Source organism: Phoxinus phoxinus (assembly GCF_949152265.1).
Source record: "Phoxinus phoxinus genome assembly, chromosome: 19".
Taxonomy (NCBI): Eukaryota; Metazoa; Chordata; class Actinopteri; order Cypriniformes; family Leuciscidae; genus Phoxinus; species Phoxinus phoxinus.
This window is the reverse complement of record NC_136894.1, coordinates 12,610,783-12,754,352: the sequence shown is the minus strand read 5'-3', so window position 1 is coordinate 12,754,352 and position 143,570 is coordinate 12,610,783. Positions and strand designations below refer to the sequence as shown.

The window sequence follows — 143,570 nt, the reverse complement described above, 5'->3', positions numbered from 1 at the left end:
TCATTTGTCCAATTTGTTTATTAATTATCTACAGCATTACCACAATGGCCTTTAATTGTTTTAATTGCTATCTAGTTACACAGAGTTCCATCCAGCCTGTTACATGGATCGAATCTCCAATCGGATATGATGCGTTCTGGAACTGCCCTGTTACCCTTGAGTTTAATAATGTCAGAATAACATCACTAAAGAATATCAATCAGTAAACTCTGATTTTCCTCAAGCTCAGTAAATGAAAAGTATACTTGTGTCTAAATTTCAGCCCTCCATTGGAAGACAAGGTCTTGCTTCCTCTGTATTATTCTTTTCTTGTGTTGATGTATTTCCTTTCGAAGTATGTCTCAAAGGCCTTGTCACCTTTATTAAATAGCCAAAAGCATTTTCATTTCCACAGTACAGGCATTTATTTGGATACAAAAAAACACATCAGTATTCAGTAATGCGCAGGAAGAAAGCAACTTTATCACAAATAATAGAAAGAAGAATTTATCATGTGCTTTCAAATCCGTCCATTGAGTAATGACATTTGGAGGATTATTGTAAGAGACTTTGGCACATTATTCAAGAGATCCTCAGTTATTGAATATATTCAATGATCAACCACTTTTTGTGTCTTCTAGGAGCAAGCTTTGTTGTCTGTGGGACAAGCTTGTTCATGCGGACACTCACATCTCTTCTCCGACTACTCTTGTCGATGCCCAGGGTAATTTACCATGCTTTATTTGTACTTCTTGCACTAAATATGTCAAATGTAAATCATTCACACATCCCTCTACACTAAAAACATACAAGATTAGACAATTGATTACTTGCAAGAGTACATATGTGATCTATATTATCATCTGCTCGTGTTCACTGTTATTTGAAGGCTAAACACATGTGCATTACGCACAAGAATCATTGAACACACAAGTGTCATTCGAAGACAGGATGATACATCCCCAATCTATCGCCACTTTAAGTTTGCCAAACATTTTTTGTCTGATATAAAGTTCCTGGGCATCGAGAGGATTTTACCTCATAGAAGAGGCAGAGATAGAGATAAGAAATTGTTGCAAAGGGAGGCCCTCTAGATCTTTGAACTTAAGTCTTTATTCCCTGATGGTATGAATGAAAAACTAGAACTGTTTTTTGTAAAGTTGTGTTTTCTATCTGTGTTTTTGTCTTATATACATTGTTTTTGTACTTTTTGTTGTTGTTGCTATAATTGAATACCTGCAATATTTTGTCATGCATGCAAATGATCAGACTCTCCTGGAGCTCCACCTGTGATAGAGTTGTACTTGTGATAATTAATTTCAGCTGATTACCCCTAATTGCTAATTTACCAACAAAAGGGTGAATGTTTGTTGCAGAGTGAGCACTGAAGATAGCAATGTGCTGAAACGTTTGCTCCTGTTCAGTTGTTTTTACTGTTTTTCTTGACCGCTTAAACACTATAACCAGGCTTTTGAACTAAAATTGAAAAAACATAATGCCATTTATCAAAAAGTACACACATTTTGACCTGTCACTGCAAAACTCTACACACAAATCCTTTCATTTCTCATTGCCTACACCATGTTGTCATTTAGAAAGCACTAGCATTCAATATTGTTCACTCAAGTCAGCACAGCTTCAGCTCAGTTCACACAATTACCCAAGTGGAAACACTGAGTCCAAATTGATCACACACCAATCAGAACCTTCAATAGATAGATAAAAGGGCCAGAGTCAGTTCATTGGGTTTTGGAACATTGGATCCAGAAAGACACGAAGGAAGAGGCTGAGGACACTGGAGTGGAGGAAGAGGATGAGGAAGGTGAAGGTGAAGGGCAAAGAGACAAGCAGTGCCACAGTTGCCCATGTCTTTGTTCATGGTATGACTATGAGGGAGGGTGGGCAATGAGTACAGCCTAACTCAAGTCGCATTACTGTGGCCTCGTTCATAAGAACCTTCAGGGAGAAAAACAGGCACAATAGATGTACTTCAGACTGCTGTCTACTGTAACGTTTGAGTTACAACACATACATGTACTGTAGCTGTTGCCCTGTAATAAAAATAAATGCATCAAATTGCCTCACATAAAGATAGTTTTCTGAGGATGTGTTAAAGTTACAGTGATTAGTACTTCTATTTTTCTAGGACACAGAGACAATGAAATGGAAGAAGCCTGCCAAATATTTCAGTTGATGCGTGCCAGCGGAGAACAGGCATGCAAGTTGATTTTACCCCTGCTGCCTGGCTAGGGCCAATGTAGCCTGTGATGCTGAGAGGAATCCCTGGCCTGTCCCAGACCAAAGACGGGATGCTGGGGCAGAGTATTTTTTTGTTTGGTGTATTGTACTGTACAGTACATTAAGGAATACAAAAATGTGAGGGCTTGTGTGTGATGTCTGAGGGCAAAGTTAGTTTTTTCAGCAAGAGTGAATGGTTTTGAGTGAAGAGCTTCATTTTGACCTGAAAATAGGATGTTTGGGGAATTGGATGAGACGTTATGGATTTGGAACACTTCCCATAAATCATGGGGCACTCTCTCGAGTCTCGACTCCCAGCAGGCTATAGGCTACAGTTTTATATTTCAGAGAGAAAAAACAACAAAAAAAGTTGCTTTATTTTATGATAGTAAAAGTAGTAAGTAGTCCGGTATAAAAAGACTAGACGTATAGGGCCTAGGTCACTGACATATAAAATAAAAATAGAATTATGATAGCCTTTATGATTTGTCTGATTTCTTCAAGAGTTCATATTTACCATGTTTACTATGGTAATGATTAGCGTGCAGTCTTTTGCATTGGGTATAAATATTTCTACCTTATATGTTGATCAGATTCCACATCGGATCACAAACGGAAGGCATTCAAACATGCAAGTTAGTTGAGCTAAATTATCTTAAACATCTTTAATGCTGATGTTAGCTGACAGAATTATCCGGCGCAAAACCAGGCTCCATTTTCAAAAAACCCTCCTCTTTTACATATGTGAATCCAATACTTCATTATAGACTCACGTGAATAATTACCCATGATTTATATATTTATTACTTTAAACAAGTAATTATCTTCCACGTGGATTGTCTCTGCTTCGTGAATAGTAAATTACACTGAAATTATAGGTTGCATAAGTAGCCCTGGTTGCCTTTTTAACATAATGTGATTTTATTTGAGTGAGAGTCACCCACTGTCTCTGATCCGCATCTGCCCACGTCCACCTATCCTCTGATATCTGTGCCCAGTGCAGTCATAATGACCATAATATAAAAAAAGTGTGCTTAATTGTATTGAATGTGTATTTCAAATAAAAAGGTTATAAAAAATGGTATACCAGATAATATAGTATTAATAAAATGAAAGGCCACTTAAGTGAACATAAAGACAGTAAGATAGTAAGTTCAGCTAACTGCATTTAATATACTGTAAATGCAAACAATATTACACTGTAAAAAAAGCTGCTGTCTTAAATTTTTAAGTATTCAACTTGGATGTTTAAAGGTGCTGTATGTAAGCTTTTGTCTGTAAAGCATAAAAAATACCATAATATGTTTGCAGATATTTAGGAAACATGCTGAGTTCACATACTGGTTACTCTGAAAAACAATGCCAGTTGTTTTACTTTGAAAGGTGCATTCCATGTCAGAATGTCTGTTTTTGTTTTGGTCTGTGCACGTTGTCAATTTACCCAATAGTATTTCTCCACCACAATTGGTGGAAAACACAGCCACCTTAAAAGCCTCCTCGCCCATCTAAAAATCTCTATGAACGGGATTCATAATTCTCACTCTATAATTAAATAAATCAACTCATCAACTTAGTGTGTATATTTCCTCGCTTTCCATTGTCAATTGAGCTTGTTCCTGTTCCATGTCCTCAATCTGGCAACCCGCGTGAACATTGACTCTGAGCAGGAGGGGGAGGGGGAGGGGAAAACATTTCAATAAGTAATTTCAACTTAAAATTACATTAAGATGACTTAAAAAAAATACTTGATTCTTGTATAACATAAAAGAGTTGAAAATTGCTTAACTTATTTTTGATGAGTTAAAGCAACGTAAAAAAACATATTTCTTTTACAGTAATTTTCATTTATTTGTGTTTTGTATGCAATTAGGTGTCCGGAAACAGATTTTATTAAAGTTTAAAGGTGGAGTGACCAAAAAAGTTTGAGAACCACTGGTCTACGTTGAATGCAGCCCTGCTACATTGCAAAAGAAATCCTGGACTTAAAGTGTTTGACACAGTGCAGTCCCATGCATGCGGCTTTAGGGAACAAACTGCGCAAGTGTCTTATTTTTGCTGGGACAAAATGCTAAAAGGTTAACATGAAAAACAACCACTAGAAGTGGTTATTTCACATGATAAAAACTTTATATTACATATTATTTATATATATATATATATAAAATCAAGGTTGAAACTCTGAGGGCTGTTAATTGTCCATTTCTTAGTACAGGACAGTAATCAGGCACTTGAATGCAAAGAATGAACTGAATTATGAGTTACGTTCCACTGTCAACCTTGAGTGGGAATAGAAAGTGTAAACAATTGCAGTAAATGTTTATTAATATAAGGCCTTGACAGAAGGCTTTAACTCACCAATAAGGATTCTGACGAAGTTTTTTAGTGTTTTTCAAATCTCAAGGATACATTCTCTCAAAACTGAAGCACAAAATTAATTTCATAACTTAGTAAACATCCACGGCTATTATAAGTAATTCATTTGAACATTTTGTTAAAGTCCCCCTTTAGTCAATAATTGTATCCATTAAAACTCATCTTTGATCACCAAAATTACATATACATTTTTTTTTTTTGTGAAAAAAATTCTTGCCTTAAAATAGCTTGAATGTAACCCTTTCTTCATATACAGTGAGGAGAACAAGTATTTGATACACTGCCAATTTTGCAGGTTTCCCACTTTCAAAGCATGTAGAAGTCTGTAATTTTTTTTTATCATAGGTACACTTCAACTGTGAGTGACGGAATCTAAAACAAAAATCAAGAAAATCACATTGTATGATTTTTAAGTAGCCTAATTCATTTGCATTTTATTGCATGACATAAGTATTTGATACATCGGAAAAGCAGAACTTAATATTTGGTACAGAAACCTTTGTTTGCAATTACAGAGATCATACTGTAATGAATTAACTCTTTGAAATATAAATAATCAATAATAACTGGTTATAATTGATTATGAATATTTGGATCAATTAATATAATTAACTTAATTAAATTAATATTACAATAAACCCACCTGTTCGTCCTGTGAACAGAACACTCAGCGTTAATTGTTTATTAATTCTAAGAAATATTAATTTCCTGGGGAAGGGAAATGCCTTTCTTACTGTACAGTACTAAGAGCCTGTAGTCAAAATCTAAATCGTAAGTAAACTTTGTTGCTAGCAGAGAATCAGAACCAAATATGTACTGTGTGTGCACAAGTTTTATTAACTAAATCACAAACATAACTAATCTAAACATACACATGGGTAAAAGGGTGAGTGACAGAATGGAATCGGAAGCAGAAAATGGAACTATGGGAAAGATCAATTTAACTATGAAAAGAACCATCAGCTTATCATTTTTAGAGTACCCCATTAAATGTATATATTTGCATGGCATTTTCAGGGAAACATATTGTGAAATTTCTGAAGAAGGATTCTTGATGGTTCCATAAGTCTCAATCGATTTCTTCGGTGTTGACTGAAGAAATGGTGATGCACTTGCATGGTTAGTTCGACTCTGTTCTGGTTGAAGATTTTCTCTTTCTCCATGAGCACATGGCGGAGCACATGCAGATTGTGACCTGCCGGTCCTGGGCTGGAGGGCCACGCATGCAACCAAGGAGTGAGAAAGTCGGAGGAGTAGATGGCTGCCCATTCAGTAATGGAAAAGTTGCAGTTTTCCTCTCAGTTGGATTGAAGAAAATACAGTCTTACTCTGTTGGGAGAGTGGTCACAGCCTGCAGGGGCCCAGGGGCCCATGGGCCCGGTGGGGGGTCCCCACAGACATCAACCTGAAGAAAGCAGTAATGAAGGCCAGAAACAAGAAAGAGCGGTCACTGTGAATTTATCTCTAATAAAGCTTGCGAAAAATCCACCTCTCCGGGTTTGCTTGACCAATGAGAAGGGTGGAATTTCCAAGCGGGAAAATTCCTCTGTGATTGATTTATGAATCCTTGTTTTAAGCGTGGATTGGATTGGTTTCTGATAAAGAAACTAAGAAAGATTATTGTAATACTAATATGATCGATATATCATGTACACATAATTTCTATCTTCAAAGTACCAATTTATAGAGACCAAACATGGTATAGGTGACCATTGATTCTATTGTAAAATACACAGCATCAACAAAATAATAGTATTAAAAGACATTACATAAGACAGTAAATCATTCACAAAAATGTTCTGGGATGCATGCTCATTTATAGATCAGTTCATCGATAAATGAATGCAGGAAAGTCTGTTTTAATGTCTGTAGGACCTATGGCCGAGGTTCTGACCACATTTTTAACAGCAATAAAACCTACTTATCTGATCGTGGTCATGGTCATGGTAACCAAAGACCCTTCTGGCCCTTGTCGGGGGATCGGACCACAGATCCCAGAGTGAGTTTTAAATATTATTTGTTAGCTATAACAAATAATTGCGTCTGATTTGTCTCAGTCGTTACAATATGTTTCCTGTATTTCTTGACCAGGTTTGCACACACTGCTGCAGGGATTTTGGCCCACTCCTCCATACAGACCTTCTCCAGATCCTTCAGGTTTCGGGGCTGTCGCTGGGCAATACGGACTTTTAGCTCCCTCCAAAGATTTTCTATTGGGTTCAGGTCTGGAGACTGGCTAGGCCACTCCAGGACCTTGAGATGCTTTCTTACGGAGCCAGTCCTTAGTTGCCCTGGCTGTGTGTTTCGGGTCGTTGTCATGCTGGAAGACCCAGCCATGACCCATCTTCAATGCTCTTACTGAGGGAAGGAGGTTGTTGGCCAAGATCTCGCGATACATGGCCCCATACATCCTCCACTCAATACGGTGCAGTCGTCCTGTCCCCTTTGCAGAAATGCATCCCCAAAGAATGATGTTTCCACCTCCATGCTTCACGGTTGGGATGGTGTTCTTGGGGTTGTACTCATCCTTCTTCTTCCTCCAAACACGGCGAGTGGAGTTTAGACCAAAAAGCTCTATTTTTGTCTCATCAGACCACATGACCTTCTCCCATTCCTCCTCTGGATCATCCAGATGGACATTGGCAAACTTCATACAGGACTGGATATGCACTGGCTTGAGCAGGGGGACCTTGCGTGCGCTGCAGGATTTTAATCCATGACGGCGTAGTGTGTTAATAATGGTTCTCTTACGTAGAGTTCTCTCGTACTGCGTCGAAAGAACGCTACGGGAAAGATATTTCTTTGTCGAGATTGAAGCCTAAAATTAATCCTTAATTTTGTAATATTGTAAAACGCTTTTCTGAAGCATACAACCTAGGCGGAGCAATACAGCTCACCCATTGGCTGCTCTGCCAGAAAAGCACAGCCTATGCGAGGCCAGAGACGCTGACCAATGAGGACGCTTCGCGCCCTTCTGCGTCACCTCCCGCCCAAACAGGCGTGGCCTAGGCCTATAAATACGAGCATAGCTGTCTAACACGCCGATTTTCTTAAATTCAACGAAGCTGCACGCATCGCTGGATTGATTCGAGCCGCCACAGCCGTTTGGAACAAGCACCTCAGCAGGACGAGCCCTTACCTGAAGCCGCTGGTCATCGCCGCCTTCAGCCGCCGTTCCCTGCTGCGCTTCTCCGGCGTGGAATATCCTTTTCAGTTTTGTGTGTGTTTTGTGTGTGTGTTCGCCTACCGCGTCACACACTTTTTCCTCACAAAAGAGCAACGAGTGTCTTTTTAAAGATGTCTCGCTTTTCCTGCGGCTCCTGCCGAGCCGCGCTCATCGACGGGGACCACCACGAACTATGTGTTTCCTGCTTGGGCGAGGAACATGCAGCTATCGCTCTCGGTGATGGCGGCTGCCATCACTGCGACATGATGCCAATCGCGACTCTGCGGACTCGCCTTGCATCTTTCGCCGAAGCTGCTCAACCGCCCCCTGTAGCGCCGCGCCGTAAGAAGCGCCGTGCTCAGCGGGTCCCGGAACCTCCCTCCACGAGGAGCTCGCCGCCGCCGCTGCTAGCTCCTCTCAACGTTTCGCTTGAGTCGCTCACCGACGGACAACAGCCGCAGCACGCCGCTTTGTCCGTTATGGAAGACGACCAGCAAGCTGTATCAGAGGGAGATGATGACTGCTGTTCGCTTCTCGCTTCGGAGAGCGAGGGTTGGGCGAGCTCCGTGGACCTCCCCTCCCCCGCTGTTCGGGAACGCAGAGGAGGGAAGATCAGCATCGAGGCAGAACTGATGCGTCTGCTCACACAGGCCGTGTCGAGCCTCGGCCTCGATTGGTCGACGCCCGAGCAACCTGCACTCAACCGGCTGGATGGCCGCTTCCTCTCTGGAGACCGCGCTGCGCCTCCCTCCAGACACGCACCGTTTCTTCCTGAGCTTCATGAAGAGGTAGCGAAATCGTGGAAGGCGCCATTTTCAGCCAGAGTACGTACTTCTGCCTCGCCAGCATTCTCCGTAGTGGACGGTGCTCGAGACAGAGGCTACCACGCTCTCCCTCCGGTCGAGGAGGCTGTAGCGACTCACCTTTGCCCACCCTCTGCTGGACGGCGGGCTAAGGGAGTCCTACCATCCAAAGCTTGCCGCACATCGTCAGCTCTGAACGGTCGCGTGTATTCCGCCGCCGGACAAGCTGCATCGGCGCTGCACACCATGGCGGTGCTTCAAATCCACCAGGCCAACCTCCTCTGCAAGCTAGACGAGGAAGGCCCGGGCGCGATCAGTGTTCCGGACTTACGTAGCGCCACAGACCTAGCTCTTCGCGCTACAAAGTCCGCCGCACACGCCATCGGCAGGATTATGGCCACAGCTACTGTTTCCGAGAGACATTTATGGCTGACTCTCTCTGAAATGGCGGAGTCCGAGCGCTCTGCGTTCCTCGACGCCCCCATTTCACCGGCTGGCCTCTTCGGATCCTCCGTGAAGGACTTCGCGGACCGATTCGCCGAGGTACAGAAAACTTCGCAGGCCATGAGACATTTCCTGCCAAAGCGCTCCAGTTCCGCAACAGGCCGCCCTAAACAGCCGCCTGCCCGAACTCAGCAGCGCCCCGCGCCCGCCGCACCGGCCCAGCAGCAACAGGCCCGAGAGAGACCACGGTCTCGCTCCGCCGGACGCCGCCCGCCACCGCGTGGTCCTCGGCCCAAGATTTCACTCAAGCCCGAGGCCTCGGCGCCATCCTAGCCCTGCTAGGAAAAAGACGGTGTTCGGGTCCCGCTGCGGCCGGACTTCCACCAAAGATTCCCGCTTGTACAGCCCTAAGTTCCGTGTTTGTACCAGTGTACTCAGCAGCCAACAAACCGGCCGTAAAGCCCGTTTGCCTGCACACAAACGCCGTTTTCACGGCGACCCAGATAAATCTAAAAAAGAGTTTAATTTCTGGTGTTCCGGCCAAGGCCGATGGTGTAATGTGTGTAACTGCAATGCCCACCCAGTGCCCATTCATTCACACAAGCACAGCCCCGTTCAACACAGGGTTTGCACACATAAAATCGGCTCACACCGATTGTGCTTTACGTGTAGTGAGCGTGCCCACTGTCCAGTGCCCACAACCACTACACACTGCACGTTCCGCGGTTTCTGTAAAAACGAAACTAACGAACGGTCAGTCAGTACACAAACACAGTGTCCCCGGTGTTATAAATGTGCCCGCTACCAAGCGCCCACGTTTATTCACAAACATAACGAGCCCCGTAGGGCTCGTCCCGCGTGCTCTCTCTCAACTCAGAGAGTCGAGCGCGCGCGGGACGCATACTGTGTTAAACATGTCCCCCGCCTCAGACGCCACGGCGTCCATGTTACAGCACACGGTTGCTCTCGTGTCGCCGCCATTTCGCGACCAGAGCCCAGATTACATTCAACCCCTAGTCACACGTGCAGATGCATGGGAAGGACTACCCGGGGTCTCAGAATGGGTGCTAGAGACTATAAAAAGAGGCTATTCGCTACAGTTTCATCGACGCCCTCCCCGTTTCACGGGAAAAGTCGAAACCACGGTAAAAACAGAAGTAGCACATCTACTTCGAGCCGAAATAGCGAAGCTATTGAGCAAAGGGGCCGTAGAGCCTTTATCTCAAGCTCAGAGCGAAGGGGGTCTGTACAGCAGATATTTCCTGGTACCGAAGAAAGACGGGGGTCTCAGACCCATTTTAGATCTAAGGCGTCTGAACAAAACGCTAACAAAGCGGAAGTTCAGAATGCTCACGACCAGAAGTATCCTCGCGCAAATTCGCCGAGGAGACTGGTTTATGGCAATAGATCTGAAAGACGCGTATTTTCACATACAAATTGCGTCACGTCACAGGCGATTTTTGAGATTCGCCTTCGAGGGCCGGGCATATCAGTACACAGTCCTGCCATTCGGCCTGTCTCTAGCACCTCGTACATTTACAGTGTGCATGGACGCGGCGCTGGCACCCCTGAGACTCCGGGGCGTTCGAATTCTGAACTATTTGGACGATTGGCTAATTCTGGCTCAATCGCCGTCAGAACTCGCTCACCACAAGACACTAATACTCGATCACCTCGAGTGCTTAGGTCTGAGAGTCAATTGGGAGAAAAGTTCACTGTTTCCCAGTCAAAGGATCTCCTTTTTAGGACTGGATCTGAACTCACTGTCTATGACAGCACAGCTGTCATCACAGCGCAGGCGAAATACCCTGCAAATGGCGAAATCCTTCCGCAGCGGCCACATAGTGCCACTCAGGAGATTTCAGAAAATGCTGGGCCTCATGGCCTCAGCCTCAACAGTGCTGCAGTTATGCCTGCTGCGCATGCGCCCACTACAGTTCTGGTTGAGAGCGCGCGTACCGCGCCGAGCATGGTTACACGGTCGTTATCGCCTCAAGGTCACTCAGGAATGCATTTCAGCCCTGACACCATGGAGAGCGTCAGACTGGTACCGGTCAGGTGTAAGCCTGGGGACTTCCTCGAGCCTGAAGGTGGTGTCCACGGACGCGTCCACCTCAGGCTGGGGAGCACTGCTCGACGGCAGACCGCTCTTTGGCCAATGGGCAGAGCGAGCCAAACTACCGCACATAAACTGCCTGGAAATGATGGCGGTGGACTTTGCGCTGAGGCGCTTCTGTCCCCGGATAAAAGGACACCACGTCCTGGTCCGCTCGGACAACATGTCGGTAGTAGCCTACATAAACCGCCAGGGTGGCGTGAGATCCCGGAACCTATTCAGGTTAGCGGAACGCATACTGGTGTGGGCCCAGCACAACCTGCGCTCGTTAAGAGCAATGCACGTGCCAGGCCACTTGAACGTAGGCCCGGACAGACTCTCACGGAACAACGTTCCTACGGGAGAGTGGTCCCTACACACACAGACAGTGCGTCTGCTGTGGAAAACGTTCGGCAGAGCGGAAATAGACCTGTTTGCAAACCAGGAAAACGCTCACTGCCCAGAATTCTTTTCGAAGAGCGCGAACGCGCTGGCCAGAGTCTGGCCCCGCCGCCCGCTCTATGCTTTTCCTCCTGTCTCACTCCTGCCTCAAGTGCTGGAGCGTATCAAGGAGAGCGGATGCTCAGTACTGCTAGTTGCTCCATTCTGGACGAATCAGACCTGGTTCCCAGCTTTGATGCGACTGAAAAGTACTGCCCCGTGGCCGATTCCAGTGAGGAGAGACCTCCTCTCACAGGCCAAGGGCTCGATTCTGCATCCTCACCCCGAGCTTTCGTCCCTACACGTATGGGCCATAAACGGGTACCCGCTAACCTCCCAAGAGGAGTGTTAGACACGATCGAACAAGCTAGGGCTCCGTCTACTAGACGGCTCTACGCTTCCAAATGGTCGGTGTTCTCTGGATGGTGTTCAGATCAAGGTCTGTCACCACTTCAGTGTGGAGAACCGGAGATTCTCTCCTTCTTGCAAGAGCTATTGGATAAGGGAAGAACCCCATCCACGCTCAAAGTCTATGTGGCTGCCATATCAGCGTTCGTTAATCCAACGCTTGGCCGTTCACTAGGCAGGAACGACCTGGTGGTCCGCTTCCTGAGAGGCGCCAGGAGGTTAAACCCTCCAAGGCCTCCTTCAGTCCCCGTTTGGGACCTTTCTACAGTGTTGAACGCTATGAAAGGGGCCCCTTTCGAGCCTATTCACTCAGTTGACATGAAACACCTGTCTCTCAAGACCGTGTTTCTTTTGGCTCTCGCTTCAGTGAAGCGTGTGGGAGACTTGCAAGCGCTCTCAGTGAGAGTTTCTTGTATGGAGTTCGGGCCAAACGACTCTGTAGTCGTATTGAAACCGAAGCATGGGTACGTGCCTAAGTCCCTCAACACACCGTTCAGGGCTCAGGTCATCTCCCTGTCGGCCCTGCCGGCCTCAGAGGACGGAAATAGCTCCCTTTGCCCAGTCAGGGCATTAAGAGCTTACGTGTCCCGCTCCGCTGTTTTTCGACAGACGGAGCAGCTCTTTGTTTCGTTCAGCGGGCGCTCCAAGGGACGAGCCGCAACGAAACAGAGTCTGTCTCGATGGGTAGTGGACGCCATTGCGCTAGCCTACGCATCTAGAGGCTTGGAATGCCCTTTGGGCATCAGAGCACATTCCACGAGAGGCATGGCCTCTTCATGGGCTTGGTATAGCGGAATCTCGTTACAAGATATCTGTATGGCGGCAGGCTGGGCCTCCCCGTCTACATTTATTAGGTTCTATAACCTAGAGGTTCCTGCGTTGCAGGCTAAACTGCTCTCGGTCTAGAAGACTATGTATAAGTGTTCCTGCCCCGCGCTGCGGCCCAGGTCACTTCAATGTTAATATGTATAAGTGTTCCTGCCCCGCGCTGCGGCCCAGGTCACTTCAATGTTTAATATGTATAAGTGTTCCTGCCCCGCGCTGCGGCCCAGGTCACTTCAATGTTAATATGTATAAGTGTTCCTGCCCCGCGCTGCGGCCCAGGTCACTTCAATGTTTAAGCATCACTCACTGACAATGTGTCCCATGAGCATGCTATTACCCCTCATATATATCTATATTTACATATATATGCTATTATGCCTTAAGAGGCACTACTATAAGGGATGATGCTATTTTAGCCGCTCTCCCTATACTTCTTGGGGTAGGCACTTGTATACCAGGGCGCGCGCGCCCTTAGGTGTCTGTGTCGATCCAAGAGCACGCACGGCGGTTTGCATAGGGTTCCCGTAGCGTTCTTTCGACGCAGTACGAGAGAACTCTACGTAAGAGAACGTACTCGGTTACTAACGTAACCTCAGTTCTCTCTAGGAGAGGGAACGAGTACTGCGTCTCATGGCCGTGCGTGCCCACGCTGCGTCGCTTCATTGACGAAAATCGGCGTGTTAGACAGCTATGCTCGTATTTATAGGCCTAGGCCACGCCTGTTTGGGCGGGAGGTGACGCAGAAGGGCGCGAAGCGTCCTCATTGGTCAGCGTCTCTGGCCTCGCATAGGCTGTGCTTTTCTGGCAGAGCAGCCAATGGGTGAGCTGTATTGCTCCGCCTAGGTTGTATGCTTCAGAAAAGCGTTTTACAATATTACAAAATTAAGGATTAATTTTAGGCTTCAATCTCGACAAAGAAATATCTTTCCCGTAGCGTTCTTTCGACGCAGTACTCGTTCCCTCTCCTAGAGAGAACCGAGGTTACGTTAGTAACCGAGTACGTTTTCTTTGAGACTGTGGTCCCAGCTCTCTTCAGGTCATTGACCAGGTCCTGTCGTGTAGTTCTGGGCTGATCCCTCACCTTCCTCATGATCATTGATGTCCCACGAGGTGAGATCTTGCATGATGCCCCAGACCGAGGGAGATTGACCGTCATCTTGAACTTCTTCCATTTTCTCATAATTGCGCCAACAGTTGTTGCCTTCTCACCAAGCTGCTTGCCTATTGTCCTGTAGCCCATCCCAGCCTTGTGCAGGTCTACAATTTTATCCCTGATGTCCTTATACAGCTCTCTGGTCTTGGCCATTGTGGAGAGGTTGGCGTCTGTTTAATTGAGTGTGTGGACAGGTGTCTTTTATACAGGTAACGAGTTCAAACAGGTGCAGTTAAAACAGGTAATGAGTGGAGAACAGGAGGGCTTCTTAAAGAAAAACTAACATGTATGTGAGAGCCGGAATTATTTTCTAGTTGGTAGGTGATCAAATACTTATGTCATGCAATAAAATGCAAATTAATTATTTTTAAATCATACAATGTGATTTTCTGGATTTTTGTTTAAGATTCCGTCTCTCACTGACCCGACTGGACCACGTTACGAATGTCCGGATGTCAGAAAGATCATGGGAGTAGCACCAATCAAGGAGAATATATGAGAAGCCCGTCTCCGATGGTATGGCCATGTAATCCGAAGTTACGAAGAGTCAGTGGCGAGAAGATCATACGGCTCAGCCCTGAGGGGAAAAAGAGGTGATGGACCGAATCAAGGAAGACATGAAATACATCGATGCCGCCCCCGAGGATGCCTTGGACCGGAGAAAGTGGAGAAAGGCTTGCCGACAAGCGGACCCCGCACCTGTACTGGGCAGGACATACGCAAGGAAGAAGACTCCGTCTCTCACAGTTGAAGTATACCTATGATCAAAATTACAGACCTCTACATGCTTTGTAAGTAGGAAAACCTGCAAAATCGGCAGTGTATAGAATACTTGTTCTCCCCACTGTACGTAGATCCATGAATATGCTAAAAAGCCCCTCCACTCACACCAGCTCGTTTGTCTTTGCAAATCATTGTGACTTTCTTTTTTTCTATGGAACATAAAAGGAGAAATTTGGAATACAATGGGCACTTTTGCATTTGGTCGATGCTTTAACCCAAAGTGACTTACATTGTAAATTTCATCAGTTCATTAATTTCAAAACTCCCTTGAAATCAAACTCATGACTTTGCCATTGCTACCACCACGCTCGCTCTATCCATTCATCCATCCATCCATCCATCCATCCATCCATCCATCCATCCATCCATCCATCCATCCATCCATCCATCCATCCATCCATCCATCCAATCAATATTATTTTAAAGATTATAATTTTCCATATTTATGTTAACAATTTCATTTTTGGTCACAAAAATGTGGTACTGCATAAATATACATTTTGCTCTTTCACTGTTCATCCTTAACCTTTTTACTTAATAATATATTCATTTGAATTTCATGCACATTCTCAAGGAATGACAGTTGTTGAATAGATAAAGCAACACCTTGGAGTTTGCTAGTAACTGCAATTCACACCTAATTTGCCCTGACAGGTTTCAGGTTTCATCCCAATTATCACCAAGCATGTACAGACGTCTTTATATTCAAACCCCCAAACAATAAAATAAATCAATGGTTTTCTACACAATAGAAAGGAAGTGGTCAGATTTTGACATTCAGTCCAATTATTGTGTCATAGTAGCACAAAGAACTGTAAACAAGCCATCGGATGATATCCTGACCTATTTTCGTTTTCTCGTTGACATACCTATTGTGACATACTGATATCTATTCAAGCTACTGCGAACATTAGAAGACACTCATTTTCACCTGTAACCGCAAGAAAGGTGCCCTGTCGAGACTTCACGGTGGGACAAAAGCACGAGGAGAATGAACATGTCACTGATGGTTTTTCACGGTCAGGATAATTGGGTCTGGTTGACGTCCTCCCTTTACTGATGGCCACCCCCTGGTGACGCAAGTGAAAGGTAAGAACCAGCCCACTGCAGCGAGAACATGTGAGAGAGATACGTAACGTGCCCTCCTACACGCCCCCACTGAGTCAACCACACCACACACACACTCACACAAACCTCAGCATGTCTGTGGCTGATTGATGGTGTTCTCGTGTAGGACAGTAGAATAATGTCCCATTGCATTAGTTGAAAGAGATTGCATTTAGTCACGCGTCCCTTCAGTCAGGGAAGGGGGACAATGACATCATATTAAATACTCCATGGCGGGCCTTATCAATCACACTTTTCAAATTAAAGATGTCGAATTTAATTTGATTCATGGAAGCAAATAAGATGCACAGCCAGGGACGGCCTACTTCTGCGAAGGTTACCACTGAGTCCGATATTACATCAAAGTATAAGCTGGGAGCGCTCCAAGGGCTTATGATGAAACATGCCAGAAAAACAAAAACAATATCTGAATGTGGGGAAATAGCATTATGTTAATTTTTGACTGGATTTATTTATTTTAAGATGTATATAAAAGGATGAAGAAGAAACGTGTTCACCGAATCAAAGTCATGCAGTCAACCCTATTCAGAAAACTGCAGTAAAAAACACGAAGAGGAAATGACATCATAGATAGGTCCACTGCATTAGCCTGGTTCTACCAAACTCTCGTACATTTAATTTGTACAGAGAGTCTGGCCTCTCTCCATTGACAAGCGTTAACTTCCTTGAAGGCGGGTACTCTGTAGAAGTTTAAAACTATTGGATCTGCCCAGAGCCACTCTGGATCTGCCATAACCAATCGCTAACGTTTGGTCATGACGTATGACGACTCAAACTAGCGCACAACCTCAACGTCATCGTTCTCAGCCACTCCCTCTGTTCGCCGATTGGACCGGTAAAAAATTGACTGGAGAAAACCAAAGAATACACCACAATCCCAGACGTAGTACTGAAGGAAAATGAAAATTGAGCGGAAGTTCGTAAGAGGGCGGAGCCAGGCTACACCGCATACCCTCATGATGGTGTCAATCAGTGTCTTAAATTATCAGATCATTTCAGCTTGTTATGATAAGGCAAGTTTCCCTTGTGAAAAAGAAGTGTGCTTAATTGTATTGAATGTGCACTTGTAGTGCACTTCAAATCTTACATTTATTTTTTACTTGCAGATATTATAAAATGAATGAAAAGGCCACTTAAAAGTGCACTTTGTGATAATGTCATTATGTTTATTAATCTTTTGTTGTGCTTTAAAGTACACTTATTTCGATTTCGCTTAATATACAAAAACACTTTATTGTAATTATAACTATGTTATTCGATATTACATATTACACGCACGCACACGCACACACACACGCAAAGTACATATACCGTATATATGTACTTAATTGTAACTTCATTACAAATTAATTCTAAATATTTTTTAATACATGACACAAGTTTCAATAGAAATTACATTAAAGTATATTTTAGTTTACTATAAATGATTGTCATTGCATTCAGAAGTACACTTTAAACATATTACAAAGACAATATAAGTAATTATGAAATTTCACATAAAGATGTAATTAAGTCTTACTAAAATGGGTCAAGTTCAGATCATTTAAAGTATATTTTAATTTAATTGCAATTAATTGTCTGAAAACATTACATTCAGTTCACTTTTAAGTATATTCTTTTAATGTAGGCCTATATAATTAATTAATTAATTAATTAAATTATTTCCATAATAATTCCATATTTGCTCCTTTAAAATGTATGCTAAAGTGTATTTCTTTGTCATAAAGGTTAGTCCAATAAATAAATAATTATATTCAAACCTTGAAAAATATACTAAAAACCTAATATGCACTTTAATATGTAAATAAGACGTCCACTCATATGTATTCAAAGTTTATGGATATACATATATTTTACTTGATGGTTACACAACATGACATTTTTAGATTTATTAAATCAAAACAGTATTTTTTATTTTTTTAAACATTAAATTTTTAAAAACATGCCGTGTTCATCTTTTTATTTTTTATTTTACTGTTGACACTCATTTACCCATTTAGTGATGAAAACTGCAAAGGCAAATCCTCTACTACAAAAGCACTTCGGAGGCTCCATTAGCACAGCTGCTCCGGTGTTCTCTATATCCATAATCATTGCATTCCAGTCAGGGAGTAATAAACATGGTTTAGGGTGACTGAAAGCGCTGCCAAGCCCCCTCCCTTTACGCTTGGCAGGGTCAGGCCCATTCAGCCCGCATCGGGAGTGCAGCGTAAGTGTACTCCCTTAATTAAAGTCTCCCCCTTAATGGGAATGTCTCTTACTGAATGGAAATAGGAAATTCAATAGAGCATCTAGAGGACATGAAAAATACGAGGGAAGTTAGTTGTCCACTGACAGGACAGGACTCATCTGTTCCGGTGGGGAGACCGGATGGAGTCACATTTGCCTGATTGCTGTATTTTTAATGAATGCCCAGCATTTGCGATTTTACTTTAGCGTCTTAAGTGGTCAATAATGCTCCGTTTAAGATAAACCAGAGGACCCTGTTGAATGAAATTTGGGTGTTGGATTTTTAAAAAATCATCTGTCAAATTGTAAATATGATGACTTATAAAGGAACAGCACAGCTTTCCTCAACAAACCACATGATTTGAGACAATATTCAATGTGGAACACAGGAAGCACAACTAATAAAGCAGAGCGAGATGTAGCTGAAGGTTATTTTGAGTAAAAAAAATGGCATTACTTAGGACACCTGTAATAATAATTAAAAAAACAAGCTACTATGAGTCAAAATATTTAAAATGGACATGCCTCATGACGGAAAATAATTTTAGCATGTTAGTACTCAAAACCATTTTACTGGGTTTAAAAATACCCAGACGTGAATTACAAGAGCATATATGCATGCCCACTATAACCAAGAGAAATTTGGCAGGGGATTTTAAAGAACATACATTAAAATAGCAATAAATAATTAAAAAAGTAATAATAATTGCATGTGGCATGAGTCAGACTGTGCTTGGAATATCTACAGTATATGGAAAGTGCATATTTACAATATAATTGCTCTACAGCTTGCTAAGTTTTGTTTGTTCATGAAATTGGAACAAGATTTCAATTTGTATCCGCTATTAGGTCATCTCTATCTACTGTGGATCTTCTCCAACCTTCTGGATATATAAACTAAAGCCTCTTTAGCCTAAAGGACAAGGGCATACACATTAAGCACAACTGAAATATCTTCAGACTTCCATTTAAAATAGTATACGGTAAATGTTTAGTGATGCTTGGAAGGTCATAAGAAGTACTGTAGCATTATGTCTAAGTAAGGTATAAGTTATGATGATGTTTTTCTAAATTCACTTTAGCAAAGTCTTAGGGGGGGGGAAATGCATTTTTAGCCAAAAGCAAATTCACATTTTGAAGCAATCTCTGAAAGTCTTGACTGCTGACATAAAAAATATTTAATATTGAGGACTCTGAGGGTTGTGTTGAAGAAGCAAAAATAGGGTTAAAGCTTAAAAAAATAGGGTTAAAGAGGTTTAAAGCTAAAACTGCGCTCCTACTACACATCACACAACTCGGTGGTAAACACAGGTCTCGCGTCTTTTTCTTACAAGGTGAAACATTGAAACGTTTTATTCATGACACGGCGAAACAACAGAACAGAAATCTAAGACAGATTACGAGAGCTTCAGTCAAACACAAACTGACCTGTCCTCCCACACACCGACAGCCTGCACACTCCCGCAATAACACTTGTGCAAATAGATGATCCAAAGCAACAGCCTTATACTGCCATTATGATCACCAATATTTGATAAAGCGCTTATTACATACTAAAATGTTCTGTGTCGAGGTCTATCAATTTTATAACACGGTCTGCTTGTAAAATATAAATGCAATCAATCCAAATGTCAAATTAAATATTGGACTATGCTTCTACCTGTCACAGGTGTTCAGTGTTTTTCTGTTCCGCTGAGTTTAGGACTGTTGTGTTTAAGGTATTTGTGGACTTCGTAGTTTGCATTCTTTCTCTTCCTCATTTATGCCTGCATTTATACCTGTTCCTCATTTAGTCTGTGTATTTCTATCCCTCAGTTCCTGATCGTGTTTCAAAGTCCTCCTGTATTAGTTACTATTTTGGTTCTGTTTAATAAGGTACCGTTTGCACAACTTATATCCTCCTTTCCAAGCCCACTGTGATAATGATCTCAATCAATAGATTATTGAGTGGCTGGTTCATAAACCTTAATAAACTTAACAAAAAAATGTTGTATATATACAAAAATCTGGGGTCAGAAAGATTTAGACACATTACATTGATCAAGTGTAAGTATATAGATATACTGTATAATGTTACAAAAGACTTATAATTCAAATACATCTTGTTCTTTGCTTTGATAAAATTTCTATCAATCAAAGAATCCTGAAAAAATGTCACAGTTGTCACAAAAATATTTAAGCAGTAATGTATTCAACATTGATAATAAGTAATGTTTCTCGAGCAGCAAATCAGCATATTAGAATGATTTCTGAAGGATCACGTGACACTAAAGACTGGAGTAATGACATTACATTAGTGTTTCTGATCAAAACATTAAAACATCTTACCGACCCCAAAGTTTGGAATCATAATCTCGGTCCATTGACTATTGGTTTCGACCTGCAAGATATGAGAAACAACATATAAGTAGTAGCAGTAGTAGTAGTCAAAATAAACAAACCATGTGATAATGCAATTGCTCTCTACACGCTTCAGTTTCAATTCATGCTGTCTCACTTATAATCGATATACAGTTCTAATGAGAACGACGTCTACCAATGTTAAAGATGTGGAAATGCATTGGTTTATCAGATTCTTCAAAATGAACAAAACATTTTATATTAAAACCCAGCAAATGAGTCTCATTACAAATTTTCTACTGGATAATTTCAACTGACTTTCAAAAGACTGACCTGAACTTGTACATTTTTGTGGAGTATTTTGATTCGTTTTGTGCATTGAAATGGGTTGTTTTTTATGATGGCTGTGCATTGCTAAAACTACATGGGATATATAGATTGTTTATAAAAAGAAATAATTGGCGCCTCTTATTCTTGCTTTAACAACATAAGCAGAGTAATTCAACCTGCAATCTTCTGACATTTTTGGTAAGTCTACCAGGAGAATAAAAAAACTCAACCTACCATTGTTCAAAGAAAAATGAGGTCTACTTGTGCTCTTTTAGGGTGAACTGACCATTAGGGCTGTTATTTTCTTTCTCTTTCAACGTTGCAGTCAGAATTGCAGAGTGGTCTGACTTCTAATGCACTTTGGGGTAAAACTAAGGAGTGTTGTGTAGTTGAAAACAAGAAGATAGCATGTCTGAATAATCAGATGGATTCATGCGCAGGCATGTCATTTCTGACTGTTGGTGTTGAGCTCTATAAAAGAAAAGATAATGAACATATCTTATTTTCTCTCTTCCATTCACTATCTATCCCTTCTTCAGACACACTTCTCCTTAATATACTCTTCTCTGGTACCTTCCATCATCCGTGAGAGTGATTGAGAGTAAACAATTTCAATATAAAATGGCATAATGAAGAGAACCATCAGTCATACTGTACACTAAAAACAGATCGGAAAGAGCTTTTTCTGATTTGACACCAAATTGGTGTAGTAACCTAATGTAATCCAGGTTAATTTAGTCATATTACAAATATTGAATAAAACCTGCATGACCAAACATTACAATGTGGGCTAAATATTCAGTCTGCATTTCCAATATTTGCTAGATAGTGTCAAACATTTGGCTACAAATGATTTCTGAACAGCTGCAGGACAAAATGTCAACTATATCTTCTCATCAGCAGTAAAAAACTAAAATCAAACAATTGTGCTCAAGTCACTTCAATAAGTAAATGTCCACGACCCTCACGCTGCTGCTGGGGTTGTTTCAGTTGTGTTAGGCAATCTTAGCGAGAAATAACATTTGCATATGATATTAACACATGATTAAATAAAGAGACATCATTGTCGCTGATAAAGGCACTCGAGGTATGAAGTGCTGTCCGGTCTGTAAAGACTCTGTGCGCTGAGACAAAAGTCCTTTCTCATGGAAATCAGTCATGTCTCCACTTCCTCCGTGGGTCATCCACCTCCGAGTGTCCTCTCCCTGCTTTTCATTAAAAACACGGATTTAACCCAGTGCATCTGACTACACTGCCTCCATTAGAGATGCAATGGTTTAAAAATGGCACGCAGGCTTTTGTGGGCTTATTACTTTTTATATTGTGGGATTGTTATTACTTATTATATTAAGTGTCTTTAACTATAACCACTAAGATTGAAATTAATAATTTGATACAATGGACTTACACTGTACTTATATTTAAAAAAAATAATACCTGCATGTAATTATAGCATGTGATTGATTTCTGTAATTACATCTATAATTACATTGCTGACCCTTTTCTTACACCTTAACCCACCCATAACCCTAATCATACATCAAACCTGTCATAAACTTTACTCATATCCCATCTTGATAGCAGCAATTAACCTGAACACAATAAGTATAGCCATAGTTTTTTTGTTTTTTTTTTACACAAGTAGCCTACATAGTAAAGACACTTAATATAAAGTGTGACCAGCCTCTTAAAAAAAGGTACATATTAAAACCAAAAGGGTTTTATTGCCTGATGCCAAAGTAGAACATGTTTAAAGTTCAACTTTTTAGGTTTCCCTTTGGGTTTTGCTCATCTGAGGAACTTAAAATGTAACATCCAGAACATTTGAACCTTAAAAGGGTAAACTCAAAAGCCACGAACAGACCAAAAATATTGGTTATAAAAAAGAAAGAGCGAGGATGCTTTTAAAAAGAGAGCATTCTTCTAGAACTTCATGCTTGAAAACAAGTGATGTTGTGTTAAGCTGTTAGTTTTGGAGAACCCGAAACATAGGCAATCTCTCGTGGCTCTTTTCAGTTGTGATTCGCACCCAGAATTCAAAATCTATTGTTCGTTTATATAACACACGGAGGAAAACACAAAGGTTTCGGCTTCTTCGGTGTTTAATTCCTCTCATATGTGCTCTTTTTTCTATTTCCAAGACCCTTCTGAAGTTGCTCACCTCCTTTGACGCAAAAGAATCGTGTTAAACGAGCCATCTGCATTCATGTTTGCACAGTTGAGGACGGAACTTCGTAAAACATTCGTCGAATGAGTCAATCATAACGTCACCTGTCTGCAGTCTACATACCGATCAGCACACGTCCATAAAGTCACGGACTGTCCGAGCCAGGACTATTTCAACTTTAGATACTTCTACTTGCAATGTGAGCGAAATATTAAAGAGTGCTCTTCGTCATTGTGCGTTTTAAAGCAATCTGACTAATACATTTATTTGTTTTATCGATTTTAAGCGTCGGAAGGAACCTGTCACCTCCCTGTTGCATTGCTATAAAGCCGAGCGTGCGAGTCAGTACGGTCACGGAGACGCGCATCGGACGCGCGCACTGAAGAACTGTTATACGTGGAGGAAACTGTTCACGCACAGCTGAAAGAACATTGAACAACATACTCGAACAATACGACTTGAATCGACGTTTACCTTGCGTTTTATACTTTAAAGTGCTTTGGGAAAGGAAAAGGAAAGTTACTGGGTGAAACATGAAATTTATCTTACCGGCTGTAGTCCTTTTTCTTGTTTTGTGCCAAGTATTTGGAGAAGAATTGGGTCCAAAAGAAGACCTTGATTATTGGACAGGCAACAATCAGGTACAGGTGAGTTTTTCCATCTTTTACTGTTGTCTAAACATGTCTTTTAGACGAAATAAAAGCTACTGTAACTATTTGACATTTTTTAGGGCTGGTTTTATTAGCCAAAACAACAACAACAACAACATTCTTATGAAGTCTCATTATATTGACTATATTATGTTAGTATAGTCTATTAATAACTGTAAAAAAACGTATCTGTAAATTTTATTATGCTACTTTTCATTATTAAAACTCAGCTTCATGGAGTGGTTATAACAGAAAATATATATTTGACATTTCAGTGAGCAAATTATGTTGTAATTACTAGTTATGTACTGTGTAATAATAATGAGCAACATTATATAATATTTTTTTGGTTATAATTTTACATTGTTATTATCGATTGGGTGGGATGAATTGGGTGAATCCATATTCAGGATTGAGGAGGACCAAAAGCAATCATTTAGAAATTAACCATTAAATAATATAACATGGCACATGTAATAAAAATGTTATCAGCTGTATTCATTCGACTTCACTGGGTAGTTAAAAAGGATTCAAGTACAATATGCACAGGTCGCTGTCCAGTGCTGAATTACTCAATGTCCATATTGCTTGTTTGAATGGAGCACACGTTTCCCATTTGACATTGCGGGTTGGAAGAGAGCCAAGCACTTATGTCTCTCATGCTTTTTGTGTCTATAAACTGCATCTTTGCAACTGCTGTACATAGTAAAGTATTTTTGTGCTCGAAAAAATTATGAAATTTGGTGAATTCTGTATTGGGATGCATTGGTAAGTTACAAAATGCTAATTGTATCAACATCTGCAAGGGTTCCAGTGATCTTATAATGTGAGTGGCATCTGTATGCTGGAGGTCTAATGTTCCACTAATCAAATCATCTCTTGCAGGATGAGTGGCTTCAGGCGGATCCCTTCAGAGAGATACTAAGACGTATGACGAGGAAACCCCGACCTCATCAGTTCATTGGTCTGATGGGGAAACGGTCCTCTGGTAAGACCGCAGTCATATTTCTCATGCATATCATTAAACAAAAATCTGATGTTGCTAATACTTTTTAACTAGAATGCATCAAATTACAAAAAAAAAATGCTTTTGACCTATAACTGACATCTCTTTCATTCTTCCACCCCCACAGCAAATGCACAAATTACACGAAAAAGTAAGTGATCTCAAAAACACTCCTCCATAAAATGCATATATTATTTGCTAAATGCTTACATTTGCCTAAAAGCAAAGACACTTGAGGAGAGATTTACATATACAATCATACAACAACATTTTTCAGTGTGTTTTTTTCTCACATAAAAAAAAGGGTTTTAGAACTCTAGAAGAGAGAAGAGAAATCTTTACAAATCCTTGAACTTTGCAGGTTTTACAGTCACATTCACAGTTTATTAAATGGAATCTTAAGAGTTTTAGCAACACGTGATTCCTTTTAATGGAAACTCACATCCTCAAGGTCTTTTTCACAGTAGAATAAAAACAATTGTAACATCCTTCAACCGCACTCTAGGCTTCAACAATATAGCAGGATATGTATGTATATATATATATATAACCCTTAATTGTCTTCCAGGGCATAAAATCAATTCTTTTGTGGGGCTGATGGGTAAAAGAAGCCAAGAGGAGCCAGGTAAGAACTGCAAAACCTCTCAATTAGTTTTAGGATAGCTGCTTCATCAATGATATAAATAGTGATAATACTAATAAAAACTAGTAGCTTTAAAATTGAGATATGACTTATTTGTAACCCCAACCTTCTCTTTTCACAGAATCATATGAATGGGGAACAGTACAGATCTACGACAAAAGACGTTAATGACTAAAATGGATCATCGTCACATCCGCTTCCTTACGGATCATTTCATTATGTGATACTCGTTTATTTTTTTATTATTTTTTTTCAGGTCAGAAATAAACATTTTCATTTCACATTGTGAAATAAGGCCACACCTGTGCCAGTTTATTTATGTCAGACATTTTAAAACGGTTCAGCTGTGATCAAAAGTGTTTGTCACAACATCTTTCCCAGAAGTTGTGGAGCATTAAAGCAAAGCGTTGTCCTTTCTAAGGTACTCAGAGATTTGTGCTGAAAATGTCAATTTTAGTGCCTCATAGTGTTTTCACCATGACTGATGATGTTATAATACAGACAGTCCGGGTGTGATGTCATCCTGCGCATGTCTTGTCACTGCTACGAGCAAAGGTTTTGCTATCTTGATATCTCTGTGTGATTGTAGCTTGATATTAAAAATATTTTCTTTATTGGTGGAACTTTTAATTCCTTGTATCGTTGAATGTGTGGCGTATCACGGTCTAAAGGTGCTTTCACAATGGCACCCTCACTCCACCTACAGGCTATTAGATATATTTTAACCATCAAGTCTTCTTTTAAACCATGCTTATTGAACTGTATTAATATAACACAACTCAACTGGCATTTTTTTTTATTTTTTTTTTTTATCAGTATCATGACCATATCTTTCAATCCAATCACTACAGAATCTGTCGCACATTAAACTTTCCTAATTAATTGACAGTGAAACTATTCAATATAGTTAACGTTTCTTTAAACATTAAAGCTGTTTCTATTCTCTAATTGAAAATTCACTTTCCACTTACACTTTCTTACAGTAATGGTGCACCAAAGAAAATACAAATATCACATTAAGTTCATAAAAATAATAATACATATAATTTCTTAACCCTTAATATTAGTTTCACATCTCAATATTAAGCCAGGAGTTAAGGAAAAACAGTGAACCCTACTTTAACCAGTGCCATTCATTACACTTACAATACACTTACAGACTTACAATAACAGTAAAACTGTTTTTTTTTTAAAATAAATAACTCTTTAAAATCAGTATAACTAGCCAACTAATTATTAATTTCAATTAGCTGACTCTATGCACACAAATACACTCACTAAAGAGCATAGCTCAATCGCACAGTGGTAACAGATATTATCCAGCCCAGATATTACAACAACAACAAAAATAGTAACTTAAACTAATAATTTATTCCTGAACCAAAAAACAAAAACATTACCGTTCAAAAGTTTGTAGACAACAAAACATTTTTAATTCAGCTTTGCCATCACAGATTACATGAAAATATATATATATTTAAATAGAAAGTAATTATTTTAAATTGATATATAATATTAATATTTTACATTATTACTGTTTGTACTGCATCTTTGATCAAATACATTGCCTTAGTGAGCATAAGAGACTTTTTTCAAAAATATTTCAAACCTAACCGACCTCAAGCTCTTGAACAGTTTTATATCACTAATTACTAATGTAAAATAAATGAATATGGAATCTCCTTTAAACAGTGTATCTTTCTGTATCTTTGTCTTGAACTTTGCTGACAGTGTTAATTAATAATACAGTTTACCGAGCAAATTTCATAAGGGATTCCTCTAATCTATCTATGTATCCTCAATAAAAAGGTGTGAGAAAGCAAACATGAGTCTAATGGAGTATGCAAATGGAGTATGCAGGAAAGCTTGAAGGCCTGAAACGTGGACAGGGCCTCCATTTTTATCTTTTGAACTATTGCATGAGCTGAAGAAAATCACACTAACCTGTGAAAAACGGACTCTTTAGGTCAGGAGACTTAAACCAACCTAAAAACACATTTTAGTAAACTAAACAGAGAAAGTGGAAGCAATAAAATATATTATGGTTATGTTTAAACCGGCATGTATGCTATATAAAATGTATTGTTTAGCTAAGGTCTTAAGTTTGATGCGATTACTGGTCTTTATCAGGCTTGTTGATGGACAGGGTTCTGGCCGAGAGGTCTGTGGCCTTGATCCAGCGAGGCTTCCAGTAATGTGTCGTCCACTCGCAGCAGCCGGGGAAATTCTTCTCAAAGATCTGCCTTATGAAGAATCCCTCTTTGGTTGTGGGGGTGATGAAAGGGAACACCTTAGCAGCCTTCTCCAACTGAGAGTCATTCACCTGAAAGGGAAAATAAAAATTCAAGAAAGAGATAAAGAGGAAGAGGCTTTAAACGTGCAGTACCTCAGACTCAGTGTGTTCCTGCAGGCTAGTGTACAAGGGTTTCTTAATGGATGACAAACCATCACCGAAGGCCTCTTTCCTTCTCCAAAGAATCTCATCTGGGATCAGGTTCATCCCTTTAAACGCTTTCCTCAAGAGATGCTTCTCCACACCATTCTGTGCCGATCAAACAAGTTATTCGGTCTGGTTTTAGGGGGCGTTTACACATCCTTTTTAACTAAAAACCTAAAAAAATGTCATGCATTTTGGCAGTTCATTTACATGACAACGATGTTTTGGAGGCCTAAAAAAACGGTTTTCAAAATTTATACCGTTATCATCTCCATGTCAACTACAAAAACGCAAATTTGTGAAAACGGTGACGTCATGTGCATGCGTATTGCGTGTTCAGTCTATAGGCGCATGATTTTTCTTTATAAAGGGACATCGCCAACAACTGGCCTGGCAGCATAATACAGCATTTTTAATAGTTTTAACGGATCCGTGCGAACGGGGATGGTTTTGACAACGTTGTTGTCAGTACAAAGGAAAAACTTTTCTGTTTTTAGAACAATGTTGTCGTGTAATTGTACAATTAGAAACCACAAACATGAGTTTTGAAAAATAGAGAGAAGATTAAAAAGTACATCATGCAAAGAACATCAAAATTTTATTTTAAAGAATAAACAGTTTCGGTTCCCATTGACTTCCATTGCTTCTTTGGCCATACAACGGAAAACCGTTTAGCTATACCAACTTTTTTCAAAATCTATTTTATGTTCCACAGAGAAAGTCATTCTGGTTAATAACAATATGAGGGTGAGTAAATGACAATTTTCAGTTTTGTAAGGACTCTTAAGGGTTCGGGGTTTGTCGAACTCCAATAATTAAACTTTGCATAGAGACAAGTAGTCGCAGGAGGGACGGACATGTGTAAGGAATCCTTACGACTTACTAAGGATAAACCATTGAATAGGAAGGTGTCAGATAAACTCACCTTAGGCACTCTCATCTCTTCAGGCAGAGAGAGGTGATATGCGGTGAACCTATGGTCCAGGAAAGGCACTCTCAACTCCAGTCTAATGAAGAAACAAACAGTTTGGATTGACAAATACTATGAAAAATTCCAAGTTGCTATGTGCAGGGAAGAGAAGAGAAGGGAAGGGACATTTGGTCTTACCCGAATGCAGCTGTGGTTCTGTCCGCTCTCAGAGCATCAAACAGATGAAGCTCTTTCCGCAGACGCACACTGTCCTCTGCAGCAGCTTTAGGTGATGGAGCCTAATACAAAAGAGGTCAAATGTTCACTTGACAGCACAACAGTCATAAAATAGAGCCACAATACATGACAGTACTGGAAAAAATTATTAATTAGGTCACCACTTGTGAAAAACAAGTGTGCTAATTTGTACTGAATGCACACTTGTAGTGTACATCAAATCTTAAAAGTATATTTTTTGCAACTATACTTGCAGATAATAATATGAATTAAATAAAAGGACACTTAAATGTAAGGGTGAGAGAAAAAAAAGATAATCCGGTGCATCTTGATTCTCACTTCAAAGATTCTGAATAGATTATGAACATTTTAAAATGATTTCAAAGTGTCTCAATGTTCAAGTTAGTAAACAAATTAATAATAATAAAAAAGTAGGTTAAGAATTTTATTATTAATATAACCTTTATTTTACCAGGAAGAAAACTCACTGAGATTAAAATCTCTTTTTCGGGAGTGTCCTGGCCAAGATAGGCAGCTAAGTTTACATAGACAATTTACATCAAAGTTTACAACACACAAACAAATCTCATTACATAAATAAAAATTAAAATATATATATAAAATGCATCTGGTTACAAACATTTACACACAACCAATTTAATCTGATGATTATCCAATAAATATTTAAATTGACCACAAGATACTAAATCTTTTAACTAGAATCAGACCGTGAGGTGCCTAAAGATTCCTACTCTACTTAAATGTACTTAATAATAGTACTTAATTGGTTCACCCAAAAAATTACAATTACGGCATCATTTACAAAAGATATTTTGAAGAATGTTGGTAGTTGATGGACCCCATTACTATCCCATAAGAGTATACATTTAAAAAGCACATTGTACTTTAAAGTGTATTTTATCAGGATCACGATCAAGGATTTACCACGATTCTTTTTTGTGTCCGTTTTTAGGACTATTTTGTCACTGAGTAATATATTAAGTCGCTGAGAAGTATAGCCAAACTAATTTCCATATTTTGAAAAATTAGAGATACAATTAAAAGTGATACAATTTTAACAATATATATATATATTTTTTAAGTGGCAGACCAAAATCATATTTTTCATTCTCTTTTCATTTTTTTTTTTTTTTGTCATTCAAAATAATAACAAAGATACAAATTACAAATAATAATAATAATAATAATAATTAATAATTCATTACATTTATATAGCGCCTTTCTGGGCACTCAAAGCGCTTTACATAGAAGGGGGGAATCTCCTCAACCACCACCAATGTGCAGCATCCACTTGGATGATGCGACGGCAGCCATATTGCGCCAGAACGCCCACCACACACCAGCTTACTGGTGGAGAGGAGACAGTGATGAAGCTAATAAGTATATATAGGAGGATGATTAGGAGGCCATGATGGACAGAGGCCACTGGGCAAATTTGGCCAGGATGCCGGGGTTACACCCCTCTTTCGAAAGACATCCTGGGATTTTTAGTGACCACAGAGAGTCAGGACCTCGGTTTAACGTCTCATCCGAAGGACGGCGCTCTTTGTCAGTATAGTGTCCCCGTCACTACACTGGGGCGTTAGGACCCACACAGACCACAGGGTGAGCGCCCCCTGCTGGCCTCACTAACACCTCTTCCAGCAGCAACCTGGTTTTCTCAGGAGGTCTTGGGTTACAGGGTGATATGGCTGCTGGAGCCATATCATAATAATAGGACAAAAATAATAGGACAAATACAACATAAGAAACAAATGATATAAACCAATAGAAACGTTTTGCTTATTTTAAACTAAAATAAACTTCAGCTACAGTTGGTGTATTTAACAGTAGCATTTAAGTAAGAAATTGAATAAACAAATGTAAAAATAAAACACTACATAAACTTCACTTTATGAATTGAAATATACATTGATTCTTATTGTAAGAGTTAAAATTGTAGCACATTATCTTTGGAATACAGCCCAGAGAACACCCACAAGCATTACATTATTAAAGCTACTGAGGTTCAGTCAAGAGCAGGAATTTATTTCTTTGTCTCTTGTAGCTTGATTAATGTTAAATGCGTCCACTTTTAAAAGTATCCAAATACTTTTTAGAGACACTGTAAATACACACAAGTTAATCATACAATAACATGTACCTGATGAAAGTAGATGTATCCTTGTGTCAGCTCATCCGAACCGTCACCTGAGAAAATCACAACGCTGTCTGTCTTCTCACGGATGTACTTTGATGTACATGCCTAAAAAAACAGAGATCACTGAATGTTCCTGCTGCCATCTAGTGGCTATGAGTTCAGACTCTATAGCAGGGGTCACCAAACTCGTTCCTGGAGGGCCGCTGCTGTAGAGTTTAGCTACAACCAGGTCCAACACACCTGCCTGAAAGTTTCTAGTATGCCTAGTGAGACATTGATTAGCTGGTTCAGGTGTGTTTAATTGGGGTTGGAGCTAAACTCTGCAGGACAGCGGCCCTCCAGGACCGAGTTTGGTGACCCCTGGTCTATAGGCACACTGCCAAGACAAGCATGGCTACTATTGTTAATACTTTTGATTTGTTCTAACCCCAACGGATTAGTTCACATTAAAAAAAAAAAATTAAAAATTTAAAAAGATCCCAGTCGAGAAATAAGGGTCTTGTCAAGCGAAACGATGACAATCCCCGGTTCCACCTGACCAAGTGTCGAGGTGTCCATGAGCAAGACACCTAACCCCAGCTGCTCCCGACATATTTTGATTAAAGATTACAAGGGCACATTAATAATAATAATTTTAAAAAAAGATGTGCATGGAATAAATTATTTTAATAAACTGCAATATTCCATAAAAATATTGTAATTTTGATTTCATGGTGACCAAGTTATACCATGAAGGATAAGAGATATCAATCATGTAAGTGGAAAAAAAAGTTTATTAGTAGATATAATCAGAATTTAAAATAGCTAAAATGCTAAAACATCAGAATAGTTCAGCTACCTAGTACCTACCCTGATGTGGTTGTAGATCTCGCCATTGCAACATAACCAGAGGTCGGGGAACTTCTTGACTCGCAGAGGCTGCATGCCGTACAGCTGGTCCACTATAGCGAGAAGGTGAAACCCAAAGCAGCAGTTGGTGAAACCAATGACACTCTCAAAGCGGAAAGCGTCTGGACCACGATGAGCGATCTTCATGGCATTAGTGCACTGAGTCTCATCACTACCAAACACGGCCCATATATCACACATTCTGATGCTGCGGATTAATAAGAACATAAAATGTATTAACAAAACTAGGAGGAACTCAAGTAATGTCCAAATTTCTCAACACAAGACCACAGAGCACTATGCCTTTTGGACATGTACCATGGTAATACTAACAATATTCTTTGATTTCCTTGTTTCAGTTGAACAAAAACTGATGTTCACTGGACAAGAGCCTCTAAACATGTCATTGTTTACATTATATATCACAGACACACGCACGCACGCACACACACACAGTTCAATAAAGTAAAATAAAATTTCTGTAATAATTTAGTCACCCCCAAGTTGTTCTAAACCAGTATTTGGTTTACCCATATTCTTCAAAATATCTCTTCAGCAGGAGAAACATATTCTTACAGGTTTAGAACAACTTGAGGGTGAGTAAATGATGATAGAAAGTTTCCTTTTTGAGTGAACTATCCCTTTAATAACCGACAGTTTTGTAAAACGGGTTCACTGACTTGCATGATTGACAGTGAAGAGATGTACCAGGAGATAAACAAATGAACCAGTAATACAAGCCTGTTTAGTTTAAGTTGATGGTCATAATCTCTTATGATTTTCTTGAGTCCAACCATTTGTAAATAATATCACAAAAATACAGTTCTGAACTTTCAATTATTTGTAATTAATTTGACAATTTAATGGTACTTTGAGAAGCGGCTTTTAGAAGCAACTGCAGAAGAAACTGAACACATAAACATATTTTGCCACTGATGATTGATTTATGCTTCCTCATTCTTGAAAGTGAGAATATTAGCCGCTAAGGTGGAGTGAATTAGTTTCATCAGCATGTGTGTTTATTGTTATGCACGTGTCTTGTAAATAACAGGTGCATTTATCCTGTAAATAATATCTGACTGGTAAAACCTTTTTCCACATAAACAGTAAAACTTTACAGTAAAACAGCACATCCCCCGAAACAGCATCATTGAAGTGCTGTAACTGCAGCAGAATATTAGATAGTAATGCATCTTCAGCTGTCTGTTTAAGTCCATTTAGTGCAGCTCTGTAAAGCATATGGAAAAAAGTGCAGCTGTGATTTGACATTTGGACAGGTTTGCCGGCAGAAGGTTCTAATCACATTTTAGCACATTAAAATGCAAACCAATATTACATAACTACTACCTGTAAAAGGTGCTTGATTTGGTCTGTATTGGTTGAAATGAGAGCCCCACCGATCTTCCTTAACGAAGATTTGCAGATGAAACACACGTGCAGTGTTTTTACACAGATATTTTGTCCTCTGTGCCTCCCAGCCACGAGCGGTAGTCACTGATTATTCAGGTCTTAGCATACAAAAGGGGTGTTTCACGATTTTGGGGGCGTTTATTCCAAACTGGAATATGCATTTTACGACATCTTTACCTGATTTTCTAAAAATCACGTGGGAGATGCCTGGAAAAACACAGAGAGATAGCCTGCATATTTGTGGATTGTTGTTGTAAACTAGTTTAATGTTTCATATGTGTGAATTAGCCTACAGCCTACCAGTTTTACCAAGCATACTACTTCCACTCACAATCTAGCGTTAACTATTCCCATTTAACACAAAACGCTCCCCCTAACGTTCCCGGTTCGTTATTTTTTGAGGTAACCAAATAAGAACGTTCTTGATTGGTTCTTTTTTTGTAACCTAAACTTTCCCAGAACGTTCCCTGCAAGTTTTTTGTTTGTTTTATTTTATAACCTAAAAAGAACGTTCCCAGAACATTCCCTGCAGGTTATTTGGGTTTTTTATTTTTATAACCTAAAGAGAACGTCCTCAGAACGTTCTCTGCAGGTTATTTTTGGTTATAACTGAGTTGATACAGGAATTCCGGGAAGGCCCCCAACAATGCATTCAGATTCAAATAACTAGACAACTGACGAACTGAATCCTGTTAAGATTAGGAAATGTGTAGCATTGAAACCTCTTTCAAACAGCATTTACACGCACATTATCAATATCACCTGACAAAGATTTGCTATCCACGCGTACGGAATCGTTTTGTGATTAGTCAGTTTGGTTTTGCACTGCATGGACACTCAGAAACGTTCATGTTTAACTAAACTCTGGTACTTTTTTTGCATTTCTTCTGCTTCTGGTAAAGAAAGTGATCTCAAAGATATAGTACCGTGGTTGCTCTTCTTGACAGATATCCTGTTTATCTATTGTGCACACACTCGCGAACAGCTGGACGGAGTATGTAGGCTACATGCCCCATTCAACTTACGCCACTGCTGAAGCCACATAGATGGAAACACTATTTTGTGCCATTCACCTTTCATCCATCTGTGTCTTTCCTGTAATCCTTCCAAACCAGCCAAATGAGGAAATCTTTAACAGGCAAACACCTGTAAAATAATGATAGGATTTTACATTAATAATCATCAACATCATCTACAGGTAAAACACAGAGGTTCATTCGTGAATTAATCATGATCAGTTATCAGGATTTTACTATTGACGATTTAAGATGATCCATTGTTAAGTTCTTCGAAGTCAGTAAACTCAAACTTGCTCAAGTTCAAAAACACGTGAATTTTAACACGTTAACAACGCGTAAAATATGCGTATTTAACACGCATTTCACGCGTTATTATTTGGATGTGAAAAATCATCATGTTGTTATCGCGTAAACACAAACATCCATTAAAAGTGTAGGAAATTATAGATTTAATTAAGGCTTTTATTCATATATAAACATTGCAAATCTCACCTAAATGTTTGCTCACTTGGTGTTTTTATATTGGGATCACTTTGTTGCAATTGCACAAGCTTGTTTTTAATATTAGTTTTTAATATATTTTATAATGTAATTTCACAGTTAATCCAAATGTCTGTAGAAACATTTGATTTTAAACATTAATTCAACATTACAGTATATCAAATTTAAAATGTATTAGGCTCCAAAAAATATAACAACTTTTAATTTAAGTAAACTATCTTGTACATAAGCCCATAATTGTGTAATTTTTACCTGTGCCCATTCTGTAAATATACAGAATTTGAACAAAGTTATCAAACACTCTACAGTCTTAACTACGTAAATTATAAAATAAATGTAGATTGATCATTATTAAAGCTACAAACGTTCTTTAGTCAAGAGCATGAGTAATTTTCTCTTCTTTGATTCTGCTGTCACTGCTACACATACAGATCTCACACGCGTCCCATTTTCTCACAACTCTTTACATTCATTTAAGACTTTATTTAACTCATTTAAGACTGCACTTATGAGGATACTCAACAAAACTGACATATTGGCATAATTGAGTTGTTACTCGTTCAAGCGAGAAAGAGAAGTCGATTCTGGCGCACATCTTTTTGTGAGACGTGTCAGGAGGACATCCCAGACAGTATGTTCTCTTTTGTCCTGTCATGCTTGATTGGTTTAAAAGCATTTGCATGAAGAAGAACGTGATCATATTGAAGGGGTGGATTCTGGAATCCACTGCCACTTCAATGTATATCTAATGGGTGATTATAATCACGGTATTAATATACATATCAAATGAGTTGAATGACTTCTCTAAGCTTATGAGATTTTACTTAGGGCGTCCTACAAACTTCTTGTGAGTCCTGAAGCTGACTTCTGCCTGATGAAACTGCAAACTATCTTCAGTAAAACAAAAAGACTCTTGTCTTAAATTTACTGCACTTCTACTGTAACTCCTGGCTTTCAATATCTGGTCCTTGGGTCTTTAACTGTAAATTCCCTAACAGTTAATGGTGGAGAGGGCACAGGCAATTATTCTTTGGTGACACCCTGGCTAATCAACAAACAAGGTAGGAAGATTTTATTATTTTAGCAAGATTTTATTATTTTAGCAGGATTGTCTGGGTGGAAGAGGTTGAGAGAAGGGAGAGTGATAGCGCATCAGACACACTCTTGAGTTGGAGCCCGAGGAGCCTGTAGTGAGATGATATACACAAGTACTAGCAGGATGCTGGGTGGTGTATACGTCATTGGAGACAGGCCGTGCTTCAGCGAGTAAGCACCCCCACTAGAGCAGCGTAGGACACTTAGAGGGTCACTGGTAGTGCATTGGACGCACACTTGAGTTGGAGCATGAAGGGCCTGTAGGACGTGGATATTCACAAGTACCAGCAGGATGCTGGGTGGTGTATACGTCAATGGAGACAGGCCGTGCTTCAGGGAGTAGGCACCCCCACTAGAACAGAGTGTAAAGATTCTAAGTGTAAAATCGCTCTCGATCTCTCCAATTCCAAATAGGGGTATACCCCAGACTTAGTGATTCAGGCAGGTAGGGATTTAGGTATTAGAAAGAAAAAAAAAGTTGTTTTGTTTTTTGTTTGCCAGCGATGCATCAGGAATGATCCCGAGAAAAATAAAAGTTGTGACCCAAAATTGGCTTGGAACGGTATATGAGCATACTTTGCAGTTTCATCACGCAGAAGCCAAACTGTGTTGTTACCACTGGTAAGAAAGGGCATATGGCTCATGATTGCTAGAAGTGTGGGGAACTTGGCCATATTCACAAATATTGTAAATGAAACAAAGGGAAGAAAGAAACAAAAGAAAAGAGACTACCATTCTGTCTGAAAAATTAATGAACTTGTGAAACTGAGAAAACTGTTAGGGGACGATTAGGGGTCAGCGGCCTCCAGTTCATGTGATAACACTGATTTCATACCTTTCATTCATAAATAGTACCACAAATCCGTTCCTGTCCCTCTCACTCTTGTAAAACTCTGACAATGTTTATTGGACTGAATAATTGGCTGGGGTAAACACTGTAGGCACAAGTCACAAGTCACACATCAGTAAAGTCACAGAGAAAAGTTTTTTTAAAATAATATTATATCATTATTTTTTATTGCCAAATTTACTGAACTCTTCGAACTAGGCACTCACTGACCGCATTTCTTTAAATTTGAGTCCAAGTTCAAACACTGAACCCGCTCCACTGAACACATCCGGCCCACATCTGGCAAGCGTGGAATCCACAGATGTGGCCCGCATCTGGACCAACACTATGTTGCTGTCTACGCATACATAAAGTACTACATGGAAACATATCTGAAATGTCTGTGTATTTACCAAATATTGCATTTATTTCACTTCAGCTGTGATAAAGTATAAAAACACCAGTTAGCGGTCACTACGGAAAGCAGAAAGTGTCCGACTTCACGTCTGTTTTCAGCTCCTCCTCAAACGCAAGCGGCAACTCTCGCCGATCCATTACATCCAGCCGCAGCCGATATCGAACACACCTCCTGGTAGCATATGAGATCTGATCATATCGGTTTATTTAAATGAACCGGGTTAATGATTCGACTTACTGATTATTTCGCGTTATGGATTTTTTAAAAGCATTTTATTTGTATTGCTAATTTTTAACTATTCCTATCCCCAATGTACTCTTGAAAAAGCAATGACAAGGCTTTCAGTCTAGTAATTGACTAATGCTTTGTGAACAGCAGGTTTTGACTTAATCATTACATTAATCTATTCAAAACAATGATTCTTTGGTGAAACAGACCATTTACTCACATGAAAAATGTAGTTGAAATACACCTTTTCCCAATTGTTTTCATTGTATTCAAAATGCTTATTCTTTATCAGCCGTGTATTCTTTATCTATAAAATACAGCTTTGTCATCCAATTTGATGGTTGTAGGTTTGGCTCAACACTGGTTCAATATCAATATCCTTCTAACAAAAGGATAAATGTATACAAATCCCACTACAATTTCACAACACTAACAGATGAAAGCTAACTCTCATAACTTCTGTGGAATACTCTACAAAGCTGTTCAACTGACCAAAAACAACAATTGATCAGTAATGAATTGTAGTCACTTTATGCTATAGGCTACATTTGGAAATTTATTACAAACAGACAATCATTAGTCACATTTATCATCATGTAACAATTAGCATAACAACTGTCCATGGACTTATTAGTATAAAAGTAAATGGTCCATGAACAACAATATTTGTTGTGGCGATTGTTTGGCTGAGTGCGGCACTGAATGCTACATAATAACCCAGAGTCAATTACACTGGTTATATGAATTCATTAAATATTAATTGTCAACATGTGCCAGACATCGAACTTTAGACCTTAATAAGATATATCAGTGATAAATAGCAATAGTGAAAATAGTGCAAAAAGATCTCAAGCACTGGAAGAAAAGACAAAGGGCAAAATAATTATAAAGCTGTAAAACTATGTACAAGTTCGAATAAAAATCATATAAACGTTTTAACTAATGTTCTGACATTTTCCAAGCATGCTTTCCCAATTATAAGAAACAGTGTCAGACTTCCTGGAGAGGCACTTCAGAAAACATAAGTTATTTAAAACCAAAGCTTCTGTTGGTTATAAAACTAGCTGCCATTAGACTGCCTACTAAAAATAACACTTGGCTTTGATCAGGATCCATTTGAATAAATTGCAGATAGAGTGACTGTGAAATGTTTGTGTTAGCAATCCCAGCAGGTGTTTGCACCTGAAAGCAGGCAGCACTGCTGATGTTGGAGAACCCTGGTCTTGGTCGGTGCTTCTTCATAAAGTCAATACGATAATCTCTCCGTTACTGCTCAGACTGAGGTTTAAAGTAATCTTCTGTTCTAAATACACTGGGAAGCTCTTGATGTCTTTGTGATTGCCTTCTTGGGCTTGCAGGTTTCTGAAGAAGAAAAACGGGCAGTAAACAATTGGTGCCAGTTCTATGGCAAATACTATGGCAAGCATGTATACACACATGTAAAGAGCTCACATTTAAAAAACCTGGCACGGCCATTGTGCGAAAGATCTTTTTGAAGGCGCCTGGTAGGGTTCCAACTTCACCTTCAACTTGAGTTACTTGTTCTTCCATTGCATTGACATTGGCTCCAACCATTTTGACAAAGCCCTGAAAATTAGAAGCTACACTTGAAGCAACAAAAGAAAATGTCAATCCATCACCATGGTTCAGATATTGTTTAAAGTTAGTACCTCCAATTTGTCAATTTTTCGGTAAATCTCTCTCATCTCTTCCGATTTTCTTTGTATCTGTGGTAGGTTCTCATTGACCACCTGTGAGGTGTCATTTCGAATCTATAAAAAAAGAAAAGAAAACAACGTTATCAAATTCTAGGATGCTTTTTCAGTTAAAGTATTTGCAGATTAGTCAGTTAAGAATGAAAAGGCTAGAATTTATTCACACCTCTATTGAATCCAACATATCATCAGCGCTCGGATTTACTTCCATGGTGCTGTCAAGTACGACTAGCAGTCTGTGAGGTAACCTAAACACTATTGGCTATATGAAAAGGGGTAGGAGCCATTCAATATGTCCCACCTTAGCTTCCTGTTCAGTGGAAATTACGTCAATGCATCAAACAAAGCTGCACGTTCCAAGGCACTTCAGTGGGCCTTTAAATGTCTTTTTTTTTCTTTAGGTTTATTTATCTATTGATATTTTACTAGTGGACAGTGGATACTTCATACAAATCTCAGCATTTTCTAGATAACATTTTAATAATTTGTTTTAGTGCAGTAACAATATACAAGCAAATTTATTACAATTTAATAAAATATGCTTTCCCCACACAATAAATGGGTCTTCTTTATACATAAAAATATATAGAAGCCTATATACAGTATTTTAGGGAGGGGGTCTTAATTATTAAACTCAAGTCTTTATTAGGTTAGAAGTGTTGTTTTAGTATTATTTATACAATATTAAAGAATTTATTGATCATTTGAATTAGCTTATTAGTTTTTTAGTGTTCTAGTAAGCTTTAATTTATTTTTTTGTTTTAATTATTTGAATAACAACTTCACAAATGGGGGAAAAGACATTGATCTTACCATATCAAGCATACCAACAAACTCATCAACTCTTGTAAGCATTTCTTCCAGGCTTTTCTCCAAGCACAGGACCTGCACAGCAAATATGTGATAAGCGTCAAGAAAACAAAACACATGATAGACTCTACATACTCAGTGTGCATGTGATATAAATGTTACAGGGATAAACAATTGCTTCACTGCCTTTAAGAATTGAAAAAGCAGTCTGGTGTTAGGAACATAATTCAGTCAGCCGCACAGAGAACAAGTCAGTCTTTATTTAACCCACATCATGCTTGACAAATTAGGCTTGATAACTACACTGTGTTCCAACAGGACGAGTATACAGATGCATTGAAGAGACTCCGAGGGGGAAGATATTTTTAGAAAAGCGTTTTTTGTTCATTCAATTAAACATTCTTCCAAATATCTTTTGTGTTCCACAGGAAAAAGTCATAGAGGTTTTGGAATGACACAAGGGAGTACATTACTAATGTGATCAATCCCTTTAATCCATTATATGGGATCAATTAAAGTTTGGGCTCTTCTCCACTCAAATTTTCTGGTCACTATTGTAACAGTTTCATCAATGATGAATCAGCCACAAACAATTATACCATTGCATCCTTTATAGCCATCATGAGGTTTCTATTATGGAAGGGATCGCTTGGTTTACCAAATAAATGCTTCTCACACTAAAACAAACAAAAAGTTGTATTTTGTACACTTCCACCCACCAAACATTCTTTTAACAGTCTTCCGATTCATCCACAAGGCAAACCTTAAGGGAAAGTTCACCAAAAAATTTACGTTTTCTGTCATTATTTTGTCACCCCCTTATGTCGTTCCAAACGCTCAGACACTAATAAATCAGTGAACATAAACTAAAGGTCAACCGAACTTGCTCGACTCGCAAGAACAAACCTCTTTGGTTCTCGCTGAAGCTCAAACGTGCTGCGTAACACACGCGAATGAACCTCAATGGGTTTTTTTACACATCAAGTGAACATGTTGGAGCTTCCGTTTACCAGATCTGATGTGTGCGTTGATGAATGTTTATATGGGAATAAAATCCAAAATTCAATCGATTTTTCATATAAAGCAATTGTGTCTCTTCAGAAAATTTGGACTAAACTGCCCAAATCATATGAGGGTGAGTAATTAATGACAGGATTTTTATTTTTGGGTGAACACACCCTTTAAATGAGCAGCATGGTTTTCTTTAAACTGTCCTGCCATATACATATTCTTGTTTAGTATTTGATGATAGTGGACTAATGCTAGAGTGGTGTGCAGATGACATACTCCCCTAGAGTTTTTTGCAACCCCCTTACACACTGAGTAACAGTGGTTTTGAATTTTCACCTTATTACAAATAGCATTAAAGTGTTGTTATTCAGGGAAACAATCTGATATTATACTCATGGGAGTAACCACATACTGCAAGCCAACATGTGTCACACTGTGGCTTATCTGAAGCAACTTGCCATTCATTCGAAATGGCATTCAGATAATCAATTTATCAGTTTGTGTAGAGTTACAAACAATGAAACACTGCCAATCCAGTGTATGTGTTTGTGCATTAGTTGTGGAGAGTTTTCAGTAACACTTTCTGCAGGTAACATCGCTATATCAGTAGGTGGAGACACTGGGTCTCATTCACTAATAATTGCGTACATTATTCGTTTTAGTACACAAAATTTCTCATGAAAAATAAATAAATCACCAAATCAGCCTAATTCACACATGCTTACACACATCATGCACAAACTATCGTTAACGTATGATTAGTAAGACCCGTGCTGCATCCAGAAACGTATAGTAGGTACTACTTTTGAAACATGTTTCTTCAATATAGTATGAATGTTGAAATTGCTTCCGGGGGCACCGCAATCCGACTGAAAGGGCACAACTGCTATGCATGCAATTAAGACATAAGCTACTACAACATCCATGTTGTCACTGTCACCTGACCTACTGAGTCAGTTGCATTACTTCACTTCTCCCTGGCCTGATGGGATAGTAAAGTGTCTACTGCAAACTTCAGAATCTCAAAAAGTAGTAGGTCATCCAGGTATTTTTCACCAATTGTTTTATAAATATTATGAATTTGGGCAAGCTACTCAGCTAACATACGTTTTTTTCACCTACTATAGTATAGAAGTGGTAGGTATAATCAGGCTCAGGACTAGTGTGTTTATGAGTGAGCAATTGAATCGTTCATTCCGATTCATTCAGGAATGAAACATCACTACTGGGTGTTACTCAGAAGTTGATTATGCTGTAGCTTCTTTTAGCACGATTTTCCTTGGTGGAGACAAAATATAGACAGGGAACTGGGAATACTGTTTTGAAATCAATAATTATTTATTTTTTAAATATCTGTTGTATCAAGATCACTCACTCGTGCTGCAGTATGGCCGAATTAGAGCAGTACAGATATTCAGAAGAACAAAATGCTTGCTTATATGTGATATAGGGTAATAATAATAAAGAGGATGAAATAACGTTACTGACATTTTTTTATATCCTGCTTTTATTGTGTGTATTGAAGTTTAAGTTATGCATTATCATGTTAAACAGGCATGTCAAAGAAGGACTTTGCATGTCCTTACCTCTTCTTCAGCGTTGGCTCTGATATAAGAGGAGTATGTGATGGCCGTGTGTCTCAGTAGCTCGTCGTCTTGGGTCTGCTCCGGCTCGCTCTGGTCCTGGGTTTCTCCAGCTGCTGAGATCGGGCTCTGGGCCACTGCAGCGCCGAAGCTCGGGCTCTGAGACACGGTACCGCTGCTCAGGGCCTCACTCACCATAGACAAGCTGCTGGCGCTTTGGGACACGATGCCGCTGTCTCTGCTCACCTCTGCGCTGGACTCCTCCAGGGGTGACAGCACCGCTGCTGCCCTGTCAAAGCGATGCTCCATGTTTCGCTATCCACTACACTGCTCTTGTTTATGTGGAAGTGAACGCAGAGCAGCGTGTGCGCATGCGTAAGTTTAATAGCCAATCAGAGAACGGGTTGGCCACATGTTGGTCATGTGATAATAAGGGTCAAAGGAAGCAGAGTAGCAGACTCAAACGGATAGATCTGATTTTAAAAATGGAAATATCCTGGGAACTGGGAATTTGACACGACAATAAGATAGATAGATGATAGATAGATGATAGATAGATTAGATAGACAGATAGATAGATAGATAGATGGTTCATGAAGGATCCAGGAAATTGCTGTGCAATGCAATCTTAAGCCTGGTCGTTGATCTTAACAAAAAAATATGAATGCAAAGAACACTACAGAATATGTTTTGTCCATCTCATAATTTTATTTTGTTAAAAAAAAGACTGACATCGGTAAAAACCATATAGACATTATTTACACGTGTTTTGTAGCGTAACTACCATTTTAAGTGTGGTTTGACTGCCTGACTAATAGATTTAGACACTGAACTGTAGCTAGCCAATATTAAGCTAACCGACACTCTGAAACGGTCCTAACACGACTGACCGAAGAAGACACAATCTGTCGTACTTGTTATTTTTTTTATATATAATCTCCTTTTTAGCTTGCCCTGTTTTGAATTTCTGTTCAATTTATTTAGTGTTGATGATACACAGACATACAGATGACCCAAGACAAGAACAATGATACAAATGGCAAATAATTAATGCAAAATATAAAGAAAGTGATTCTTAGCAAGAGACGCAGTTCAGGCAGTGACCAACAGATGGCGACACAGAACAAATGTATTTTGACACACATTTTATACCATGCCCTTGCTTTTACCAAAATGAAAATATTTCCAGTGGTCAGATCCAAATACTTAGTGTGTTTGGGTGAACTATGTCTGTAGGAGGGGCAGTAAGGCACAAAAATGGTGGATATGAAGGTAAGTCTTTGTTCAAGAAGACAAATACAATGAAGTCAATCTAAAAGCAAAAGGAAGGTACATCCACAGTGGTTTTAAATTATATACAAATGTATTCCACAGACTCTCTCTCTATAAAACAAAATTAAGAATGAACTGGTGTGTCCCCAATATAAAAAAAGAATGATATAAGACTTAATTTTATACCTGAAGTTTGATTGGACCGTATGCTCAGTGGCAGCATTAACATTAAAGCCAATAAGGATATGACTAGTATGAGACAGCAGTCTGTTCAGCTGTGGCGATTTGAGTGGAGGTCAGAGGTGAGGGTTCATTAACAGTGAGGTGACAGCAAATATGTGTACAGAATAAAACGGGGAACAAACTTACATTCCACTGGACTACTGAAGTCAAGAGGGCTTCAAGAGGACATACAAGTGTGAAATACCTATATGTGATGACCAATTACACTCCACTATAGTCAAATAAACCAGAAAAAAAGTCAAATTAAATCCCACAAGGCCAAAATCAACATACTGTAGTAGTACAGATCTCAAAAGAGTGATGTTTTAAGATGTTAATCTTGTCTAAATAAAAACATCCACAATTTCCAAAAAGCCTTTTTGTAATGCTCACACTAGTGATACTTAAATATTCGGAAACAAACATCCTGAAGGAATCCGCCAAATTGTGAATTACTGCATATAAAGGTATAAAACACATACAGCAGACATTCATTACTGAATAATAATAATTATTAATTATATTCAGTTATTAACTTAATTAGATAGGGCAAAAAAAAATAGGGGGGTTTGCTGATTAAGAGTAAATTCATTTTGGCATTTGCATAATATAATCAGCTTTTTCATTATACCAGGAACAAATGTTTGTTTTTTTAGGTACAAACCGTAAACAGAGGAAAACAGTACACACACACAGGTCTAAACCCAATTTCTGGTCCCAAGACACATTTAGATAACATGATTAAAATTAACCTCTAAACAAGAACTGAGAAACACTGATAGACAAGATAAAAAAAGTGTCTCTGCTTGGAAAAAGAGACATACCACTAAATTGGACACATTTCTTTACATAAGACAACACATGAAAAAAAACAAAAAAAAAAACATTTAAAAGAGTAAAATTCCAGATATTGTTTCTGTTAAATTATTCATTTTACAAAACCCTTAAAGTTTGGTGAGGTTCAAAGTTGAGTCTGATGTCCCAGGGTGAAAAGCCGAGTCTCTGGGTGGGCTGGATTTTATGTGACTGTGTGTATTATAAAGTGATGACTGTGCCATCCTCCTCCACCCCTCCTCTGGGTAAAGCCAGGCTGTGACGGGGGTCTGTCCTCAGGCTACTGAGGATTTTGTGTAGGCTGCCATTGCTGTCCCGCATAACGGGGTTGCTGCTGTGGTAGGGGTTGTTTTGGAGGGTAAGGTCCTTGTGCAACTTGTAACTCAAACTATTGTGCACTGTACCATTGAAGCTCGGTTGAGAGTGGAAAGAGGCCGTGGACACAGTGGATGGAGGTCTCGTTTGGGGTCGTGTAGGGGGGCTGGGTGGGGTCACGGCGGTTGTTTGTGTCTGGGACCGGGATGCAGTTGAAGCCACTGAGGCATTGGAGCGTCGTGATGGCCGCTTAATGTTGCTCTCAATTACGATGTCCGACTCCTCATCACTCTCCAGATCTTCTGGGCTGTAGCCATGAGAGATGGCGGTGGCACCGGTGATGGCGGGGTATCCCACCGAACCGCTGCTGTCGGATGACTGACCCGAGCTGCCCGAGATACGACTGCTGCGAACCACATTGTTGCGCTGGTTCACCGGCTTCACGGTCACAATAAGGTTGTGGCTGTTTGCGATCATCATGTCAGTCACCTGATCCAATGTCTTTCCTGTCACCTCAATACCATTGACTTCCAGGACCTCATCATTGACGGCCAGCAGGCCCGTGCTCTCGGCCAGGCCTCCAGGTACGAGGCGGGAAATGAAAATACCTGGGACCTTTTCCAAGCCGTGGGGTGTAACACGAACACTGGTGCCATCACGAATGTAGAATCCAAGGGGCTTGTCCGAGCCATGCCGGTAGAGTCGCACTCTTCGGTGAGATTCAGGAAGAATGTCCACATCAATAATGGACGATACAGGACGGAAGTCTTGAGGCATGCCAATGCGGATGTGGGGCCGTTTGCGGTTCAGGTCATTTCGAAGAGTGACCACTGCCTTCTTTTTCCGAGTCAAAGTGCTGGTGCCGAAGTTGCTGTAGTCAACCTCTTCTGCAAGAGTAAACAAAAATAATGACTGTTAATATGTTACAGTGGATTAAAGATGCAAATTATGATTCATTACAACTGAATCTAGTGACATAACATGTATCATAAGTACAAAGAAGGACCATTTCCATAAGGGGATAGTTCACCTAAAAATTAACATTTTGTCTTCGTTTATTCACCCTCGTTACAAAGCCGCAAGACTTTCGTTCATCTTCAAAACACAAATGAAGATAATTTTTAATGAAAACTGAGCTTCTGTTTATGTTGACTGATCAATGTTTATATGTGAATAAAAAGCCTAAATGTCTCTACAGAAAATTTGGACTAAACCACTCAATCCATATGGATTAGTTTTACAATATCATTATGAACTGTTTGAAGCATCAAGGTAGTAGTTGCGTAGCTGTCAATTGAGGGACAGAAATCTCACAGATTTCATCAAAAATATCTTCATTTGTGTTCCGAAGATGAAAGGGAGTCTTACAGGTTTGGAACAACATGAAGGTGAGTAACTGATGACATAATTTTTGGGTGCCACAAAAGACACAAATATGGAAATGTACATCAACATGGTAAAGCAGGGGTATCCAAAGTCAGTCCTGGAGGGCCACTGTCCTGCGAAGTTTAGCTCAAACTTGCCTAAATCCCTCAGATACTCCATGTTTTATGATGTAACATGATTTTTCTGGCACGCTAAACCAAAAAATAAGGCCGCCTTATCGCATCATTACAAAAATGTGACCTTAACTACTGACAGAACAAAAAGGTCTCTGTTGAAGGAATTTATTAGAGATGAAGTTATCTGCATTATCTGATATATACCGATAAGTGCGGTAAGAACAGCATAATCCTTAAGCACATAGATTAAGAGATCAAGTGTGATCACAAGGTCTTCTCAAAGTCCTACTGAAAAAGACAACACATCTTAAAACAGAAGTGCAATATTGAAATGTCCCATAAGACCAAGGACATGCTTACCAAGTTACAGTGTTTTAATAAGGCTTCTATTTTAAACACTAACATAACTTAGTCCAACAACACCCTCTCTGTGCTACATCAGACAGCCATCAACCACACCTGGACTGTGCGCTTTGGATATAACGCATAGTTTCCAGTGCAAGTTTATCTGACTTCCCAGCATGAGTTCTCAAGAAAGACGGGCAAGAAAATGCCCACCCTCTGTTCAATTACTCTAAAATCAATTTTTAAAAATGCTTATACAAAGCTTCTGAATGTTCATCAAAGCATCCAGATGCAGTTAGTCTTAGTTTGGCTCTTTGATTATTTTGATTGAGTCCAGACAGACTTTTATTATGTCCTGGAATTTTAGCCACAACTGCATGTCTCTTGATAGGAACCACATTGAAGTGTTTCTGCTTCTGGCCTTCATTAAGAAGGGTACCGTTCTCTCCAAATGTACACCCTCAACTGTCTTCTGAGAAAAACTATGAACACCTAGCAGAACATTTAGGAACTTAGGGACTAATGGAGGACTGACTTTGTGAGTAAGCAAAGACAAAGTGCATAAATTAATCCTGATATCTGGAGCCTGGGAGTTGAAAGCTAGAGCACTAGATTTTTTTTTTTTTTGCCTGGCAGAAACTAGTATCCACTGGATTTTCCATTCTGACTCCTGGTGTCCAGTCCAGACTGGTATCGGCATAGACCCAGTGTGGATTCTTTAACCTCCAAAGGGACTGAGAGTGAGGGCAAGCCACTAAGTCACCAAGCCTAAACTACTTCTGACAGAGTAATCCTCACTGCACTGATGCATGATGGGAAAATAAATTCAGCTCAGTGATCAAAGGACAGTTTCCAGACATTTCCAGGGGAAAGTGAATGGCACAGTGCCTACCAGACAGAAAACAAAGACTACGGGTTCAAGGAAGGCAACGATGTTGCCCAAGAAAGTTTCATTAAATGGAAGTTTTCATAAGAGAGAGGGATGGTGATTCTATGGTGATTAACAATGTTCCTAAATCATTCCATACATTCTTTTGTACAAACTAATACAGTAAGCAGGATTTTTTCTTTTTTTCTTTTTTTTTTAAAGGTTTAGGCACTAAATGGTGGGTTCTTGAAATTTGAGGTTATGGACATCCACAAAACTAACTCAAGGGCAAAACTTTTTTTATTTTTTTTTATGGAAAACATTGATTTCCAAACCCTAATTTGTCTTGAGGTTGCAAAGCCCAATAAAAAAAAAAAGTATTTAGATTAAAACAGCTCAGCTAGGGCTGGGCGATATGGCCAAAAAAAAATATCACGATATTTTTTTTTATATCAGTCGATATCGATAATTATCGATAAATGTCAAATCTTTATTTATTTCAAGTTTAAAGACAGATTTTTACTCCTAAGTGAAAGCTGTAGAAATCAGAGCGTTGTGTTTTTAAACTACTCTTTATTGTCAGAACATATCATGACAAACACTTGCCAAACAGGGGAACATTCACAAATCTGAGGTAGAACATTCAAACATTTGTCATTTTTCCTTAACAAAATAAATATCTTTATTTCAGTAGTATTAGCTTGAGTTAGGATGCAGATTTACTTTATACAATTTATGTTCATTAACAAAAACCGTAACATCTGTTAAAAAAGTAACAACATTATTTTTATTTTGTAAAATGTAATATTCTTTAGTTTTTTTAAAATTAACCATTGGTCATCCAGCATCATGCATTTAGATCATGATAACCACAGATAAAATGTAACTTTATGGTTTCTATGGTATTTATGAAAACCAGTAGCCTAAATACATTATTAAAAACTGTAATTATATTCCATTAGTCCTTTAATACATTGTCTACATTAATAATATTATACAATTCAATATATATATCCCACATTTCATGGTGCAGTTAATATTACAAGGCTAACGTTACAGTAAATCCGTGGTAAATGATGGGAATGTGTAGACGGAAAAGCTTCTGACTGTATCGTTGCGCACAGTGCTTCTCCTGTTCGTCAGCGCGGTTTCATCTGCCTTTAAACTGGTTTAAATCACTGAGACGTGTGTGTTCTTCGCTGAATTCAAGCGCTTCTCACTGGATCTAGTGACCGAGACGGATCAGAGTAAACGCGTCTGCTCTAGTGAACTCGCGCTGCGCTGCCGTTTGGACTTTGAGCCGAGCGGATAAACGGTCCGTGTGGCGCGCGCGGTTCAAATGAGATTCGTTCCGCGTTTGGCGCAAAAACATTATCGAACATTTATCGGACTCTTGATATCGTTTTATCGAGAAAAATTATATCGCGATAATTATCGTTATCGTTTTATCGCCCAGCCCTAAGCTCAGCCAACAAAACTTCCAATTTTGATGGAAATGTCCTGACTGCTTGAGGGCACAATAACTTAAACACTCAATTTATAGTTTATTTTCTATAATAATTCTACACTTCGCTCAATAGCTAGGCCTATTTTGACCTTTAAATTAGGAACAAAACTATTTGTGAATAGCGCATACACAAGCACAGCGAGAGAGACACAGTCCTCCCTTGTTCATCATATTATTATTGCAGGCATAACTTTGCAATTTTACAATTTTTAAATAAAGTATTCTATAAAATTTTATATATATATATATATATATATATATATATATATATATATATATATATATATATATATATATATATATATATATATATATATATATAGCCTATAGCCTATAATACAATTCTAAAATTCTATTCTAATGTTAATACAACAGAATATCTAGGATAATCAGCCTCACCTATAACAATCACAATTAGAAAACAACATAAAACATGCATTAAAATAACAGAATTGTTGAGATGAAGGCAGAAATAAAGTAAACAAAGCCTGCAAACAATTAACTCAGAACAAAGAAACCAGTGAAAAATGTCTCATATGCTGTCAATCAGAAATAGACAGCTCAAGTGAACGAACTAACGCTTCAGTGCTGTCCCTTGCACTGCAGTCACCTGACTAGACTCCATGGGGAGGGGCCCGGCCCCAGTGTCAGGGCAGAGGTCACTGGAGATGTGGTGGGTGAGCCTGGTCAGAAAGGAATAGACCCTACATTCCACCACACACAGTGCCTCAACAAGGAATGCAGAAGTTGCTTCACAACTTAACCGGGATGACCTACAACATATTTGAAGCATAATTCATCAGTTGACGGTAAAGCGGTATGGTCCCCATCAGTCACCCATGGGTGGGTGTGGGAAAGAGGAGTGGGCGAGGTCTCAGGCCTTTGTTATGTTGTCCCACCTCTCGTTAACTTCCATACTGAAAGGGATTTTAACAAACGCTCATAAAAGCAGGCCTCAAAAGAGTTTTATGGCCAATCATTATGCCACCCAACAGGGTTTATTTTCCCATTTTCTCCTGCATTTCCTACTGTTTGTTCTGGAGAAACTGCCAATTCGATTCTCATTCCAATTTCCATGACACCCTGCACAAATTCCCGTCTGGGGTTTATTATTTGCATTGCTGCTGAATAATGCTCTTGGTATGGAGTCAGCTGCCGATGACATGAGTGAATAAAATGATGTGCATTAGCATTAAGTGGCAGATAGCGCTAAAGCAATTGTGCATAACAATAACTGGCTTGAGAGGCTATATAGCACCCAGACAAACAGAATGTCGATTTCCATAACATCACCAAACTACATGCCCAGGGAACTCTAGCATGAATTGCATATATTAACTGATCATATACATATAAAGCAGACACAGGTACCCGGGGGTTCACCGCAGTGCAGGATCAGGGTAATGTCCTCTCAGACAGAGCCCCCTGGGAGAGTCCGTCTGTGTTTGCTTTAAACCGTCGCACTCAAATTTCCCTGGCTGAATGGAGCGATGGCTTTTGGCTTCTCTCTGTAGCCCTGAGAGAGATTAAAGGAGGAAGCCCCTCCTTTACAAGTGCACACTCAGCAGAGCTCTCTACGCAGGCTCCTACACACCCCTATGGGTTTTAACTCGTGTTACCCACAGTGCACTGGCGAACACATCTGGGAGAAGTTAGCAACAGCGGTGAAGGGTGGAGACTGTGTCGGGAGATTAAACTCCCTTGCCATCTTTTTGCAATGTTGCATAAGGACTGCTTTTAACAGGTAGACAAACTACTAAAGTTATTTTAGACATTCCACCAACTCCACCCTGGTCTGGAGAGGATTGCAGCTCAAATACAGGTAGTACGTCTACTGTGCCATTCACATGCTTCTCAATGCAGCTTTACACATAAGCCATCTCTACATGAAAACATATGCTTAGTGTTTAACCTTGTTCTCCACCCCCCATATGTTCTGCAAGTGTGGCCAAGTTTAGGACATGAATGCCAAGAGTCCTTTAGGCCCAACATAACTAAGCATGTCCTATCATTACATTACATAATTACTGCAGCTGCCAGTACATAAAGTCCACAGAAATGTAAATAAAGATTATTAAAAGAAATCAAATCACACAAAGCTCTGAGGCTGAAAGTAAATGTTTGGTTATGAAGTGTGTGCAGAGCTGATAGAAAGAGACAAGAATGGAAAAGATGTGGGGAACTGAGGATGACTGTCAGGAAGCAGAACATGGTTCAGGATGCACTGGCTGCCCTCTTCACGCTATGGTGCACGTCGGTGGTGCTTTTATGACCTCATTCACATGAGCAAGAGGAAACTGACCAGTTTCAGCCCTGACGAACAAAGAAAAAAGTAGAAACTATGAAGACTGTATGCAAACCATACTAGCTTTTGCTGGGGTCTCTGGACCTGATACCAGGATCAAAGCTTGTGCAGCCTGATGCTGGTGTGACCGTAAAGGCAATAAGTAAAGAGACATAGATTACTACTATGCTTGGCAGTGTAAACCTTGTGTTCGTATTCACCTGTCACCATCTGTTGCCAAGACAAGCAAGGGAATAGTTATTATTAGCTGAAATAATCAATCAAGAACAAAACAGGTAATATATAAGAAATAAAACTGCATTTGGAAATCATCCAGCAAGATTTATAATGAAAATTGCCTGAGAGATTAGCCCTCCACTGTGATGTTACATTGATAAATGTATAATTACTGATATGCAATTTCAAAATATTTTCAAAAATGTCACTATTATAGCAATTATATAATCATATCAATCATACTGTAACATGGCAATTATTAAACTAAAACAGGCAAAAAATGTTTGCCATAGACTTGGATTGAAAGAGGGACCCCAATCTATTTGCATAAAAAGATACTTTTGCGAGGGGGTGGTGATGCTTTTGTCTTGGCAACTAAAACTCCACTCAGAACACCATAGAAACTGCATGGCAACACCCTGACAATGCCCCACAACACCCTAGCATCGTTTCAACACTTTTTATTTTTATAAAATCTAAGTCTTATATTATTTCATATCACTTTACTGTGGTAAGGCGACACTTAAAATAACGTAATTTCACAAATCATGCAAAAAAACAAACACTATGCAGATACAGTGCAAGTGGACGGCACAATGATATCCTCCTTTTACTCCCTTTAATCCACTGATTTGCTATCTGCTGGGCAGTACTCCTGCGGTGCTCACAGAGGTCAAGCGGTGAGTTTGAGTCATCAGTGATGAGGGGGTGAGTCCTCATCTGGCTCTGACATCATCCTGCTTTTGAGATGATCCCCAACCCCCAAACAAGCTGCTAAGTGAGACGTTCCAGATCTGCTCTCTAATCTCTCACTGTCATGGGTGACACCAAACAGCAACGAGTTTAGAGGGGGTGCAGGAATGAGAGAGGATTAAGGTGTTAATGGCACACGCAATCTGTCCCTTTAAAGCGGTTTGTGGAGGAAAGAAAAACTAGGCTAATCAGATAAATGGGCTGAAAAGTTTCATAGCACCCAAAACAAGATAAACTACTAGCACATTTTTTGCTGTAACAGAATTTTTTTAGTTCCGGGCCAAAAGTGTTTTGAAGGGACTCAATATTTGATTGAAATAGTGATGTTTAATTAGCGATTTTTTACTGATCAGCATTTATTTTGTGCACACAATGTGGATAAACTACAGCAGTTAAACATGTAAGCTGTGTGGACTCTAGGGCTGGGTTGACGATGTTGATTTCTCAATTTTAATCTAAACTAATAGGGATTCTTAAATCTCAAGATTGATCTTTTAGTCTATGCGGTTTTCTGTAGATGCGTGAAAAAAAACTTCACTTAACATTTTTGTAGCGGACAAGACATCCAATAATTGCAATGAGCTTTGCTACTTTTAAAAAGAAACAGTGTCAACTTTCACATTATGTTGATTTTATCCCTAAAATTAAAAGAATAAATGGTTGTTTTGGCGCTCTTTAATACGGTGTAACAGATCACTCGCTGTTATGAATTCAGTTTATTTTGCAAACATTTTAATTTTGTTATTCATTTAAAATTCATGAAATTAATTAAAAAGTCTGATATTAATACAATTACACATTGTATTAATATAATTTTTTTTTTTTTTTTTATTAAAAATAAAAGTAATTTTTGGCTTCAGTTTTCAGCCAAGTACATCATGAATTTTCAATGAATAATTTCTTCACTTTGAAATACATCATATTACCCATACGTGTATAGTGGCCTTTTCAATCATTCAAATATCACGTATACTGTAGCCTAATTATTTTTCTAAAGATTTTGTACATTCTGCGGGTGCTGGCAATACACAGTGTTGCTATAATATTAAAAATGAAAAATAAACTTTTACTGGACTATGATTAATGTTATAGATATATATTTTTTTAAATAGCCACACGTTTTGCAAGTACTTAATTACTTTTGCACATTCCTAATAACAGCCACATTTTAAACCTTTAAAAAAAAGCTGAAACAATGGAAAATGCAGAAGAAAATCAATATGTTGGTTTGGAAACAGTAACTACATACCTATACAGTATCATCTTCAATTAAAGATTAACTGTTCGCAATGCAAGGCAAAAAACAATGTTGCGAAACCAACAATGAAAATGATTCCAAACCACAGCAAAAAAATGCTTAAACTGCGATTTGCTCTTCTGCAGAGTCTAAGCTTTGGATTATACTGCGGTTTATGAGTGAAAATGAAGCTGCAGTCTTCACATAAATAATTAGAACATACTGCACTCACTCAGCGCAAGTTAAAACTCTTGGAAGAATCATGTTTACTTTTGGTGAGGGTCCTGAGTCACATTCCCACACAAAAACAGACTTGCAGGTAAATTATCAGGAGTCGAAGTAAAAGATTCAACAACAAGAGTTTTTAAAAGTACAACTACATAAAATAGATTTATGGCTGGTGCCAGGAGTGTTGGCCACATGAGGCAGTCATGCATTGTCTCTTGTCAGGACGAGCCTCTTTCTCCCTGGTGTTATTGAGAGTCTTCTCAAGGGCTGGACAGGTTCAGGCTGGTCTTCCACACCTGTACTCAACACACTCCCTTTCACAACCCACTTCCTGAATCAGACCTGCTGAAAATGTGTGCCAAGATCTCAGATTCCACCTCACTCCGCTGCCTCTGTTTGCCGTGATGACCCTCACATGTAGACACGTATAACACGTAACACACACTCAATAGCTCACACATATAAGGTCCAGATGCATTAAAAGGAAGATACTATCTCTTATTACAGATGGTACTCAACCAGAATGAGACTTTTACCGCCGCCGTTCCCGCGGCGGTAAAATTGCGGGGGTGTATTTGCTGGCTTTGACCGCTAAGAGGCGCTACAATCGCAGACTTTGAAAAGTGTCAGTTTATTCTCTCTATTGTGTAATCTGCCGCCGCGCCGCGGCTCATTGAGAGTGATTGAAATGTGGTAAAACAGATCAATTCAAGTTAAACATGTAGTTAAATTAATTCATATAATCACAAGACTGAAATTAAATGTAGGCCTAATACATTTAATAAATAATGAAAACATTTCAACACAAAACATTGCAATAGAAAAATATTAGGCTACATCAATGAGGCTTTGCAAGAGCAACGTCTCATCGGCGGACCGACGGTAGCGCAGTGGACAACGCACCAGAACGAACTTCACGGAGCTTCAAGCGATGCGAGATCGAATCTCACTAGCTTTGGCTGACAGCGTTAAATATTTTACCATTCTTGATGCTTAGATGGGTAACTGTTTATTGAAGTCAAGCGTTTTGTTTAATTATCAATGGCACATTACAACATAAATTTGCTACTTTCCAGTAGAGCCGCTGCACAGACGACAAAACTGATGAAGGAAAGATTATCAGCCGATCGCGTCAGAAAATGAAAATGGAAGCTCTTTAATCTGCTAAATTATTGTTTTGTGAATCATCCACGAAATTGAGATGACTGACAATTGATACCCGCCATAGCAAAGGAAGAAATTTTTAAAAACAGATCCTGGACATTTCAAGGTTTAAATAAAGTGTCGGGGCAGTTTATTTATTTAAAACAGGGTTGCATCGAGTTAGAGTTTATTAAGTAAGAAACAGAATCTTATTCTTGCAACATTTTAAATCTGTATTGCCAAAGAAATTGCAGCTAAATAAACAATTAAAACAGTAGGCTATAGTCTACAAAACGAAAATAGTTCAAAGCAACATAAATTAAGATTTTCTTTGCTTCTCTCTCGCGCTGGATCTCTTTTATTTTAGTTTATGTCTCCCTGCACTGCGCGCGCCGGGGTCTCTCTCTACATTAAACAAGATTTCAGGGTAAAACCCCATTATACAGCTGATAATACTGATGTCGCTGTGTGTCATCCAGACAAATCACGAAAAAAACTGTAACATGATTGAGTCTTGCTTCAAACAGAATGCCTGGTTGAATTCACCGTACAATAAAACGAGGTGGATCGCGAATAAGCGCTGTATCTGCTGCTCACTTGCATTCGTTTAGTTGGCAAGAACGCGTTTCGTCGATAGTTCATGTTTAGATAATGCCAGATTGTTGACAAACACACTACTCAAACGTGTTAAAATTCTACAAAACCAGTTGAAACAAATGGATTGAACACTTCAACTGAAAGTGTGTGTGTGAAACCTCTTTAAATACAATACATAAAACTACAATATTTATAATTTAAGGGCCTACATTTGGACACATCGAGAGATTTATCTTTAAAAGTATTTTGCCTTTGCCTGGTCATCAGACTCACTCTGCATATGAAAGACGGAACATTAACACCTCCTGAACCCCCCACCCCCCACAGGCTATCTGAGTGTCGACCGACTTAAAACAAAGAGAAGTCGGAATTCACACTAGACATTAGCATTAGGCTAGTAAAGTGTTGATAATGAAATAATTTAATTATTTAGGCTACATGTAGGCTAATAGGCTAATATTTCTGTCATAAAAGTTTATTAATAAACATTTAATTATTTCAATAATTGAAGAAATAAAACGCTACCTCGGTTTGGGCAGCTTTTTCCAAGCAAGCCTGAATACAAACGCATGTTCATTTGTTCAAACGCATGTTCACTTGTTGTCATGAATACAATGTTCAACTCAATGTTAAATTCCACGGGGATCTTTGGATCCTTACAACCAGGGTGCGCGATTTGTGAATTATTATTATTTTTTCATATATAAATCTCGAACCACAGTGCTTTGTGCTGCTGCTAAACTAAATAACATTTATATAATATTTATGAACTTAAATGAAACAATATCGCAACATTTCGACAAATAAATTATCTGATCTATTTTTACAATTTAATTCAGGGCGATTTAGCCTAGAGACTACATTTAATTATAGCGAGATTTTCACCCTTGTCCGTTCATCATTGGGAAGCGCTCACAGCTTTTGAGTAGATCTGCACCTCTCGGTTTCATACGGATTACCTAATCAGATAACATTTATTAAATATTTAGACATTTAAAGGCTTTAGACATAGCCGATTTCTTATCGTGACTGAGCGGAGGAAAGTGGCTTTCGGTTCATTTTTGTGACGCGCAGTTCCCGGAGATAGAGACGACAGATTAACTTTTGAATAAAAGTTTGAATATGAATACAAGTTTACAGTTTTGACCGATGTAGGCTACTCTACTCTGATCTGTATGACTAAAAAACTACGGAGTAGCCTATTAGGGTCTAAGTTATTTTAGCTGTCTGTTATGAGAAAAATAAATCCAAATGAACGCGCAGCCACGTCTGCCGAACACTATTTCAACATGCCAGAATAAAACCCGACTTTAGAACAATGGATAGCGCCACTCGGCGTGGTGTGCCAAAATACTTAATTATAAACTTCAATATTTCATTCAAAATAATCTCAAAACGCTTTGTGACATTTTGAAAGCCGTGCATGCATTAAGGGAACCATGAACGTCACTGAAACTGGTTCTGATTTTATTGTTTGTCGTTTAAACGTGCCTGTTGCATATCTTTATTTTATATATTTTAAATGGTCTATTGGTGAAGTAATTTATAGCATTGGTTACTGTGGAGGGAGGGGGGATTAAAATAATTCAGCAGAAGCAGGGATGTTTAGACCAGAAGGAAATCCCCGTCCCCCCTGGCAAATCGCACCTTATTAAAACCATGTTTTACAAACTCTATATGAACCAAAAAAAAGGCTATCCTGTATAAAAAAAATTTTTTGTTTGTTTGATTGTCTGCATTAATAATAGGCTATGACATGCATTAATAGGCTAATATAAAATGTACAATAATCTTTGTTTGTACGGGATTCGAACCCGTGTCATCCAAATGACCGATACGTAAGTTCTACCACTCGGCCATGAATATACTCATTTAAAAATGCCCAGTTTATCCAATCTGTTCCAGAAAAGCGCTCATCATTCGTCTCATTCCTCAGTTGAGTAGTAAACAAATAATCAGCTTCTTTGCACCTAATTTATTTTTGTTCGTTATTTTTGTTATTATTATAATTTTATCACGCTGCTCCCAACGGGCAATAGGCTTATTTCGCCCACCGACGTCTAGGTTACAATATGAAATAAAGGCTATTGTTCTCGTCTCTATTTTAAAATTATGATTCTATTTTTCTGTCCTAAACAATGTTCTATAGTAGCCTATTTCATCTGTTAATTGACATTAACCCCGCTTACATTTCAAAATACGGCAATAGCTGCTGTTTTGCACAATGTCCCTCTGCGCCACCTGGCGGTCATTTCGCGAATGACTTTGAAATGCGACTGGATTATTTTTACCGCGGTAGTTTCGCCGCGGTGCCTGTCGCGGCGGTAATAGGCATTCTGGTTGAGTACCATCTGTATCTATTTTGAATTTAGAGCTCCAAAATATGAACTAAGAAACATAAGCGTCAAATTGCATTTCATGTTCTATAATAAAAATATAATGACACGTCATGGCCAGAGTTTTGCTACAGCAGGTTCAGCCAAAGGTCCTATCAAACGCTTCAAGCTGTCAATTTTTCAGCCTGAACTGCATCTGGTTTAACTGGCTTCTCCCACATTCACAGCTGAACTCCTGAACTGCATGGCAGCAGAGATTTGCAGGTGGCCCACAGATTTCTACAGAGAAATGAATCCGTTTAGTTTTCAAAGCTGGGCAACTGAATCGTATCTACTAAGGAGTTACACACTGCAACAAAGTAATTAGATGAAAGATCCATGACACACTTCTGAAGCCTAATGGTTAAAGATGCAGGTTCTATCACAAGAAAGAATTACTAGCATCACAATTGTGCCCAGTCGTTATTGTGCCCTAACACAAACCAACTAAGGTTACTTTGTTACTGCGCTGCCCCTCTAGTCAGTGGACTGTAAATTAACCGTAGATAAAAGTCACTGCTAATTGGCAAGTAGTGGCCAAACAGAAAAGACCTCTCGATCCATGGATCCGATTTGTAAAGACCAAGCAGGATTCAGTCTTTTTCTTCTTCTCTGATTTCTCATCAAGGGAGATAATAGAGTGGTGCTAAGGCTATAAACGAACTACACCACGGCCCCACAAATTCAACATCATCATCACTAAGCTTCCGACAACTCTTTCAGTTTTTATCTAAAAATATTTTCCCAGAATGTTAGAATAGTTTGTATGAGCACAATTATAAGCATTACAATGCTCTAAAAGCGGACTTGAGTTTATCTTTTCGGCGTGATGACGTTTAATCTCCTTGACAGCCTCTGTAGTCCTATTTAGCCACTTGTTAGCAACCGCCTTTTTCATAACACGTAACAGCTTAAAAAAAACAATCACAATATTTTGATGTATTTTATGTCATGGAATAAAACATGTAAGTGTCTTGAGCTTGTGTTCACCACATTCCTTATTTCAGCCATTTAACCAAAGCACCATTCAAAAAACCCATTGACTTCGGGACGATTGAACCGGATGTGCTAAAATGCTAACTCGCTTCTGCATTTTGGCCTACAAAGTGATGTCATACCTGCACCACTCTATACAAGTAATGAAACCAGTGCAGTGTCCATAAGTGCATACTCATACTGCACTATGTAGTAGTAATTATTATGTCCCAAATCATTAACGTCTAAATTAAGATGTATGAGCCCTGATGCGGTGCTGTTTCTAGGGGAATTACAATGTAAACATAAGTGCATGCTGTTTGTATACTATTGCCCACAAATTTAGGGGGAAACAACTTTAGACTTTAAAACTTTTTTGTAGTTTTAAGGTATATGTAATGGGACATTCCGGTACATTTTCCTCCCTCGTCACATTTGGTTGTCAGCAGCTGAGAGTGGAACTGGGACCAAGCCAATCAGATCAACCTAAATGACAGCTCACCAGTCTCCCAGCAACCAATGAGATAACGCCTCTGCTCCAGTGCCATTATTTGTCAGGTGCCCTCACAGTGAGGGGGAGCTCATTGTTTTAAAGGTCTCTGACCTATATATGTGGCTTCCATTGGTGCCCCACCATTCACAGAGTCTAATTGTTTTTTTAAATGAACGTCCACAATGCGTCCACCCCCGCACCCCTCTTTTAGCATGCTTAAGCCAAATTGGCTTACAGAAATCCAACTGCAAACCACTAATAGGCCAGTATGATTTCAGAATTACATATTGTACGACGGCTTAAACAATAGACTGCAATGAAAGAGGCAGGAAAGGCATGAGGAATGTGGTCTCTCCAACCACTACAGATGAAAGGATTTAAGGAGGATTTCCAAAAAGCCATTCCCCATCCCCCTACACACAAAAAAAGACAAACCAAACACAAAACAAAGAGTTCAGATTCATTTCCCTTGTTTGCTCACACGAGGGATACTGCCTGTGAAGCATGACACATACAGACAAAGCCAATTTAAACTGCGTTCTTTAAGCTGTCATATGTTTGTATGTATTCATAAACGTGAGAGACTAAGAGAGATGACAGATTAAGTTGTCTCCTGAGCCAACTTTGGCTCTCACGTGACAGCTAAAGGCTGCAGTAAATCTATCAGCGGTCAAGTGTGTTTACTTTTTGATGCGCCTAATGTTAACAATATAATGAGAGAAAATTAGAAATGAAAACTTTAAGAGGCCAGTCTACATTTTTGGTAACCTGTTAAAGCCTGTTCACACCAAAATAAAATATTCTGCAGGATTTTTGAGAGACTCAATGAAAGTGCAAATATATTTTTAAAAAAGTAAACAGAAAAACTCTGGTTATCCTGTCTACACCACACAAAGCGCAATGCAAATTTTCATTTCTGACACCCACTTATAAAGAATAAAGGAAGTCAAACGTATTCATATGTTTAACAGCCCTTCAGGTTTTTGTATTCACTATGGTGCTTACCAAACAACACCAAATAGAAGAGTACAGAGATAAAAGCTGGTTCCTATTCACTGTTTCTTTTGACCAAAAACACAATTTTCTTTTAGTTGATTAGCTTTTTTCACAGAAAAAATCTGTCACATTGACTGCATGCAAATGTTTGTGTCAGTCTGACTCTGAACAGACATATTAATAGCCGTTCATTCAAATTAAAATGTTTATTAGCACCAAATTTCACACTGAACATTTGTCTAAATAAGAACGGGACACATTTTTTACGTGACCATTTTCCACCCTCTATCTGAATTTTATAATAATATTTTTACTGTACCTTTAAGACTATGTAAATGACCTGTTATGATGACTGGATAAATACATGTGTGATCATAGCGGCCGGGCCAAGTTTCTGAATACTGAATAGGACTTCATATGTCATAAGTGAACGCGCACAAAATTATTACATAAATATGGTGCCGAACTGCCGATTCCACATTTTTGCACCAGATCTCATTGGCACATTGAAGATTAAACATAAATCAGGCCTTAACACTAAGGATGTTTTTCTACTGGCCAGATGGACCAGTGGTTCAATTTTTACTTTGTGGCCCGACCACAAAAAAGTAAACAGTTTTCATTATTTTTGACCCAAGTAAACTTGTATTCAAATAAATAAGGTTACGACACCAACATTTCAAATACCAGTAACATTTGACAATTCTCGATTCCAATTTCATCTATACAATAAATCCCATTTAAAACCCTGCCTGAATGATTACTTCACAAAGCGAAATGATCCACTTCTCAAGCTCAACTTACTGACTCAATCTGTTCGCAATGATAATCAGCCCACTAAAAGCAAAAATCGTCAGTGTTTAATAACTTACCTTTAAATCTGATCGTCACACAAATCATATCATATAACATAAACAGATTTGGGATATAATAGCGATACTTTATGATGCTTTTATGGTGTCCTATTCAAAGCTTAATTATGAGTGCATCAAAAAGTGAGCATATTAAAAAATATATATCTAATTTTGTGTTTCACAAAATAAAGCCAGATAGTTTTGGAATCATATGAGGGCGAGTAAATGATGACAACTTATTTTGGGGTGAACTAATCCTTTAAAAGCAGAAATATAGAGATCCTAATCTTACTAAACTTTGCAAAAATGGATGACAGTGTAGTCCACGTGAACTTCTGTGAACTCACTCAAGATTCATGCGTGTGCTCTTCTTACACAGACAACAGGAAGATGGGGAGTATTCCAGCCATTTCATCCCATGCATGCAGGAATGGACAGAGGGAGGTAGAGGGTGACGGAGGGACGGGGGGGATCTGAGGCAACTTCTGTGGGTGTGATGCGTAGCCAGATGGTGCAGTCAGAAATTAATATACATTTGGCCCTCAGCCTCCCAAAATCATGAGAGACAGGAGCACGACCGTTCTGTGAACGATCCATAAACAGCCCTCTCACTGACAGGGTGTGTCTGTGTAACTGTGGGGGTGTAGAGTCCTCTTGGTAATTAAGTCCACCTAAATGAGCTGGGTGGCAGGGTCATTCCTGCAGTTCTCATGACCTCGTGTGTACCGCTGGCTCAGAGATTCAGCTATGATAAGGTTTGCAGCTGAAATCAGAGGGTGATGTGGCACAGTTATTTAAGATCTTTGCTGGTTACCAGAAGGTTGTAGGCCCATAAACTTGGTGGAAAAGGGGCCCCAATATCCTCACAGCGAAGTTTATTTTTGTTCTTCACTTAGGGTGCTGCTCAAGTTAAAAGAAGTTTTAAAAGACGTCTCTAGACCTTGCACTTTTTTTCTTGCGTCTCGCTCTTTTAACAGCAAAAATGCGCTCAGTGTGAACTGGCTATTACATTATTTAATATGAAGAAACAGTGCGAGTGTCACTTAATTTCTTCATTTAAAGCAGCTTTCCAGTGTGTTCATGCTTCACTCACGTCTGACCTAGACGGACTGAACAAAATAAATGAATCGGTGAAGATTTCAATGTCAAAGGCGGCAGAAATAAACTGCAAGACAACTTTGTTTGGGCCTGATTTTATTCAAAATTACGTCACACCAGTTCGTTCTTTGACTCCACCTGAAGTTTATCGAGGCCTTTACTCCTTCACGGTTTAGTGACCGGTCACTAGCTGTTACTCATCCACTGGAATAGAGGGAATACAGGTTTTCCGGGGCCACCTTATCGGGTCCCTGCCTTTATTTTTCCATAAGGAATTCCAGTAGGATGTGTACTGTTTCCTAGTCACAGGTTGTTTACTGTGACCTTCTGATTTGACTTAGTAAGTAGTCATTTAGCAGACACTAAATTGTTACCAGGACAATCACCTACCTGTGTTTAAGAACGTCACAGAGGGCACAGTGGTAATGACACATCGGAATGGGTTGTCCTGGTGGGGCAGCAAACCTAGAATCTTTTAGTTAAGATCTTCAACTCTTTTCACTGTAATCTCCATTACTCTCTAATCATTGAGAAAAAAAGAGAATCTCAAAGCCAGCGATATCCTGAAGCTATTAAAGCTGTAGGCGTGACCCCCCTCCACCTCTACCACTGAGATAATTTTGGAGGACTTAATTGCAAAGAAGACTCTTCACCACAGTCTGAGAAGCAAAGGAAATCAGCCAGACAGGTATAATATAAATGTACAGCCAAAATTATTCATTTATGAGGTTTTTTTTTTTTTTGTCAACTGAAGATAAAACAAAAAATGTGTCTCATTATGATAATTAAAGGATTTAAAATTAAAACGCGTTGTTTATAAAGATATGAAAAAAGAACATTGCAAGATAATACCAATGCACTAAAACTTGCAAGATAATACCAATGCACTAAAACTTAAGAGATATAAAGTCCAATTCTGAGTAAAAAAAAAAAGACTGCCTTTTTTTCTTAGAATTGTGAGTTTATATCAAGCAATTCTGAGAAAATAAAAGTCAGAAGATGTAAACTCCAAATTATGAGAAAAAAAGTCATTATTTGTGGGATAGAAAGTCGCAATTACCTTTTTTATTCTGTGGCGGGAAAAAACTTCCATACAAACAATCTTATGAGGTTAATTATATATATATATATACACATTATACTATAGCTATACATTATATAACAACTTATATCTGCACAAAATTACACAAATAGAAAAGTGAATGTATCCTTGTCAAAATATTAAGTCATTGTGAATACGTTCTTTCTGTAACAATTCACTAAAACACGGACAATGAATAAGTAAACGTAATGTTATTAGTTGTTTGTTTTCAAGGATAGTTTCACATCAACTGTTTAAATAAACATAAAATGTTATTTTCGCTGAATATATTAAAATACCTTTTTAGTCAAGAGTAAACTTGATTATATTGAATGACTGTCATGATGAAATACTGACTAAACTAAGGATATTTTCATCTAAGGACAAAAAGAAAACAAAATGTCAAAATTAACTGCTCTAGAACGTATTATATATGCAGATTTCAGACTTCTGTCTTGACTGAGAGATGAGAAAACCGCTGTGTCAGAAAGAATATGCGAAAGACACATCCACGTCTTGTTACCAAAAATAGTCTGAAATGGTCTAGACGGCCTGTCTGCAAATCAGAATTTTAAGAATCAGGTTGAAGAAGTTTTGGCATGTGGGGAGGGAAAACACTAGCTAATGATACACTTGATGAGAAGACACTTGATGTTCACTTGCTAAGAATAAAAAAAGGGCACAAAGGCGCCTTTGATAACATTTTAGTCATGTGTCTAAATGTCGCTTTACAGACAGCTGTTAGACGGATCCGATTACTTAGTCAGTTTAAGAATAACGTCAGGTACTTTTTTCCATCTGCATGATTCAAAACTGACCCATTTGCTTTTCAAATAGTGTAGCGTAATCTCAGATAAACAAGCACACACATGCCTTTAAAACTCTGAATCAAAGTGAGTAGATCCCTTGAAGAGCAGCGCTGTGGTAGGATAAACAGCTCATGTGCTCTACATGTCTGGTCTCGTCCCAGAGAGCAGCCCTAATTAGCAAGGAACCGGAATAAGCTTTGCAAAAACCAGCTACTCTTGCTCAGCCAGGCGCCTCAAGTTAAATTTCAGAAGAGTGGCTAAACCACCGTCACCCAGAATGCACCTCTCCGGGTGCACAGCACACACCCTGAACAGGGCTGAGGCCTCAAATCTCAGTCCAACCGCACGGCACTGGGACGAATCCAGAAGCCACAAACTTCTGCTCCAGGCGATAAACAACTATAGCCTCCAGAATCCTGGTGAACGCCACTTCCTTCCTCCCTGCAACAACAAGCAGAGAACCTAGACACCGGACAACACACAAGTTTCATTCTTTCAGAGTCACTTTCTGATTTGGTGAGTGGGGACGTGTATTTTATGACTGTGTGAATTCACTTAGATTTGGCATCACTCGACACCACCCTATTGGAGAAGAACAATGTGACCTGAAAAGGTCACTTAGAAGCCAGTGTAAGTTGTTCTCAGAAGGCTGAACTTACCCAAAAATGGTTTCTTATTGTGAACAGTTACAGGGCAAGGCTGGTTATTTGAAAGCATTAGGCTACTTCTTAAAAGCAATGAATCCCTTGACCTGAAGAATCAAGAACTGGCCAAAAATAACAATTTAAAACTCGAGATGAAATTTAAATTCACCCCATCTACTTTGTAAATGCATGTTTTAGTTTCGGTTTTATTGTGAAAGATTCAACCATGTATAGGTCTATTATTTGTTTTTGACCTTGTGAAACCTTTTTCCCTGTGAACATGTAAGATTTATCTTTGGTGACGTATGCCAGACTTCTCCAATTTAATTAATTAAACCTGCCACTCCACAATCGACAGGACGCTTTCTTAATTGTTTTTCTCTTTCCATAATATATGCAAGAAAACATCCGTCGCTACTTCAGAATCATCTTGATTTTAAAAGGAATTTTCTGGATTCAATACAAGTTAACAATAAATCGACAGCACTCTTGACGTTGTAATTTCGTCTTGTCCCTGGGACCAATTTGTAAACGTTAAAACAACTCAGTTTTTATAGCATAGCCCCACAATGTGGATATAAGTGCTAATTTTATTGTGGAAAACAACCACTTTAAAACCTTTTCTGCCTAAAATAACCCAAAAATGTTGAGAACTACTTTACAGATAAAACACAAGTTTTAATTTAACAGAAAAAAATTATTTAAATGCTTTAAAACATTATACGCTTGTTTTTAAATACTTTTACTACATAGATCCATGATCCATCCATCAGTTATAAGTATCTCGGAATTTTTTGCTTTTTTTTATGAAAATGAGGAACATGTCAATTACCGGTATTTCTTGTGATAATCAACATTATGCCACAAATGTGTCGACTGAGCTTAAACTGTTCTGAACCAGGAATATTCCTTTAAGGCTAGAAAAGTTTTCTTTGTAAGAAGGGAGGTTTGTGGTAAAACAGAGACATTATAGCCCGCAAGACGGAAGAATCCAGGAATTAAAACCGGTTTAAAACTATTTTGATTTTGGATGGTTTACAGAATGCTGAAGAAAAAAAAGCCTACTAAAACAAAGGGACTTTATAACAAAATTCAAAGGGAAAGAATATAATCTATTCTTTAAAACGGAAACCGAAAGAACAAACAACAAAAAGGTGAATCCGAAATGTCAGCTATGCTAGTCCTTGTTCAGAAATTCCACCAGGAAAATGTGTGTCAGAGTTTCCGTTCAAATCCACCTGAGTGACACAAAGAGCTCACACAGCGTCTGCCCTCTTTTTTTCTTTTACAGCATCCTTTAAATGTGCCACACACGCTGGACCACACAACATCAACTACATTTTACAGCAGTCATCCAGTGGCTTCCGTGTAGGCTACACTTGGCAGAAGAACACAGAGCAACTGTAACCAGCACAGAATGAAACTAAAATCAGCCAGGTTACAGCACAATAAATGTGGAGTGTGTGTAAGGCTGGGGAAGGCCTAGCAACGGGTCAAAAATGAAAAGGGGGCTTGGGCCAAAAATGCACCTGCACATTTAAACTAAATTTAGTAATAAAATGAAAAATGAAATGAAGTGTCGATTGCGGCACTCAATTCAGATCTGCTCATGTTGCATCACACTTTTTATTCATTTTACAGTGTTTTGTAACCAATCACACACAACTCAGTTGAGCTTATGAATACAATGGCCAATCAGAGGCGTCAAGATTAGTAATCGCTGAAAAGCCGGACTTTTTTTTTTCAGTGCGCAAGCTGAACTCTGAACACTCTCGCGAATACTCTCATCATAAACTGAAAAACAGATTTAGATTGTTGAAAGTAATATAAATAGGTTTCTCTATTTACAACGTATTTTTGCAGTGTTGAGCAATGCACCCAATCACAGACATATCTCATGATTTCTTGAACGCAATGGCCAATAAAACGTGTTTAAGTTTGAATCCACTCAAAACGCCAGAGTTTTTGTCCAGAGATCTGCACACTCAAATAGTCTGGTTATAATTGAACTTGTAACAAAAAAAGTGTAGACATTATGTAGGCTAAATAAGATATTCATTGTACAGTCAGCTTAATCGATTAGCAGAACTTTGTGAGATCGTGACGAATTAAGATGAGTGACAGCTAGAGATTATGAAGCGAGAGTTTTTATGCACGCTTTCTAGGCAATATTTAATCCATTTAGAATTTGAAGAAAATGTATCTTTCACTGCATTAGGTAAGGCAATGGTTAGGCTATTTATTATTCAAACTGGCTGCCATGCCAAATCACACATATGCTTCCCGGTTCAATTTATAGTGGTTTGTGAACATATCCATTTTAATAACAAGATCGTTTATGCTGGGATGTGTAGGTTGTTGATATGTGACGCATAACTATTTCATGACATTCTATTTTAATGTGTTTTTAATGAGCAATCGCTTCTAGCCTTATCCTAGAGTTGGTTCACCCTCTGCCTATGCCGATAACTGTACACTGGATGAACAATTGTGGAAAGGTTTGTGTTCATGTCTTAGTACCGAGGAAAGTCCTCATGCCTAATGTTATAAAATAGTCTGGAGATGCAGATTGAAGATTGCTTGTTGTCATTTTTGATTGGCCAAGTATCTGTTATAGTAAGGCACTTTTAAAGTGAAAATTTGACAATTTGTAAATGTTAAAATACTCACGATTTCAAAAGGATAGCCACAAGAGGGGAAAAATATAAGTGTTCAATATCATGATTTTAGTGTGAAAGAAAAAATACACAGGGGGTCACCTTGACATACAAGACATTTTTGTAAACATCCTGAAAGTTTCATAGCTTAAAACCAAACGTCCTCCTCATAAGCAGAGCATTTCATTAATCAAGCTCCAAAAAACAGCTTGTTTAGATATTGTGGGATCTGTGACGTCACATCTGCCTCTAGACCAAGACATCAGTGAATGGTTCTACATCATTGCACCATAGGTCATGCCCACTATCAATTAGTAGCTTTAACGGCCATCACATTTCTGTTTTTAAATCTTCCAAGAATTGGCCCCATTTACTTTACATTATATTACTTCCATTGTAAAAATCACTTTGTTTTTGTTATTGTGGTGCTAATAGTGGCGACAAAATCACACACTTTAATTTAAATTCAAATAAAATGATATGCAGAAATAGATCACATTTATATTCTTACAAATGTATATATTTTGTAATTAAACACAAGGCAAAATTGACTGCGTTCGTGTAAGAAAAATATCCATATTTAAAACTTTATCGATAAACTCTATGATAAAGTTTTAAATACGGGTATTTTTCTTACACGAACGCATCACTTCACGAGACCTTTATTAATCCGCCAGAGCCGTTTCGAGCACTTTTATCATGGATGGTTGCGCTTGATGGACCCATTGACTTCCATTATAAAGCTTGGAAGAGCCAGGACATTTTTTAATATAGCTCCGATTGTATTCGTCTGAAAGAACAATGTCATATACACCTAGGATGGCTTCAGGCCCGGTGATTAAAATCATGGGCTAAATGTAATTTTTGGGTGAACTAGGCTATCCCTTTAAAATAACTGCCCCACTGTTTTGGAGAGGTTAGCACTTATACTGGAAAGACAGACAGAGACACTGCTGTATCAAAGATGGCCTGACAGCTGCCATCTCCTCTAAAAAACAAAACAAATAAATAAAGGCAATCTATGAATAATGTTTATGATGTTTCCGAGAATCGTTGCTGTTAATGGCACCGCCTCAGGCTCGTCTCCACTGTGCAGACAAAAGCAGCACGTTATCCAGAGTAACCGCTAACAAAAGGAGTGAAGCCGCTCTACTGTGACTAACGCTTTAAACTCAGCCAGAATACGAACAACTCAACCTCGAGTGTCATTTTATTATTTATTTTCCCCCATATGAAAGAGGCAAACGTAGTCCTGCTCTAGCTCCACGAGAGCCAAAAATAATCTCAGCAGGACCCGTCTCTGTCCCGGGACTCGACCAAACGCGACTTTGCTCGCCAGCAGCACGTGAATTGCATAATCCACTGCTGTCCTTACATAAGAGTCACAGCACAGAAAGGAACGCAGATTTTTGGCACAAATAAACACCATATCAAAACAATCATGGATGTAATAATCTCACAGCGAGGGGAGATTAATTTCTGCTCCTGAATTCAGAGTTCAGTGATTTTTCAGGCCTGCCTGTGGTGGCGGCACATGGTGAGAACAAACAGCTGTGGGTAAGCTGTATGTGTGGAAGGCCAGGCATTCTCCCATTACAGATTTCCCAGAAGCCCCTGGGCTCTGCTGCCTCGACCAGCCAGATGTGCAAACGGTTCCCTGTGGTTGGCTGCCGCTGCAGACAGAAGGGGAAACAGAAGAAAACACGACAGAAACTTCTAGAAGGATTTATGCTATAAAAAGCACCGCTATTTAAGTGATTCGCTTACGAAACATCAGGAGGACTACCTCATTTAAGGGCACAAGCATGGTACAAAAGACTTTAAAACTAACACTTTGTGGTGGAGATTCGAGATGCGTACGTGCAAAAAAATGAAAATCAAAATGCTACCAAAATTAGTTCGGGACGCCTGTTGTTCTCCTCCAAAAACAACAAGCACACTTAGAAGAGGGAGGATGAAGGAACAGTTTAGACTGTATGAAAAGTTAAACTAATGTCAGAGGATTTAAACACATTATAGTGAAATTCTGAACAGCTACAAAGATATTGCCTTTTGTTACAGATAGAGATGCACCGATTGATCTTGATTTTGAATAAAATCTCTGTACTCCTTAATCAGATGGATGTTATTTATTTATTAATTTATCAAAACCATATTGGTTCTCTGCCAAAATTAGATTATATTTTTTCATACTAATTTACCCTATTTTTACATTTAGAATACCTTTACCTTTAACTAACGCTCACTTACAGGTAGAGTAGGACATTTCTTTGAAAGCATGAGATTCCACCCTCCTTCAGAATGCTTTACAAAGCAACGCCTTCTTCAAAACACATGAACGCACACAGCTGAGTCTGCAAAGCATCATGAGAGATTGCGTTAAATTACCTCATGTCTCAAAGCACATGACATGACAATAATGAACGTAAACAACTTACAGAGCTCTGAGTTGTGCATTCATAACGGTGCGGAGCAGAGCGAGCAAGTGCTTTCAATTCATTCCAATGAAAGTTGAGCATTCATAGGAATGCTCTGCTCCGCACCAGTGGACACGCACCGTTATGAATGCACGAATTAGCACCAATTTGGGGGTGGCAATTGCTTAAATGGTGGGTTCATTATTATCCTTAATGAAAAACACAACAACTAGAAAAACACAACTATCGTATTTATAAAGACTAAGTCGCTCCGGAATAGAAAATGGCATCAGTCAAAAAATCATGAAGAGTAAAAAAACATATATAAAAGTTGCACTGGACTATAAGTCGCATTTGTTTAGAAATTTATTTCACAAAATCCAAGACCAAGAACAGACATTTAATCTTGAAAGGCAAGTTATTCAACTACACAATAGCACTCAGAACAACAGGCTGAAGAGGTGTCCGGTATGTTAACGTAACACATTAACAGTTATACTAGGCTATACTAGGCTATAGCATAAAGAACATACCTGGGAGGCTGAATAGGCTAAATTAACATAAGCCAGCGAGTCCAACAAGTTACCGGTAAACAAGTTCACGCGATCTCATTCCACAACACTAAATCCATTGAATTCTTCATCCTCGGTGTCGCTTCTGAACAACTCCGCTAACCAGAGGGCCCTCGCGCTGCTGTAGACGGTAATGTTTTCTCTTAGTTCATCTCAGTCAGTATGAATTCATTTAGATATATAAGTCGCACCTGACTATAAGTCGCAGGACCAGCCAAACTATGAAAATAAAGTGACTTATAGTCCGGAAAACACGGTAATCCTTTGCAGGTTCCCCTTTTAGCAATGGGCTGAAATCCCAAATATTGGCAAATAGGCACTTTGAAACCAAATCTTCCACCATCAACTTGTCAGTCAGCTCCTTACTTTCGAGATAACTGAAATCTGACTCCTGCTGCGACTGTCGTTCAGCTCACGCTGCATTGAGCAGACACGTTCGGTTTTTAATTGTAGTGTCTGTTCTCTAATTATTTTTATGACTATATAATTTTTTTTTTTAAAGAATGACTGTGTAATATGGTCCATAAACTTAAAATGTTAAAAAAGGCTATGGACATGAATATAAAGTTACGTGACATTGTTTACAACTGTAAACTGATTGAGAAATTACATTAAACTTGATACATTTTGATAAAATGTACTGCATCTTTAAACACACCTTCTGATGTTCATTGATGTTTATTTCATGCTATAACTAGTAGTAAAGAGGAAGAGACAATCGGTTCATGTGTGCTCTGCGGTGCCGCTCACAACATTAAAGAGCGCCAAAACAACATTGATTGAATTTCATAATAAAGTTTACATAATTTGAAAGCCACATTTAAAAAGTAACAAAACTCAAAGCTTTATGCAATTGTTGGATGGTAGTCGTGCTACACGTATTGTTTAGTGAAGTTTTGTTCACACTAGGGCTGAACGATATTCGATTTTAACATCGACATCGCGATGTGCGAGTGAGCGATAGTCACATCGTCGGAACATGCGATGTGAAGGGTAGTAGCACAGTAGCGCCAGCGGGAGATATTACGCGCTTCATGAGGCACGCGCACGGTCTCTTGCTCTCTCTCCCTCTCTGCCTCTCTGCCGTGCACGCGCTGCGCGGTTTGGAGCACACATGTCTCTGTCTCGCGGGCGCGCTCGCTCTAGATTCCGGAGATTTTAACTAATTTGCGGGCCATCAGTGAGCCGCTATCAATATGCGGGAGACTCCCGGAACTTCCGGTAGACTTGGGAGGTCTGTATCTATAATAATATCGGCATTAGAATTATTGATTTTTCATTAGGCTATTTTTTTGGTGCTCCCTCAGCTCTTGATGCGCGTGGTGGGAGTGGTGACGCTGACAGAGGCGGTAAAGCCGCTGTTTAAATGTGTTCGGCTTTTCTGTTTACAGAAACATGTTCTCTAATCTGTTTAGAAGATTTAATACAAAATATATTAAAGTTTTATATCATTTTGTTTATTTCATATGATTATGATGACCAACACCAACACAGTTTTACTTTGGCTAAGAAAAGTTGACTTAAAAGATTGTGAACCAAAATGCTTAAGTTGTTTTATAAAAAATATATTTATTTTAAGTTATATTGTTGTAAACCAATCAGGGGGTTGGTGTAAATCTGCTGTTAAAAATGTGTTCTGCTTTGTGTTTACAGAAATGTTCTAATTTTGGAATAAAATATTAAGTGACCTTTATGTCACTTGTAATGAAGCTTGCTTATTAGTGAAATTATTAATATCATGGAATGGTAATTATTGTCTTTAGACTGGAGTTATGGCTCTCAATATCGCAATATATATCGTTGGGGGAAAAAATATCGCAATGTAATTTTTTTCCAATATCGTGCAGCCCTAGTTCACACATTAACAGAATAATCATTTTAAGAGTCAATATCAGGTCATCAAAATGAAGACCAATCATAAAGATAGTCCATGACTCATTTTCAAAAGAAACCCCATCTCAAATGCTGCTCCAGCTTCTCACTGCTCGATTCCCTGACACCTCTACTATTCACGTCACGGTCAAGACATCCCTTGTGGACTGTTTTCAGACTTTCCCCCCTTCTTCCTCTTTGGAAGAAACTAAGAGTGCTACTCTTCTAAAATTAGCTATTAAAAGTGCACAAAACTAGCAATGCCAGAGAATGCCTTGAAAAGCAATTTCCTGAAGTTTTAGCAGGCAGACTTTGAAGATCATTCCAGTATAGATTAAAAGGCGCATTTACAAGTGCATGCAAAGAAAGACGTTTACCCCCATTAACAAGCATGGCCGAATGCCATGCTGTCAAAATGCCGTTCATTTTTTAAGCGTGAAAGAATACCACACAATAGCTCATTGTTTTAGATTTTTACAAGTCAGAAACTATAGTCTATATTGCGCATAACAGATTTAAAATTGGTGTTTTGTGCCACATTGCAAAAAAAAAAAAAAAAGTAGACAAATTTAGAAGCTAAATGTAGGAGGTAAGTGGTTTCTAACCCGAGGTCAGTTTGCTTAAGTGATAATGTTGGCATTAGTGAAACAGTCAAAAACACAAATGGGACACAAACCCTGTTAAAAAGACCTTGACCCACATTTCCTACACCCCTATCTACATTTACCTAAATCTAATCTAAACTTTTATCTTTTGTCTGAGAGAGGGGTTTATCAGTTTAGTTTAGCCTATGTGTCTCCAAAAACCGCAGCAACACAGATAGTTCATGTTTGTTGATGTTCTGTGTGTCCTGTATTTAGTCTCAGCCCTAATGTATCTACAGTAGGTCACTGTGAACTTGAATAACCTCATTCATACAGACAAATACATCTATTACAGGGCCATATGATTTCCGCAATGTGGAAATCACAGAATCCAGCCATAAAAATATAATCTACTGTATAATGTAAAATGTCACAGAATTGGGATTAATAAATCAAGATCAAATGGTGATATGAACTAGTATTTGAATAGACTTAAAAAAAAAAAAAAAAAAGTCTGCATGTTCTGTATGTCTCAGTGTGAATGAATGGCGCAGTTTCGTCTACTACACATACTCAAGCATACATGGCACTCGTGGTGTTTTCAGCATCTGCAGTCTCACTAGGCCTATATGAGGACATGAACTTCAGTTCACTCAAGCATTTCATGAAATTTTGACAGAAATGTACTATTGTTTCGAATTTACGGCTCAAAGTAAAAATAATAATAATAGTTAAACAATAACCATTTTAAGGAATAGCCTAGGCCCTATTACACAATATCACCATTTTTCATCCATATTTTAATTTTAATAGTAAACCTGTTGTGCAGAAAACATGGAATTTAGGGGAAAATGTAAATGATTTTATACTATATCCTGACATATAAATCCTTTATGCTTGATTGAAGAGTTCGAAGACACCACACTTTCTAATGCTCCATTTTGCACAATTACAGTGCAGTGAATTGAATGATTTTCATATAAATTTGAATGGACAATTTGATACAGCAGCCAGTTTTAAATAAACTGTTAGCAAACTGACCAGTAGTATCAAATTACGAGGGTTTTAATACAATATATGAGTGTGATGTAAAATACATGGAGGGACATTTGAGCATTAATAATAACATACACAAAAATACCAGCAAGAAGTTGTTTACATAGAGAAACATCCACCCACAGGAATAACGTCTGTGTGACACACACACAACCAGAAGCTCATCCGCCCAGAACAGATTTAGACCGTTCAACAACATAGTTTGTTTGTTTTTACAAACTCAGGGACTGAAGTTGAAATTACAGTCAGTAGTATTCAACAGCATGACACACAACTTAACTTGCTTAACCTTTAACATTCTTTTAACAAGATAGGTTTACATGATTGGTCAGTTATGGTTATAATTGACCAGCAGAAACAAAGGCCACAAATATAACATATACTGCCAAAGGACAAGTAAAGAAAAACAGAGTAAATTATGATACATAATCTCATTTTACATCAACCATAAAGTTGTAGCCACCCCTCTAACACGCTATGAAGACTTCCGACAGGACAGGGCAGGACATGTGTTCTCAATCAACCTCATTTCTAATTTGGGCTTGAAAAAAAAAAAAACTAAGAACACATGCCTGTGTTTTTATCCTCTAAACTTTCACAGTAAGGGAGAAAAAAACCCCACTTATGATTCAAATGTTCATTTTTAGGCAACAGATGCTGCATGACAAAGATGAACAGTCTGAAGCTTCAAACCAGGACAGCAGATTTGTCTTCAGTTTATTATTGTCACAAACAAAGACATGATGGAGCGGATTACATAAGGAAAACAAAACTTCTGGGTCATGTTCCCAGACCTATGAATCTTGTTCATTTCCCTTCTGTAATAACTATGCAAATTCAAAACAATCCTCAAATCTTATACTTCCGAGGAGAGAAAAGAGATAGAGAGAGAAAAAAGTAGTTAGATGCTCTTCAAGCAACTACGAAACAAACAATTAACTTGTATTTACACTCATTAATTGTACGGAGTCATAACCATACTACTGGTCAAAAGTTTGGGGTCAGTAAGATTTTTGATGTTAAAGCCTTTTCAACAGCCACTACAACAGTCTTCAGTGTCACATGATCCTTTGATCAGCACATGATCAGCTTGATTGATTGGCTGTGTGGGGGGGTGCAAGTTGTTTGTTACTGGAAATCTTAAGTCATTTTGAAAACAGCCAAACTACTGTCACACTACTGAAAAAAATTACTTAAGTAGCATTGCTACTTTTAGTTAGTTCCTCCCCATCATTGAATATGTGCAAGAATCCGTTACATTCATTTCCTTTAACCCTAGATTAGTCATTACCCTGAGATCTAGGGGGTGTTTCTGTGCATCTGGCCAACCACAGGCCAGGACAGGTGCACATCAGGTGGGTCTTTCCCACAATGCTCTGGTGTGGAAGTCCCCAGTGTCTGTCTCTGCAGGGGTGAGCTCTGCTTCTGGGTCTGGGCATTAGTAAGCCCTGAGTCAGTGTCTGCTACATGAAATCAAGTCCATGTCTGGCTGAACTCAAGAAAAGGAAATTAACCCAGACTGCCTGGGCTGTTCCCCCCCCCCCCCCCCCCCCCCCCCCCCCCCTCATCTTTATAGTGCATTTAAATAAAGGAAGTCTCCACTGGTGACCTCTCTGAGGGAGTTAAAGGGAGCGGAAAAAGAAAGGAAGAAAAAGAAGAGAAATATAAAGTTTTGTGAGTTTTTTGAGCTTTGTTGGCACCAGGGGGCATTTAAAGAAACTGTTTTGTCCATGTGTGTTAAGACTGTTGCAGTAGTAGAACCTTGTAGGCACTTCAAGCGGCCCATCAACCTTTATTTTACGATATGAGAGAAAATAGTTAAGAACGGTACCATTTTGAAATGTTTTACACCGCAACATAACCAGTGAAGTTTGATTCCAAATAGGCCTGTTGAATGTTAAATGGATTTAATCCCAAATGATTTGATGATGCAGTAATAAACTAGCTAGTATACCTTAATGCATGCGTTTTTGAACTTGATAACTGAAAACTTGATTAAAACAGAAATATATTTTAGATAAAATGACAAAAGTTCAAATAAGTGAGCAAGTGACAAATATCGGTATCGGTCACTAGTTGCTTTTTAACATCATATCGGCATATTATCATCTTTCTGTGAGATGAGTTTGTCCTTGCTCTGAGTGCGAGCTGGTTAGGCTCCGCCCCCTGTGCGTGGAACCGCATCTCATTAACTTTTAAAGGAGACGCTAAAATGGTGCGTTTTTCTCAGCCCCCCAAAAATGACAATTTAAACATGCTGTAAAAAATTATCTGTGTGGTATTTTGAGCTAAAACTTCACATACACACTCTGGGGACATCAGAGACTTATTTTACATCTTGTGAAAAGGGGCATAATAGGTGCCCTTTAATACGTATCCCTAATGTCTATGCATATTTATTATAATTAACCCCAAATGCTGCATTAAAATGAAGCAGTGCACATTTCATTTTTATAAAGGATGCCAACAAACATTCGAAAAAGTGGTTCTGGAGGTCAGATTTCCAATATATTTTGGGGCACAAGCACTGCTGTGGAATGCGTCAAGAATAAACCAGACTCTCTAAATGTCCTTGATTTTTTTTTAATGGAAACTGCTTACATGTATAAACTGCAGTCCTATCCATCTGTGGTCCTAACCAATGTGGCCTTTCTGGCTCCTGAAGATGAGTATCTCTGCTCTTGGAATGATCTCTCATTCGCACTGACTCACACACAGTCATGTCTATGTCAGGAACTCATGATTGACGGGAATGCTTGGACTCTCCAGTACCGCCCAGCGAGCGTTGCCTGTTACGGGCTTACTCACGCTCAGGTTAAGACAGAGCCAAACCGTGAGAAAGCACCTCATTGTTCAGCATTCACAATGGCCACTATGAGCGCTGAATGGCACTCACAGCTACGAGCAAAGAAACTAATTAGCATAATAGTACAAATCCTGCTGACCACTTAAAAGCTTGTGCTGGCGCAAGAAAACACGACTTACGTAATCCACGACTGGAAGCCAAGCCGTCAAGAGTAAAACTTAACGTGCATGGACGGTTTGACCACATTTGCGATTTTTTACCAAAGCTAGAAAAGCTCAATGTAAATCCTCCTATGCTTTTAACCACCGTTAATGCAGAAATCGAATTTTATATAAGAATATATTCTGCAGTTAATAATAATAACAATAACAAAATATAATACAACATAGAAACTTCAATGCAAGTCTGTGACATGTTTCTACTATTGTTGTTTTTGCTGCCAGGTGAAAATTGTAAATCTGATCACTATAAATAACTCAACACACTAAGTGTGAGGAACCAGAATGCCTGCTTTAGAGGCAACAGCTTGTTCTTGGAGTGTGTATGCATTGTGTCTTCCTTGAAGGCATTACTGGACTACGGTTGTGTAACTGCTGAGATGGGGAAGTATGTAAATAATTGCAGAGCAGCGTTCATACCTTTAAAGCACGGTAAGAGAAGCGTCCTATCTGTGGATGTGGAAAGATGAGCACAGCCCAGCCTGCTGAGGTGCCTCTCTCTCTCTCTCTCTCTCTTTTTTGTCTCTTTTCACGTGGCTCTTTTGTCTGTGTGAAATGCCCGCCATACCAGTAGACTGTGACCTGATTTCTATAGGCTGCAGTTTCTTTGAGAACAGAGCGATCTGAACCCTCAAATGAACAGCAAAGCCCAGGTCACCAAAAAAAAAAAAAAAAAAAAAAACTGCATACATACTACACACAAACACACTACTACTATATAAAAGTTAAGGGTCAGTAAGATTATGTAATGTTTCTGAAAGAAGTCCATTACCAAGCCTGCACTTATTTAATATTATTACAATTTTACTTTATTTGATGAATATTATGACAATTTTACAAAAGTGGTTTCCTAGTTAAGTATAATTTAAAACGTAATTAATTCTTGTAATGCAAAGCTGAATTTTCAGCAGCCACAACTCCAGTCGGCAGGGTCACATCACATGATCTTCAGAAAAAATATTAAAATATGCCGATTCGTTGCTCAAGAAACATTTCCCATTGTCAATGCTGAAAACAGTTTACCTGCTTAATATTTTTGTGACAACTTTTTTTTATTATTCTTTAAGAAAAGCATTAATTTTCTATTTCAATTTAATACATCCTTGCTAAATAGAAGTATTCAACTCTAATAAATAAAATAAATAAATAAACTTACTGACCACAAACTTTTGAAAGGTAATGTATGCATCCCTGACAATCAATCTACATTGAGATAACGGCTTAAAACAAGTCCAGCTACAACTTGTTTAGTGAATGACATCACTCAACTAATGTTAGCAAATAGCAAAATTGTTTCAACAAAACCAGTAGGCTATAGCTCTATTTTAATATGAACCACCCACTTTTCTCCAATCAATCAATGCCCAGTTGCTAAAGTCATTTTTCTTGTTGAATATCCGGTTTCACTTGGAAATGTGTCAAATTATGGGGTTGCAAATGGCAAATAATGTTGACTTAAAACTAGGGCTGCGCAATATATCGAAATATCGCAAATGTATATATCGCAATATGCATATCGCAACAGCTTGCAATAAATGGGGTCATGAACAAAAGACAAAGTTTTTTTAGCTTTAATAAGTATCAGGATATATTTAATTCATACAGTGAACTAAGCAATGTTTTATTTTTATATTTTATGATTCAGTATCTTTTATTAAATAAACCTAATGTAGGATAACCTGAAACCCTGTGATTTACACTGATGTTGAAATAACACTTCTTATGCTACAGTAAAACGCTGATGTTCACTTTCAGAAGTTATAAGGATGTTTTCTTGTCATAAAAATAATGTGAAACACATGTAGGTTATATCATTTTAAATATAATTTAAGTTTATTTTACACACTTTAAGCATTATCGTATCGCATATCGAATATCGCATTATTTAAGGAGTTATCGCATATCGCATTTTTCTTCAATATCGCACAGCCCTACTTAAAACACAGAAACCATCCATTATTCACAAGTTTGGACAGATTTTTCAATTGACAAAAAGGCAAACAAATACTCATGTCATTTTATTTAACCAAGCTACATGTATCCAATACCAATAATCTCAAAATGTCCAAATATGTCGGCCCTATCACTAGTACCAACCATTTTGGAAAGCAGTTACTACAGTTGGACACAAATCTCTGATGTTAAAGGACTGGCCAAAGTATCTAACACACATTGTAATAGTTCAGCTACAGGATGCTGATTTGTCTTTAAGGGTGCACTGGGATTTACAGGAAGAGTCGGAGTCTCTCCACAGGAAAGAACTGTCACTCTCTTCCCTGCCATCAAAACCAGCAGCCTTTCCTGTAGAAAGTTATCTCCAGACCACAGAGGTTCTATCACACACACATGTGTGCTGGTGACAACATAATAACTGCACACAGGGCCATGTTTGGGACTGTGTCTCTGTGTGCTTCAAAACACAGCATACAATCACAGATTACATGAACTCATTTACCCAGTATTTTCCCATGACCACAGGACCACAGAAATTGTGGGCTGAATCACTCTGAAAGTATTTACTTAATTCATACTCAACATTCTGCAGGATTTTTAACCCCTAACTGACCGATTCCCAATTGGAGTCAGAAGAACTTGAAACCAATACAAGTATGCAAGGCTTCCTTAAGACTGATTAGTCAACAAGATCTTCACAATAAAGTGAAGCACAATGCAGGCAAGACGAGTCACCGACCAGACAATGCTTCAAATGAAGCAGGAAAATCCACCTTGAATAAAGGGATGTGGGTGGGAAGTAAAAGAGCTTGTACCTTGTCTCTGGATAAAGAGTCGCAGCAGGGGGTGTGCGGTGGTCACGGCCTTGCAGAAGTTCTCATCGTTATTGATGGGGAGGAGGTCTCCGTGAACATCGGCGTATCCGATCATCACCTCCATGTTTGCAATCCGGTGGATTGTCATGATGAGTTTGTAGAATTCCTCAAATTTGCCGGGCTTTAGTCGATCCACTGAAAACCTGCGGAACTCTGCTCCATACTGCAAAAGAAAACGCAGAAGTCAGCATGCTGTCACAAAACATCTCTACATTGATATTTAAAGGGATTTTGACAGATCTTTCCAGTCGTTCGTGATTAGGGGATACGGATTACTGGCCGGCCGATACACTGGCCAATGTTTGGCATTTTCTTATAATCAATAACTTACATACATACTTATTGATAAGCCGATTCATCTTAGAGGGATACATTTATTTGGACAGCACTAGGACTTTTATTTTGACAGTGCCAAAATATTTATTTTATTTTTAATTTAGCCTATTCAGCCTCCCAGGTATATGTTCTTTGTGCTATTGTGTAGCTGAATAACTGTTAATGTGTTACGTTAACATACCGGACACCTATTCAGCCTGTTGTTCTGTGTGCTATTGTGTAGTTGAATAACTTGCCTTTAAATGTCTGATTAAATGTCTGTTCTTGTTCTTGGATTTTGTGAAATTAATTTCTAAATAAATGCGACTTATAGTCCAGTGCGATTTGTATATGTTTTTTTACTCTTCATGACGCATTTTTTGACTGATGCGACTTATACTCCGGGGTGACTTATAGTCTGGAAAATATTGTAATTATTTTATAACATGCGCCTCGCAAACTTTTGCAAATCCTGCTGTTAGGTTCTCTAAAGTGTGCATTTGTAGCCTGCAAAAAAACATGTGAAAAAGTCTGTATCGATCGACCGAACGCACTCTCATATTTTATGCTTTGGCGAAATTGGTTGCCAATTCGTATTAATTCGTAGGATCTCATTCCGAAATTTTATGCAATCTGCTCTGTTTACGTCCCTCTTAGTAGTTGGTGCGTTACGCAGAATGCGTACTCTGCGTATATGTAGTATCAGTATTGGTCATTTGCCAGAATTGACAAATTAAAGGCCATTAGATTTAGCTTTCTTCCCAGTTTAAATCAGATACAGAGACAAAGCATTGCAGTAATATTGCATTTATGTATTTGAATAAATTAAGAGTGAGAGACAGATTGTGCGTGTGTAAATTGTATCTCTCTACTAAGAGTGAAGCTGTGAGTTTAATTACTTTAATACATTGCTGAGATATTTAAGACATCTTTTCAGTAGCAATTTGCTATTTTATTAATACAAGTCACAAGTCAGTGTTGACAACAAATGCTCCGGAGTCCTGAATATTACTGTAAAGCTCCTTTCACACAGTGATTCCGGAAAATACACGGATAATGTGTCCCAGGATTTGACCCGGGATCGTTTGATTTTGGTTCATCCCGTAAAGACAGGATGTGTTGTAGAAAGGCCAGTGTAATCTTCCGCTACCGCTCTTTCCATTGTAGTCGTGCACAGCGTCTTATGTTTACTAATGATTTGTGCTTTCGATCTCGAGAAACCACGCTCGAGCATTTCTTTCCAGATTCGTGCACACAACGAATCGCGTGCCGTTCCACAAAGCTGGCGAACGCTCTCAGCTCCCGGGATCAACACGCTGTGTGATCTCTCTTCAATGAAAGTAGCCCACCTTCTTCCAGCCAAAACAAAGATTTACAATTTTCACATTCTCCAGCACCATGAGAACCACAGCTGGAATTATCAAGGTTAAATCACACCAACCTCATTTAATCCAGTTTCAAACTAAAGGTAGACCTAATACATGTTATCTTATCTCTGTTTTTTGACACCACCTAACACTGAAGAGACTTATTTCTGTTACTTACTGGCCTTCGAATTAATCTATTTAGCCTTCAGACATGTCAGAAATCACAAAACAGTGACACTGAGAGATAAAGGGTGTTTTGGCCAGGCCTCTTTGCAGCTCTGCTGTTTGTAATGAGGAAGTCAAACAGGGATAGAGACACAATAGAGTGAAGCACAATGCTGGATGATGAGTAAGCAGAGCGAACTTCCACAACAACACACACTAGCGGATGTCACCCCTGCACAGGTGAACAAACCCAACCAATCTTCTCAGAACACACACTCAGGACCGTGCACACAATGACAGGACACGTCATTACTTTTCCTCTGCACTGCTTTTTAAGTGTTTTGCGATGCCATTAACAAACCATTCATGTACTATGATTTGGAAAGTAATAATCCTACTCTACAGGACAGATATTATGCAAATTGGGAGCACTGTTGTTATTAACTAAAACCGTTACAAAAAAAATATTGATTTTTTTTTTTTTTAAATGACCTAAAAATGTTGAAATATTTTTTAAACAAACAAAAACGAATAAAAACTTCATAAATAAAACAAAAACATAAATTTACACACAATTTTTTTTTAAATAAAAACGAAAAAATCTAAAATATTATAATTTATCAATAATACTAAAATAGCACTGATTGGGATGTGGTCTAACATATATCTCTATCTCTACACAAACTTTTAATTTTAAACAACACCATCACATAATGGCAGCATTTAAAGTCACCTGAAGTGCAATGATGACCAAGATCAATTATGTTCTAGCATCACTTGTTGTGTGGGATTCAAACATTTAGTTGCTAGCTTTAAGTATATCTTCGCCTACATATTCGGAAGAGGCAATTGTCTGTCCCCTTCACTAGGGGTCAAGCTGAGTTTACGTCTCGAATCACGTGTCTTGTCACGCAGATGCGAGTCTTGATTCAATGCGTGGGTCGTCCCATCCAGCCTGAAAAACACAGGCCTCACTTTGTCTTTCGCAGCAGCGGTTGAGTCTGCAGAATCCTAGCATTCACTCGTGGACTGGGCTGCTCTATGTAATTATGCCCCTAGAACCAGAGTCCTACATTAACCGGTGGCAGCCTGTCATTAGCACATGAAATATAAATGTGAAGCAGCAGAAATACACTCGCAGGGTCTCTGGGGTGGCAGGTGTGTGATCAAGTTGACTGCATGTGACAATGTGCCCAATTGCAGACACATACGAATTACGAAAACATCCACCCCACCGCCTACAGTAAGTGTGAGAATTTAACCCATTTATCAGCAAGACATCAGAGCTGCTGCTGCACTGACTAAATAAATAAAGCACATGTTTCATTCCAGTCTTTCTGTTTCTAATGTGAAGAACAAATTGTTTTAAAATTACATTAAATGGTGACATACTTTTGTTGTTGTTCTTTCCCTGAGAGTCACTGATAATGTTAGTCACGGTTTCTTCAGCAAACAGTTGTAATTTAGCCTTACTGAATACGCTGCTCAAATTGTTAAAGTCAGAGTAAAATGATCAGGTTAGGTTACTTAAACATAGATAACCCAACTGGGAGCCAGAAACATTCGGACAATGTTTTATTTTGCTAACACTAATGGCTTGGCCACTTCTTACTGTTATTGGGAGTTATATGGCTGGGTTGTAGGCCAAGGACAACATTATTTCTTTGTTTCTTACCGTTTACTTGAATAATAAATAACATGAAAAGCTTGCATAATATTTATTTGATTGAGAAATAATTAAAGTAAAAATAAATAAAAAAGTATCCCCAGTTCCATAGACAAGACTTAAGTCTAGTCCCAGACTAAAATTAATGTTTGAATGGATTTAACTAAAAGCAACTTGATCTTAAAATATATCGGTGCCATTGTTTTGTCTCAAGATGCACACCAGTAATGTTTTTTTCTAAGGCACATTTATAAAAACTAGCTATTTAAAATGTCCTAATTTAACTAATGTCTAATCCTGCCTTAATCTAAACCCCGTCTGTGCAAACACCAGGCCTTCATTTAATAACATACATTTTTGCTGTGGTATCAAGATGAAATTTTATTAATACCAAACACTAGCCTACATTTTGGTATCATAAAAACCCAAGAAAGTACTAATTCGATTTTTCTTGATATTTCCCCTTGCTTAAATATAATAAATTGCACATTATTACATGAGTTTTTGTTCTAACCAGCTGCAAGAATGATACGTGACAAACAGCAGGGAATTCTGGTTTTGGAATGAAGTTAGAATATCACAGAGCATTACTTTTTTAATAATGTTAAAATGGTTACATTTTTAGTAATTTGATTATATACACTTATTCATTTCGTTGCGAATGAGCCACGTGCTCTTCACGATTTTGTGTTATGTGATTGATTTAGACACGTCATGTACTCTTTGTCACGTCTGGTGTACAAATTGCTTGTTACTGGAATCTTATCGCATCTGGTTAGGACAGAGTGTAAATCTGAATCTATCTTAATGTTGTTGTTATCCAAGGCTAAAAACAATAACATGACCTCAGATAATTGAGTATACGGGCCTACACAGAGCATAAAATACCCAATTTCCAACATCGAAATCCTGAGTAACATGAGAACAGCGAAAACACTTTATCAGTCCTCAAACCCTGACAGGTTCAGGCAAGTCAAAACACGGCACTACAGCCAGATAGATACACAGCTCTTTGTGTTAAATACTTGTGTGACACTCAACAGTACCCAAAACCCAGTCTTATCAAATGTCAGTATAGCGTTCCAAAGAGTACATTTCCAATTGAGATCCAGCTTGGTCAGTGGAAAACAGAATTGAAAGAGCAGTTGGAGGAGTGTTTCTGGAAGATGTACAAAGCCCTAGACACGTTAGATATTAAGTGGTGGGAGGAAAAGAAAAAACAGTTCCTCACAAAAGAACATTGCCTCATGGTTCATTTCAGAAACCCCCTCACGCACTCTTATCACCATCACGTTCCTCTGAACAACCCTTCCTTGATTGTGATGTACCGGAACTGGGTGAATCGTGATGACATCATAAAGAACACTACGTGTGATACCGAGAGATTAGTGACATCACAACGTTGCATCACATCCTTTGGGATGTTAATATAGATGTGGTTGATAAACAGTGTTCCAAACATCATAGCAGGAAGATCTTGGATAACAATTCCATAAACATTCTTGCCTCGCAGGTTTAAGTTTCACAAATCCATCCATTGATACTTTTGTTTGGGGGGGCGAGTATTGGTTCTTCCAGGTTTCAGTGGGAAAGCGGGTTGATCCAGACACCATTTCAACATTCATAGGTATCTTCCAAGAAACGAGAAATGTAATGGGGCCCTCTTGTCTTTACAGACCCCCAAACAGTGGCTCCTTTCATTGACAACAGTAGCAGGGATTTTCAGCCCGTTATGAATTAGAGCACGACTGAATAATAGAGGCGAATAATAATCAGACAATGGCAACGGAGTCTGGATCTGGGCACGTCGCCCACACATTCCAACAATTAGGACCATCACATCCATAACCACATTATAAAAGTTTGTCTAGCCAAAGTCTAGTTCAAAAGACAACTGAGTTTTTTTAGCCACTCATTTATTTTTGACTATAGAGTGAATAAAGTGACAGACATCTCCAATGGGAAAGCAGAGACATGTAATGTATCATCTAGTTCCAATGGGTCTCGATGACAGCGCCTTGATAGACACTGTCTCCATCAGCTTGGCTGCAACATATGTATAGTCCACACCACCATTAGTACGAGCGTTGACAGATATAGAATTATTTCTGTAAAGGCTTGATTCAAGCTTTGTCAGATATTTCCCCAGGCAAATATAACAATTACTGTATATAAAAGGCCTTCATGGCTCCACTTTGAGTGATGATAAATCTATAAATGAAAATCATGCTATTCTTCAAGGGAACTAGTACAATAGAATGATAGACAGAAAAACACAGAAAGACAGACATCTTAAAGGGATAGTTCACCCAAAAAAAAATAATTCTGTCATCATTTATTGACCCTCATGTTGTTCCAAATCTGTATGCGTTTCTTTATTATGTTGAACATTACATACATTTTGAAGAATGTTGTAATTAGACAGTTGACGCTTGACGGCACCTATTGAGTTTCATAATATTTATTTCCTACTATGGAAGTCAATGAATGCAGTCAATTATCTGGTTACCAACATTCTTCAAAAGATCTTATTTTGTGTTCAACCAAATAAAAATAAAAACTCATACAGGTTTGGAACAACATGAGGGTGAGTAAACAATAACAGCATTTTCCTTTTTGGGTGAACTATCCCTTTAATCCCATTTCATGAGATTATTCAAGTATCAATGTTAACGGTGGTTTAAGCATGTGCTGTAAATGAGGAGAAGAAACTAAAAAGTTTCACTTTGTCAAACTGACACAAATAAAAGAGCCCATCCCAATGAATCAGCTTCGTGTTTGCTCTTGTCAAATGTGTAAATGAGTCCTTGTGTTGTAAGAATACTATTTTCGGACAGCTGGAAATGAGGACAGTATTTAACCTGTCCTGATGTGAAGATTACAAACACACAAAACTTCAGAGAGCAGCTATGCAAAAGAGCAGAAAGCTCACATCTGAAAGCCACATGCTGCAACCAGACTAAGTTACAGAAAGACTGAAACAGGATTTGTGCTTGATCATTTGAAGGTTTTATATCATTTTTGGAGATCTAAAGTCATGAAACAAAATCATAAACACTATACATTAATGTGACAGTTCAAGCGCCAAAACGGTTGTGTTGCAACTCATTTTATAGGAGCCGACTAAAAGTTAAGCAGAAAAACAAAACGCAATTCTCAAAAGCTGAGGGAAACGTTATTTTACATTGACGTAAGTAAATGAGTACTAACGTATGCAAAGACCACACTACTTCATATGATATAATATGATTTGACATGGGCTAACCAAAGTTAGCCATCCCTATTTTTCCCATCTAAAAATACATAACATCGAGTAACTATGCAACGAAACTATTCTCGTAACATAGTTTTCCAGCATGCATTTCATACAACCCACCTTGCTTTTCACTTCCACGGCGTTCATGTTCAAGCTACGCAAAGATTGCGATTTATTACTAAAGCTCCGGTTCATTTCGCTCGCTTGAAACTTTTCAGCCCGTCCAGGATGATGGGCTCGATTCATAAGCCTGTTCCGTTAGTGAACGTCCAATATCCACGTTCCAGATGAGGAAAAGTTAGTCCTCGGAGGCTGTGTGACAGTTTTTTCTTAACTTGAGGTCGAGCGGTGTCTCGGTCACTTCACAAAACTTCTGCAGAAAATTATGTGAAAGGCAAATCAGCGCCTCTCACTAGGGGGAGTGGGTTAAGTTTTCACATATGACATCATCGCTCCCTCGCTCAACGAATCCGACGAGTTTACCAGTCCTACTATGGTGAAGGCTTTGCTTATGAATATTAAATGCATAACGTGACGCTAGTCCGGTAGGGGTAACGATTGGCTTAAAAGCGAACGTTAGTAAGTGGGCGGAAATTAGCTGGCAAAGTGAATGTTCGGTTAAACACAGAAACTTTAAGCTTGTTTTTCCTTTTTGAAATTAGAAATCCTAAAATGGAAATTGCTCTTCATTGTTCAAAATAACAACTTCGTTCTAAGAAATGAATTGGTCGGGACCAGTTTTCTCCTCAGAAAACAGGCCGGTTCTTTCCGGCGAAGGCTGGCTTATGAATAATAGCTTCACGTGACTGGATGCTCCAGGAAGGTTACCAAGCAACTTTAGCTCGACGTTGTTATTATTAATGAGCCATTCCTTAGCCATAGTAGGATTGGTTATATCTCCTCACTAACACATCACATATGGATATGGATTACAACAATACAGTAAGGATACTATAAGCGCACTCTTTTTTTAGAAGGCGATGTTAATATTATATACGGACAGATTGTCTGGATGTGCAGCATTGCAGGGAAGCGGCTCTCAGGCGCCGATTCCCGACAGCTGCTCTGGCCAATGTTTTTTTAGTAACTTCTCCGGCAAACATTCCACTGGCCAATAAAAAACAAAATATGTTTATGCTTGTCCGAGATCTCAAAACTACCTAAAACATTATGTGACTAACGTTAGTAGGCTAGCTTGCTCAAAATATTTCACAGTCTTTGATCAGCCTACCAGATAAACGGGCCTAGATATTTTAATTTGCATGTTTAATTAAATGATATGGTCACCCAAAATTAATTTACTCCCCCTCAAGTTGTTCCAAACCTGTACGAGAATGTCTTCTGTTGAACACAAGAGAATATTTTGGTGTCTGTAACCAAACATTGACTTCCATTGTATTTGTTTTCATACTATGGAAGTCATTGGGGTCCATCAACTGTTTGGTTAGCCTACACATATTCTTAAAAAATATCTTCTATAAGTTATCTAGTAAGGTTTTTTGTTTGTTTTGTTTTTTTACAGTGTACTGTACCCTACACTGTACTCTTTGACTGTACACAAGATCGATCGATCCGACGTCAACTGGTGGTGGCCTTACTGGTTGTTCTCACATTGACCGCTAGATGTCACTGCTGCACAATCAAAAGAATGTGCCTTGCGTTAAACCGTGCAGTTGAAGTGCACCACTGTATGAAATTGGTTTAGACATACCCCTACACACTATACTCCATCCTTACCTTTGTTGAGTTTTTGCGGGAGATTTCCTAAATCACTGATGCAATGCGTCTGTTTTAGCTCAAATGTGACGTGGTTCTGGTAGGCTATCCTAGCTGTCCCTGTCCCCTCAAGCAAGTTAAATGTTTACATTAAGGCAACTGCACAAGAATCTTACATTTTCAGTTCTGTTAGTTTATTGAATAAGCCTGTTTCATGAACTGTTGACAGTACAACAGTTGCTGTACTGAACTGTTGACATCATTTAAAGAAATGTAGGTCTATGTTCTTTTTTAGATGCGTTGTGAATTTTTAGCACAAATGGTGAATCTAAATGGAGGCCGGGGTAGGGTGGGGTCGCTAGACACCTTTTAAAGGGATAGTTCACCCCCCAAAATCGCCATCATTTACTCCCCCTCGTGTTGTTCCAAACCTGTATGACTCCCTTTCTTCTGTTGAACACAAAATAAGATATTTTAAAGAATGTTGGTAACCAGACAGTTGTTGGCACCCATTGACTTATAGTATTTTTTCTCCTAAGTCAATTCCAATTCTTCTTTCCTGGTTAAATAAAGGTTTAAATAAGTCAATGGGTGCCGTCAACTGTCTGGTAACCAACATTCTTTAAAATATCTTTTTCTTTTTTACATGAAAAAAATAAACTCATGGTTTTGAACAACTTGGGGGTAAATGATAAAAACATTTTCATTTTTGGGTGACCTTTCCATGCTATAGAGTGATGCAAGAATGAAATATGTTTATAGACCAAACCCTGTAAATGGGTTAGCATTTTAGCACTTCTGATTCTGGTTCTGTCTTTGAGCTTTTTTAATTGTTTTGTTTAAATGCCTGAAATAAACAACGTCTGTTGTTAACTCGCAAAATATATTTTCATGTTTTATTCTACACATAAAATACATTAGAAATACCTCATTGTGATTTTTTTAAAGCTTTTGTGTTGAAAAAGGTGGTAGTCTAAATGGGACTACTGAGGTTGTCAGGAATATTAATCACTGGTCTGCTTTTACAGCCTCATTACAAACTTTAAGGGAAATGTTTTTTTAAATAAAGACTGAAAGAGTGTTTGGAAGCTTAATGGTGGAGAGATGTTGAAGTCATGCGACCATGGTTTAGTTAGTTTATAGCAGACGATATTATAAATTATAAAACAGACTTTAAAGCTGCGGACAACATAACTGACGAATATGGACACTAACTTAGTTATAATAGTAGTCATGGTTCTTGGTGTGAACAAGCCTTAACAATACAAAAAATGCACCATAATAGGCTATATTCCATGACTTGAGCACCATTTCAAGTCATTTGCAATCACATGATGGTTAGCAAATTTTGATAGAATATGTATTTTTGCATCAACGATTTCTTAAATGTAACTATTGCCCCCTTGAGGCTACTAGGGTTCGTTAATGCCATAACACAATAAATCATATTAAAGGGTTGTTCACCCAAAAATGAAAATTGTCCCATAATTTACTCAGCCTCCAAGCCATCCTATGTGTATATTAGCCTACTTTCTTCTTTCAGCCAGACACAATCAGAGTCATATCAAAAAAATATTACAAGATACTTCCAAGCTTTATAATGGGAGTGAATAGCACCTTGTTTTTTGAAGCCCAAAAAAGGCCATCCATAAAAATAATCCATACGGCTCCAGGGGGTTAAAGACCTTCTGAAGAGAGAAGCGATGTGTTTTTGTGAGAAAAATATCCATAATTATAACTTTATAAATTATAACAATCTTAACGGCTGTATTGGTCGTGTTAACTGAAAATGTACGGATTATTTTTTATAAATCTAAAAGCTGTCCGTCATTTTATCAGATTTCACTGAGATCTATTGTGTCTTGTAACTGTAATTCTCACCCCTGTCCACTTGGTGGCGAGTGCGCTCTACTGACTAACAAGTCAATGAATGGCTTTTCTACAAGCTGATTGACGTGTTTCTGCGATTAAAACACTGATTGAGCAATTACATGAGAGACATGATACAGATATCGGTAAGCTGGACTGTATCTTTCAACATATTTTCTGATGTTCATTTGGTTCTGTAACAGTAAAGAGGAAGGGATGATCTCGTTCACTCGGTGCTTTCTCTCGCGCCATGTTTTTCCTATTGTTTGAAATTTGTCTTAAAATGGACAGAATTTGAAAGCTGAGACTTTGTTTCATATCAAAAGTAACAAAGCACAAAGCTTATTGCAATTTTTTGGACAAACATTCATGATGAAACCTGAAAAGTGACCTACAGTCAGTCTGTTCAACTTTCTCTTCATAAATAAATGCTTGTCCTGTAATTTTGTGAATACAATGGAAATGTGAACAAAACAAAGCCTATTAAAAAAGGCTTATTATCATTCAAATTAAAATTATGGGTAATAATAGCCAGTGTAATTGACCCTTTGCAGGGAGCTTGATTGACAGGTGATCTGACCAATCATACTTCGACAAAGCATTTTGTCCGACAAAGCAGTCAGGCGAGTTAGTAGATTAACATGGGAGGATTTGAACTTGAAAAACGGAGTGTACTGACGCCTTTCCGCGGTTAAAACAACATTCCTTCTTATGTTCATTCATGTTTATTTGATAAGTGAACTAGAAGGAAGAGATGATCAGTTCACAAGCCACTTTAACTGATGCTCTACAGCGATCTGTCAGACACATTAAAGAGCCACAAAACGGTATTTATTGTTTAAATTTCTTTTTAAAAAATTGAAAGGTGAAACTTTGTTTAATATGTTTAATATTAAAAGTAACCGAAAAGTAACCTTGTCTGTCAGCGCGTTGTCAGTGTCCTCTCTGCTCCGCGATGTATTTTTCACTGCGTGAGAACATGGTGGGGTTAGTTTACGCATTTTCTTTTTTGCGTAAACTAACCCTTTAAGCATGTTTAACAGAGCCCCATGCTTACAATGCGTTGGTCAAACATTTGCATTTGCACTTGCATACTTGCGTAATGTATTTTTCTGGCCTTCTGCTTCATTGCTGCAGGGCCCCTTATAACCCCAGAGGGCTGTGTTAAAACCAAGGCCAAAACAGAGGCTCACACACACGTTTTATGTGTAACTCGAGATGCAAGACAGAGATCAGAGTGAAATGCTCTGATTGCCATTGCTGATGTGGAGACTTTTGAACTGTCCCAGGGTCAGTCACGCTTGTCACTAAGTAATAGTTATAAGACCAGGGCTGATCTGGGATCTGCATCCCATTTGTGTTTTGACTGGTCTCAGAGAGTGATTAAACAAGATTAAGGGGCTTCGACCCCTGCAGTCATGCCTGTATGCAGCCACTAATAGGCATTTGCTGGACTCTGTAAACAGCGACGGGAAGCTCATCATTAGGGATATCAGCGTTTAGGTGCTCGTCTTGAAGGCTGTGGCTCCATAATAGATTTTTAGTGCCTACAAAATCCATATAAATATGCCATTACGTTACTGGACTGTCAGTAGGCAATGTTTGAAATGAGGGTTCAGATTACAGCTTTAAGTGTTGGACACAAGAACTAATGTTATTTTGAGGAACTTATTTATACCCTGATGAACCATGAAATTGAAGCAGTTTTAATCAAATATTAAATATTTATATTCTTTCCTCGTGTGATTGTTTGAGAAACGTAAGAACCACTTACGCGCCACTAGGGAGAGACAGATCCTAAGATGAAGCACACATCAGACAAAGAACACCACATAAAACCACAAGATGGGTGCTTTCTGGCATATTTTTAGAGACCTTTGAAACATAATCTACATAGGAATAAATGGTCTAAAGTTTTTTTAATAGTTATAGCCTTGTAAAAAAATCCCTTTGATCTTGGAAATAAGTAGGCCTACTGGAAATATTCTCTCTCTCTCTCTCTCTCTCTCTCTCCTTTTTTTTTTTTTTTTTTTTACTAAACTAATGTAAAATACTGTAATGTTGTGGCTAAGAACAATCTTGAAGTCATATTGCGAGTTTGGTTGCCAATATATTTTCAGCAGTCATTTACTCAAGTCAGAAATCATTCTAATGAGCTGATTTCCAAACATTTGCTTATTGAAACATTTCTTATTATTATTATCAATGTTAAAAGCAGTTATGTGTAATATTTGTGGAAAACATGATGGGCCTAGATTTTGTCCAGGATTCTTTAAATAGAATATAAACTATTAATAAAGATAGAAAAATACCAGCATTTATTTGAAATACAAATATTTTGAAAAGGAAAAATGTCTTTAGGACTGTCGCTTTTGATTTAATGCGTCCTTGCTATAAAAGTATTCATTTAGAAAAATAAAAATAAAACTTACCTCAAATTTAAAAACAAAACATTAAATCATTTGAATTATTTCAAATCTTTGAACTGTAGTGTGTATATATAGTCTACACTTTTTTTATCATAAAAAAAGACCACAGGAATCTCACATCTGTGTCCTCTGGTTTAGAAAGAAGTATCCCAAGTATCCCATCAAAATCTCCCAACACCAACTTTTGAGCTGTGCAAATCAAATTAAATGTATAGGCCCAGCTCTGTATACTGTATGTCAACAACTGTCTCTTGTCTTTTTTATTTCTAAGAAATATGTCAATGAAACTCCAATATATCTCCTGATCTATGGAAAAGCATCAGAGAGCAATAACATTTTCCTCTGGCTTGGTGCCTCTAATGCTAATGTAGACCAAAACAATCCTTGACAGGAACGGGACATGCGCCATGAGCGATGTTTAGCATTCACTTTCCTCTGAAACAATTAGATTCCTCCACAATATTTAGTTACTCCTCACGTGCAGGTATCTAGGGCATACAGAGACCAGATTACAGTACGCAGACCACAATTTGCATGTAATAAGTCATATTTTGATAACTGGTCATGTCAGAAGACTTTACTTTAAATTTGATGATGTGTCGCAGTGAGTTGGGTTTTATTGTTTGTGTTGATGTGATTCGTTCAGCCAGCTGCACAAGCTGATAGTTTACACACGCCGCTTTAAAGTCACCATGAAATATACCTCCAGCGCCTGCATCCACTGCATCAGAACCTTCTCATCTTTAACTTTCTCCTCAAAGAATTCATTGAACGTTTTCTTGTAAACCTTTTTGAGGGGAGTGGGTGGAATATTGAAGACGATTTATCTGTGCACATTATTATTTTAATCAATCAATCAATCAATCAATCAATCAATCAATCAATCAATCAATCAATCAATCAATCAATCAATCATCTTTAATCAAAACAACTCCACCTTCCCTATTGCAGCAACATCACTTCTCTTCTTTGATGATGTGTTTACTATAGCGTAAGGGCGGGACAACCTGTCAATCACTTGACATCACAGCAGTAGCAAACCAATCAATTCCCAATGGACCAAATCAAGCCCCGTCCTCATTTCTCTTGATCAAGAAGCCGTTTCGCATATAGGGAAGAAAAGACTATCTCAGCTTCCGTTTCATGCCGACTTTAAAGGAACTTGTGGCCAGCTGCACACATGAATGCGTATCCAAAGGAGAAGAATGAAAGATCCTCTGTGAGAAATTCCTGTCAGAAGGTTCCTGGAGAGTAGACACTGTTTTTTTACCATTTTTTTTTTTTTCAGAAGTAAATATCCCCTCAAACTCACACACACAGAGACATTCCTGAACATCAGCACAAAGAAAAAGCAAAAAGGGGTTAGTGGGAGAGAACGATTACAATCGAAAGAGGAAGGACAAAATTCTTCCTTTCTTTGAAAACCTGATTAAAACCTCAAGTTTGTTTAAAGCATATGGATGATCTCAGCGTCTTCATACACAGGCCGCTGTGATTAGGGCCACATTTCAGCTGATGCTCCACTGACTTCAGTTCTTCTTCACCGCGCCGCTCGTGGCCTGTCCTGACGGAGGGATGAAACAGAAGCGATGATGGCGTGAGAAGACTTTTGAATGGAACCTCTTTGTTTTTGGCACAACCGCAGTCCAATCCTTTGTGAAGAGCATTCTCTGTCTCAACACGTAGAAGAACAAACGGAGCATTGGTTGTATTTGCTTAGTCGAAAAGTCCAGCTTTATATCATCGAATGGCAAAGTTAAGAGTAAATTCCTGCTTGTTGACATTCATATCCTTCATAAAACATGTCCTGACTGTGAAAATATAAAGTTTCTTGAGCAGCAAATCAGCATATTAGAATGATTTCTGAAGGATCATGTGACACTGAAGAGAGAGTAATGGCTGCTGAAAATGGCATGAATAAATTACTTTCTAAAATATAATAAAATAGAAGTTATTTATATTGTAATAAAAACAATATTACTGTTTTTACTATATCTTAGATCTTGGTGAGCATTAAGGATAAGAGTTATATGGCATTATCGTTTATCATTATAAGAAATATACAGAAATTTACACTTCTGTTCAAAAATTTGTGTTTTGTAGCAAGAATGTATTAAATTGATCCCTGACAGAGAAGACATTTACAAAATGCTGTTATTTTTAACGTTCTATTCATCAAATAATGCAAAAATATTAAGCAGCACAACTGTTTTCAGCATTGGTAATATTGGTAGCATAATATTTTAGCATCCACTTTTATCACAGTCTGATTGCTTAGAAAAGTCAAGATTTGAGGTATCATGTCCCTATAGCACAAAAATTGCAAGTTGAGTCATGTGTCAAAGTTTAATAATTAAGGTTAGGGGTCTGTTTGCACGAACATGTTTTATTTGTATAGTACCTTTCACAAGCTCAAGGTCATTATTTATGAATATTTTCCCCATTGTACATATTGCCAACAAACAAACAGCATGCAGATGTTCTCTTAATGAACAGTAACGATATGCACACGCTCAGGCAAGAGAAGCGGCAGCACACAATATGTCTATAGAAGCCGCGTCTAGCTTGCCGTTGTCAGGGTTTGTTCCCGTGCCTGAAGCCTGATGGTGTCAAAACACTCTCCATTTTTTTTTCCCGAAGAATGAAAACACAAGCCATCTGGAGCAGGGGTCAAAGGGTAATTTTAGGCATGGTAATGAGGATGCTTGTTGCTGGAGGATGTGTGGAACACACAGCAGTGGGTCTGTCTGCCACTGGAGTGAACATTAAACACTAACAGCACTACACAATCTCAGATATGCCTTCCACTTTCTCTTGAGGTATCCTTCACTTCACATTCCTCTCTGCACTCTTCTTCCACTTAAGGTATGATGGGTTCAAAGAGAGCTGCTCTAAAAGTTGCTGCCTCGGACACGCTCTTTAGTTCAAATTCTAATGCAAAGTCACGCAATCCTACAATGTAGTGTGACAATTCCTCCAGGAGTTGAGAGAAACGGTACACGTTATGCGGTTAGTTTTTTTAACGTTATGCATTAGGTATCATGAACTAACAATGAACATTTTTCTTGTACAGCATTTATTATTCTAGGAATTTAGGTTAATGTTAATTTATAAACATACTGTATAGAAATGAAAATGAATCAAGATTATTAGATACTATTATAGAAATAATATACCGGTACGTAAGTGCATGTTTTCAGACACTTAATTCACATTGCAATTGAATGAAAATGTATTATAGTTTAAATGTATAATAAATGCATTTAGTTGAACTCTAGGGTGCTTTTTTTTACCCATTTATGACATTATACGTCACTCATTATATGCAATTTCATAATCATTGTCTATAAATAAATTCACTTAAAGGGATCGTTCACCCAAATATAAAAATAATATGGTCAATGGGTGTCGAGATTCTTCAAAATATCCTCCTTTGTGTTCAGCAGAACAAAGACATTTATACAGGTTTGGAACAACTTGAGGGTGAATAAATTATGACAGAATTGTATTATTATTATTTTATTTATTTTTTTTGGGGGGGGGGGGGGGGTGAACTATCCCTTTAAGCAGCCTTTTTTCTTAAACATGACATTATCTTCAAGTACAGTTTTTTTAAAGAATACACTTTTAAGATATGTACATGCAATACAATTAAGTGCTTTCATTTTCACCAGGATTTCATTCAATAGGCTACCAACAAGTATTGACAATTAAAAAAATGTCCAATATTTGTCTGTGCATTTTGTTTTTTATGCTTATTAGCTAAGCAACATGCTAACATCAAACTCTATTAGAATCATTTGTGATTATTCCAAATCAGTCACAATAGTTTTTATTTCAATCCAAAATCCTTTCCAACCTGCATTATAGCATAGTCACAAGAACTCCCATGCAGTAACCACCAGGCCTCAGCTCTGACATTAGTGGACCAAGCCCATTGATACTATGAGTCATTTAGTGACATGAACACTAAAACCTCAATGATTTACATTTCCTAGTCTGCCAATAACCACACAAAACATTTACATTTACATTTACATTTATTCATTTAGCAGACGCTTTTATCCAAAGCGACTTACAAATGAGAAACAATAGAAGCAATTAAACTAGCAGTAGGACAACAGTATGTAAGTGCTATAACCCTTCACAGTACAAAAAGGTTTTTTTTTTTTTTTTTTTTTTGTAGAACAGAAAAGAAAGTGTTAGTGTTAGTAGTACTGGATCAAGTGCTCAAGTGCTGCCGAAAAAGATACGTCTTCAGCAGTTTCTTAAAGATGGCTACAGACTCAGCAGCTCTGGCTGAGTTAGGCAGACCATTCCACCAGCAGGGAACAGTCATGGTGAAGGTCCGAGAGAGAGATTTCGTGCCTCTATGAGATGGCACCACCAGACGCCGCTCACTTGCAGAGCGTAAGTTTCTGGACGGCACATAAGTCTGAATTAATGAGTTCAGGTACAGGGGAGCAGTGCCAGTGGTTGTTCTGTAGGCAAACGTCAGTGTCTTGAATTTGATGCGAGCGGCAACCGGCAACCAGTGCAATTTCGTGAGGAGAGGAGTGACGTGTGCTCTCTTTGGCTCGTTGAAGACCACTCTAGCTGCAGCATTCTGGATCAGTTGCAGAGGTTTGACAGTGCAAGCTGGGAGACCAGCCAGGAGAGCATTACAATAGTCCAATCTGGAAAGAACAAGCGCCTGAACAAGGAGTTGTGTAGCATGCTCTGATAGGAAGGGCCTGATCCTTCGGATGTTGTACAAGGCAAATCTGCATGACCGGGCAGTGCTAGCGATGTGGTCTGTGAAATTCAATTGGTCATCAATTACAACTCCAAGGTTCCTGGCTGATCTTGAAGGAGTTATGGATGACGAGCCTAGCTGGATGGTGAAGTTGTGATTAAGTGCTGGGTTAGCCGGGATTACAAGTAGCTCTGTCTTCGCAAGGTTTAGTTGAAGGTGGTGGTCCTTCATCCAGCCAGAAATGTCTGTCAGGCAGGCTGAGATGCGAGCGGCTACCGTCGGATCATCAGGCTGGAATGAGAGGTAGAGTTGTGTGTCATCAGCGTAGCAGTGGTAGGAAAAGCCATGTTTTTGAATCACAGATCCTAGTGATGTCATGTAGATGGAGAAGAGAAGTGGTCCAAGCACTGAGCCCTGAGGCACACCAGTGGCTAGATGTTGGGTCTTAGACACCTCACCCCTCCACGACACCCTAAAGGACCTACCCGAGAGATAAGACTTGAACCACTGGAGTGCAGTTCCCGAGATGCCCTTCATCTTTAGGATAGACAGGAGGATCTGGTGGTTAACTGTGTCAAAGGCAGCAGACAGATCCAGCAGGATGAGAACTGAGGACTTGGAAGCTGCCCTTGCCAATCTCAGAGCTTCAATTACTGAGAGCAGAGCAGTCTCAGTCGAGTGTCCCCTTTTGAAGCCAGACTGATTGTTGTCCAATAGGTTGTTCTGCGTAAGAAAGGAGGAGATCTGGTTGAAAACAACTCGTTCAAGTGTTTTTGCGACGAATGGAAGAAGGGATACCGGTCTGTAATTCTCTAGATGTGCTGGATTTAGAGTGGGTTTCTTAAGCAGTGGGGTTACCCGAGCCTGCTTGAAAGCTGTGGGAAATGTGCCAGTGTGAAGAGATGTGTTTATGATGTGTGTGAGTGTGGGTATAACAGAAGTAGAAATAGCTTGAAGTAGGTTAGTGGGAATAGGATCAAGCGGACAGGTAGTAGGGCGATTGGAAAGGAGGAGTTTGGAGACTTCGGTCTCTGAAAGCAAGGAGAAAGAGGGTAGGATGTGTGTGTTAGCTGGTAAACTGTGTGTGTTAATTTGTGGATTAGTAAATTGGCCGCTGATGGTGGTAGTTTTGTTTATGAAGAATGTGGCAAAATCATCAGCTGTTTGGGTTGATGAAGGAGGAGGAGGAGGAGGGTTAAGAAGGGAGGAGAAGGTTTTGAAAAGCATGCGAGAGTCAGAAGAATTGTTAATTTTGTTGTGATAGTAAGTCATTTTAGCAGTAGATATGTTAGCAGAGAAGGAAGAGAGGAGGGATTGATAAAGACCAAGGTCAGTATGATCTTTGGATTTGCGCCACTTCCTCTCTGCACCCCTGAGTTTAGCACGATGTTCACGGAGAACATCAGATAACCAGGGGGCAGAGGGAGAGGCGCGGGCTGGCCTGGAGGAAAGGGGGCAGAAATTGTCCAAGCAGGATGTTAGAGTGGAGAAAAGAGTATCAGTTGCACTGTTAGTATCTAGTTCTGAGAGCTGGTCTGGTGGAGGAAGTGTGGACGAGACCAAAGAGGATAGACGAGAGGGTGAGAGTGAGCGTAGGTTACGCCGAAAGGTGACCTGTGGAGGAGTGCATGTTGTGTTCTGGGGCAGGTTGAGGTTGAGAGTGAGGAGGAAGTGATCTGAGGTGTGCAGTGGAGTGACAAGAGTATGGTCAGTGGAGCAGTAGCGTGTGTAAATAAGGTCCAATTTGTTACCTGATTTGTGAGTAGCAGCAGTCGATACTCGTTTGAGATCGAATGAGGCAAGCAGAGTGTGGAAATCAGCAGCTTGAGGTTTTTCAAGGTGGATGTTGAAGTCTCCAAGAACTATGAGAGGAGTGCCATCCTCTGGGAAGGATGAAAGTAGCACATCAAGGTCCTCTAAGAAACTGCCAAGCTGACCTGGGGGACGATATATAACTGCACAATGAATTTTAATAGGACTAGTGATGGTAATAGAATGGGATTCAAATGAGTTGTTGTTACACAGAGGTGGTAAAGTATTAAATTTCCAATCGTTTGAGATGAGCAGACCGGTACCTCCACCCCTTCCAGTCAGACGAGGGGTGTGTGAGAAAGTGAAGTTAGTGGAGAGGGCAGCCGGTGTGGCAGTGTCCTCGGGTCTGATCCAGGTCTCAGTCAGGGCCAGAAGGCTGAGACCTGAATGACTAGAAATAGATGTAATGAAATCAGCTTTGTTAACTGCGGACTGGCAATTCCAGAGACCAATAGGAAAAGAGAAGATAGTACTAGAAGACATGGGAAGGGTACGAAGGTTGTTAGGATTGTGCCGCCTCCGTCGTGTGACATTGGATTTACGAATGTTAGTAATAGTAGGGATTGTAAAACACATGGTGTAAAAACTCACAAACAGAAAGATCAGTTGAAAGTTGAGTAGAAGAGAGAAAATAACAAGATGATAAAACAAACAGCGAGAAAATAATACTCAAGTGCCTAGTCGGTGTCCTTGCTCGGTGGAGTCGCACAGGTAGAGTCGTTGGTCTTTACACTCTTCGGTCTTCACACGATGAGGGCTTCACGCCGCCGCGACCGCTGAGCACTAAACCTATTTATACACGCCTAACACCTGATTGTTGAATACAGCTGGCCACTCCCCGCAGCGAAACTCAAGTCACGACCCAAACAAATGCCACGTGCGCTCGCGTTTTGCCCGAGTAAAACACACTAAACAATACAAAGTTTCCTAGCAACAAAGAACCGCGCTCAAATTGAATGAGAAAAGTAAACACTCACACACTGAAGTTCTCTCTTGCTGTTCGACTGCTTCTTCTGACTACTTCTACTGACTAGCTGGCTATAAATGCTTAACTGGCTTATGACCACGCCCCGCAGCGAAACTCAAGTCACGACCCAAACAAATGCCACGTGCGCTCGCGTTTTGCCCGAGTAAAACACACTAAACAATACAAAGTTTCCTAGCAACAAAGAACCGCGCTCAAATTGAATGAGAAAAGTAAACACTCACACACTGAAGTTCTCTCTTGCTGTTCGACTGCTTCTTCTGACTACTTCTACTGACTAGCTGGCTATAAATGCTTAACTGGCTTATGACCACGCCCCGCAGCGAAACTCAAGTCAATTAAGTCAATTAAGTCAATCAAGTCAATTAAATTAAGTCAAGTTAATTAAGTCAATTAAGTCAATCAAGTCAATTAAAACAACGTGTGTTATCAACCTGAAATCAAATACAATAACCAAAGCACATTCATTCAAATTCAAAACGACTCTTCCCTGTTAGTTTTAAATAGTCACTCATTTCTGAAACTCAAAGGACGTTATTTTTCCTAAGTGTATGTGTAATTCACTGTAGAGGACCATTTCCTCTTGTTTGATACTCCAGGGGCCTGTGACATGGTTAGGAAGCAGGGTTAATTAGCTCTCTCTTTGCCCTCCTGTAAATTACAAACATACCTCTCTTTTCCTTTTTTTTACCCTCTCTCTCTCTCTCTCTCTCTCTCTCTCTCTCTCTCTCTCTCTCTCTCTCTCTCTCTCTCTCTCTCTCTCTCTCTCTCTCTCTCTCTCTCTCTCTCTCTCTCTCTCTCTCTCTCTCTCTCTCTCTCTCTCTCTCTCTCTCTCTCTCTCTCTCTCTCTCTCTCTCTCTCTCTCTACCTCTACCTCTCGGACTTTCTCTCCCACTCTCTTTCTCTCTGAGGAGCTCCGTCTGGCTCATCTAGATTATCTTCTGTTCAGTGCGGCCCGCTTTCATTATCATCACGACAACCTCGTCAGTCTCCAGACGCCCTCATGCAGGCCGAGCTGGCGCTGTTTGTGAGTGCAGCTTACTGCTCAGAGAGAGAACATCAAAGCTCTCGCAGGAAATGTGTGCTGTACTACGAGCCAGTCTGGGTCAATATGGCAGATGAGAGGCGGCAAACATCTCAAGGGGTGAATGATACAAACAAGCAGCCACACTAAGCCTGGAAGTCCTTTTCAGATGGCAAAAGCAAGGAAAGAAGTGTTAAAGAGGATGATCAGGTAATAAGATGCTTTGTTTTTTTCTCGAATGTTACTAAACCATATCAGATGCAAGTTGATTCTACTGCTGATGCAGTTTCGAACACCAGCATGTGTCACGGGAAACCCTTAATGTTAAAAAATAAATAAACTATTCGTTTCCAAAAAAAGAGGCTTAATAAAATCATAGCAGCTGACTTTCTCGCCCGTGAAGAGCTCCCTATTTTGGAGTAAACCACTCGCATTTGCCAGCTTGCCTTCTGCTTTTATGTTGATGATGAGATTATTATCTTCTGTGTTGGTTGTGCTGGTCCGGTACGGCTCCTTGGCTCCTTCTCCTCTGCCGACTCAGCCCAGTAATGTTACAATGCCTTAAAGTGCCCCTATTATGCTATTTTAGAGTTTCCTAATGTTGTTTTGGAGTCTCCTACAACATGTTTACATGGATCAAAGGTCAAAAAACTGTTTCATTTTCTCATAATATTTGCATATCACCACATTTTCAATAATTCTCAAACGACTCGTCAGATGAAGCAATCTCTCTCCCTCCTTTCCGCGAGCTACTCTGCTCTGATTGGCCAGACAGCTCAGTCTGTTGTGATTGGTCTACCATGTAAAGCGCGTGTCGAAAACAAAAACACCCATTGCCTTAACAAAGTCAGCTCTGATTGTCCTGAGGCTTCCTACACCGTAAACTAAACACAGTACGAATAATGGCGTCGATGTTACCATATCAATCTGTGCGTGAGTCCGATGATGATACTTTAGAAGAAATAGTCAACCCGAACCTCCATCGCAAGGACGACTCGAGCAGGATGTTTCTCAGTGATACACTACTCAGTTTGAGCGGTACATTATGAGATGTTGCACCATTAGTATTAAGAAGTGCATGTCTATCAACAAACCGAATAAAATGTATTTACCGAGTATTTTTTCTAATTTATTGCGGTGAACATGTGGAAACTGTATCAATAACAGTGCATATATTAGCCAAGCTCTAGCATGAATGACTGATGTATCAAACTTTGGTAAAACAAATCTTGCTCCATGCTTAATCTTTCCTCAAAGTAGTGAGAACGACAGACAATCTGCATTAATAGACACAGTTTTATGTAATAGTGGCCCACAACTGATTAGCAGAAGTATTTCAGTAAGACAGTAATAATGTGAGTTAACCATTTAGCAGGAGACCCGAGATTTGAGAAGCAGTCGTCAGGAAAATAAAGGGAACACAGCAAGTTTTAACCACTGATTCTTCACATGCTCGTCCTTGGGTCCTTGGTCCTTCCGTGTCGCCTTGTCTCTCGAGCTGTCAGACTCCGCCTAGGTCTTTACTGATCATGCCATCACCTCAGTCAGCCGAGCTAAGGACTCCAAGCGACTTATTTAAAAAAAATAAAAAATGATTTATTGTTCAAAACTTTTGATCGATACAATATTTGTTTAGATACAGAAACTGTATTGTGATATACGTTTTTGCACAGGACACACTCCTGCTGCCTTTGCCTTCATCAATAGTGCTGTTGCGCTGGCTTTCAATACTACTGAATTTGCAGTTCTGCCCTTATCAATACCCAGTTATTCACTATTACCAGTATAAATCTCCAACACCCTTCTTAAATCAATAATCAATACTAGGGCTGCACGATTTCGGCCAAAATGATAATCACGATTATTTTGATCAATATTGAGATCACGATTAATTATCACGATTATTTGTTGATTTGTCACATAGGCTAATTATAACTGCTTTTTACATCCATATTGTGCTACATTTCCTGCTAATGTACAAATATGTGCATCAAAATAAAATGGGTCCTCTTATTCACCAAAATTCAGTGCATCTCCAGAATAAATCAAAATAAATCATTTATTAATATTTTAAATTGTATTTATATTTTATATACATTGTATTTATAATAATTATTAGGATAGACTAGAGATATTATCTTCTGTTATAATTATTATTAGGCCTACCTATTATTACATGGCTTGGTCAAATTCTAATGTAGAATGCAGTCTGTTATTTCTTGATAACACACTGTTGCCATGAAAAACAGAGCGTTGTCATGGACACGGAAGCAATACAATCGTTCTTAAATCAATACACTCCTTTTTAAATCAATATTTTGTGTCAAATTATTGATTTATTTGGAAGGTAGCCATGTAAGCGGGATCCCGATGTCAGTGAATAAAATTCTGTCATTGTTATTTGAAAAGTCTCTTGTTATTTGAAGTCTCTCGCGCACTATCGCTCACGCGCAGACACACGCGTGCGGTCTCTCTCGCGCACTATTGCTCGCGCCCAGACACACTCGGTCTCTCGCGCACTATTGCTCGCGCGCAGACACACTCCGTCTCATCTCGCCCAGTCCGCTTTGCTTTTGTCCAGTCCGGCAAAACATTCAAGTTTCTACATCTAGAAACTAAGCTGTGCGGTGCAGGGAACAACTCTGATTATTGGCTCGTCATGGAGCCAGCGCTAGATTGGCTTTGCAAAAAAAAAAAAACTTTCATATGGAGCGTTCTATGAACAGAATGACGCATTTAAAATATCGCACGATCACGCGAATTTGATCGTGGGAAGCCAAAATCGTAATCGTGATTAAAATTCGATTAATTGTGCAGCCCTAATCAATACCCAATTTCCAGTAAAGTATTGTTGTGCAAACCTTAATTCCTGAGAGAGAGAGAGAGAGAGAGAGAGAGAGAGAGAGAGAGAGAGAGAGAGAGAGAGAGAGAGAGAGAGAGAGAGAAAAAAGGAAAAGGACTCCCACTTTACCTTTACCTGCTGGTGTCACTGTTGGACAGTTTTACTATAGAAAAATGTGTGATTTATACACTTTTTAATGTCACATTTCGTAATATTTGTGTTTTATTTTTTATTATTATTAATTATTTTCGCATCCAATTTTTTGAGGAGGCACTGCCTCCCTTGCCTCCTCTGAGGAAACGCCCCTGCCCACAATGTAGGGTATACCTGAATCACACACGCATTCACACACATACACACACACACACACACACACACACACACCTCCACTAATCAGTCCCCTAAAGCAGGCCAGATCCAAGTGGTAGATTTATAGGACTAATAAAGATGTGAAGGAGGGAGCTCTCAGTGGGACAGACCTGCTGTCAGACAGGTAAGCAGCAGAGACTCATGGCAGGACAAGGGCGCGGCTGGCACACGCATTATTACTCACCTCATGGATCCAGCAGGGCTGATCGTGAAAGTCGACCGAAGGACAGGAAGTGACCTGCCCACCACCCCACCTCTTTTTTGAAGGGGAGCTGCATGGATGGAGTCCCACATGGGTTAGAGCTCTTTTGTGCTCTCTGCTGTGTCTGAGAGTTATTGATTGTTTAGAAGAAGAAAAAATGTGTGCACAGTAAACTGATGAATCTCCCAACTGCAAAGTAAAGTAGAAATGTATGTGAAAGGAGAATGTAAGTATGCGAGAGTGCCAAAATAAATTTCTTCTGGTTTGGCTCTTCATAGGAAACAGTGCAACACTAACTCAGTATTAAACAAAATTCAAACTCAGACAAAACGTGAAAGCTATAATGTGGACTCAATTTGAAACTATATTTTTAAAATGTTTTTTCTGCATCTTTAAACAGATGCAGGTGGAAACAGCAGGGTATTGTTTCATTTATAGTACATTAATGCACTTGAGACGCTTCTATCCAAAGCAACTTATTCAAGCTAGAGACCAACTGGTAGTTTTTTTTTTTTTTTGTAACAATAAATTGCATAATATTTTTGTTAACCTAAAATCTTGCAAAAGCTTGCTGAATCACTTACTGCTTTAATACGCAACATTTCGGTCAACAGACCTTCCTCAGGAATAAAAGATCTAAATAAACATCCACTAACTAAAGAGTAGACAATCAAGATAACCGACAGCAGAAAAGGATAGAAAAACAAATCTCCAATTAGGCAGTCAATAACAAAATTTCAGAAAATAAACAATAACTCAACTATCACCAAATAAAGGAATAAACAAAGAATTTGGTGGAAAAAAAGAGCTTAAAAGTGGGAGGACGTTGCTTTTTTTTTTTGCTGAGTATTCACAAATCGAATCGACTATTCACAAAGAGTATTCACAAATCGAATCACACTATCGAATCACATTTATATATATGTAAATTATTTTTGTTGTTGTTCACAGTTCCTATACTGTAGAATATGCGCAAAGTATGTTGTTTAGTTCACAGTATTATTACTGTATTCTCAATAATTTCCTACTGTATAAGCTGTGTATGTTACTATAGATTTGCCATGCATTCTGGGGAAATAGTAGCTTACTGTAAATCTAAATACAGTACTAAATGACAACCACACTACCACACACCTCCTTTCATGGAGGATCTGTGACAGACTCATCGTGAAGATGAAAGCCCACAAGAGTATGTTAAGTTAACTTAAGTTAAGTCATTTTTTAGACATTCAATGCAATCAAGTGTTTTACATGTTCTATCAAATTGGTTAGAAAAGGTTTATCCCAGACGTTCTTTTCATCTTGCACATACTATCTTTATATTCATCATGTCCACTGTCGCTCAGCAGATATAGATTTTGGGCAGTCATTATATAAATTATATAAATAAATGTAACCTTTAAGATAGAAAAACTATCTTTAAGATAGAAAAATCTTATGTTATATTTTGCCAGCATTTCTTAATTTTTCACAATGTGGACAGTGTGTGTATAGGTGGGCCTGAGTCATATTCCAATGAGCAGTGTTTAATCTAAGCAGTCTGTGCGTGTGTGTATTTGTCTGAGCCAGCTGAAACACGTCCCACACCGCCAGTCTGACTGCAACAAAACAACATAAATCTCCAGAAGCTCAGGGCCGTAAATAAGTGCCCTGCTATTTAGGGAAGGAGAGAGAGAGACAGAGAGACTCCCAGAGAGTCTTTAACTCCTCATTCTCTCAGTCTCGAGAGTCGCAGGCACTTTACAAACCCTTTAATACAGCCACTGTATCACACACAGACCACCAAACACTGTGTTGCTCTGATCACTTCCATGCCGTCTCTAAATGCTTCTTGTTTGGGCTCATTAAAGTAGCCTATTGCATGTGTTCTCCATTAGGCCTGCACAAACATGTGGCCATTTCCATGTGGTCATTTTCATGAGTCCTCTTCCATCTGTTCACAGGAGTCTGGTCATTATTCCTCTATCCATGCCATGTCTGTTTATCAATCTTCAACTACCATCTCATTCTTCTGTGAAAAAGACCTATGTGTGAGATGTGTCTCTTACAGTTTCAGAGGAGATCGCAACAATGTCTTAAACTGTGCTCAGATCTGCCAGAATGCTTGCAATCCAAAGACTCTAACATCTCTATGGTTTCTCCTGGGCTAATATTATTATGTGAAGAAAAATTTAGACATTTCCTATTCAATTTCGCCTGTAAAGTAAGAGATCCCGAGAGACCAATGTTTGCAATCAAAAGTGTTCTCTTTCACATCTCTATTGTTCCTAGACATAAATAAGATTATTTGCAGATCAAATGGAGACTTTTCTTATTCTATTTCTTATAAGAAAAAAAAGAACAAATTTAAATATGAGAAGAGATCTCAACAACGTCTCCAAACTGCTCATTCCGTTCAAGATTTGAACGAAGTTCGCGAAGTTAAAGATTTCACACATTAGTCAAAAATGAGATCTCTTTAACATCTCAATTCAGTTCATATGGAGAACAATTGAGACTTTTGCCTTTTCATGCTTCTCAGGTATTTCTCCTGTGAAAACTGCCCTTAACTGCTCACATTCTTCACATACACTTCTGTTCTGATACTTTACTTTCAGAATATTAGAAAGAAATCTGAAAAATGTCTCAAACTGTGCTCAAATGTGCCAGATTTTACATATTAAAAATTCCAATTGAAATCTCTTTTAACATTAGTGATAGCAATGCTATATTAAATGAGATCAAATGAGAATTTTGTGCTTCTCAGAAAAATAGAAAAATTATAATTTAGTACTCCATTAAGTCTTTTGAGCTCTGAAAGAGCAAACTTTGAGCGATACAATTTCCCTCTGGGTACATTTAGAAAATGTTCGTTCCAGTTTTGTCCTCTCTGTGCTGTTGTCTTTCAGGACGTCTTTCACAGCCTGTCACTTTCCTGCGCTCATTTGTACGGTTTATTCTGACACGTTGAGGTGAAAGTGTGCTGGGGAACTGAAAACACTCGGCCGCATTCACGCAGAGCGGGGCCACGGCGCCTGAATGCGGGAGCCACTGAAGCGTGCACTCCTCTTTCTCAGTGCTCCTCCTCTTTTCTCCCTCGTTTCGCTCCCCTCCTGCCCTCGTCTTTGTTGCCAGGGGTTTTGGGGTACAGAGGAGCTGGTGTGGGGGTAAGGGGTTTGTGTTGTTGTCTCACTGGGGCCTGACTTGCCATTTCTTAATGGGTTTCACAGCGGCCTCCGGCGAACAAAACAGGCCAGGGGTAGCACAGCTGAAAGAGTGCAGTGGACGAGTGAACATTGTTCATCCCGTTTCCCCCCACCCACCTTTCTCTAGTACTCCCTGAAATCCTCATGGCTCCCAGAGAGAAAGCACATAGCAGAGGCCCCGTGAGGACAGAGGTAAACACAACCCTCATGTCTGCCCCTTCTCCTCCCAGAATCCCTCTCTCTGTGTTTCCATTACTCTCTCACACGCTCTTTGTTTTTTCCATAGATGTAAAATTACACCCATTTTTTTTACTTTTATACTTTTAAAAATGCCTCTTTAAATGTTTAAAATAACACAAAGAGATTACCAGACAATGAACTGAAAGAACATATATACACACAAAGATGAGTCAAATTAACTAGACCAGGATCAATTAACAATCAGAAACCATGGAAACCAAAGACACTGGAACAAAGGAAAAGGGTACTAGGGTGTTTACTAAAAACAGAAAAGTTTTTCCTTCGCGTTTTTCGCATACAGATGACAACGTTATCAAAATGATCCTCGTTCACACGGCTCCGCAACAACGACTGTATTATGCTGCCAGGCCAGTAGTTGGCGATGTCACTTTAAAATAGTTACGTGTCGCCTATCAACAACCTACACTTCCCAGCATAAACGCTCTTGTTATTAAAGTGGTTATGTTTACAAACCACTATAATTTGAACAGGCAAGCATAAGCTTGATTTGACAGGGCAGCCAGTTCTAATAATAGCCTGCCGTACCTAATGCAGATTTACATACATTTTCTTTAAATTCTGAATAGATTATCACCTAGAACGCGTGCATAAAAGCTCTAGCTTCATAATCACTAAGCTGTCAATCACTCATCTTAATTCATCGCGATCTCAAAGTTCTGCTAATCGATTAAGCTGACTGTACAATGAATATCTTATTAAGCCTACATAATGTTTACACTTTTTTTGTTACATGTTAAATTATAACGAGAGGATTTAAGTGTGCAGATCTCAGCGCTGGACAAAAACTCTGGCGTTTTGAGTGGTGAGGTGATTCGAACTTAAACACGTCTGATTGGCTATTGCGTTCAAGAAATCATCAAATATGTTTGTGATTGGCTACATTGCTCAACACTGCAACAAAATACATTGTCAATAGAAAAAAACTATTTATATTAGTTTCAACGCTCTCAAGAGCACAACCACTAAATATGTTTATAAGTTTATGATGAGAGTATTCGCGAGAGAGCAGAAATCAGAGTTCAGCTCGCGCACTGAAAACAACTCCAGCGTTTCAGCAATTACTAATCTCAATGCCTCTGATTGGCCATTGCATTCATAAGCTCAACGGAGTCATGTGTGTTTGGTTATAGTGCGCAACACTGTAAAACGCGTAAAAAGTGTGATCCAACATGAGCAGATCTAAATGTAATGCCGCAATCGACATTTTCATTTTATTACTAGATTTAGTTTAAATGTGCAGGTGCATTTTTGGCCCAAGTCCCCGTTAATTTTTGAAACGTGGCTAAGCCTTCCCCCGCCTTACACACGCTCCACCTTTGACCACGCCCCTATAGACTGAACACTCAGCGTTTTCACAAATTTGCATTTTTTGTAGTTTACACAGAGACAATAAACGGTATTATTTTAAAAAACTTGCACTTTGAATCTTGTTTACAAAGGTTTTCAGGCCACAAAAACGGAATTGCAGTGTTAATGAACCGCCAAAACGGCAAAACGGATATAAGGTTATCTGTTTTTAGTTGAAAACAATGTTCTGTAAACGGCCCCAAAGACAATGGAAAAACAGGAACATGCCACTAAAAGGCCATGAAAACTCAAACTCTGGCTGAACATTACAAAACTGTTTAAAAATGTAAATGCAGCTTTGGTGAGCACAAGAGACATTCAAAAATATTTAAATAAATCTTACTGACCCCAAACATTTGAATGGTAATGTAAATACAGGGCACAGGAAAATAGGCCTATATAATATATGTGAAAAGCAACAACTAATAGAAAACATCACAAGAGAATCTGAAAAAAAAAAATTATCACTCAAAAACAAAAAGCTTGAAAGTGAAACTAAAAAAAAGATTGTTGTTTTGAAATCATGATGGTCTAGATATGATTCAGGTCCCTTTTTCAGTGTCCATTTTACTGTTTTCCAGGTGAAAATCATTAGTTCAATAACTCGTTGTTATTGTAATGGTTCAGGACAAGTTACGCGTAACATTTTGAAATTAGTGGTTTAGAACATATCCCAAAGGTATGATCAATATAGTGAGGCTTTCTTGGACTGCATTCAGATTCAGGGTAACCCCTGATTCATGTGCAGATGTGGTGCTGAGAGTACCTTCATAGCTCACTGTCACACCATGGGGCGGTCCACTGGGTAAACAGGGGGCTGCCCATATGGCCGAGGGCCCCGTCTACCCTTGCTCTAAAGAAGCCTGCAGACTCTACAGAAAGTCAGAAAATAGGTCGACTCTCCTGACCACAGCTCCCCTGCTGGAACAAATGGGTGTGAACGTGCGCGCACACAAACACACACACCTCCAGAGAGTGTTACAAGGTGTCAGTGGTGGAAGATGGACGAGAAGGGTCTGGTTTCCATTAACTGCATCGCAAGGCCTGGACTGGAGAAGTCGGTCAGGAGATCAGCTTCAGAGGTTTCCTCACAGAAAACTATACAGTGTTATACAGTAGATTATTCTCTTGATTTTACTTTGAAATGTCATGTTATATGTCATATTTAGCAACAGATAACTTGCATAACTAAATTAAGCATTCCAATTAGAATCAAAAAGTTTACAAATCTCACAGTGTGGCAAATATATTTAGAGAGATTACTCATTGCTATAACTGGAAGCAGATCAAAGGAAAAATATATTTACAAACACATTAAAAACATTGCACAATTTTTACTGTTTTATAATCATCTCTTTTCCATAATAATCCATGCTTTTTGCTATATTGTTTTGAAGTTTTTGTTATACAGTATTATTATTATATATTATATTTATAAAACAAAACACTAGAATAGTTTTAAAATGATTGAAAAATCACTATATTAATTATTCCTGATTTTCATAAATATTTAGGAAGGTGTTATTTTATTATTTTTATTATAATATAGAAAAAAAACCTATAATTATCTCTGATTTTCAAATATATATAAAATAAACTTGCTACAATACTGTATAATTGTCTTGTACAGCAGGAAGACATACATTAACGATATGATATGATAAATACATGCTAACTATCCTAAAGGAGCTAACAAACATTATTCAATAGTAAGTGTTCTGTTCACAGCCTGATTCAAATATGCAGTTATGATGAGAGTAACTTTAAGATTTGAATGGCTTATGACTTGTAATATTCCAGTCAACACCACAAAATATTGCCAATAATTCAAAAACAAATAATGCAAGAAGTGCATTGAATAAACTGCTACACTCAAAACCATTTTAATCAGATTTTTGCTTCTAGGGGCCTTCAGGTGGAGCGGACTGTTAATACAATAACCAGTTGTTATCACAATGTTCACTATTCCCAGAGCGATCACCGATACGCCTCATGTTTTAGCCGTATTTCATACCGTATAGGTTTTCAGTGGTGCTGTATGACCCGATTGAGTAGGGAACATTGTTTGCTCAAGTTTCCACCCCCTTATCAGACAAATGGCTTCAGTCATAATGAGAGCAAGCAGGCTAATTGAGCCTTTGAGCAAATGTACCAATGGTTTGAACAATTCTATATTGGTGTAGTATAATGTATCACTGTCACTGTATGTTATTTTACCTCATTCACAACAGAGAGAGAGAGAGAGAGAAAGAAAGAGGTTGGTCACGGTGGCTATAATGTGTCTGCCCTGCAGCGATCTGCACCCTTCCGCTCTGGTCTTTGAAGCATGCCTGTTTGCTACCTTTTCATTTTATCACTCCCTTTCTTCTGCACCTCCACCTCTTTCCTTTGCTCTCGTGGTGTATCTGGTTTGTGTGTGTGAGAGCCCAGCTCTTTCCAGTGGCTGACATTCTCATGGCCTGCGCTGAGATGTTGCTTTCTCTTCCTCAGGATGTGGCTGCCCGTGAAGTGTCATTCTCTCACGTCTGCTCTCTTAACCTCACTGAGACTGTGCACGTATGCGGTGTAGATAGTAGGTTAGAGTGCCTGCGTGCACTCTTGAGTGGAGAGGCCGACCCTGGGGGTTTCTAATGGAATGAAAATGATTTCGACAGTGAATGGCATTTTGTTTACATGCTGTTTCGATGATTTCCTTGTAACTCTTGTGCTGTGCGTTTCGTTGCATTGTGTTAGTAATTTCGTCTTAGTCATGCCCTTGTCAAAAAGTGTACTTAATTGTATTGAGGGTGCACCTGTAGTGTACTTCAAATCTTAAAAGTACACTTAAGTGGCCTTTTATTTCATTAAACAGTTTAATTTAAAGAGAGTGCACATTCTGAGAGTTTCTTATAACACACTTCTAAAAAATACAATTTGTAATAATGTCAAATTAAAAGTTTTACTTAAAAGTACATTTTAAATAGTTATGTTTTAATAATCTTTTGTCATGCTTTAAAGAAGTACACATACATGTAAATAACTTGATTATAATTTTAACTGTTCAATTTGATTTTACGATTTCAATAGAAATGACATTAAAGTATATTTTAGTTGAACCTAAACTCTTGTCAGGTCATTCAGCAGAACACTTTAACCATTATTTCAAAAGAAATTAGAAGTAATTATGAAAATAAATATAAAGATGTACTTAAGTTGTAAAGTAGTCCACAGAGGCAAGTTGTAGTTGAAAACCCAAGTGCAGTTTATTTAGAGTGTGAATAAAATCCAAAAGTATAAACAAACTTTAAAACATGAAACAAACCATGAACAAAACTTGACTATGAAAAGACCTGAAATATGGAACAGCTTACATACTTCAATACACAACAAAGGAACTATGGAAACATGAGGGCTAATGACTGACAAGGAACCCCTGAGAACAATCAAGCAATAAACCAATGAGAAAACAGACCTGAGAAACACATGACCTGAACAACTAATCAGAACAAGGCACATACATAGTACATAGGGGGAGCACATGACAAATAGGAAGCAGGAAACATGACTAAGAATTTCAAAATAAAAGACATGATCACCAACAAAACCCAAACCAACATGACAGTCCTAATTAAGTCCTAAATGAGACAAAAAAAAGTGTTGTTAACCTAACATTTAATATACATTTAAACAGTGCATTTTCATTTAATTATAAATAACATGAAATTAAGTGCCAAAAACATTACTTTCAATCTGCACTTACACATATTTTAAAGTAGGCCTAGGCCTATATTATTTTCATAATAACTACTCTTCTTAAAAGTATGCTAAAGTGTACTTTTTTTATGCTTCCACAAAGGTAAGATTCACTTATTGCTAATACTTGAGGCTACTAACTAGCGAGCGCTCAGAACACCCTAGCAACCGCATAGCGATACCCTGGAAACCATTTTTACATGAGCAAACCCCACTCACCTTGAAAGTGTACAAATCTAGTTCTTTGTCTTCTCTCTCTCTATCCTTGTTCAGTGGATCGCTCTGTGCTGAAAGGCAGCTTTGGCAGATCAAGATGCTTCCATCTGTAACCTGTAATACTGCAAATGAGTCACAAATCACTTTAATTAGAGGCTCAGTCTGTGGAGCTGAGTGGAGAGCACCGGAAAGCAAACTTCTGTTTCCTCTCCTACAAAAAAACGTGTTTAAATATGACAACATGGGTGCAACACAGACACACACACACACACGAGTAAAAGTCACAAAAGAGATAACTTTCATTTTTAAGAGTTGAGAACTTTTTAAAAAGAAATTAACAGTTTAACTCAGCAAGTTCTTTTGAACCTTCTATTCATCAAAGGAAATGTACTCTGTGTGTGTGTGTGTGTGTGTGTGTGTGTGTGTGTGTGTGTGTGTGTGTGTGTGTGTGTGTGTGTGTGTGTGTGTGTGTGTGTGTGTGTGTGTGTGTGTGTGTGTGTGTAGACAATCTGCACGCACGCACACACACACAGTCAGTGTTACTGGTCTTGCATCTTTTTATTAAGCTCATAGATATTAATTAGTTTAATGATGTGAGGCTTTTTTTTTTTTTTACATAGCCTATATATATATGAAATACAACCTCTACATTACACCTCAATTAGCCTTTAATCCATGTTCCATTATTTCACCCCATTTCATAAAATACCAGATAACTATTTTGGAAGCGAACAGGGATTATATCAGCTATCCCTAATAGATTAATAAAATTTCCCGGCAAGTCCGTCCCGGTGCTCGTTTCATTGGATTTGGCAGATACAATTTAGCAGCATTAATGAGCATTTAATGAGCAAGTCCCATAGAAACCCATGCCTCTCTGCTTGGGTCGCTGTAGGTCTACTTCTGAAACTCAATCGCTCAAATGCATAGACACTGTGTTTTAGGAGATAACTTGGTCTTTTTAATGCTGTTTAATGTCTGTTTGTAATGATGTACTAACCGTAGTGAGGAAGGGTTTTGTTAAAAGCTCTAAAAGAAGAGAAGCATGATCTCTAAGCTACACGAGCCACACATCCTGTGAAAAATGGGAAAATAGATCCATCTTTGTCAAATACCAAGGCAATGTTGCAAATAGATGTATTTCATACCTGAGAGCACAGATGGTGCCATTCAACCATTCAATCTAAATGAGCACATGAAACAGACTTTGATTGTTTTATACAAAGCTAAATTTATTAAATTAAATTATTAATCATAACTACTGACAATCAAATTAAAATTAATTCCATTAATTGAATGATAAGCTGTATCAATTGATCCAATTAATCAGAGAGAGAGAGAGAGAGAGAGAGAGAGAGAGAGAGAGAGAGAGAGAGAGAGAGAGAGAGAGAGAATATTTTTTATTAGTTAATGTTTAATTAAATAAACAATTAAATGGGATAACCTTTGCAATAAGGTCCCATTAGTTAACGTTATAATGCATTAACTATCAATGAGCAATGCATTTGTAACAGTAGTTTGTTAACATTAGTTAATAAAAATATAGGCTACAACTGTTCATAGTTATTTCTTGTTAGCTCAGGTCCATTAATTAATATATATATAAATAGAAGACGAGTTATAGAAGTATTTTCCATTATTCATGCTAACATGAATTAACTAATGTTAACAAATGGAACCGTATTGTAAAGTGTTTCCTAATTGTTTATATTTTACTTTTTTATCCATAGTTTTTAATGGTTACCTGGACCACACACACACACACACACACAAATGCTACAATGCTAGCTGTGGCTAATAAACCACAACAGTGCTGAGGAGTCATAACAACAGTGAATCCGCAACTAAGCTGTCTAAAGTATTTCAGCCTTTGTCTTCGCAGGACACCTGTCTCTCTTCAACTCCGCACAAACACAGTAATTGGATCTTAACACATAAGACAGAAACAGGAAACAAAGGAAGCCGTTTGTGAAGTTAATACTCGGCACTGCAGTGGCTGCGCTTACCGGAGGCCCAATCTGTCTGTGGCTTTGTGCACAGGCCCATTAATCCACATTACTGCTGGATTAATTTGGTTTGCGAGGGAGATGTTAATAAATGCACTCTGAGAGGCTGCCTGCGATTGATCACTGCTTCCCGTTGCTGCACGCTCGCTCCTGTTAACTGGTAGAGAGAGATCCATCAACCTTTCATGCGTACATACACACGGGGTACTTGAATATGGCACATTTTAATGTCTCATAATCTCTTGATCTCCAAAGAACACAATTACTGCAGGTTCTGCCTCTCTCTGGCTTTATTTACATGAACTGCCGCTTGCAATAACACTTAGCTGCACATGCTTAGCACATCCTGTGTACAACAAAAAGACAATCAAGTATCCACATTGTTTGGGTCTCAAAGACTAACACAATTATGTCCCACAGAAATCTTTCACCAGAAAATAAACCCAAGTGAGTGGAGGAATTCTTTTGGACTGCCTATTGAGAGAGCAGTGAGAGTTTTTTTAGCAAACCTGCTAATGCTGTTGCAGGTAGAGGAAAAAAGGGCTAGCAGCACTTCGAACCACTAACTTTTATTGCATTTATCATTAGCAAGGCATTATTGCTGTTTCCTGCAGATAACATGATTTGTGAGGCAGTGTGTAGCAGGTGGAGTTAGTGATAAGCCATTTTAAGACAAGCTAAAGGTAGTACAAATGTCTGATGTTTTGCTAACTTTCAACATTTTGCTAACAACAAACATATTTTCAAAACCTGCTCCATGTCAGCAAATTAAAACCAAGGAGGTCTATAAAAACCTGGAGAATATGATTAACATTCCCATTCATCTCAATAGCAGTTGCTCAGATGATGCAAGGCCCATTTAAAAATATAAAATAAAATATGTCAATGTGCTTGAACTAGATGGTGTACTTATGAAATCTACCAGCAGAGGCTAACACTAACCACCTATGTCAAAAACAAGAACACTTTAACATACTTTTAAAATAGGCCATCTTATTACAAACTGAGTGTTTATTTAGCTTCTTTGTTTTGGCTACTTAAGTAGACTTAAGTACATCTTTATATGTAATTTCATAATTCTCTTTTGGTTAAAGGTTAAAGTGGTTAAAGTGCCAAATGGTATGATATGCTTCCATTGTATTTCAATTATATTCATTTATTTAATGTATTTAAATATATTAGTAATTACACATTTGTAATGATGAAGTTTAGTGAATTTTTAAATACATTAACTTTAAATGTATATCAAATAATAATGCACAAGTTAAATAATAATCCGTTACTTTACATGTGGATGTATGTTATTAACACATCAAAATAAGTATACTGTACTTATTTAATGATTCAAATGTAATTTATAAACAACTTTTAATATATCACAAGGTGCAAGTTCTTAGTCAATCAATGTGTACGCTCTTTAAGTAAACTTAAGTGGCCTTTAATGCATACTTTTAAAGAATATACTTTCAAGATTCTAAGATTTGATGTGCACTATAAGTGAACATTCATTACAGTTAAGTGCACTTGTTTTTCACAAAGGCAGTCAAACCTTAACCACGTGACCATAGAATGTTTAAAATGATTGACAGGCAAAGTATTTCTGATTTGCTAAAAGAAGTAGCCTACAGACCTACTCTCTTTAGCATTTTTCATTTCATTACGGTGGCCCAGTAGTGCACAACACAATTTAAAAAGCAAACATAAGTTCACAACACAATGAAATTAAGCCACAACACAACAAAATGAATCCACAACACAACGGAAATAAGCCACAACACAAAGGAAATAAGTTCTATAGAGTCGGCAGTCTAAAAAAATATATAAAAAATGTGTTGTAAAGTGTTCGTTGTGTTGTGGCTTAATTTCGTTGTGTTGTGAATTTATGTTTGCTTTTTAAATTTCGTTGTGTTGTGCACTACTGGGCCACCATACATTTCTAGTCTAGAGTGGTTGCAGAGTGAGTTGTGATTTGTCAAGACAGCCGTTTCTGCATTTCTGTCAGCTAATATGGTTTTTTATGCATGCTATTCCAAAAATAAAGAAATTATTAAATAATACAAATTTAAATCACCCATACCTGCTAATAAGGAGAGCCAGGTTTTAGCGACACCTGGTGCAGAGTATTTTACCATCCATTACGGAACATATGGTATCCCATCAGATTGCGTTATGTTTCAATATAGGTCAGAATATACGATAATCATGACAGTCCATACAGATTAACTGTAAACGAATGCAGATTAATTTCTACCATAAGCTTTCTGGTTTATCCACTTAAGCAAAGAGGAAATTACTCAAAGAGATTATGATTGAACAATTAAAACATTCAATGAGTGTTTGTGAAGTCTCAACACATGCTTTTGTTTCTCAGTGAACAACCTGTATCGAAATCTGTGTCAACTGCTTGAGTTCTGCTAGATTATAAGGTCTTAGTCTGTGGGTTTTAAAGTGTGTGGCGGCGTGTTCCTGTGTGAGAAACGTGAGGCCCCCTCTGGCCCTGTGGGAGGAAGAGCCCATCACTGCCTCTGCACGGCTCACAGGCCAAACAGGAAGTGCCTCCACTTACCCGATTAAAGTTCACTGATTTAAAGGGAAACCTTATACTCCCTGATGGCACGTTTTCAATAGAATTATTCAATTAAGTTATCCGCAGATCACTCACCGGATAGGGCAACATAAACGGATTTCCACAATGCACCCTGTACCCTTATGAAGGGGGAAGAAGAGCGAGAGAAAGAGATTCATTCTGGCAGTTCGCCCATAGGCATAAAACATACTTACAACGTCAACTTCAGCATTTTTCTCACATAGAAAGGCTTAAGGGAGACTCAGTCATGTCACAGTCAGAGTATGTTGCAACATGCAGTCATGTTCTTAAAGGGACAGTTATCCTAAAAATGAACATTATGTCATAATTCCTTCCATGCATGGAGCACAAAAGGAGATGTTCTGAAGAATGTTCACAGTGATATTTTCAGGGAAACACACAGCTAAAGTAGTTCCTGAAAGGTCTTGACTGCATTACATGGCGATATCACTTCACCAAATAATTGCAGTACAGTCTACAACAGCAAAAGAACCAAATCCCACAACGACACTGACCAGGCAAAGCAAATTAATAGAGTGTTTACTTGGTCAATAGGATGTTTTTTGCCACAAAATTAAATTTTATCATGTACGGAAAGCACATACTCTATTTCTCCCGCTCTCTCTCTCTCTCCCACTCAAACGCACACATACAGAACGGATCACACGCACAGAAAAGTGTTGTCAGTGCTGCTCTGAAGATTTTATCAGTATGGTTAAGCAACTTAAAAGCTACATGACATTTCTCACTAGCCATAACGGCTCTGTTCTTGAAGCAGATAAACTTACAGTTCCGCTATTAGACGCTCCTGCCGAACACTGTTGAGAGACACAAAGACTCAGGTAATTCCCATGCTCCCTCTCTCTCTCTCTCTCTCTCTCTAATAACTGCATTAATAACTGCATTAGTCTGCTACTAATGGCTCAAGCCTCCGTTACTAGCTCTAAAATTACATTTTGGAATTAGCAATGGATGTGATGTGTAAGAAATTAAGAAATGCTTCAGCATTTACTAATACATTTTTAAGTTCAAAAGTTATGTCTGTTAAATTTCCTCTGTTGTCAATGATTTTATCCCTTAAAACTCATCTTTGATCACCAAAATTACATGTTCAAAAAAAATTATTCATGCCTTAAAATTGCTTGGATGTAACTCCTCACCCTTGCCTCATTTAATATACGCTATTCTATGAATATGGAAATTAGCCTCCAGCTCAGAGATCCACTCGTTGACAATCACACGTTGACGTGATAGGTTACAACTTGTAAGGTAGTTTGTGACGTGCGTTTTTTAGACTATCTTTGGTTCACTGTTTTAAGGAGAAAATGCTGAACAATGATGTACATGGTTTGTCTTAAAGGCACACTATGCAATATTTGTACCTTAATATAACAGTTTCGAAGTCATTTCGATGGTAAACGAACTCGTAGTAGGGCGAATCATCCCGATAGCAAAGTGTGTCGCCGCTGGCAGGTTTGAGAGGTGGCGCCACGCCAAATCTCGCAATAATCACAAATTGCTTTATGGCACAACATATACAATTATGCAGTAGCCTAATATTTGTATGAAATAGTGAAACATTACCTGGTCAGTAGACATCTTCGGAGTCTATCTGTGCCTGTTCGATGTCCGACGCTTCCATCAGGTACCGGTATACAGAGGGGAGGGGATCAGGCCGAGTGCAGAGATGGCTCTGCGTGAGTGGTATTTACGACAGTAACGTTAAATACAAGTACTCCACAGCGACTCTAGGGGTCGCTGTTTGAAAAAAACGGAAATCTTGCATAGTGTGCCTTTAAAGCAAATTAAAAACACCACATTGACATATAAACAACATTAAAAGCTGGATTTTCACCAAATGTGGACTTAAACATTAGTTAATACACTGTGATCTAACATATACATTTTTATGAACTGACATCAACAAAGGTTAATAAATGCTTTAACAAATATATTGCTCATCATTATAAAGTTAACACATTAACTTTATTATAATGTTTTTATAAAAATTATCATAAAAGCTATTTTTTTTCAAAGTTCTTGTTTTTACCAAGGGTACATCTTTTGACCGGTTTCTTTTTGGGAAGTCTGTTTTCTGATGCCAGAGCAAATTAAATGTGATTAATTCAGACACATATATGATATTAGATGCATGAAAAAAAGTGTTACCTACTCCCACAAAGCAGTATGCAGTGTGCCAGATTGACAATTATTTAAAGGTCTCTGTCCCACTCAAGATAGGACCCCAAGGCAACCTCACAACTGCATAGAAAATAAACGATGAGGCGTTTTCTACACATCAGGGTCACCACAAGTTCAATCATCATTTCCAATTGTCTTGAGAATGAACATAAAAACGCAACTCCTTAATCCTTTTATGTGCACTCAGTGGGAGTAGATGGACAAAACCGTACGGCAAACGTGCTCGTGTCACTCACTGTGAAATGTTTCTAATGTAGGCTGTTCTTGAAAGGGGGAGCTGTGTTTCATGACTGACGGTGTTGGCAGTGAGAGGGAGAGAGGTGGACAGATCCTCCTCCACCCGCAAGACTCTTTCCTCTCTCTCCCACAGTGGCCATCTGTCCTTCCAAACCCCCGCAATGAGGCAGCATGAATCAGCCCGAGATATGAGCAGTGAGACCAATCGCTCGTGCTCTCACACAAAAGTACAGATTTGGTATAAGACAATTTCTGTCTGTGTCTGCACAACAGGTTCATGGCTCTCAATGTTGTACATGCTGCTGTGTAAATATCAGAGCACTTAGTTTTTTTAATTCAGCACACATGCTGTAATTTTTCCGGGGGACCTAAAAATATGCTTCATGTGGTAACATCTAAATTAAATATTTTTATTAAATGCCTAAATGTGATTTAATATGACTAAATCAGTAGTTAAAGCAGACATAAATAGCTCTTTAAAGACCCCATGAAACCGCTTGATGAGTTTTCTTTTCCGTGTTGATATATTTCCTGTTGAAACCAGATGTTAGCTTTTGACATAAGGAAAATTCTGTTAAAAAAGGAAGACAGAAAAGAGCCATGAGCTGATTTGATTATTTTATTTTAATATTATTTATATACTATTATAAAATGTATTTATGTTTTAAATGAGCTTTTATTTAGTTTAATTTTAATTATTTTTTTTGTTAAATTTTTTTGTTTAAGTTCTGTTTTCTGTTATGTGCTAGTCAATTTTTTAAATATCTAGTTTTAATTTATATTAATTCAGTTTCAGTTTGTAATTTTAGTACTTCATCTGATTTTATTACAGTTACCAAGACCAAGTTTTTCTTGTAAAATTTAGATTTTATATTATTTCAGCTTTATTTATTTTTTAAATAATTTTAGTTAACAGTGACAACACTGATATTAGGTAATTGCAGATGGCGTTAGCACAACACGATCTCATGAAAGTGCGTATCTATAACACAAATTCAATTTCTCGTGCCATTTATACGCCATTAATATTTTTTTGCGTGCAAATCATATGCACTGCAAACCCCTTGGGTTGGATTAGTAGTGTGTGGAGTGTGTGCATATTACACGCCATAAAGTGCGTATCATATGCACGCGAAAACTATCACATGCATGAAAAAAACTATTTTTGGCGTATAAATGGTACGATAAATAACATTTGTGCTATATATATGCACTTTCATGAGATCGGGCTGGTTAGCGGGAGGGACCTTCTTATTTTTTGAGAGTATTTGATTGGATAAAAATATGTTTTGTGCAGGATGCGTCATATGTACTTTGTTTTCCCGGAAGAGAAAGACTGTATAAACGTGCATCTTAAAAAAAGTGGAATTATGTAAACTTTTATGAGTACACATAAAAGTACAGGATATAAAGCTCTTGTCATACATTGACAAAAAGCCACAAACCTCTAATTTTAAAATCGTGTTTGTTTTTTTATGTAACAATTGCCTGTATTCACTTGTTCTCAGAAGGGTTTAAAAGATTATCAAATTTGAATAGACTATATCAAGAGTCACATGATCAACTGTGGATGGCCATTGTGGAATTGAGTGGGGTGGTTCTCATGTGGCTGACCACACACACATTTGCAAAAAGACTCTGATACAATGAGATACAATGTTAAACTGTTGGGCCAGCTGTGCCTATCTGCATAAAACAGACAGTGAAATAAAAAATATGTCCATTTCATTCCGTAATTGGTAATGGGTCACTCTGAGATTAATGCACTGAAAATTCTTACTGTCTAATGGCAGGAAAATGAGTCATCCGTGTGGAAAATAGTGAAGGATGGAGGAATGGGGCTAGTTGCCACGTTGAGAAGTTGTTACAAAGGCCCTATAAAGTTATGAGTCAAAAGTTTAGCAGTAAAAGTTTTCTCTAGCAGGAATATTCTATAGCCAGGAACCTTCCCCAGGAACCAGGGTCTAAATGAAGTTCCGGGTAAATATCCCCCCCTCCGAAAGTCTCTGCTGGCGAGGTAGTACTTTTTAGAAGTTCAGGAACTTTCAGGGGTGGGACTTGGGCACTGAACATGCTGATTGGTTGAGTTCATGCCGCATTTTGATTGGTTGACTCCACACAGCATTTTATTTCAACCACCATCTGTTGCTGTGCGTGCAGTAACAGTTGTCTGCTAGTATACGGATCAACAATGGAGTTTAGAAAAAACGACCAATGGGCCGACGACGAGGTTCAGGCTTTATTTAGCTTAAATTCAGAGGATGAAATCCAGCGGGAACTGTAAAGTAGCGCTCAGTCCTAAGTAACCGGACTATTTGCCTAATCTTCACGGTAACGTTACTTTAGATCACGGTGGAAACGGTGACAGCAACAGGTCTGGGGGAGAATCTCCAAGGCTGCATTAAAAAAAAAAAAAGTGAAATATAACATAAAATATATATTTTTGTGTAATTGTGTAGTTTCAGGATTCTTTGATGAATAGAAAGTTGAAAAAGTGATCTTTTGTAATATTATAAATGTCTTCACTGTCACTTTTGATCAATTTAAGCCACCCTTGCTGAAAAAAAGCTCTAAGTGCCATATGAAATGTTATTCTAAAATGAGCATTTTTATCAAGCTCGTATATTTAAGTTCAGTAATTTCACTTTAATGACAATTAATAGGTAATTTTTATTGCCATTAAAGTGAAATAACTGAACATAAACATACAAGCTTGATAAAAATTATCATTCTAAAATAAAATTTCAGATGGCACTTAGAGGCGTTTGCATCTGAAGTCTTCATATAGCCTATATATAGTAAATGTGCTGACCCCAAACTTTATAGAATGAAGGCAGATTTCAACCTCTGTGTCTGTACAAACACTGAGCTGCTACTCAATAACTTTTTTAATTATAATTTCAAAAGAAAAATGTCCTGGAGTAAACAATCTCCCTATATGTTTTATCCTATTAAAAATCAATGTCAAAGTTATATTTAAAGTCATATATCACTTCAGATACGTGAGGCCTGTCACATGACTGCCAGACTGTATCTTTTTTCTTCTTCTTTTTTTGCACTTGAAACGACACCCCCTTCTTTTTCCTTTTCTTCTGCCTAAAAGCTCTCGTTATGTCTGAGGCCTTCTGGAGTGGACAGCTAGAGCTAATTAAAGAGAATTAATGGTTTGGTGTGAGAGGAACCTCGAAATAAGGCCACATTGTCAAACATATGCAGAGTGAGGGAGGCTACACCTTACACGGCACACAGGCTGCGTAACCTCACACGCCTGGGAACGCTTGCTGTTAGAGTGGCGTTTCCACAGTGACAGGGTCGTGCCCTGTGACATCACAGATTCTCCCCGAGGGCTTAGGTCGTCAGGGGAGCTAACGGGACCCCTATTTTTGGTGTCAAGAGGAATTCTGAATGAAAAATGGATAGATTGGGAAGGTAAAAGATGATGGAAAGGAGATGTAGAGAAAATAGAGACAAATGCAAATATTTGAATGTGACGTTCTCAGAGTGGGGCTATACATCTTCTTTACAGTTTTACAGCAAACTGTCAGACACATTAAAGAGCCACAAAACGGTATTTATTGTTTAAATTTCTTTTAAAAAATTACCAAATTTGAAAGGTGAGACTTTGTTTAATATGTTTAATATCAAAAGTAACAGAAAAGTAACCTGGTCTGCCCTGTCTGTCAGCGCGTTTTCAGTGTCCTCTCTGCTCCGTGATGTATTTTTCACTGCGTGAGAACATGGTGTGGCGTGAGAGCGGCGTAGCTTGTCGGACATAGCGACAGTAACTAAGGGGGGCGGGTCTTTGCGAACGGTCAACTGTGGAATAGCCTTAGAGGAATAGCCTTTACAAAGACACTGAACAAACTCTTTAATTAACCCTTAAATGCATGAATGTTTTGCCAATCATTATCACATATTCCAACCCGATCTCATGGCAATTCGTACGAAGCTGGCTAATTTGTACCAATTCATACGAGCTCACACGTACGAATTTGTAAGATTTTTGCTAAATCGTACATATTTTACGAGTTTCCAAATTCGTATGAATTCGTACGAATGACCAACCCCTGACCCCGCCCCTAATTTTACCCATCACGTGGGTTTAGACAAATCGTACGAATTCATACGAGTGAGGTCATACGAATTTGTACGAATTAGCCACCTTTTAATCACTCGTACAAATTCGTACGAATTGGTCATGAGATAGCGTTGCATATTCGGGTCTTTAGCGACCCGGATCTATATCTAACACGGACAGATATCTATCTGTCACAATAATATAAAACTCTCCTGATATCAGAGTAACAATTACAGAAGAATAAATGAAAGCATATTTTGTTACCTTTTGGAGCTAGGAAGAGCTCATTTCCTAGTATATTCAGCATCTGGATCAAATTCTCGATCTCAAAATTCTCAAAACTATCATTTTCAACATCTTCAAAATCAATGTTTTGATCTCTGACAGCTTCTTTACCAGATCCGCCATCAAGTGACAGTGACACTAATATTTGATTGTGTTCAGTACTTGCTTTGCCGTAAATCACAGAGCCATTTCAAGTTTTGCTGATGATACTTCCTATTCTTTTGTTTTCTGCCTGCGGTAACTATGAGTGAAATGTTACTTCATCACTGTGTATCAATGCTACATTGTGGAATAAAGGTAAATTGCACTTATTCAGTCATCAAAGATTAAATTATTGTTGTGCAGAAAAAAAAGATATACTTACACTGTTACACACAACGGGTCATTGGCGACCCTATACAATTTTTACAAAAAAAATAATGGGGAAACAGGCATGCTTTTATAATATTATAATTTTTTCTTGTTATTGTAATTAATTTGTTTGAGGAATACGAAGAAGGTTGTTTTTCTAACTTAAAAAAAAAGAATGAGGAGGAGGGTAATGAATGACGTCCCGGGTCACTAAAAACCTGAGGTGTTTAAGGGTTAATAATGCTTAATGATATCCAAATTCTTAAAAAAAAATTAAGATATAGCTGTTTTAAGCATATTCAGCACATGACAACTTTTAGCTTTTATAAATTAAAGTGTATTTTTTTGTGATGTCATCATTTCATCACTCAAATAATATGGGGTCATAAAAAAAGAAAATTATAAAATGCTCAATAAATAGCGTGTCACACTACAAGGCACTGCTTGACATTTCATGTCAACAATCCAATAAATGGGTAGTTGACGTCCGCCTGTACTGGGACATGAATTTTTATACATTTGACAGGAGGAAAAAGAGTGTTTTATTTGATTTAGTAAGCTGACAGATTTATTTCCATTTTTCCAAGAGTAATTGCTTTCAACCAACGGTCACTAACTGACCACAGTCAACCTATTTTGAGCCAGCAATTCCATTCTGAAGGGAAAATGTGTGATTATTTTCCGTACGTAACACGTAGAGTTTGCTAGAGCTGAACCAATGAAAATTGACATTAATATTTGTCATTCTGGATGAGGCTTCATAAAATCCTTATGAACTCCAGCAGATCTATGTCACCCCGGTTTCTCTTCATAGTAATGAAATTATATGTCTCAATTTTCTTATATTGCTTTTTGAGGGAATCTCCCAAAACCCACTGAAAAAAAAGTGAAATTATATTTTGCATAAATAAAACAAAACCTGTTTTAGACAGTTAGTATCTTTTGTATTATGACATTTTCATGACCGTTTAAGAACATTTCTCTTTAAATTCAAAATGTTTCACCTTTTCCCCATGAAAAATCCATTCGGTAACCTTTTATTTTACAGTATAGTCACTGTAATAACTACAAACTGCAGAATTACATGCAATCAACCCTAAACCAAACCAAACCCTAATCCTAAAACCTAACCCTATATTAAAAACATTTAGTTAATTATTATTACTCAGTACTTAAATGTATAATTACACTGTAACATTTTCCATTCCACCATAATATATATATATATAACCAAATTCAAATGTTTAGATACTGTTTTATATTATTAATTTGACTAATTTAAATAAATGCATGTACAATTTTTATATTGTAATACAATTATGTGTAATTTTACATGAGAATAAGATTTGCCACATTATAATGTGAATTTGTGGGTAATTGTCATTACATTATAAGGATAATATAACAATGGAAAATAATATCTTAGTCTTCCTGCATTTTACATGAAATGTTCTTTCATTTTTTTTTTGAAGAAATATATAATTCTCCATTTTTTCCTTTTGATTTTGTGATGAAACAATGTCCCAGGCATGTTTTTGACAGGTTTTGTGAGATTCACCCTTTTGCACTCTCTGTTTCCTGTTTCTAAGCACCAGTGAATAAGTAATTGCTTGCAAGCTCATTCAAAGCAGTTTTCACAGTAGGCATATGTATTAGTAATTGTTTGTCTGTCTGAAACAGTGAATAACAGAAATAAAGCAAGAAAGAGAAAGAAATAAAGAGTGTGAGCAGGAGAGACATATGGGGGCTGTTCCTGATTCGGTCGTCAAACAGTAGCGAGTGTAGCGTGTTTTGTAACCGGCTGTGCGGGGCTGGTTATAATAACTGTGAAAAATCTCATTAATTCAGTCAGATTCAGCCGCTAACGCCTTGTATTGTCACGTATCCCTGGGCCCTTTTGACAGAAGAGCAATGCTTCACGCGTAAACTCAGACTTTTTTTGTCTGCCTAATAACACTTGACAAACAGCACGTGGCTTGAAGCGTTTAGCTGAGGGAATGCATTGGTTTTGTATTTAATTTACACATGGTTCAGGTTCAAATCCAGAAACAGCCATATTCATTTTTAATAATAACAGCGGAGTTTCCTCACCAGGCTGAGGCTGTGACCTCATTTCCTTTGTTGGGCTTCTACAGGAAGCACGGTCAGCCTCTTCCTTTCACACCGTGACAACCTGATGAAGGGTGACATCTGGGGAAATGAAGCTCAATCACAATAAATCTACTGACTAAATGAATGATCTGTGTATTTTTATGCAGCACAAGTTTTGCATTACAATGGTTTTTGAATAAACGTGAACTATAGGTTTATACATTTCTGAAGAAAAGTTAGCGGGGTTTGCCCATGCAAAACTTGCTGCGATGACTTGTATATGGTTTCCAGGGTGTTGCTATGCAGTCCCTAAGGATTTATGATTGGTTGTTAGTGGTTGCCAAGGTGTTCTGGTGGCTACACTCTTAAAAGTATAAATGTTCCAAAATGGTACAGCAATGCCATTGAAGAGTCATTCTGGGTTCCCCAAAGAATCTTTCAGTGAAGAGTTATTAAAGGAACAATTTAGTTTTTTCTTAGTGTGAAGAGCATTTCAGTATAATCTGAAGAACCTTTTTCTAATACACACAACCTTACAATGGAAAGGATCCATTGAAAGTTCTTCATGGAAACATGCCAATAAAAAAACAACTTTACTTTTAAGAGTGTACGTGGTTAATTCCTGGTCAAAGAGCCAAGTCGAAAGAGCTCCATTTTACAGTAAGTCTGATTGTTTAGGAAAGTAGTGTTAACTAAGTTTAAAAACTAGCTAAATAGATTATGCAAGACATTGAGTCAACTATATAGCTAAGCAAAATGCAGAAAAATGGAAACATACATAAGAAGATCAGCGTCAACCACGGCTAAGTAAGCAGCAGCATCTTTAATTATGTCAAATGAACCCCTGCTCCAGGCTGTGCATTAGTATTAAACAGTGTAGTAAAGTTCCATTTGATGTGAACCTTACTATTTTCACACAGCCCATGCAACAGCACAGCATCAATGCAGAGTGTAAAAAAAGCCTTTGGAAATTCAAAGTGCAAGTGCAAGGCAAGTGCACAGAGAAAGAGGAGGTGAATAAGTAACCATTTAAATGTAGTAAGATGTTTGATTTGGTTTAGGTGACACGCACAACACTGTGGGACATGTACGTTACACCATTTTAATTTTGTTTTGAGGTTTCATCTGGCCAATTTTCAAACTCATAAATCTTCAAATAAAAAATAACTAAATAAATAGTTTAAATAGTGAAATCGTTTACTTAAAGTTTGTGATGCAGCTGCTGTCAGATCCAATACAGATGGCTGCTTCACCTTTCAACAAAAGTTTATTTGTGAACTCTCTTAATTACACGTTTGCAGAACAAAATACTCGGAACAAACATATAATCCTCCGTCGCGATCCTTTCTCACATCCGCTGTAGGCAAATGTCATCCGTTAAGTGACTGAACGCTTGTGGGAGGGGCCTATGCTGCGACGATGTATAACTATTCGTCGATGTCTTGCTCTGGAGGCAGGCATATGCAAATGTTTATTTAGCCTGTGGGACGTCACAGATCCCGCAATATCAAAACGTGCCTTTTTTTGGAGCTTGATTAAATAAATGCTTTGTTTGAAATGAAGACATGTTATGCTATAAAACTTGAACAAAGACCTCTTATATGTCAAAAGATAAAGGCACATTTGATTTCTCATGTCATGACCCCTTTAAATGTGATAAGGAAAAAAAAAAGGGTAAGAGATTGTCTGTTTAAATCTTAAATGATAAGATCGTAAACGAATGTGTTGTATTTATCATCTGGTTTGTATATACTAGCCACATCATGTGACCAGGTTTCAAAACAACACAAACTAAAAGCTTTTCTTTTTATAAGGCAGGTAAAATATTTACAGACACTGAGTCTGGGCAGATTTAATTTCACTTTTTGGCACCTTTGTGAGCTACATTGCCAGGGGCTTCTCCAATAATGCCAAATTGACAATACATCAGCGCAACTGCGTGTTCAAACTTTCAACAGCCGTAAACATGTTAGCAAGCACCGTTGTTCAAATGAGGCGATTCATCAGCATACTGCACTGGTCGTTTTGAAAGGCTCCTTTGTGGTTCGAACTACAACTACTCAATGCGGGGGGGTTGTCTGAACTGACATTCCAGCCTTGCTTAATTAACCCTGGGTAGCGATAAAGCAGTCATGCTTTTCAAACCAAATCTCACTCCACCTTAATGACTTCCAGAGTCTCCCATACCGTTAAGACCCCCGCTGAACTCCAATGGCCGTCCACCCCCTTCTTAGCCTCCTTTAAAATCGTTCTTTAAAACCACGCCGTCCTCTCTGTGCCCAACAAATGTATTTTTCCTCAATCTCACATGCGGGCCACTTGAGTTCAGAGTGAAGGGAAGGCGCAGCGTTTGAGGGTGCTGAGCATTCCTGAGGTTTCTCACCCCACTTCAAGAGCCCAGCTGACGTAACTAATACAGCTCATGCATTGACATACTGTAGTAAAAGCTTAGCGACTAACAAGAATACACTCCAAAAGAGGTTTCAACTCACTATTTCTGTAAACAAGCACATGTCCACAATGTATCCAACTGAATAAAACATCTTTTGTTAGGTTTTATTTGGACATTTCTCTCCACGTGACACTGAGAGCACCCTTTATCATGGTGTTGATAACATGATGGATTGCTAAGGGTTTCTTTGATAGTCTAGACAGCAATATAGAGTGAAACATTTCCATTTTTTTTACAAACTATTCATAGACAGTGACAAATGTCTTTTGTTTTCTACTGACACACTGTTGTGGTTTTTATTTATAACATCATATTTGGCCCAGACGTGTTTTAATGAAGTCATTGACTAAAGCGACAACAAATACAATACTGACTTACTGAAATATTCTGCAGACTGATTCTGTTGTCAGTTGTCAACTATTGCTGTTGTTTTACAGACAGATTAAAGCACCTTTGTGTTTGCTGCACATCTGATGATCACAGTAGGCTAGATTGCAGGTTTAGGAGCTAGAGAGCTTTCATGCTTGTTTGACAGCATGCTGGTCTTATTTTTTTCCCCACTGGTTTGAAATTTATTAAAGGAAAATACGTGATGTTATTGGGGGCAAACAGGAGAGCGGTGTGGAATATTTTGTTTAGAGCTTCTTAAGTAAAATGACAGTTCAGTCATTTTCTACTCCAGTTATATTTATTAGTTGGGTTCTGTTGTGCTGCAAACACAAACCATGATAAAGGGTGCTCTCAGTGTCACATGGAGAGAAACGTCCAAATAAAACCTAACAAAAGATGTTTTATTCAGTTGGATACATTGTGGACCTCTTTTGGAGTGTATTCCATGCAGTATTTAGTGTTGACCACTTATATGGTCATGTGTAAACAGGGCCTAAATGTTCTTTTTGGCCGATTTCATTTCATTGTCGATTATTTGAATATGTGTGCTGTCAGAAATGTAATTTGCAGTTACTGTTTTTAGAAGAGTGAATGTGTGTGTTCCTATGCAACAGGTGACGTCAACATTTAGATATCTTTTTTTTTTTATCCATAATTTAGTCATTATAAAATGCCTTTTAAATTTGACTTTCTGAACTGTAGACACAAGCTATATTTATATGTGCCACACAGTGTGTAGAGAATACCTATAAAAAACATATTTAACATTTAGTTGTGCATTTATTTTTAATAAATTAGCTAGTAAAATTTGGACTCACTGGTAAATTACCTTTGAGGTAATATTAGGCAGCAATCTAATGATTACAACCCGAATAATGAAGAAATGCAGATTATCGCACTAATATTGCAAATTATGAGAAACCAAAATGATAGAATAGAATGAGGCATTTATATAGCCCTTTCATATGTACTACTGTGCACCCAAAGCGCTTTACAATCATATCAGGGAATCTCTCCTCAACCACCACCAGTGTGCAGCTCCAGTATCCACTTGGATGATGCGGCGGCAGCCACAGTACAACGGCGCCAGTACGCTCACCACACACCAGCTATAGAGAGGGATAGAGCCAATTCAATGGATGGGGATTATTAGGAGGCCATGATTGGTAGAGGCCAATGCGGGTGGAATGTGGCCCGGACACCGGGGTTACACCCCTACTCTTTACGAAAAGTGTCATGGGATTTTAATGACCACAGAGAGTCAGGACCTCGGTTTTACGTCTCATCCGAAGGACAGTGCTCTTTGACAATATAGTGTCCCCGTCACTATACTGGGGCGTTAGGACCCCCCTACTGGCCTCACTAACACCTCCACCAGCAGCAACCTGGTTTTCTCAGGAGGTCTCCCATCCAGGTACTAACCAGGCTCAGCCCCGCTTAGCTTCAGTGGGCAACCAGTCTTGGGCTACAGGGTGATATGGCTGGTGGCAGAAATGATCAGTGTCTTCTGGTCTGAGTCGTTCATTCTTTTGTCATGTGACAGCCACAAATGCTAGTACAGGAAACAGAATTGATTAGTTCAACTCTAGAGACTCTCCTCTGGTTCGAGTCACTTTCGTTTATTTGTCACGTGACCACTACTCATCTTTGTATGTAATGTTGCATGCATTTAGGAATTATCATATAATTATCAAAAGATGTGTATAATAATAAAAAATTGGAAAGACGTTTGGGAATGAACTAATTGCTGAACTAAATGACGGATAATTTGTTTCCGGTACAACGTTTTCTCGTTAGTTACAAACAAAATAATGTTGTGCAAATGCAACACAAAATGAACAAGTCGCTCTCTAAGACAACTAATTATTCATGATGTTCAAAATGAATGATTAATGATCGACCCATCACTGGTTTTAAGAGTTTTAGTTAAGTTTGAGCAACACAAAGTATTTGATTTAGTTAAATTTCATAGTAGGAAACATTTTTTTTAGTGGACTAAAAAGAGTTCACATAATACGTTACAGCACAGTACTCATAAATATTGTTTTTTAAACTTAAATAGTTTAAGGCAATCAGTTTTCTCAAATGAAATGAGTAATGTTATTGGGTTTTAAAGTACATAACAGTAATATGCAAAAGAATGTCTCAAAATGCAATCATGTAGTTTTGGACCCCATTAACTTTCATTGTATGGACAAAAACAGTGTTTCACAGAGGTCAGTCAGTCACACAGGTTTGAAACGATATTAGGGTGAGTAAATAACTACAGAAATTTTATTTTTTGGATAGCTATCCCTTTAAGACACAAACCCACAGCTAGAGAAAACACATTTGTGTAGTCAAAATCTAACAATTACTAAGATACAGTCTTTGTGACAATTTCTCAATGTGACAACTAACCCTGATCACCCCTAATACACACAGTCTTTATCACAGGCAAGAAAAGTTGAAGCTTGTGTGGCATCACCCAACAAACATGACATCTCTGTCGTAGTTTGACTGATTTAAGGGCGGCAGTGTTTAGAGGAATGAGATGACAGTAAATGACCCCCTCTGGCTCAGTCTGGGGAAGTGATGTGAGGCCAAGAGAGACACACAGACATGATGTGAAACCGAACACAGGCTCGAGATGAGCCGAGATCTAAAAAACGCTCTTCGGGCAGAACATCAAGAAACGGCGACATGCTTCAGGAGTCATGCTGAAATCTGTGACAGATGTATTGCTTCGCATACAAAAAAAACAACAACTGAGGAGCGGATGATAAATGAAACGTACAGTAAAAGCTCGTTTCAAACCGGGAGCTGTCAACGCAACGGCTCGCAAAACTGCACCTCCATCTGAGACTCTGCCATGAGTTTGAACACAGTCAGACAGTTTTCACGAGTCAGCGCTATGAAAGCTAATATTGATTCCTCTTCACAGTTATAAATTCTTATTCCATAAAGGTTCAGTGTTGACGGCATCACTCGTACTTCATCACAGGGAGACGGTTTGCGGAGAAGGAAAACTTAATGATTTAATTTTACCGCGGGGGTTAGAAATACAGTGACTATAAAGAAATTATGACACTTTAATGAGCCACAAACCAAGGCATTTACTGAATGTGTAATTATAACGGCTAATCCAAAAAAGAAACATGATGAATCATTTGCAAAGCCGATTAAATATACTTTAAAATTTTCATTTAACTTACGCACTTATTAAAACAAGCTATTTACGCGTGCATTATTTACAGTGGCGATAAGCAATATGCAGTATGACTTATGAGCATGAGGCAGATATAGTCTGTTTCTGGGGAGCCTATTAACGTTGAGTTGCCTTATTTTGTCTTTGCGGCGAGTACAGTAGAGCTATTAACTGATCCACGGCCATCTGTGCTCTGCCAGGTATTCCTCCAGCTGCTGAGACTGATGGGAGGACATCGCATCACTTCCTGTGCGGTCATCCTTCCGCGTTATCCTCTAGGATCCACAGGTCAAGGATGGAAACTGTGAATCTGTAAAGATCATTCTACAATATCAAAGAGACAATTTCCCTTCTGTCTTCTCTCATTCTTTTGTTTCCTTCCCTCACACAAACAGAACAGTACACAGAAGCATAGACGTAAATGCTTGGCTACACACTGGAAAGTGCAAAATGCTAACTTCCATTGCTGTGGTATTTACCATCAAATTTTAGTGCTGTATGATGTGTTATCATTCTATATAATAGTTAGCTATAAACATGTTGACATTTGAGGTGCCTGTGCTAATGTACTAAACCGTTTTAAAGCTGACTGAAACTGTCTAGAGACATTTTATGCTAACGCCTGCTATAGCACGCACTATGGCAATGCTACAAAATGCAACACATACTTAAAATTGAGCTTGTGTTCATATAATTGCAGATTATGTGTTGAGCCTAAAGGCTAAAGCTCAAATTATACTCTATTTTTTACACATACTTTAGGGTGTGTGCAGTGCGTGATGTCAATTTGATAATTAGCACAGTATATACTGTACGCATGTACTGTATGTAGTGCTCAAAGTGGGCAGTATGCAGTTCCGGCACTTCTATATCGGAATCTTTAGCGTACCTTCACTTCTTGCGTACCACCACTTCTCACATGTTGCTGGTACTTTGACACTTAGAGTCAAAGCATGAGCTTGCAGGGTCAGCAAAGGTGGTGACAACAACCCCCACTAACAAAACCGAGGTAGTGTTCCTGGTCCACCAAGCCTCCCTCTTCCCATGCTGGTGACCAGCAACAAGCATCCCATGCTGCTCCCAGCATGCAAAACATACCTAAAACTGGCATCCAGCAATGCTGGATTTTTCAACAGGGAAGAGATGGAACAACAACAAACTACTGGACACATGCAGTAACAACACTGCGGATGACCGCATTGACAAGCACTTGTGTCAGGAGATTAAAGATACACGTAACTCCAATTTAAACGAATACAAAGACTTTTTTTTTTTTACGGTCATAACTTCTGGAGAGAATCACACAGACAGTGAACAAGGATGAAGCTTTGCAGTGTACGTGTTGAGCACCCGAAAGGTTATGAGTTCATTAATAAATAAAACATTCAAATAAGCTAAATAAATTTAAACTGTCATTGTCCAAGACTTCCAACCTAGCCAAAGTAGACCATCAGCTAAAAATAAAATAAAATAATTATTATTATTATTAATTATTTTATTAATTATTTTATTAAAATTTACATTAAATTATTTATTTGTATAAAACATACTTCTTTACAGATATTTTTTTAAACAATGAGTTGGATCGGGATCCACTAAAAAAGTTTCAGGAGGTACAAGCACTAAAGCACTAAAGTTAAGTATTAAAAACCTCTTCTCCAACTGGATAAAATATGTATTGTCAGTACAATTTGTCAAGAGAATTTCCTGTTTGCGGTCTAAGCATAAATGAGATATGTGCCCCTTTTAATAAAATCCTGGTAAGTACAATCTTTATAGAAATGTGCATAAATCCTACAGAAATACATATTATTTTCTGTGTTTCCAGAAACTGTGTTTGTGTGTTCCAGAAGAAGCCTCCAGTCTGGCCTCTATGGCTAGAATCAGGAATTGTGTCCAAGAAAATAACAGGACGACATTGCAGGGCCTGTTCTCTGAAGCTCTCTTCCCTGTTCCTGTTCCTTTTCCCATCTCTGTCACTAATTAGCCAGAGCCGGCAGCTGGGAGCGATAGGAAATGGCACAAGCTGAAAATGACATGGATCAAGAACACCACCGCCTAATAATATGCAGCACACCACCAGCGCCGCCACAGTCAACCAGAAAGAAAGAATAGAGTCCGGCTGGCCAAACGAGAGATGCTGAGCTACACGCAGAGCCCAGCGTTAATACCTACAATGATGAAGGGAGATACTTTCTCAAAGCCAAAACCTACCCGTGGCTTAACGCTGAGGAATGTCTTTTAATTAAAGATGAGGTGAGGAGTTATTAAATAATAGATTATTCCTAACTGAAAAGATGAAATTATGCTGTTCATTCTCAAAGTCAAATAACCGCCGTACACCTCTCCAACTCACTAATCTCTTTATTTTATGGGTTTTGGGTATGCGGCACATTATAATTATGCCAAAATTGTTGAAAACGCTGCTTTTCCCTGCTTTAAAGAGCCACCGGTTTGTTTTAGCAATTCAGAAGCATTACAGTAGAAGTAATGAGAGTTATTAGGTGCTAATTAGATCTACGTTTCCTGAAGTGAAGTGTAAAGAGTCGTTATCGGATGACATGAAGATCAGTTGAGTATGGAGTATTAGACTCAGCCGTGTATTCTCAAACTATAGGCAGAAGTTGCAATGGGCACACTGCCACGCAGACACAGAAGTTGGCATCTCCTGCGCAGGAATCCATCTGCAAACACAAATTAGAAAAACGTGTTCGCGGTGATAATAAAGCCATCACATCCTGGAAAATTCCATAAAGCTGTCAAGATGTCTCGCGCTTCAATCCAGCATCAGTATGGGGAAACCAATATAAATCCGTATTAGACCAAGACAGAAATAATGAGTCGATAAACCTGTTGAATTATCTCAACTGAGAGGCGTGTGATGGTTTTTGTCATGCAGACGGGGAGGGATTATATGATTTAAAGTCTTTTAAAAATCCAAGGACCTCTTAAATGCGGCATTAGTCAACTTCACTGGCACTTCTTTCAAATGAACACCAATAACACTCTCATATTTGGGGTTTCGTTGGACTGATAGCATAAATAATAAAGGAAATTCTTGTGTTTGCCTGCCCTAGAATAGCTTCTTTTATATAAAAATAGTGTCAAAAAGAAAAGCCTTGGAGGAACGTGCAGGAGAGAGCTTTGTTGAGCTTCACATCTAAGCTCTGTGCAACCTCAAGGTCGCTCTATGTGCTTGAAGCTATCGGAGAACATAACACAGAAAAACATTACACATTGACCTACTGAGCGTGAGGCAAGCAGGCCTGTATTAAACTAGACTAATATAGAGGATATAAAAGACAAAGAATGAGTAAATATAGAAAAAAAAGAGTGAAAGAAGACTCAATACAGATAGAAAAAACAGAGTCAGAGAGAAAAGGCTAGAGAATCGTGGTCGTGAATAGAGGTCGTGGAGCCAGAGCGAGGTACGTTCGAGGCAACGTTCACAAAGATGTCAGGGTCAGAGGTCTTCAGGATATTTTTTTATTAAAAGAAAAAAGAACACTGTTTGAGGTAATGCCAAGACCTTTTCTTGTGCTTAACTGTCATGAAAATGAATGTCACAGTACAAGAAACCTTAGTCGTCCTGAAAATAGCCCCTAAATAGCTACCCACACCCCCCTATAGCAACCACCCCGAACACCCTAGCAACCACCCATAACACTCAAGCGACCATCCAGAACACCTCTAACACTATACAAACAAACACCCAAGGCACTCGAGTTGCAACGCCGCTGAACACTCTGGCGTTTTGCACCACTCACATTTTCCTCAGAAAAAGTAGTTGGATGTGTTCTCACTCTCTCTGTCCCTCCTGCCGCGTGTGGGTCTCTAATGGTGCGCAGATGGTGTTCAGTCTTCACGCGGTAAGAGGGGTCTTCAGGATCACACTCTCATACGCAGGGAGGTGACCTGTGCATACCTGAGCCCATGCACCCCCTCCCTCACTCACAGAGAGTCTCTGCCCAGCCAAACCCTATTAAAATATACGAGCGGAGAGCCATCCGTCCTACCCAAACCTTTAAACACAAACATCCTGATAGTTTAATGAGCTAATTAACTTGGATTTCAGTTTCTCAATAGCAGGTCACAATGGCGAGTATGGGGTCGATAGCTTGCCTGGTGGACTGAGAGCGTTTCGTTTTCTAAGGATTTGTGTGACTTTGATAGGTGAGATTTGATAGTAATTCATTAACTAAATCCTGTGTGTGGGAATGTAATAGTGAAAAAAGGTGCTTGATTAATATGTGACTAAAGCTTAATGACAGATCCTCCCATTCTGCTTCTCTGGATGATGGGATGCGACAGCGCTAAAGAGCAGGGGGTCATTGCCCATGACCTTTAACCCCAGGGTTTTAGCTTTAAAATAGGTCTAAACAACATTCTTTGGTATAAAGCTCTGCTGCTAGAATGCACGTCTTGAATGAAGCTTTAACAGGACTCCTTCAGTCTTTTTCTAAGTAATTGGTTTGAAAATCAAATAAACTATTTTTATTCAAAACTCATTCTTATTCTTACCATAGAACTTATAGAATAAAGTAATAAGTCACTCGAGGTTGTGCATTACTGTGATTTAACTATATGGTTAAAGGATGCAAAGCAGGCTTACCGTTTTATAAAATACCAGCAAAAGCAGCAAAAGAGAGAAAAAAAAAACTGTAGAAAACTTTAATGGTCAGAGGTTGCGCTTTATGAAATATGAAAATGAGTGCTTGAGTCTTACTTTAAATATTTATCCACAAGACAATTAAAACTACAATGACTCTCGACATTTATTGGTAAAACAGCAGAACTAAATGAACATGGACATTTTTTGAGTTCATATTAAAATCTCAAACTTTTGATTCCAGACTTTAGCATACAAATCTGAGCCCAGTTTCAGACATTAAACAGTGGTGTTATTGTCAACTAAAATACAACTGAAATATTTTACGATTTAAATAAGTAATGGAAAAAAAACCCCAGAAAATAAAATAAAATAATATTATATGAAAACCTTAGAAATGTTGAAATTAGAAATGTTGCATGGTAACTAACTGGATTTTTTTAAAAAGTTGAAATAAAATAACTAAAACTAAAAAAAAAAAAAAAAAAAAAAAAAACGAACTAAATAAAAAAAATCACAAAAGCACACATTCTTCCTTTAGTTAATATAGTGCATTAGTCTATCTATTAATATAAAATAAAGAGTGGATCTCTGAGCTGGTGAGAGTGAGTGGAGGTGGGGCTAATTTGCATATTCATAGAACGCATACTAAACGAGGCAAGGGTGTAGAGTTACATTCCAGCAATTGTTGAATGATTTTTTTTTCTCAATGATTTTTTTTTAATGTAATTTGGGTGATCAAAGATGAGTTTTAAGGGATACAATTATTGACCACAGGGGGACTTTAAATAATAGCCTATATCAATTTAACCGGGGTTACAGGTGTGCATTTGTTGATACAATGGCTTCATCCTTTCAGATTGTACAATCTGAACCATCTGTTTTACAGATGCGTCTAAATAGGCCAACAATAATGAATGCAATCATCCTTCTACCTCAGTACTGATTTTGAAAACAGAAACCATTGGCTAACTCTTGTTTCTGTTTTCAGACAGCACCATCTCACCTGCCTATTAGCTTTCTGCATCGGCGTGTGTGTTAAACAGGAGAAATCTGCTTCAATGGGTTGTTGCACACGGAGAGAACTAGGCTAGTGCTGTGGAGCATAGGCTACGTGTGATTACTGATTTCCCTCAGAGCGGAGCTGCTTTGATTATGGAGCAGGAGGGCTCTCAGCGTTCCAGACCGACAGGCGGCACATTGGGGGGCTGATTTACGTGACTGGTGCTCCCCGGTGCTCTGTTCTAATCAGACCCGCTATCATTAAAAACAACAACACCGAGTATGTGCGTGGAGTGGGAGCCACTCGAAATAAATGCTTAACCCTTCCTCTAGAGGCTGAAGGGGTTGATTCTGATTCCCGCCAGAGTATTTGATACATTTTAATGAATCTGTCAAAAAAATTAAAAATAATGCGGAAATCTCGGGACAATTTGTCAGCGATTGTGAAGTTTATATTGATGTTTAAATATTGATGACAAAGCTTTGAATGCAGGCCAGATCAACATTAAAATTCATGGCGGAAATGTAAACTCAATACATCAACAGTCAAATGGGAAAAGGGGCTTTTGAGAGACGCAGTGGAACAATTTTCATACAGTTGAAGATGAGCAGCATTTGTTGGCAGTTAATGAGAATCATTCCTCACAGCAAAAGGTGGAATAATAAATCTGTTCAGTGGAAACACCCATACGACATTGTTTCTTGTGTCTTACATTGAACATTGCAGCCTTGGCTAGAAGTGTCTTTACAGTACAATGCAACTCAGTGTCTAGCAAACATGTTTTGGCACAATGCGACAAAACTAGACTTACTCTGAAAGAGCCTGGTTTAATTTACAGACACTGTATTTCTATTTTTTCTGGGCTGCAGACCTTCTCCAGCCACTTTATTTTCACTAACCAAAATTACATTTAATTCAAAGATTGTATGTGCTAATGTGCTGATCCCTATCAATTTTATTAGTTAGCTATATAGAGTATATTTCTGACCAAAAAAATCAAACATAGTCATAAACATAAATCATAATATTTTCAAAATGTTTACTTTCAAACGAATTATTTGTTTCATATGCTTGTATTTCTTGTCTAAATAAACCTAAACCTTTTGCTTGTTAAATTTCTCTGAAATTATGTTAATATGACAACACACTTACAAATGAATGAATGTCTTTGCATTAGATAATAAAATATTAAACTATAAGTGTTATATGATAAAACAATATATGGTTTTCAAGTATTCTGTCAAAAAACACTGTGACGTTTTGTGGTTGTCAAATGTTGGATCATCTTCATGTTAATGTGATGAACTAGCTGTGGCACTGATAGGACACCTGTTTGAGAACTGACTTCACATCCACTAAAAATCAGCAAAACACCCATTAAAAGTGTACAAAAACCTGCAAAATTGGTGCAAAAAACCTTGTCCATGTTCCGCTCTGTCTCGTGGAAAATGTCTGTGACATTATTTTCTCCATCAGAACAGTTGCTGATGTCTGCACACACTGTCCAGCAGCGTGACTATACTTGACAAGGCTTGCACACTGAGCTGTGAGTGATGTGGAGAGAATACAGAAAACAAAATACATCCAGGCCTTTATCCATCCATCCATCTATGCAGGTCCTATGCAGGGCCACAGAGAAGCTAGAGCTTGCAGCATTTCGGGCCAAAGCTTTAGTTCTTATCTAATATAAATTAGACACTTTTATGTCTAAATATTTTGGGGTCACTGCATATGCCACTTAATATGCAGTTTCTATATGTCACCTTTACAGTGTAAATTTGGAAACCAAAGATATTCAAATTATTTATATCATATGATTTGATTCTTTTATGTCTACAGCAATTTAGAATCGTTCAAAATCAGTTAAAACTTTGGGTTCATCTGTACCTGAGGCAAGTGTTGTTGAGAGGGTCATTAGGCCCTTTGGGTGTGTGTGTGTGTGTGTGTGTGTGTGTGTGTGTGTGTGTATTGATGGGGGGCTCTATGTGCTGGGAGGGACTTCGGAATTCTTTTGTTTCCTTTAGCCTCTCTTCTGATGTGAGGAACAACCCTTTTCATCTGAAGCCTGCCAGCTGTGAGGGCAAGTCAATAAGCCAATACTACCCCATTACCCCCTCCCCACCTCATCCCACCCCAGGCACACATGTCCCCCAGCCCCCACCTCCCTTTGTCTCTGCATCTGTGTCCTGACTGTATAGGTAAAATTAGCACAGTGTAGAAACAAGTGCTAAAAAGCTGGCTGCTCCACCCCTTCCCCTGCTCCAGGTCTGGAGGTGGTCCAGACAGATAGGACAAGGAGAAAGACAGAGATTCTTGGCTTCCCTGCCACTGGACATGAGAACCGTCTGTCTCCGAACATCCCAATCTCACGCTCTCGCTCCGAGCTCTCGCCCTCCCGGGGTGAAGCACAATCGCCTCAGGGCTACAAGGTCTGTTCGACATTGAGATACGCTTAATCTCCCTCGGCTCAGCGTGTCCTGTCTCCATGATTGGGAGAATCTTGGTCTACCTGAGAGCTTTGCTCCTGGAAACCAAGTGAATCCCTCTCCGTTGTGATACTAAACAAACCCCCCAACCCTAAGTATTAAACTCGGTTTGTGCTACAGACATGCATGATACTTCAAATCAAGCGGCTTGTTGAAGAGAAGTGTGCACTTACTTTTCTACAAGATCGCTCTTGCTTGGCAAGCATAAAACAGGTGAACAATTCCTCAGACAATTTACTGAAGGAGGGACACCAGCCATATCTAGAGAACAGAATATTAGAGATTTGAAGATGGGCTCTTCTGAGTTGGTAAAGGCTTACACACACCAACCCAACGGTCGGCTAATGTCGGGCCATCATTAAGCATATCTCAGCCTAGTTTTTGCAGTGCGCAGTTTGCTATTCAGTTTAACGAACCATTGCACAATAAAAAAGGCATCTCTGACTTGGGAACCAGTCAGAAAGTGTGAAAATGTACTTTGTCTCTGCACATTTTTTGAGAGACAGATAGGAAATGAAAAGGAGCAGAGTGGGGAAAAGGGTCAAGGTTTGACATGAGCCTGACTGGAACCTGAGTCAACAAGTGGGCAACAAGGATCAATGTCAAAGCACATTAGGTAACCACCAGGCCACAGCTACAGCTCGTTGTCTTTCCAATAGCTCTCAAGGCTCAGTCTGAAGGCACTGAAGTGTTTAATCCGGTTTTGTTTCTGGGCGTTCAGGAGCAGGATCTAGCTTGACTAGAGGAAACTGTGGTACAAGTCTGTCTGAGGGCTTGAACTGTACAAGTGGAAAAATAACAAAAAAGATGATCAAATGGTCTGCGCTCTCTCTCTATCTCTCTCTCTCTCTATCTCTCTCTCTCTCTCTCTCTCTCTCTCTCTCTCTCTCTCTCTCTCACTTCTGTCCATCTCTGGCTGCAGGATCTTTTATTTGCTTCCCTCTCAGCTCGCTGTGATCAATAGGATGCACCTTCACATCACCAGCCAGGGGGAGCGAGAGTTTCCTGCTCAAAAAAAAGAGAACTACAAAGAGTCAGTGGAAGCAGACAGAGGAAATAAAGGGAGGGTTCGTTGGCCCCTTTATATTAGAGACCGTTTAAGCAAAATGAGACAGTAAAAATGCCACAGCTTTAATGGGCAGCTACAGGATACAACGTGGCCATAAAAGATACCCCCCCGTGCTAAGCTCCCTCTCTCTGTGTTTTGCTCTTTCTTACTGGTTTCTCTCAGCAGTGGAAATGAGGACATCAGTAAAAAAAAATCAGTAAAATTTTAAAGAACCCATCAATACCTTCAGCATGCTCAGACGAAAACAGACCCAAGTATATGCAGATCATTTTCACCAAATGAATCAACAAAACCTGTCAAGAATCCAAAATCAAATGAAATAAGAAATTATATTTAGCAAACAAATATAAAGGCCATTTTATGACCATTATGTTAATTTCTATGTTAATTTATGTTAACAAATTTTTTTTTTTTTATAACAAGGACATTTCCTCGCCAAATTAATGTCACTATAATGAATACTGTTACTTTATTAGGTACACTCCGCTGCTAGTACACGGTTGAATCTCCTTTTGCCTTCAGAACTGTCTTCTTCGTGGCATAGACTCAACAAGGTGCTGGAAACATTACACGGATATTTTGGCCCATATAGGCCCTATGCACAGCTGCACTACTTCCTGAACTTAAGCAGGGTCCTTTGTTTCCTGTCTGCCAGGATTGGCCAAACTGATTAATCCAGGTGTGTCTGACCAACAACAATAATCAGACACACCTGGATTAATCAGTTTGGCCAATCCTGGCAGACAGGAAACAAAGGACCCTGCTTAAGTTCAGGAAGGAGTGCAGCTGTGCATAGGGCCTATTGACATGATAAAAATCACACAATCTCCCCGCTCCATCACATCCCAAAGGTGCTCTATTGGATTGAGATCTAGTGACTGTGTAGGCCATTTGAATAGTGAACACACGTTC

At 38.6% G+C, this 143,570-nt stretch overlaps 5 protein-coding genes across 6 annotated transcripts; 1 reads left to right on the top strand and 4 right to left on the bottom strand.

Annotated features, from left to right (window-relative positions):
* Nucleotides 1-22,949: 22,949 nt before the first annotated feature.
* tac1 (tachykinin precursor 1) lies at nt 22,950-25,821 on the top strand. 2 transcript variants are annotated; one of them, XM_079590212.1, is made up of 5 exons: nt 22,950-23,543; nt 24,438-24,540; nt 24,686-24,709; nt 25,127-25,183; nt 25,323-25,817. In XM_079590212.1, exons 1-5 carry the CDS (start codon nt 23,436-23,438, stop codon nt 25,367-25,369), a joined length of 339 nt encoding a protein of 112 aa, XP_079446338.1. In that variant the 5' UTR covers nt 22,950-23,435; the 3' UTR covers nt 25,370-25,817. The 2 variants fall into 2 exon arrangements, with proteins under 2 accessions (XP_079446338.1, XP_079446337.1); XM_079590211.1 differs by having other exon boundaries at nt 22,980-23,549; nt 25,323-25,821.
* Nucleotides 25,822-26,468: 647 nt separating this feature from the next.
* On the bottom strand, nt 26,469-34,387 carry asns (asparagine synthetase). Its single transcript, XM_079591365.1, has 7 exons — nt 34,318-34,387; nt 31,796-32,042; nt 30,950-31,051; nt 28,747-28,847; nt 28,564-28,645; nt 27,588-27,743; nt 26,469-27,524 (listed from the first exon to the last, which is right to left on the bottom strand). The coding sequence occupies exons 1-7, from the start codon at nt 34,326-34,328 to the stop codon at nt 27,315-27,317; spliced, it is 909 nt and encodes a 302-aa protein (XP_079447491.1). The 5' UTR covers nt 34,329-34,387; the 3' UTR covers nt 26,469-27,314.
* A 2,463-nt stretch (nt 34,388-36,850) lies between these two features.
* On the bottom strand, nt 36,851-42,854 carry bloc1s4 (biogenesis of lysosomal organelles complex-1, subunit 4, cappuccino). The gene is made up of 5 exons (XM_079590416.1): nt 42,457-42,854; nt 39,863-39,934; nt 39,005-39,106; nt 38,787-38,921; nt 36,851-38,696 (listed from the first exon to the last, which is right to left on the bottom strand). Exons 1-5 carry the CDS (start codon nt 42,760-42,762, stop codon nt 38,601-38,603), a joined length of 711 nt encoding a protein of 236 aa, XP_079446542.1. The 5' UTR covers nt 42,763-42,854; the 3' UTR covers nt 36,851-38,600.
* A 291-nt stretch (nt 42,855-43,145) lies between these two features.
* On the bottom strand, nt 43,146-87,440 carry pard6gb (par-6 family cell polarity regulator gamma b). Its single transcript, XM_079590164.1, has 3 exons — nt 87,022-87,440; nt 80,073-80,295; nt 43,146-45,983 (listed from the first exon to the last, which is right to left on the bottom strand). Exons 1-3 carry the CDS (start codon nt 87,145-87,147, stop codon nt 44,983-44,985), a joined length of 1,350 nt encoding a protein of 449 aa, XP_079446290.1. The 5' UTR covers nt 87,148-87,440; the 3' UTR covers nt 43,146-44,982.
* A 9,657-nt stretch (nt 87,441-97,097) lies between these two features.
* LOC306987066 (uncharacterized protein) lies at nt 97,098-100,726 on the bottom strand. The gene is made up of 4 exons (XM_079591031.1): nt 99,726-100,726; nt 99,402-99,587; nt 98,136-98,373; nt 97,098-97,941 (listed from the first exon to the last, which is right to left on the bottom strand). The coding sequence occupies exons 1-3, from the start codon at nt 100,036-100,038 to the stop codon at nt 98,321-98,323; spliced, it is 552 nt and encodes a 183-aa protein (XP_079447157.1). The 5' UTR covers nt 100,039-100,726; the 3' UTR covers nt 97,098-97,941; nt 98,136-98,320.
* Between the last annotated feature and the right edge of the window lie 42,844 nt (nt 100,727-143,570).

Excerpts from the sequence above, each read along its gene's own strand:
- tac1 (XM_079590211.1), top strand. The coding sequence starts at position 23,436 with ATGAAATTTATCTTACCGGCTGTAGTCCTTTTTCTTGTTTTGTGCCAA. Across the intron at positions 23,550-24,437 it reads CAGGCAACAATCAGGTACAG|GATGAGTGGCTTCAGGCGGA; the intron begins GTGAGTTTTTCC and ends CATCTCTTGCAG. Across the intron at positions 25,184-25,322 it reads AAGAAGCCAAGAGGAGCCAG|AATCATATGAATGGGGAACA; the intron begins GTAAGAACTGCA and ends CTCTTTTCACAG.
- asns (XM_079591365.1), bottom strand. Across the intron at positions 28,848-30,949 it reads GATACATCTACTTTCATCAG|GCTCCATCACCTAAAGCTGC; the intron begins GTACATGTTATT and ends CTTTTGTATTAG. Across the intron at positions 27,525-27,587 it reads AGGAACACACTGAGTCTGAG|GTGAATGACTCTCAGTTGGA; the intron begins GTACTGCACGTT and ends TTTCCCTTTCAG.
- bloc1s4 (XM_079590416.1), bottom strand. The coding sequence starts at position 42,762 with ATGGAGCATCGCTTTGACAGGGCAGCAGCGGTGCTGTCACCCCTGGAG. Across the intron at positions 39,935-42,456 it reads GAGCCAACGCTGAAGAAGAG|GTCCTGTGCTTGGAGAAAAG; the intron begins GTAAGGACATGC and ends TTTGCTGTGCAG. Across the intron at positions 38,922-39,004 it reads GAAAAATTGACAAATTGGAG|GGCTTTGTCAAAATGGTTGG; the intron begins GTACTAACTTTA and ends TCTAATTTTCAG.
- pard6gb (XM_079590164.1), bottom strand. The coding sequence starts at position 87,147 with ATGAATCGAGCCCATCATCCTGGACGGGCTGAAAAGTTTCAAGCGAGC. Across the intron at positions 80,296-87,021 it reads CCGTGGAAGTGAAAAGCAAG|TATGGAGCAGAGTTCCGCAG; the intron begins GTGGGTTGTATG and ends TTTCTTTTGCAG. Across the intron at positions 45,984-80,072 it reads ACTCTTTATCCAGAGACAAG|AAGAGGTTGACTACAGCAAC; the intron begins GTACAAGCTCTT and ends TTACTCTTGCAG.
- LOC306987066 (XM_079591031.1), bottom strand. The coding sequence starts at position 100,038 with ATGTGTTTTACAATCCCTACTATTACTAACATTCGTAAATCCAATGTC. Across the intron at positions 99,588-99,725 it reads TCTGACTGGAAGGGGTGGAG|GTCAGCTTGGCAGTTTCTTA; the intron begins GTACCGGTCTGC and ends ATCGTCCCCCAG. Across the intron at positions 98,374-99,401 it reads TGCTGCTACTCACAAATCAG|AACAACCTATTGGACAACAA; the intron begins GTAACAAATTGG and ends TTTCTTACGCAG.